At 53.9% G+C, this 111,090-nt stretch overlaps 2 protein-coding genes and 1 long non-coding RNA gene across 3 annotated transcripts; 1 reads left to right on the forward strand and 2 right to left on the reverse strand.

Annotated features, from left to right (window-relative positions):
• The first annotated feature begins 5,120 nt into the window (after window positions 1-5,120).
• On the forward strand, window positions 5,121-86,649 carry LOC116574092 (calpain-8-like). Its single transcript, XM_032314615.1, is given in 19 exon segments — window positions 5,121-5,394; window positions 12,299-12,368; window positions 19,456-19,777; window positions 21,094-21,154; window positions 23,305-23,438; window positions 24,142-24,310; window positions 25,147-25,236; window positions 26,940-26,972; window positions 26,974-27,026; window positions 28,931-29,005; window positions 29,569-29,684; window positions 29,687-29,728; window positions 31,994-32,169; window positions 34,009-34,024; window positions 82,395-82,520; window positions 82,523-82,571; window positions 83,345-83,381; window positions 84,020-84,079; window positions 86,416-86,649. Coding segments are annotated over 19 exon segments (2,106 nt in total). The 5' UTR covers window positions 5,121-5,151.
• Window positions 16,007-17,769, reverse strand: LOC116574228 (NEDD4-like E3 ubiquitin-protein ligase WWP1). Its single transcript, XM_032314884.1, has 2 exons — window positions 17,619-17,769; window positions 16,007-17,529 (listed from the first exon to the last, which is right to left on the reverse strand). The coding sequence occupies exons 1-2, from the start codon at window positions 17,657-17,659 to the stop codon at window positions 16,599-16,601; spliced, it is 972 nt and encodes a 323-aa protein (XP_032170775.1). The 5' UTR covers window positions 17,660-17,769; the 3' UTR covers window positions 16,007-16,598.
• LOC116574229 lies at window positions 60,647-71,189 on the reverse strand. Its single transcript, XR_004279159.1, has 3 exons — window positions 71,102-71,189; window positions 61,362-61,433; window positions 60,647-60,732 (listed from the first exon to the last, which is right to left on the reverse strand). It is a non-coding gene; the product is annotated as an uncharacterized LOC116574229 (long non-coding RNA).
• Window positions 86,650-111,090: the final 24,441 nt, after the last annotated feature.

The following is a 111,090-nucleotide window of genomic DNA, read 5'->3' on the forward strand; positions in this document are numbered from 1 at the left end:
CCTAGTGGGCCTTTTACCCACTCAAGGACATCCCTCATGCAATTGTTTCTTTCTCTCCTTTTCCAGAAGGAAAGAGCGTTGACCTGTGTCCAAATGCTACAGGCAGTCGGGTAAGAGGCGGACGAGAAGTGAGCACTGGTTTTGGTGACATCAAACCTCATGGTCATGAGGGCCATCGGCCAGTGGTCTCTGCTGAGCGTCTGACCAAGTGACAAGAAGTGAGGCCGGGTGGGGAGAAGTTGGCTCCATGAGGGTCCCGCGCCTCTGATGGAACGGTGTTGTACTGAGAAAGGGAAGGAGGGGGCGGGGCTGTGGGGGCCGGAAACCCTGACACCTTTTGTGTGCCGAAGGAGGAGGTCCAGTGGGGAGATGGACGATGCACGGCAGCCATGGCCACCGGAGCCGTGGCCAGGGCAGCGGGGCCTGAGGGCAGGCAGTACGTGACACAGTGACACCCTGACAACAGGAATAAGAACACACAGGAGGCCGCCAGGCGACAGGCTGCTCTCTGAAGGATCACAGGATGAGGTTCAGTGGGCACAACTCCCATCTGCCGTGGTCCCTGGCCACTGCCCTACATGGCCATCACCAGCTCCTGCCTGGTTGTCAGCAGCGGCTTCCCAGCTCCAGAGAAGAGTTCCACACGTGGAGCCCTGCACGCCTTCCACCAGTCCCTGGACGTTGCCCGCGGCAGCTGCTCTGGAGTGCCAACACTCCTTCCAGGTGTTGTTTGCTCTGCCTGGTCCCACGTGCCCTCCTCACGGCTTCCATCAAGCCCCCCAGCCAGTTCAAGTCTCTTGTTCTTCAGGATCCAGCTGGAATGCCACCTCCTCCAGGAAGCCTTCCTCACCTCTATCCCCTCAGAATTGTCACTCCTTTCTCCAAGTGTTGCTCTGTCTTTCCCACACTGGTGTTCCTCATGGGCAGGAACAGTGCTTGTTTGTTCTTTTATCCTTCTGCCCAGTGTCTACTCTGCCCAGCAGCTTTGTGGGGCAGAGGCCACTCGAGTCAGTGAACTTCTTCTATCTCGGGTCAGGGCTCTCTGCTGCAGGCCGTGCAGGTCCTGTTTCATGGCAAGAACGTGGACATGAACATCAGGAGACCTGGGGTCAGCTCTGCCACTTGAGTGACTGTGGGCTAGCCTGACAATCCGGTCTACATGCAGACCTTCTGTGGGTCTCTGATCAGCCGTGGACCTGACATTCTATCCAGCCCAAGGCGTTCACAGCTTCACTCTGTCATAACGGGTCAGTGGGATCTGGGTTGGTTGCTGAGCTTGGCTGGGACCCTCCTGGGGGTGTTGTGAACCCCCAGACCAGGAGAGGGGTGAGCCCACACTCTGGACGCCCCTCCTGCTTGCTCATGCTAGTGCACAGGGTGTGGTCTTCCAGCTCAGGCACTCTTGGGCATGAGGGGATACTTGCTGTCCTGGGCAGGTGGGGTCTGGGGATTCCTTAGAGACTGCCAACGAGCACGTGGATCACAGTGGGTCTTCTCCATCCTACTATTTTCTTTTGAGAAGAAATTCACACACTCTAAAACTCACCAGTTAAAAGTACGCAGTTCTGGGGCGCCTGGATGGCGCAGTGGTTTGGGCTGCTGCCTTCGGCTCGGGTCATGACCTCAGGGTCCTGGGATCGAGCCCCGCATAGGGCTCTCTGCTCCGCAGGAAGCCTGCTTCCCTCTTTCTCTCTCTCTCTCTCTCTGCCTGCCTCTCTGCCTACTTGTGATCTCTGTCTGTCAAATAAATAAAATAAAATCTTTAAAAAAAAAAAAAAGTACGCAGTTCTGTGATTCTTGGCACCCTCGCTGTGCTGTGGGGCCGTCACTGACATCCAGCTCGGAAACACTTCCAGCACCCCAAAGAGAAACCTCATACCTGTTTGTAGTCAATCCCAGTTCCCCTGCCTGGCTAGCCCTTGACAACCAATACCTCCTCTCTATCTCTACAGATTTGCCTATTCTGGGTATTTCTCAAAACGTGAACCTCAGCAGCGCCTGACCTCAGAGTCACCCCTTACCTGCCTTAGAATTCCAAGGTGAGGAGGTCCAGGAGAGAGAGTGCTGCCTGCTCTCGCCCTCTCGTTCCTGAAGTTCTATTTGTGCACAACAGGAAGCTTGGCAAACTGTAACTGTCTGAAAAGCACATACTCAGGTCTTTAGGTGACTCACAGCCTTTGCTGAGGGGACAACACAACCCGGGTCCTTCTGTAGATCAAGCCCAGGGCTCTGGCTTGGCTGTGTGGCTCAGGTGCCATGAGGGGCGATCCTGCCCGGCCTCCTCAGCCTCTGGGACCCGGGGCTTCCAGGCAGGGAGCTGGAGGCTGCTCTTGTGGGTATCTGGGGTGTGAGGCTGTGCAGACATCTGTCCTGGTTGATGGAGCCCCCCAGGCACAGGCTGCTGTGGGATCATGGGGAGGCGTCTGCTGTCTCTGCAGGAGGGGCCCGTGATCAGAAGGCTCCTGACTCAGCGTGCCTTGCTTTCCCACCCGGGTAATGAGGGCTTGGATCTGTCTGCCAGGAGAAGGGCCTGATTTCACAGCTTCTGGATGTGACGAGGGGGGATTCAGGCGGGCAGGTGGAAGGAGGGCGCTCACCCTGCAAAATCCCTCATGGAGACAGAACATCACCAGCTGTGCTCACTGCTATGGAGGAAGGACTTGCTCGCTCCATCAGTCTGCCGGGGGTATGCCTGGAGGGGCGGGGGGAAGGGGACCTGGGGATAGAAATTCTGCGAGGTCCCCCCCTTCGTCCACAGACATCCCTACCTAAAGGTGTGCCGTCTCCAACCCCTGCATTCGCCAAATATGTGTTCAGTCCCCACTACACTCCGGGGGACTCTCGGGGCTCAAGAGAGACAGGGGCAAGGAGCAGAACACAGAACACAGACAGGTGTCTTTGTGGGGGTCAGAGTCCGGTGGGTGCAGGCGCGGCCAGGGCGTTGAAGCTCACTAGAGAGTGTGTCAGAGCGGGTGGGTTGTGGGGGGCGGGGTCTGGAGATCCTTTTCAGGGTCCCTTGGGGTGGGTGAGCAGAGGGTGCCCCACGTGGAAGCCCACATTCCTGGACCTGGAGCAAAGACAGGAGCAGGGACTAGAGGGAGGAAAGGGCCCGATGCTTAGGGTCTTACGGGCCACATCGCCCCCTCCCTCTGCATTCTCCTTGGAGCACTGGGCAGCCCCTAGCAGGGGAACAGCACGGCCAGATTTGTGTTTGAAATGAGCGCTCTGGGTGGAGTCAGACTGCTCCAGTGGGCTTCAGATCTTGGGCCATGGATTCAACACTGGGAGTAAGTATTTCCTTCCCATTCCCAAACAGAGCAGCTGGATTTCTCCTGGAGACCACGGCGCTCAGGAGAATGCTGTGTAGAAGGAATGGAGCTGTGGTTCTGTGGTTCTGGTTTTAAAGGAGGATGGGGCCACCAGGTGAGACCAGGGGCACGTCTAGGGGCTGGTGAAGTGGGACAGTGGACGCTGGGCTGATGGTGAATCCAGGGAAAGGGCCCGAGTGAGTGAAGTTGGGGCCCCGGCGGGGCTAGGCCTGCAGTGCATCTCTCTGATGCCAGCTTGGGCCTGGAGCTTCTGGTGAACCCAGAGAAACCATATTGTTCTGTGGACAGCTGGCTGCTTGTCCGGACCTGCCCAGCCCCCTAAGTGTTTTGTGCAGACTGTCCCTAACTCCAGGACCCACGTCAGACCCACTGACTGGTGAGGCCAGTCTCCCTGCAGAGACCCTGGGCGTCCTCCAGGTTCCCATGGCTGCTGGCATCTGTGGCCCGTGGCTGTGTGGCTTCAGTCTCTGTCTCTGTGGACACATTAGCTCTTCCTTGTTGTTGTCACACCCCCTCGCCCGCATCGTGGGAGGGAACTCGCGGCTGCAGTTAGGGCCACGATGATCTCCCCGTTTCAGGAGCACTGACGTGGTCATCTCTGCAAAGGTCCTTTTTCAACCTGTTACTTATAGGTTCCAGAGATTAGGTCCCGGGTCTTTGGGGGACCATTTTCCAGGCTGTCACATGCACTGAAGTTCAGAAATCCCTCATGTGCTCACTAGTGGTCGCTGGAGGACCAGGTGCGGTGGGGAGGGGGGGATGGGCGGGACAGGTCCTGGGAATGGGAGACACAGATGTCCAGTGATGAGTGAGTCATGGGGCCGGGAAGCACAGAGAGGGGAACACTGATGACAATACTGTGCTGATCTTGTTGTGCCATGGCAGGGGGTCACCACGCTCTCAGTGGGGAGCACAATGTCTAGAGTTGTTGAATCACTTGGTCTACACCTGAGACTGATGGACCGTTACAGGTCAACTACACTCCAATAGTCAACATTAGCAGAAAAATCACAGATGGGGTCCACATCCTTCCAGTAGACCAGGCCCCGGAAACTGGAGCCACGAGAAAGTCCCAGGTTACATTTCCTCTCTGGGAGGAGAGCCCATGACTCTGAGCCCTGGGCCTTCCCTTCCAGCCCCAATTCGCCAGGAACAGCCTCAACTGCCACGGACCACGGAGCCTTGCTGAGCCATACTCACGCTCCAGCTGGTCTGAGAGGAGGGTCCTACTATTATCTTCCATTTTAGGGAGGAGAACATTAAGGGGAAGGGAGGCTGCTCAAAATGACAGAGCTAATTACTGGTGGAGCTGGGCCAGAGACCCAAAAGCTTCGTTCACACTCGGAGCCGCCTTCTTGGGGGCTCACCCAGATCCTTCCTGCAGATCTCCGGTATCTCTGACTCCCTAGCAGATTAGGAATCAAACTTTCCTGGAAGGGAGGCAGAGCCCCAGCCCCTCACCCTCGTCCTGCTCAGAGCCACTGCCCCGGCTGGGATAGACACCTGCCTAAGCTGCTGGACCTGTCTTCCCATCTCGGCCACCGGGGCCAAGGGCAGGGAAGCTGGCCTTGCCTGGGGCAGGGATGGCTGCCATCCCAACAGATTTCTTAGGGAGGGGCTCTTTGAGGCTCCCAGCCTCCTAATTGTTTACTGAAGGGGAAGGTGGGTGAGATTCATTATCATGTGGGTACACATTTGCTTGCAGTGTGACTCACTTCCCTTGGGAGTGGGCCCTTGCATAAAGGGTGACGGCCGCCTGCGGCAGGTGTCGGACAACCCTGTGCCGCTCTGCCCCGCGTCTCCTGTGTCCCCCACGGAGCCCATGGCCATGTCAGCCCCGGTGGCCAGAGTAGCCCGGCGGCGGGCGGCCGCCGAAGGTCTTGGCTCCCACCAGAAAGCCATGAAGTACTTGGGCCAGGACTTTGAGAGCCTGAGGCGACAGTGCTTGGACTCAGGAGTCCTTTTTAAGGATCCAGAGTTCCCTGCGTGCCCATCTGCCTTGGGCTACAAGGATCTGGGGCCACACTCCCCGCAAACCCAAGGTGTTGTCTGGAAACGGCCCACGGTGAGTAGCCAGGCCTGCTCCTGGGTGTCAGATGGGACAGAGGGCTGTCGCTTCTTCAGGCAAATAGCTGAGGGAGAAATTCCCTCATTCTTTGAGGGAGAAATCATTCTTCCAGGTCCGTATTTTAGAATAGCTCCCCCGCCCCCTACCCTCGCCCTCCTTTAAAGTCTTTTTGGAGGAGCAAGAGACGGAGGGAAGAGCATTCCTGGACTTTGGAAGCAGACAAGTTAGATTTGAACCCCAGCTGGGCCTTCCTTGCACAGGTGACCTCTATGAGGCTCTCGTTTCTCCTCTGTGAAATGGTGCCCAAGGGCAGGGGATGGAGAACTGTCCTTCCCAAACCTCAGCCCATGGCCTCCTGCTCCATGACCCTTGTCACGTGGTCTGAGCTGCGGGATCAGAGCCCCTCTGCAGGGTGGGTGTGAGCCCAAGTGAATCAAGGGCTCTGTCCTGTGTCTGGTCCACAAAACGAGCCACAAGGGACTAGGCTTTGGAGCTCCTGGCCAGGCCCCTTTTGTCTCCTCAACCATGATGGGAAAACTGAGCTGTGGGACCTGTCTTCTTAACAGTGGCGGAAGAGGGAGCATGAGGACAGAAGGGCTCTTCAGATGTGGTCAGGACCACGGGCCGGCTCCAGCTACCTCTGCCCCTTTGCTGTGTTCCCCACCCGGTCTGCACACAGTTCCCATGGCTGGAAGGACCCCTCCACCCTCTGCCCTGCAGCCACCATGGCCCACCTTCCCATCCCCCTGAAACCTGTGTGGTTAATCTGAGGTGTGGGCAAAATCCAGACTGAGAATCAGTTTCAGATTCTTGCTTCAAGAGGTAGTTCAACGGGCAGGTGTGTTTTGTGCGGGGGGGTTGCCTGCACTGGTCGGGGGGTGGGGGGGCAGTGGTCAGGGAGATGTCAGGAGTGAGCTCTGGTCCTGACTCTGATGGAGATGGTGGGGAGACAGGCACATGGGTGAGGCGTGGACACCCTGGGAAGAAAGATGGAAGTGCTCCACGGGGACAACCACGAGCCATGGGATCCTGGGGTGTCAGGAGGCTGCAACCTAGTGGACCTGGAGCACCCCAAGGAGCCCGGGGCGGGAGACACAGGGATGAGGACACTCTGCTTGGCCCTAAGGAGATCACTTGCTCCATTGCGCTTTCCCTCCCCACTCTGTCTCTCCTCTCCTTCCTTCCTTTCCTTATTCTAATTGCGGTAGAACGCACTTAACGAAAGACCATCTAACCATGTTAAGTGTGTGCCAAGAGCATTTCCGCTGCTGCAGCTGTCCATCACCACCTCCAGAGCGTTTACACCCATTCATGAATCCAGGGGCCTGTGGGTTGCTTCCACCCGTTGGCTCTTACGTATCACGGTTTTACGAAGACGCTATTCAAATATCTCTTTGAGACCATGCTTTCGATTCTTCCGGGTGTCTGCAGAAGTGGAGTCACTGGATCATTTGGTGATTCTATCTTTGATTTTTTTTTTTTAAGGGATTCCTTTTTTTTTTTTTTTTTAAGATTTTATGTATTTATTTTGACAGAGAGAAATCACAAGTAGATGGAGAGGCAGGCAGAGAGAGAGAGAGAGAGAGGGAAACAGGCTCCCTGCTGAGCAGAGAGCCCGATGCGGGACTTGATCCCAGGACCCCGAGATCATGACCTGAGCTGAAGGCAGCGGCTTAACCCACTGAGCCACCCAGGCGCCCCTTTGATGTTTTTTTTTTAAAGAAACAAAATGCAGGGACACCTGGGTGCCTCAGTTGATTAAGCGTCTGCCTTTGGCTTAGGTCATGGTCTCAGGGTCCTGGGATTGAGCCCTGCATCAGGCTCTCTGCTCTGCAGGGAGCCTGCTTCTCCCTCTCTCTTTGCCTCTGTGCCTACTTGTGATCTCTGTCTGTCAAATAAATAAAATCTTAAAAAAAAAGAAACAAAATGCATTTTCTTGGTTTCTTTTTAAAGAAAGTTTAAAAAATCTTTTAAAAAAAGATTTTTATTTATTTATTTGACACAGTGAGAGAAGGAACACAAGCAAGGAGAGAAGGAGAAGCAGTTACTCCCTGCTGGGCAGAGAGCCTGATGTGGGACTCAATCCCAGGACCTGAGCCGAAGTCAGACGTTTAATGACTGAACCACCCAGGAGCCCCATTGATCTGTGTATCCCTGCTGATTAGCAATGTTGAGCATCTTTTCGTGGGTCTGTTGGCGATTTGGATGTCTTCTTTGGAGTATTGTCTATTCGAATCATTTGCTCATGTTTAAATGGGGTCATTGGCTTTTTTGTGTCCCCGGCTGCATTTGAGAGTGACACCTGACTTTGTTGGTCTCAGGGGACTTTACACCAGTGCTCCGATGGCCCTGCTTCTCACAAAGGTGTTAACTTTGACCTGTCCCGAGGGAAAAGCAGATGGGATCTGCTGAATATGTATGTGTGGATGCTTTTGCCCTCTTGATGATAGAATGAAGCTTGCTACTTAGATGTTTTCTGAAATCATAAACTTTGGCATCCTGCCCCTTCCAGGTGTTTTTGCCTATTTTTGCTCTACTTTTCTAAAAGATTAAAAAAATTATTTGAGAAAGGAAGAGGGAGAGAGGAAGCACAAGTGGGGGAGCAGACAGAAGGAGAAGCAGGTTCCCCATTGAGCAGGTAGCCTGAGTGGGACTTGATCCCAGGACTCTGGGATCAGGACCTGAGCCCAAGGCAAACACTTCACCAACTGAGCCACTCAGGTGCACCTATTTTTTTTTTCCTATTTTTTAAGCTGCTAAATGCAAGGTCTGCTTGGGCTCTTCTTCTAATGGTGGAAGACAGGTTGGCCCAGATTGAAGACCTCAGGGTCAAGCTTGGGATCTCATGACTCAACGGTGATGTTCTCAGTGGCACTGGGCAAGAACAGCGGCACTGTCGCAGACTCCACAGTGGTGTGTGAGACCAGCGGAGCTCTCCGCAGAGCCCTCTCCATTCTTGGCTTCCCCATTTCGCCATGTACACGGCCAGCCCGGGCCTGTGGTTTGAGGGCTGCCCGGTGTGCATGGGCCCAAGCATGGCCCAGTGGACGAGACTTTTCTCTGTGCATTTCTGTCATTTGATGAGTGCGTTGATCTTAAGGAGAAATGCAGAGAGGGGAGCAAGGTGGGTCAAGCACACCAAATGGACCCAGGAAGCAGCCAGCCTAGGTTAAGGGAGAGGTGGAGGGTATGACCGTTGGGAGATAAGGGTTCGGATAAGGGGACCAGCCTTTGTCGGAGGCGGCCGCCCTTCTTCCAGCCGCTGCTCTGGACTGATGAGCTGGGGACTTTCAGTTCAGCCTTATTTATGCGCATGTCGTGTGTGCATGTGGGCGCAGAGCCTCGGAGGCGCTCTCTGTGGTCGGAGGGAGACAGTAGGACAGTTGGATGAGAGCGCAGACTCAGGTGTCAGCTGGATCGGGTTCTGGTCCCTTCTGTGCTGTTCACTGGGCCTGTGATGCCACGTGATTTCCAGAGCTCCCTAGGACACCATTCCCTGACCTGTAAAAGGGGAGAAATAGCATTATCTACCTTGCAGGGTTTCGCATGGCGCCTGGCATGTAACAGAGCTCAGTACTAGGAGTGTCTCTGTTATTCATGTCAGAGGGGGAAGCACACATACAATGACATGCACGGGAGCTCGCAGAGGAAGCAGTTACACCTGACCGTGGAACGGGGGCCGGGCAGTGATGTGGAGGTCCAGACATTGGAGCAGGGCTGGGAAGGAGCGGGAGCAGGAAGGCCCAAGCAGGCTCTGCGCCTTTGTTCAGAGTGAACATGGCCTGGGAAAGGTGGTAATGAGAGAGGGAGTACGGGGGGGGGGGGAATGGAGGTGAGGCGGGAAGCTCCGAAGGGTCCAGGACCTGAAGGGGCAGGGGTGCCGGGCCGTGATGTGGCCGTAACTATGGCGATGGTGACCAGCGTAGCAGCAGCATGGGGTGTACTGCAGTCCTGGACCAGAGCTCCCGGAATGGCCCCGGGGGAGCGTGGTCACTGAGAATGTGCGTCCCTGTCACTTCCTGCCTCGGACTCAACACGGTGCCTGGGGCTCCCCCGTGCCCTGTGTCAGGGGCTGGCACAAGCCTGAGTAATTTGTGTCTGTGGTCTGTGTCTGTGTCTGAGTTCCTTACCCACATGTCAGTAAACACGATTATGGAGAAGACACGAGCTGCTTATGAAGAAGGAAGGATGGGGCATGGGAGCCCCCCCCTCTCAAAATGCTCTGCTTGCCACTTTCCCCTGTGTCCCCCACCCAAGTGTGGGTCCTGCAGGCAGGACGTGGTGACTGGGAGGGCTTTCTGTGGGCTCTAGAGAATGCACAGGACTTGTGAGTCACTGCGCTTGTTGGTTGGTATTTCTGGGCGGAGGTGTTTTGAATTATGCTAACAAATGATGTGAGGACAGGACATCCTCTGTCTATAAATCACTCTGTGCCATTCTGCCTATAACCGCGAAATTGCTGCCGGCCTCATGAACCAGTCTGTCTCCCGCACTAGATGCAAGATTGTAGCCGAGCTCATGGACCCGTTAGCTCTGAGTCTCTGAGGTTGGCAGCACGTGACCTATGTCAGTGACGTGGGTGGCTGATCTGTGTGGCTCAGGGGAGCCATCAGGGGGATCATCATACTCCGTGGCTGGGGTTTGGGTGATGTCCCAGGAGGGAGTGCCTGGCATGTGGCATTGCGTAGGACGTGAATCATTCAGAGCACTGAGGACCCTGGTGGAGGGCTCCCTGACTCTGAAGGGCGAGCAGAGCAGAGGAAGGAGAGGATGACGGAGGAGGAGTATTTAGAAGGTGAGGGTACTGACAAGGGCAAGCAGGGATGCAGAAGCCAAGGGAGAGAACTCCACAGGGGCGAGGAGGGAGGGGGCAGTCAGCATCTGGGGCAACGTTCTCCCTCTGTGGTTCTGGTCGAAGGTAGAAACCAGATTTGGGAGACTGAAGGACGAACGGGTGATAGGAGAGAACACTATTTTAAGAGGGTTTTTAAGGAGCGAGAGTCTGCGAGACCCCGTTCAGTGTTCTCTTCCCTTCCTTCCCGACGAAGCCGCACGTTCCTGTGCCAAATGAAATTTAATATGATTTTTTTTGTCCCCTCTTTTTAAAAAAGGATGTTATTTATTTATTTGACAGAGAGAGAAAGAGGGTGTGCACGAGTTGGGGGAGCAGCAGGCAGAGGAAGAAGCAGGCTCCCCACTGAGCAGGGGGCCCTATGTGCGGCTCCATCCACAACCTGGGATCATGATCTGAGCCTAAGGTAGACGCTTCACGATGGAGCCACTAGGTGCTCTACCCCTCCCTTTTTAATTATTAATTTCCCAAATCTCTCCACCTTCTGCATTTGCAGCTTTGAGAACACCTAGCTTGGCTGATGCCGGGTCTTGGTCTAAATTGCCCTGGAGACCGCAGAAGCAGGAACAAAGGAATAGAACGGAGGGTCGCCCGCGGAGGGCTGGCTGAAGAGCTGCAGAAATTAGGATGAAATTCTAAGGCTCGCTCTGGGCTGGGAAAGGAGGTACAATACATTTGTGATAAAAACGGATGTATAGTCAATGCTTTTATGAGAACAGACAGTTTCTGAAAGAATACAAAGGAAATGTGAGCAGCGAGCACTCTGAATGCAAGTGATTTCAGTTTTATGGGCATTATTTACTTAGACTTTTTTTTTTTCAACTTATGTGCATATATTACTTTTTCAACAAAACACAAGTGAATGAATTTTTCTTACTACTTGGAAGAAAAAAAGCCAGCAGAAAGGCACTGTTCCCCACTTAGACGCGAGCTGGTGGCACTGTGTAGGGTGTGGGGCTGTCACTGCAGGACCCACAGTCCAGCGCAGGGCAGGATCCCAGTTCCGGTGCTGGCCCCGCCACCTGCTTCCCCGGCGTTCTGATGCACTTGCGGTCAGTCACAGGGGCCTCTTTGCTCCTTGAAGACCCACGACTGCCCGTGACCGTCTGCCTGGGGTTAGCTGGACACCCCTGTCCTGCTCCTAGACTGTCTAACCGACGGGCAGGCATCCTCTCCCGCCCGGAGAGCCTCCCAGACGCGCCCCTCCCAGGCATTTCACGTTCCCCCTTTGCGCACAAGCCCGCACCCCTTGTTATGCACTGGGCTTGTCTCTGACTTCTCCATGGAGGTCAGTCCGGGTTTCCCACACAGGATGGACGCACTTCGAGTGTGAGGTCTGTGCTCTTTCCCTCCCCCATCACCCTCGTGCCTGCCCCTGAGGCTATGTGTGCAGGGTGGGCCCAGCAGTCGTGCTGGGTAAACAGGGAAGAAAGTGCATGCGGGGCCCCAGCGGTGCCCCAGGCCGGTTCCACCCTGACGGTCCTGAGCGCAGGAGGCGGGTCATCTGCATGAACAGCCCTCCCTGCCCCAACACCTCAGCATCAGCATCAGCGCCTGGGGCCATGGGCTCGTCATGGGAGTTAATGAGAGCACACAGCATGTAGTGCGTGGGGAACGTTGATCTAATGCTCTCTGTGCAAACGGGGTGTTGTCTGAGAGGGAGGTCATGTTCGAGCACATCAGTGCCAGCCTCTGCCCTTCTCTGGCCGCCGCTCACACCAGTGCTTGGCACGGCATGCACAGTCACACTGATGCAGGTGGATGGTGGGGAGGCAGGCTGTGGCTGGTGCAGTTGCTGCCCTGGACCCCTGCCTGCACCCCCACCCTGCACCTCTGCCCTGCACCCCCATTTGCACCCCAGCCCCGCACCCCCCTACAGCCTCCTCCCTTCGCTGGCCTGCAGAGTCATCAGCAGTAGTGTGAGGGACTCACAGTAGGTGACTTGGCCTCCTCCAGGCTCTGCTCTGACGGTGGAGCTCCCCGACCCGACCCCAGCTGCGACCAGTGCGGGGTGTCTTGGGACCCGTGTTTTGTCCCCCTTGCGTTCAGGAATTGTGTCCCAGCCCCCAGTTCATTGTGGATGGAGCCACGCGAACAGACATCTGTCAGGGGAGTCTGGGTGAGTTACTGGGGACTCTCCATCTGGGGCAAGGCTGGCTGTGTGTGACATGAGTAATGGGACCTCACGTCCTGTCTGCGATATTGTGTGTGTGTGTGTGTTTCTGAGACGGTGCTCCTTGCGTGGGTCTGCGATGCTAGAACCGTGGCTCCCCGGGGCGATCTCTCCAGGCCACAGAACCCCCTTCCACGCGGGAGCAATGGGCCAGGATTGTAGGTGCGCAGTGGACAGCCGCGCCGGGTGGTGCTTGACAGTTGTGGCCTATATGTGGACACCATTCACCGATGGAGCAGCCACATCTGCACAACTGTGGGCTGGCCCAGCAGATGCTTTAAAATGAGTGAGAAAATGAGAACCCCGTCTTCCCAGCTGAGCTCCCTTTAGGGAGCCCGGGATGGTGGCAGGACCGGGCACAGAGACGCAGGCGCTGGAGAACAATCCTACCCGTGAAGATCAACAAAGCAAACAGAAGTCCAGTGTCCACGTGGGCCTGCAAACCCTGTCCTCTCACAAGGTGCCCTCCCTTTTCCCTCATTCCAGCCGAGAAAACGCGTTCTCTTCCGCCTGCTGGAAGCCTTTATGAATCCGAAATTCACAGGCATTTTATTTCAAATGCTTCCCATGTTCTGGCCTTAACGAGCGTTGCTCGCAGATACCCCCTTGGCCGAGCTCGCAGAGCATGAGTGCAGAACTGTGGGAATGTTCCGGGCACCCCAACGGTCATACTCCCGCTGCCCAGAGCCATGGCCTCTGTGTCCCAAGCCCTTGCGCCGTGGAGCCGTTTGTGTGGGGCTCACAGTGGGGGGGGGGGGGGGGGGGGGGGGCCAGGGCACAGCATCCTGGCCCTCCTTGTTCTGCCTTTTTACTTTGAGCTCAGTGTTTAACCTAATTAGCATGTGTCTCAGGGAAACACAGCTCTGAACGTACGCTTTTAACAGCTTCTTGCTACAGTGTTTTAACTTCGGAAAAGCTATTGAATAAGTGCCTTTTAATTGCGGCTTGCATAGAGGTTTGAATGGTTTTGAGCAAGGAGAAAAGAGGGCTTCCGAGGATCCTGGGTGTTGCCATGGTGAGTGCGGGCGGCTGGCCGGGCACAGAGGGACTCTACTGCTCTAGAATTCAACCTGTGGGAAGGAAGTGGGGACCAGCAGGAGCCCGGGGTCAGCCCTGCTCGTGCTGGCTTTTTGCATGAATGGAGCAGAAGGGGGCTGAGGGCCTGTGGCGGGAGCGAGGCTCCAGCAGTGGAAATGTGGCTGCTCCTGGGTGTGGGGGTGCCGGGGGTGCTGGAGGTGCCGAGTCACAGTGCCGTAGTCAGCCAGGCTGCCTGTGTGGTGGGTGAGGGTTCCCCATCAGAGAGCAGTGCCGGGTGCCCCTCGGGGAGACAGGATGTGCCGCCAACAACGTGTGTTCAGAGTGCTTGCATCTGACACCACACAGTGGGGTCTCCTCTGGGGTTAGAACATGTTCATTACTCTTGCTGTTATTTTACTACTGTTTTGAATTCATGACCTTAGACACTGGGAAGCTGTGCTGGGACAAGTCACTTCCTGCTTCCCATCCTTGGATGCCGCTGCCCCATGTGTCTGAACTGCTCCTTGTCCCGTCAGTGAGGCGGCAGAGCTCTGTCTCTTCCGTTGTCAACGACAAGTGTCGTGGCAAATGCTGTCCTGTTGCATGGGGGTGCTGGTCATTGCGTGACAGCAGTGGTCCTGGTGGGTGTCTGGCTCCCTCCTGCTCAGCCAGGCCATCCTCCCAGAGGCAGGAGCCCCTTAGCAACCATCAGAGGTAGTGTTTGGCCAGCGCCCAAGGCCTGGCTTTCTTTGGAGACGTGATTTTAGGTGCATGAAGCCTGGGAAATCTGCGATGCTGAAGATTCGATTGCTCCCAACAGCTGTGTGGAGAATGGGGCCTATGCCCTCTTATTGTGGGGCTCGGCCTCTGCCAGAGGAGAGCGTGGCTTTGGCTCCATACCAGGAGCTAAGTGGATGTGTTTTGGGAAACATGGGCCAAACAGAAGCCCCCTGGGTCCGCAGGGCTGGGGCTGAGGAGGGGCACCGTGCTGGTCCCAGCCTCTCCTTGCTCCGTCTCCTTGGGGGACCCACAGCTCACCCCATCAGCATGGCCTCCATAGATGCGAGGAAAGCTCAGGTCTCTGCGATGGGGTAGGGCTAGGTGCATTGTTCCCTGGGAGGAACCTGGGCAGAGGGCTGAGGGGCATCTGTGGGATGGAGGCTGGCCACAGAGGAGGCCAGGACTGTAGCGTGGTGCCCTGAGAACCCAGTTCAGCTGCTGTCTCCCAGGTCAGAAGTGTCCAGTTTTGCCTCTGCAGGGGTGCAGGCAGGGATGAGGCCTGGCGGTGGCATGGTTTAGAGGGAAGGAAGAGTGGTATAGTTATGGGGCTCGGAGGGCCTGGAGGAGGCCTGGTGGTCACCCTGAGATGGCTTGGTGCAGGCATCAGAGCCAAATCACACTGGCCTGTGAACCCCAGGGCACACCGAAGCTGGATTTTGACAAACAAGCCCATATGAGCAGGTCAGCATCCATGTCAGGGCTGGACATGTGGTGGCACAGTGTTGCTTGCTCCCCTGGACAGTTCCCTGCCTGCAGCCTGTCTCTTGCTGACCACAACCTGTCTCTGAAAGGTTCCCCTTTCTTTTGGATCAGTGTTTCTCATTGGTTCACCTTTTTGGGTGGTTTCTTACTTCTTCTTTTTTTTTTTTTTTTTTTTTTAGTGGATCACTGTCTTTATTTCGTCTTTACTATGAACTTTGAATAGAAGTGCAGAACATGATCTAGTATGTAGAAAAATAAAATTTTGGCAAAACAAAAACTGTTTAGGGAAATTAAATTGTATACTAGTATTTACTAGTATTTTCCATATGTACTTAGCAGTTAAATATGTTACAGATAACATTGTAAGATGTCAGTTTGTGGTTATAAAAAAATTTTTAACTTCCTGAAATTTACACTGCATATTGAAATGATACAAATGGAAATTGCAATTTTTGTTAATAAGGAAGCCCAGTTTGCTAAAATAGCATTAATATCATTCACATCAGATTTTAATTTGTTATACATCTTTGTAGTTCAGCAAATGCCCTTGATAATGAAAAATTAAAAAGTTATTAGGACAAAAATAATGATCTATGTAAAAAGGGGGGTGGGGACCAAAAGAGTCTTTAATATGCCTATATAATTCAGATCATAAAATTTTCATGAATTTAAGAGGAATGAGGATATATGAACACTAATAGAAAATAGTTTTCATTTGCGTGTTCAAATGCTTATACAACTCTTCAGTCCATCTGGTTTTATAAAACCAAAACTCTGAACACAAAAGCAAAAATGTTCACATTACCTTATTATATGTTCCTAAGTATCAAACTGCATCAGTTTCTTATGAGTTAAATTTAAAGAACATCACAGATTTAAAAACAAAAGTACTTAAGTACCTGACTCTTTTTAACTCCATAAATACCTAGCATCCCAAAGTAACATGTAAACAAACCTCTTTGCTGCTTAATGAATTCTTTCCAATTTCTAGAATAAACTAAATGGCATCAGATATAGTGTACGACTTGCATGTACATTATGGTTTCATTCATTACTTTGACTGTATTAGTGATGTAGCAAAGAGGGAAAATTTTCAACTATTGTATTTATTTAGAATGAGCTGACAGGTTCAAATGCCTGTCCTTCAGAAAAGCCAGCAGCATTTTTTAACATACTCAAAGTAAGATTTGGCCTAAGCCCTTAATACTTTCCTGAACAGCCATGCAACTAAACACCCTCAAAAGGTGTTATATAAGGGAGAAGATCATGAAGCAATTTGTGCTTTTTCCTCTGGATACTAGAAACAAGGTAAAGCAAATCCAGATTATTTCTTGAATGAACAGCTGTCATGTTTAATATACTTGGAGCTCTATAAAACTAGAGCCACTATCTTATATGCTTATATAGATATATACTTATTTTTAATAAAGTTTCTTGCTTGTTTCAAAATTTAAGGATGATCTTTTTCCTGGTCAGTCACTTCAAGGGAACAATAAATAAAGTAGAAAAGGATGAACTGTTTTGCATATTTCTGTGGAAGAATGAAAAATATTTATACTTTGAGAGGTTCAGAAAATTCACTGTACAGAATGAACAGCTTATATATACACTATCTGTGCAATTTTTCTTGGCTGGGGTATTTAAATGCAAGAGCTCCTCCAAGACAAGAAGCCACATTCATTCTTGTCCAAATCCCTCTGTCTCTTCTATTGCAAAAAGAAGTTTTTCCTTTAGTTGTTCATAACTCTTATATGGTGGTAGATCCAAGCGATTAAAACATGTGTGGCTTCTTGGTGACCAGGTGTCTTTGCCAACATTTTCAATGCAAAATTTTTGAGGCCTATTACTTCCCATGAGCTCAGCAAATCCTCCTCGAGGTAAACGGCAGGTTCCAGTGACAAATTGTAATAGTCGCATCCTTACTTCATTGTCTGTCTCCTTCACAAACTGCCAAAACCAAATGATTTGCTTGCTGTTTCTTGTATAATGTCGATACACAGTATTTATCTGCCAATCTGCCAAGTCAACCTCCTGCATGCCACACAACATAACCTCTAATTCTTTCTCATCAAAGTACTGCAGCCATTGAAGAGGGACGACTTCATTGAAACCATCAAGGAAAGCTTTGTTCTGTTCCTGCACTCCTCGAGAAAAACGCCACTCTGTCATTAAACTGATATATTCATCTTTGTTCTCCTCAGTCACCAGGATATTGGAACCTCCTAACTTCAGGTCATGTGAAGTAACCTTTCCCAAAATTTCCATGTCAACAGAAAAGTACATTTCTAAGCCACATTCTTCAATGTTGTTATCTTTTATCCAGATAAGGGAGTTGTAAAATTCAGTATCAATAGATTCCAAATCCTTAATAGTCAGTTTTTTACTTAGCATACGCTTGTAGAATGGTAAAGAGAAACCAGTATCAATAAACTTCCCATGAAAAAGTGCCATAGCAATAAAGCGACCAATAAAACAGAAGTATGAAAGATGGTCTGGGTTAATGATTGATGCTGGATTTATTTGAAGACAATAGTTGTTCTTGCCAGCATACTCAAATAAGCAATACATGGGGTTCAAAACTTCATGTGAAAGCAAGAAAAACCATTCTCTTGCTAGACCACCATAATCAAGTCCTGCTTCTCCTCTAAATATTACATACAATCGCCTTCTCAAGTCATAGGGTTTTAATGCCATAATCTGTTGGAAGGAATCTTCAAATAGTGTCTGCCTGGATACATTGATCTTTACATGACTGGGTAGTGCATTAGACTGGCACAAATAATGGAAGTGAGCAAGTTTCCATCTAAAGCTGTGTTCATAAGCAATCTGTGGACCACCTTTAGTTACAGATGATTTCCCATTGCGAGGATCTTTGAATGTTGTTGTTCTTGTATTATGATCAACAAAGTACCTAACACCTTCCCGAGTATACCTAATTTCCCAGCCTTCTGGCAGGGGTTCTTCATTCTGTAAGCCTTGAGTTCTGGGATCTTCCCACTGGGTTGTTTTTGTGTTATGATTCACAAAGTAAACCCTGTCGGTTGAATCCACTCTTTTTTCCCAGCCTGGTGGCAAAGGCCCATATGGGTCATTTTCTGCAGCTAACATTGAAGCCGAATAGAGGTATCTCTGGTTGAACCCTTGCATAGCTCCTTGCAATTGGTTCCGCTGAGACTGCCACTGCTCAAAGTTTCGAACAGACTCCATGGTAGGCCGCTGCCAGGTTGTTGTTCTGATGTTATGATCCACATAATAAACTCTGCCACGATCATCAACTCTTCTTTCCCAACCTGGAGGTAAAGGTTGTGGCCTCTCCCACGTAGTCGTTCGAGTATTATGATCCACGTAGTAAGTTCTACCATGAGGATCTTTTCTCTGTTCCCACCCTGATGGCAACGTTTCTGTGTTGGTACTTCCAGACTGCTGCCGTACAGGTTCCACACACCCATCTGGCTGTCTTAATTTGGCTGCCTCAAAAGCAGAATTATTTCCAGAATTAGAGGCAGCAAGGTCTAAAGTACTTCTCGTTTCAGATCCAAATGCTGCACTGTTAGAAAGAATACATTCATTGTTTTCTGAGGAAGTCAGTATTTCTTGAACTGGAGGATCTTCAACAGTAGTATTGGTGCAATTTGAAGACAAGGCATTTTCTTCAGATACTATTGCAGTACCGGTGGTGGAAGCATTATCGGTTGGTGCAGATGAGGATGATTCTCCACTAACAGTGTCATTGGCAGGCTCAGATGTGAGTGGTTTTGGAGCTGGTGTGGTTTTGGGTCTGGCAGCAACCTGAGACGGAGATGAAGGTGTGCTGTCTCCATTAACTACATATGAACAGCATGAGTTTTGAACTAGACTGCTTGTGGGTGCATGATTATCTGTTCCATTAGTACCTTCAACAGCCAACCTGGAGGTTGGTCTTGTTGAAGGGTCTCCATTTTCACGGAAGGCATCACCATTTTGCTGTATTTCTATGGTTGGAGATGAGCTGCAGTTTGTTAGATTTTCTTGCTCAATCACCAGTCCATCGAGCACAACTGTTAACTCACCAGTTTGCACTATACCATTCTTGTTTTCCAAAGAAAGTTTTAATTGTTCTTTCACGCTTTCCAATTTTCTATTGTGTATTAACAGAACTTGTTTCAGATCTATTGTTGCTCTTCCTAATAAAGCATCGGCTTTTAAAGTATAATGACTCCAAACTCGAAATTCCAATGTAGACTGTGGGGTCACATTTACGGTTAGCTGTTCATCCCATTTTGGATTAGAAGAACTACTGGATTTGGCTGTTTTCTTAATTTTTCCATCTACAATTACTTCTGTATATACTGCTGTTCCAAACCAGTTCTTTTTTCTTTTTAGTTTGGCACTAGAAACAGTTACCGGTAACTGTAACCTTCCACTGTGGTTATTACTAGTATCAGACCGTGGTGAAGCAGTGGCCATGTCCCAATATTCAGCTTATACATGTACCAGGAACTGTGCTAGACACTGGGGATATAAAGATGAGTAAGACACGATTCCTTCTTTCAAGGAGCTCATAGTCTAGTGAGGAAACAAACCCGGCGCAAAGCTGTCGGCTCCCGGCGGTCGGGCGGCCACAGCAGCGGCGCCTCCTCCAGCGGCGCTCGCCCTCACCCTTCCGCGCCCAAGATCGCCATCTCGCAGCAGGCCCGGCGGCGGCGGCGGCAGCAGCCACCCAGGCGTCGGCCCCGGCAGCCCAGGCCGCCTGCAGCCACTTGGAACCCGCTTGCCGCGCTCGGCGACACCCGACCCTCCCCCCAACCCCACCCCGGCCACGCGCCACCCCCAGCGGACCCCACACCTCCCTCCTCAGCAGCGCGCCGCGTGCTCCCGTAGACGGCGCCGCGCCGCGAGCGCGCGCCTCCCCGCCGGCCCCGCACCGCGCGCTGTGCCCGGTTTCTTTCTTTTTTTTTTTTTTAATAATTTTTTATTTTTTATAAACATATATTTTTATCCCCAGGGCTACAGGTCTGTGAATCACCAGGTTTACACACTTCACAGCACTCACCAAAGCACATACCCTCCCCAATATCCATAATCCTACCCCCCTTCTTCAAACCCCCCTCCCCCCAGCAACCTCAGTTTGTTTGTGAGATTAACCAGAAAAGACCTCGAATAGCCAAAGGGATATTGAAAAAGAAAGCCAACGTTGGTGGCATCACAATTCCGGACTTCAAGCTCTATTACAAAGCTGTGTCCGGTTTCTTACTTCTTAAAGGCCGGCCTGTCTCCAGCCTCCCCAAGATGGGCTCAGACATGAGGAAGGCCAGAGATCCCCTGGGTGATTCCCGGGGTTGTCTTGTGATCCCACTCAGTTATGAGGTGCTGTCTGCCCAGAGAGAGTGTGAGACCCACAGGCTAAGGGCTCAGTCCCACGAGACTGTCCCCCCATATCTCAGACCGCAGACTCCTGTTCCCATTGTCCTCCCCCGCACCCCCCTGTGCTTCTGACCCATCAGCTGCAGATGGAGGGCCTCAGGACCCGTCGCTGGGAAACATCTCACTCCCCAGAGCACGGGTTCCTACCAGAGATCCAGCTCAGGCACAGCCAGATGGAGGAGAGGCATGGGATGAGGTCTGGGGAAGGGACGCTGATTGCCCAAACCTGCACGTGTGCGCCAAGGAGCACTGTGAGCCCCGGCCTCTGGGTATTTCTGAAGGCTTCATGACAGAGGCCTGATGGAATCAGGAATCACCACTGCTGATGGGTCCCAGGGTCAGGGGATGGGATGGCTCTTAAATGTCCAACCCACTCACTGGGGTTGGTTCTCCTGGCAACCATTTGGGTCACCTAGGGGCTTTCCTAAGCCACCTTGTTAACATAACAAAAGAACTGTGCAGAAGAGGACTGCCTAGCCTCTCTGGAGCTCTGAGCCCAGATGCAGATCTAAGACCCAGCCTGCGTTTCTTTTTATAAATCACAGCCTCCAGGGCTGGCTGGTACTTATGCCAAAGTTGTCCTTGGGGGTCCTGGGTGGCCCTAGGGGGGTACAACTGTGCAGGGTCAGGCCTGTTCTCCCTAGAGGGCTCCCAGGCCCAACCCTGCAGCCACCACCACTCTGGGGAGGGACCAACCTGCCTGGATCTCCCTGCCATCAGTGGATGCAGAGTCCCTGAGGCTGCCGTCTCCCCTCCTTTCTGCCTCCAGGCTCTGTGCCACCCTCACAGCCCCCATGAATGCCCTCCACTTAGGCTTCATCTTCAACCAAGTAGTGGCTTCACTGTTATTCCTGCTCCTGTCACTGATCAGCCTCATAAGGGGGCTACTGCAGAGATCCCAGCACTTGACCTCATCTCTGTCCCTGCTTCCCTCACCTGTCCTTCAGCCAGTGGCCCAGGGGCAGCTCTACTTCTCCCTTTGGCAATTAGGAAGTGCCCAATAAGCTGGACCCTGAGTTCTTGCTACCTATGGTTTATAATAACACTAGGTGTTCAGACCTAAAGGGAATTTCTGATTTAGCACTTTCTGTTGTAACAAAGCCTAACTCAGGATGACTGTCTCTTGGTGGACTTAAAACCAGAGACCCTCATTGTTAGGGCTCGGGTCAGTTTGCTATTTACCGGAAGTCCTGAGGCCTTAGGGTGAAGGGGGTGGAAGGTTCTAGGGGGTCATTATTTAAGCGTAATTTTTAAAAATCTCTTTATTGTTTTAATAACTATTAAACCCATTACTTGTATTACCCAAATAAAACATAGGAAGAACAAAGCTTAGGTAGTTCCCTGACTTTCCCAGAGGTCAGTGACCCAGGACCCCCCCATTCTAGCTCTACAGTTAGTCCAAACTCTAACCCACAGCCAGATCTGACTGGAAGGTGGCTGGCGAGGAGGGACTCGTCCATCAAGGTATTTCCCAGGTTTTCCACCCCCCTTACTCACCACCAAAAGCCTCTTGTATCCAAATGCCTCTTGGCTGCTTCTGGCAATTAAAACTGTGGTCCAAGGTCAAAGCCATGTCCCTATGGAGAAGAACCCAACGATTGTGCCACAGGCTTCAAGGCAGGTCCCCAAACAAGTTCCTGAAATGTTCTGAGCAGCAGAATAGAAGTCCATCCCCCCAAGAGGACTTTGAAGGGGCATGTGCTGATTTGGATGTGTTCCTGAACCAACAGTCCACTCACGCCTGACAGTTCTGGCAGGAATCCAAACACCCCCCCTTGGGGCCCCACGCTTGCCCGAGTGCCAGGAGGACCTGTGCAGTGTCCTGAGTGAGGCAGATGAAAAGAAAATTAAGCTCCTCCAGCTGGGCAGCCCTGTTTGATGTCAGCAACTGAGGGACGCGGAGTTTCTGTGCCTTGAATTGTAATGCGTGAGGAGTTTCTGGGTGGGTGGATGGAGACAGCTCAGCCAGGCTCGAGAACATCAGAGGGGCTGCGAGGATGCGTGTGTCCTGCGGGATGGATGTCAGAGGGGCTGCAGAGTGGTCACTCTGTCAGATCCCTCCGGGGCCTGTGCTGGGAACTGTCACTTGCCATCTCTCCTGCTGCAGATGTTGGCGGACATGGGAGCTGTCATGCCTAGTGCATGTCCTCTTGGGCTCCCCATTCCCACAGACCGGGAGACTCAGGAGTAAACACACAGGGGCCACTGGGCATTTGTTCCAGACAAATCCATCGAGTCATTCGGACACTAGCTATTCATCAAGCCGGGCCCCCCTATGTGTCAGCCTCCTGCTGGGGGTGCCAGACCAGGAGTCCACATTTCTGCTGGCTGGAGGGCCCCGGGAAGTCACCCCGGGAGGCCGCCAAAGCGCTACTCAGTAGCGGCTGCTCGGGTGGGTGCTGTGACCCGGTGCACAGAGCTTCCATTTTCAGGTACGGTGCTTGGGGCCCATGGTGACCCTGCAGCTACGTGGGGGTCGGGATAGAGCCAGAAATCTGGCGTCTCTTTGGACTCCCTCAAATCTTCACCCCTGATGGCCAGCTGCTGACCTGAAGTCTTCCCGAGGGTATAAACAGTGGAGTCAAGCATGTTTCATAGCTCAAGCGTGTTATACACTGTGTTCTTAGCATAGAGCAAGTCAGAGAAAAGAAAACATTGTTAGGAAAACTGTAAGGAAGAGGACACCCACGGTTCAGGAAGGTCCCCCGTGTGTCAGCCAGCCCTCGCTGCTCTGACCGTGTCATTTGGGAATCCTTCCCATGGGCTTGGGTCCCTCCCACATCCCCAAACCAGAGACCCCCAACGCGGGCGCCTTTGCTTATCACTCACACGCTGGATGCCACGTGTCCTGTGTTCCCTGGCCTCTCCGGTGGGTGTGGATGGAAGACGCAGATCCTGCTCTTGGGGGGGCTTGGAACTCGGCCCTCCACATGGGGTGATGTCTGAGGGGCTGCCGCCCCATGTCCCTTGCCCCCCCCAGTTCTGGCAGTACGGCGAGTGGGTGGAAGTGGTCGTGGATGACAGGCTGCCCACCAAGGATGGGGAGCTGCTCTTCCTGCACTCAGAGACGGGCACCGAGTTCTGGGGAGCACTGCTGGAGAAGGCCTACGCCAAGTTAGTAAGCGGTACAGGGCCGGGAGACCCCTGTGTCCCCGAGGATGGCACCTGCCCCACCCTGAACCCGGGGTGCCTGGCCGAGTCCCCCCAGCACCTGGACACTGGGGCCAGTAGCTCTCGGCTCAGCCCTGCCCCCATGAGGTGTGGATCAAGGTGGGGGGGTCAGCCCTACAGGTTCTTGGGGCCTCCCCATTCTCCTCCTTCAAATCCCAAAGTCAGTTCCTAGGTTAAGGTGAGTTTTTCAAACAACCATGACGAGGAAGGAACAGATGCACTTCGGTGCTGAGGCCCCGTCCAGCTCTCACTGCCCCCTTTCTGCTGGAGTTCCATGCAGGAAGCCTTCTTTGTGGGTTCTCCTGATGCGTGTCGCCTACCCTGTCCTGCAACCCCATACCTTTCCAGCCTTCTTCCCGGAGTGAGCCCCCGGGGCACTCTCTACCCATGGCTGCCCAGGGTTCCAACCCCCAGGAACCCAGGAAGCCAAGGTCCGTGCTGGGAAGGCTGCACTTGGCTTCCTACAGGAGTTGGAGGTGGGGGGGGGGGGGGGTGGCTTGGTGGGAGGTAGCCAGAGCTCCCTGTCAGCCCAAAGCAAAACTGGCAAAGGGCCCTCTCTTATCTTCCAGCCCACTCTGCATCCTAGCACCAGCCCACGTGGGCCCCTCCTCTGCAGATGACACACATTTTCTTTCTTTCCCTGCAGGCTCAACGGTTCCTATGTGGCTCTCACTGGAGGGTCCACGGTGGAGGGGTTTGAGGATCTCACTGGAGGCATTTCTGAGTTTTATGACCTAAAGAAGCCCCCAGCCCGCCTGTTCCAGATCATCCAGAAGGCCCTCTGCGCGGGGTCCCTGCTGGCCTGCTCCATTGACGTGAGTCTCCCTGCTCCCCACTGCATGGCAGGGAAGGGGCCACAGCAGCATCTGGGGCTGAACTGTGGGCAAGTCTGGGGACGGAGGGGTCCCAGACCTTATTAGTGGGTAGCAAGTGGGTACATCGTGGGAGTCGCAGTCTGCAGTGCCAGAGAATGGCCCAAGAACAGAGACCTGACCCCTGGATCCAGCATCCCACCTTTGCTGCCCCTTCCCTGCTCAGTGATCATGAAGCTTTAGGAAACAGATACATGGTGGGTGTGTGTGGGGGTACCCGATGGAGTTGGAGATCCCTGAGAAGAAGGGGAGCAGATCTGGAGCCAGGGTGCATGTGCTGCCTGGGTGGGGGGGCTGGTGGTCTGGGCCCCGGGGCAGCATGGACACTGGAGCTGGCGTGTTGTTCCTGCCCCTCTCTGTCCCTGACCTGGTGGCCTTGGGCACGCAAACAGTACATCTCTGCCAAATCTCAGTTCCAGGGTTTGCCTGGTGGGGAGACGATGTGGGGCCTAGAGGGGAGCCTGCGGATGAGGAAGGGGGAGACACGGGAGAAGTAGTCTGGCCCAGAGCGGCCATCCTGGATAACTGGACTTCTTCAAGCGGCAGGGGATCATTCGGGGACCTGAGGTGATGATCTGGCGTCTGGTGGCATTTAAATCCTGTAAGTCATGCTCTGGCCCCCAAGCCACATAGCGCCTACCTGGAGCTGCAGTCTTGTTCAGAGTTCACTGAGGTCACCATTGCACCTGCACCCCAGTGTCCCCCAGCGGCCAGCCCCAACGAGGTCAGAGTCAGGGTCAGGGTCAGGGCCATCCTCTGTGGACTTCATCCCCAACCAGGTCTCCAGTGCAGCTGAAGCAGGAGCGGAGGCCACCACCTGCCAGAAACTGGTGAAGAGTCACGCCTACTCCATCACTGGGGTCCAAGAGGTAAAAGCTGCAAGAGAGGGGAGGGTAGCAGGTTGTGATACTGCATGAGTCCAGGTCACCACAGAGAGCCTCCCGTCTGCTGAGGTCCCTCCCTGGCTGCCCAGGACGCCACCCGTGCATGGGTCCCTCTTGCTCATGGGCCCTTTGGACTCTCCCCCTTGGAGATGGATCCCGCTGTCCGTGTGTGCCTCAGCTCCCTGGGCTCCAGCGACACGCAGATGAGACAGACTTGGGGTGGGAGGGTGGTTTTGGAGGAGGTTGTAGAGATTGTCCGTTAGATTTTCTATGTGGGTTAAGAGGTGCGTGTGCACAGGTGGAAACCCATAGGACCCCAAAGGGGATAAAGGCAGTGATGTCAGCTGCCCCAGGATGAGGCCCAATGGAGAAGGAGCCGTGCTGCTCCTTCCTCTCCAACCCAAGCAGAAAGCATGCACTGTAGTTTTCACGACATTTATTTACTATATTCTGCCCACTTGGAAAAAGCGTTTGCAGTCACTTACGGTGACGTGTGCAGACACAATCAAAACACGAAACTGAAATCCACCAGACAATGCAGGTGAGAGACAGGGCTGCCCTCGAAAAATGAGCTTTGCTCTGGGCTTCCCGACGGCCAAGCAAAAAGGGAAATGAGACGGGATCTCAGTTTTTGTTGTGTATGAAAACCGCACGAGTGTTGTAATTCACCAACACGCTCTTCTGTAAAGTCATTTCCCAAGCAGAGACTGAACACACATGTGTAAGCGTGGGCGAGGGCATGACGGAGGACACGGAGGGGAGTGGGACACCCAACACCTGACATCCTTTGTGTGAGTGTGTATGCGCGGAATGTGAACACGGGAGCTCTAGCGGGGAAGGCAGTAAGTGTGAGCTTCCAGGTGTGTTTGCAGACACGCTGTCTGGGTGCCCATGCCCCCTCCACCACGTCCTGACCTCAGTGACCTGCGCCCTCTGCATCTAGGATTCCTGAGCTGTCCCAGAGAGGTAGCCACGGCACCCAGCTCCTGGGACAGCCACAGGGCTTCAGGGCGGTGATGGTGTGTTTGCAGTGTTTGGCCCCATGTGTGCTTCCTCCAGAGGGTGCTCCCCGAACGCTGGCCACCGTGCTCTGTGTGCTTATTGTCATTTCATCTGGCGGGTTAAGAGCTCAGTGAGTCTTAGTCAATTACAAAATTTGAGTGCATGTGAAAGCCGACATGAACTTGTTTGTGAGCCAGACACATGGTTTGTGGAAAACAAACCAAATTGTGGAAAACAGCAGTTGGCCACATCTGGAAAACATGCGTTAAAACAAGGGTGTGGCTCTTTGGGGACATTTGGAAAGTGTAAGTCCTCAGGGAGCAGACGGAGGGTGGTGGTGGACATGGGGTTGCAGGCTGTGGGGAGGATGCAGGGACGGGGGCAGACGTGGGGGCGTGAGGCCGGTGCTGGGGCCTGGGGCTGGGGGTGGACGTGGGGCGCGGGGGTGGTGGGCATGGGACAGACACAGGTTTGTGGGGAAGGTGTGGCGGCCTGGGGCAGGGGGTGGACGCGGGGAGTAGGGGGTGGACGTGGGGATGCAGTGGGGGGCAGGCGCAGGGGTGTGGGGCAGATGCGAGGGGTCAGGGAAGGAGGTGGTCACGAGGGCGTGGTGGGGGGTTGCGGACGGGGGGGCGCCAGGCAGGGGAGCCCAGAGGCTCAGGTGCTTCCGCATGTGGACCTTGCAGGTGGATTTCCGGGGTTGTCCCGAGAAGCTAATCAAGACTCCGGAACCCGTGGGGCGAAGTGGAGTGGACAGGGGCTTGGAGTGACGAGTAGGTTCTTGGTCCCCATCCTCACCCCGTGCTGTGGAAAGGTGGCCCACAAAACACAGCGCTCATGAGACCTGGGGCCCCGTGAGCACGGCCGCGTTTTCGGAGCCCAGCAGCCGGGTCAGGAAGGAGAACTGCTGGGCTCCTGCTGAGCAAAGCACGCCACAGGCAGCTGGAGTCTGGCCTCTGGGTCTCTGCTTGGCCTTTGCAGGCTTGGCAGCTCTGTCTCCAGAATGTTTTCCTGTTTCCCACCTGCCACACAGTGGTGATTGCCAGGGGAGGCCGGACCCATGAGATCCCGCACCTCCCACTGCAGACCATCTCTCAGACGTCTCTCAGACAAAGGCCAAGCCCCCAGTGCCCAGTGGAGGAAGCGGGATCCGGCCCTCGGGGCCAGCTGGTGGCAGGCAGCGGCGGGCATCTGGGAGGGCTGCTTGCTCTTTCCTGACAAGGTCACAGGGGGGACAGGCAGGCTCCCCTCACCCAGGCCTCCTGCCACTGAGGAAGCACCTGGGAAATGGGGGGTCCCTAAGTGCTCAGGAGCCGCCCTGTGCTGCCCGCCCTTGCCTGCCAAAATGGCAGGACATGGCCCATCACCGCACACTTCCCTTCAGGTGTGTGCCACAGAGAGAGGTAGGTCCCGAGGGCAACAGATGCTGATTCCGCTACCCGCATTGGGGCAAAACCCGAAACCTCCTTTCCGCCAACTGCCCGGGAAGGGCGCCCCCGCAGAACGAAATCAACGCTCTGTCTTTTGGCCATTTCAGCCGACAGCTCTTTAGCAAGCTGCCCAGAGGGCTTCTGTGACCCCATCTCCTTCCCTGACAACACCCCCCCCACCCGCCCAGTCTCTGAGAGGCTGGGGCAGGTGCAAAAGGGGTGGTGTCGGGGGGTGAGGGCCGAACTCCAGCAGCTGGAGACACAGCTGGGACCATTTTTGTAGCAGCCGGTGGGGCAGGAGGACACTGGGTCTCTGAGCCACAGCTCTAAGACAGCCCAATGTCCAGGTAACTTAAACAATCTAAATTTGTCTTAGGCTCAAAACCCAATTGGGAGATTTGATTCAGATCCAGAATTCTCTAACTTGTCTAATCTTTGTTTACAACAAGAACATTCTGAGATTTGGGTCTGATGGGTGAAAGTTTCCCTGAGCTGAAGGCGTCCTGGGTTCCCTCCTGCATGACCCCTGTGGTCCTGTGTGGCTGGACTTTCCTGGGGGAGGGCAGGTTTGTGGTTTGTTGAAGGCATCCAGGGAAGGGACATTTTTATACCATTCGGTTCCTAGACGCTGCACACTTATTTCAGGAGACCGAGCTTGGTAAAGGTCAGGCAGGAGACTGGAGACGTCATTTGAATATACGTCTATGACATATATGGCCATCGCCACGGAAAGGCCATAACAGGAGGCCTCACAGGTGACACGACTTCAGGAAAATTGCTGCCCGACTGGGACTGATGGCTGTCACTGGCGGCTCGGGAAACGGATGGTGCACCTATGCCCAGAGAGTGTCGACTCCCCCAGGGTCCTCACCTGAGGGATGAGCCAGAATGACAACCAGCCCATGGACCAGGGGTGCACGCCTGACAGGCAGCCTCATCCCTCTTCTCTTGGACCTGCAGCCCTGTCACGGAGTGTGGCAGTTTCAGCTAGAAATGAAGGTTCCCTGGCAGTGAAATTAAGGCAATGTCCCAGCTGCATGACTGCGGTCCATGTCGTCGGTCCGCATCCCTCCCGGGATGTGTGTCCCCCTCCCCCACCACTGCCGGCCTGCTAGGGTCTGGCTCATGACCGTCTCCACCCTCCGGGGACCGTCTAGCTTCAGGAAACTGTGTGCTGCAGCGAACCTTTCACAAATGACCACCTTTGCTTCTCTTTTTAAAGATTTTAATTTTACGATTTCCTCCAGTGCCCCAGAGTGGAATGACATAGACCCCAGGCAGAAGGCGGAGCTGGATAAGAAAGCGGAGGATGGCGAGTTCTGGTGAGCACGATCTGCAGGAAGTTGTCCTTCCTAGCGGCTTCACTCCCCAGGCAACCAGGGTTTCAGGAAGCCCATGTGGCTCCTGCTGGGGGCGTCCTTCTTCTCCCCCTTTACCCTTAGGCTGTCCGACCTCAGGGACTGCATGTCCCTGTCTCTGCTGCCCCGCCCCCTCATGAGGCAGAGCACCAATCCCATCTCAGCAAGTTGGGCTTAGCCACGTGACAGGGTGACTTCCTTTGTGGATGGGCTAGGACAGATGACAGGGACGTCCCTTGAACATGACATGGTTTAGGGACATCTCTGCTGGGCAGACTTAAATTGGAGGATTTAAGTCTCTGCAGATTCCGAGGTGCCTGGCCCCGGTGGCAGGGGCCCATTTACTGTTCTGTCCCTCTGCCTGGTTGTTAGACGTGCGAAGGGCGCTCCCTAATGAAACAGAAATGCCAACGGTAGCCAGGGACTCGGACAGTGGCCCGTAGACATGACAGGGTCAGAGCTGGTCCCTTGCTCTGTCCTGGAACCTGCCCCGTGAACCCAGAGCCCTCTGATCCTTCTGCCCCCAGGATGTCATTTTTGGATTTCCTGGAGCAGTTCTCCCGAATGGAGATCTGCAACTTCTCCCCACCCTCCCTGAGTAGCGAGGAGCTACACAAATGGGACCTGGTCCTGTTCAATGGCCGCTGATGCGGGGCTCCACCCCTGGGGGCCACACCAACTTCCCAGGTGAGCTGGACGGAGGGCTGCGGGGCCCCAAGTCCTTTTGGCCTGTCCCCCCTGGACTACGCAATGCCTCGGCCTGTTCACTGGCTCCTGGTGCCCCGCAGGGGCCCAGCTTCTCCCTGGGCTTGGAGGCCAGGGCGGCAGGGTGGACAATGGTTCTGCAGCCCCCAGCTGAGGCTGGAGCTCAGCCAACAGGGTTCTGTAGCTTCCACACTTCCCCACCTGCCCCTGCCCCGCAAGGATGCCTCGTGCTCACCGTGCTCCTTTCTCACTCTTCTCCCGGTCCCTGCTGGACACGCATCCCCCTGAGATGCGTGGACCCTGTGTTGCTCCAGTAGATCATGCCATGCTAAGTCTGTGTGCCCTAGCTGAACCCGGAGGGTGGGGTAGAGCGGCCTGAGCCTGGGGGTCCATGATGGCCACTCCTTCCTCCTATGGGAGCCACTGGAGCTCCACCCCGGGAGGATATCTGGGCAACCCATGCCTCTGCCCTAACTGCGGGGCTCTCGTCTCACTGTGGGTGGGGAGCCCTCCCCAGTTCCCTGGACATTACTGACGCATCCGACATAGGCTCCTCTCGGGCCGAGACAGCCGAGGCAGCAGGAAGAAGATGTAGAAAAAACAACCCACCTCCCGAAGGAGAAATAAAGGAAAGCAAAGCCTGCTCCCTCTGCCCCCCCAGCCCCCCAGCCCCCCAGCCCACCCAGCCTCCCGCTCCTGGCTCTGACGCTGATCATTGCAGGGCTGTGGTCCGAGTCCTAATAAAATCCCATGTCCGTGCAGGCTGGGTCCCGACCACCGTGTGTCTCTTCTTCACTCCCCACCCACCGCCCACCATCCAGCCCAGAGCTCCGCGCCTGGCGGCAGCTTGGCTCACCAGCTGCAGGGCCCTGGGAGGCTCGTTTTCCTCTCCGGCGCGGTGTTGCTTGGTCCGCACAACGAAGGGTTAATGCCCACCAGGCAAGGCTCAATGTAAACCCGTGGTGTTCTGTAAGTGTAGGGCATTATTTTTGTAGCTCATTCTCTTCCTCCAGTTCTGTTAAGGAGTAAACAAAAAAATGTAGGGATTGCCATGAGGTTGCATTTGGAAGAAGTTAAAATACGTCCACCATTAGAGAGCGCTTAGAAAACGGGTAAGAGATGGGCCCGGATTGCTTTGGCAGCGCGGAACCATCCGGGGCGCCCCTGAGGTATCCGCCCCCAATCACCGTCTCCACCCCATCGGCACAGTCACTAGTCATAGCTGTCTGGAGGTACACCGACTCGGAAGGGGACCGACTGTGCCTGGCCCTTTCGTAATGATGTTCTGTACGTCTACCGGAAGCTGCAGGGACTTGACCTTGCAGTCCGCGCTTGTGCCCCAGACAGTCTGGACGTGAATGTTCTGGTGGAGAGGAGGGATTGAGTAGGAAACATTCTGGTTAAGTCCGTGGCTCTTGGTCTCCTGTGCATGCCTTGTTATCTCATCGAGTTGGACCCTCATTTAGGGCATGTGAGAACCACCCCCACAGGCTGTCCTCCCCTGGACCACATCAGTATTTCAAAACCGCTGAGGCCCCTCTTCTTCATTTATGTACTGCCGCCCGACTGTGTGCCCTCCCTTGACCCGCTGGACCTCTCTGTGCCTCGGAATGTGTAGTCGCTGTTTTGAAAGAGTTTTAAAAAGTTCTTTTTGAAGGGAAGCCATCTTTTAGAGTACCCATAGGTGGTGTGGCTTGTGTTCTTTTTAATTACCTCTCATGCATATTCAGTGACTTACCAGGGAGAGATGGTATCTCAATGCTCCAGCCATCTGGCTGAGGGGCAGAGGGTCAGCCCCCATGGCTGGAGGGGACAGACGCCCACCAGACCCGTTGTCTCCAGAGCCTGTGAGCAGAGGCCTCCTGAGACGTGACTCCCCTCACACCCCGAGATATTCCTCCCTTAGAGGGACTCATCTTCACGGGCCAGGAGCTTAGAACTGGAAGACTTGGGGGTCACTCGTGAGCATTCCAGGGCAGCCCTGGCCCATCAGACCTCGAGTATTCCCAGTCAGACGGCGCTGTGCAAAGTTTCCGGATGCCGCGGGGTGCGTCTGCCAGTGTGTGGGAGGGGAGGGGGGAAGGGAAGGAGGGCGTGCTCGCCACGCTGTGAGGAAAACTTGCCCAGGCCCACTGACTGCCAGCCGCGCCCTCTCTGGGGCAACCAAGGCTCTTCCCTTGTGTTCTTTCCCACCTCCTCACCCCCCAAGGGGGAAACCATGCCCGGCGACCTCCTGGAGACCTCCAGCCACTTACTGGACCAATCCCCAGTTCGGAATCCATCTGGCCTAAGTGGATGACAGCCAGGAGGGGGGCGTCGGCGAGCCCCACTGCATGGTGCTGCTGGGTCTGATGCAGAAGAATTGTCGGTGCCGGAAGAGGATAAAACAGGGTACGCTCAGCATCTGCTATGCTGTCTACAAGGTACTTGGAGCTGGGTCACTTTTTACCGCACATTGGATGTCTTTGGTTGGACGCTGTTGGCTGGGAATCGGGGTGCATCTTTCCTGCCACTTGAATGGTCCCCATCAAGCACTCTTCTTGCCCCTCTGAATGCCTCTCCCATTGGCCTTCCGGAGGCCTGAATTCCACTATTAGAGATTCATTCCTATGGCTCACATTTCTGCTGTTAATATTCAGATGCGAAATTCCTTGAACTCTGCCTGTCATCAAGGGCTCAGGTTACTGCTTTAGACTTCCCAAGTCTAGGCTTCTCAGGGGACAGGAACCAAGAAAGGGGGGCACACGGCATTTGAAAGTGGAAGGGAGGCTGGGTATGGGAGGCTGTAGACTCTCCTTTCCTCCCGAGCTGGGCGACCTTGAGACAGGCAGGCATGGTTGGGGCGAGGGAGCCACCTTTGGTCTGGGTGCCTCTGGCTTGGGGACCACAGCCCTGTCCAGGCTGCAGTGCACCTCACAGATGTGTTGAAGCAAGGCCTTTGGTGCTCGATAAGCCCAGGCAGGAACAAATCACAATCTACTTTTTATACTGCCAAAGACTCCTTGTAACAAATTCCGGAGGGATTCATGGTGGCTGTCGTTAGGTAATTTTGTGAAGAATGAATTTCTTGAGAAAGATACAATTTTAATCAGGAAGAGCAAGAACCAGCTGGAGGCCCAACATCTCAGTATACATTAATGCATGATGAAGAAGTGTTGTGATAAGAAGCCAGTTGCCAAGCTCATACCCCCTGCGGCCCCTTTCTTCCCTCCACCTTGGAACTTACAGTTTTAGAGTTCAGGATGTGGTATGTGCATCTCTCATGGTGGAAAAAGGTTGAAACCTAATCCTGGCTTGATGGCGGGAGAAAGAATTTCAAATAAATATACTCACTTCTCTCCCAGCTTGGCCCTTCCACCCCACCTAGAGCCTGATGTCCCCAGACCAGATCCTGCTCACGGGGACGAACCCCCGGAAGGCGCCCTGCGTGCATTCAAGAGTGTCCACCTGGAATCATGGGGGGCACCTGGGGCTGTAGGGGGCACCTGGGGTCATAGGGAGCACCTGGGTTTTTAGGAAACACCTGTTCATAAGGCACCTGGGGTCATAGGGGGCACATGGGTTGTAGGAAGCACCTGGGGTTGTAGGGGGCATGTGGGGTCATAGGGAAAACCTGGGATCATAGGGGCCCTGGGGTCACAGGGGACGGACATGTGGGGTCACAGGGAGCTTTTGGGGCCATAGGGGGCACCTGGGGTTGTAGGAAGCACCTAGTTATAGGGGAGCACCTGGGGCTGTAAGGGGCACCTGGGGTTGCAGGGGCACCGTTCTGTGACCCCTATAACTTACTACTAAGGCTCCGTGTCCGCAATCTGGATACCTGTGTAGGTCACCAGTTGGGGAGCAACCCTGATGCCCCAAGGCTGAAGAGCCCCGCCTGTCTGCCTGCTCCCTGTCCCCTGTCATTTTCCTGCTGTGACCACAGGCTCAGGCCAGGCAGGCTTTTCACTGGGGCTTGGGATCCTGCATTTCTTTCCACAGACCTCACCATTCTGGGTCTAGGTGCCGGTGTGCAGGTCTGAGAGCTGTTAGCTCTCATCAAGATCCAGCTCATCCCTCCTGAACATGTGGGGTCCTGACCAATCACACGCCTGGAAAATAAAAAATCCAGCCCCTCCCCCTTCAGACTTCCAGAGTGAAGTGATCTCAGTTGGCCTCGAGTTCAACCAGGACAGTCTGTCTGCAGGATGTGGGGAGGGTCGCAGGGCATGGAGGGTGAGCCTCGCTGTCGTGGATGACTGCTCTTTCCTTCTGCTCCGCAGGTCCCCAAAGAGGTATGTGAGCACTGACTGGGGTGCCTTCCTTTGGGAAGATGTGGCTTGGCGGCCTCAGAGGGAAGTGGGTTCTCCTACACACTCTGGTGAGCCAGTGACCCTGGCAGGTGGCAGAGATGACGCTGGGTCCCACCCCAGTGGGACCTCCCCCCCCCGGGGGGGATAGTGGTGACGTTTGCCCCCGTGTGCCTGGTAGAGGGCATGCCCCGGGGTCCTCTAGCCACAGGAACAAATGTCCTGATCTCTGATAAGAAAAGGAAGCACCAACTTTATCTGATTGGCTTTGGGCCCTTCCATGTTTCCTCAGTGACACAGCATCGTGTCACACTTAATATCCAGGGTTTCCTGCTGATGCTCCCCTGGCTCCCTATCCCTGGCTGGTAGAAGGGAGAGCCCCCACAGGCAGCGCCTCTGGGCAGGGGAGGAGGCCTGGCCCGTGGGAGCCAGTCTCCCGGGAGCCCCTCCATGGCTGCACCCTGGACCCCTCTGGGTATGGAGGCTGCATCCCAGATGTTTCACTGCAGAATCTCGGGGGTGATTCCGGCCTGCAGCCGAGGTTGGGAACCACGGTTCCATGGTGGGCCCCCTCTGGGGTTGACTGTGCTAATGACGTGGGGGCTGTGCCTTTCCCGTGGCATCGTACCCCCCACTTCGCTGGTCCTCATGCTCCACCAGCTCTGTGGCATGTGACGAGGGGGCCCACATCCTCAGGACCCTGTCGGTGCCGTGGGCCACCTGCCTGCTGGTCCCGGACTCACGTTGCATGTTATGAGCTCACGCAGAGGTAGTATGGGTTAGAAAATCAAAATCATTTGTCATTTCACAACTGTTGGAACCCAGTGTCCCAGAGACAGACCAGGTGTGGTCAAGGGTGTAGACACAAGGGGACCCTGTGCCCTGTTGGTGGGAATGTAAATTGGTCTAGCCACGGTGACAAACATGGAGGCTCATGAAAAAAATAAACACAACTACCACATGACTCACTAATTGCTCTACAGAGTATTTATTTGGAGAACACAAAACACTACCTCAAAAAGAGAAATGCACTCCCATATTCACTGCAGTATTATTCACAATAGCCAAACATGGAAACATAGACCTTGGGATCATTATGCTAAGTAACTCAGACACAAAAAGACAAATACCAGATCCTCTCATGGACATTCCACATGGAAACAAAAAAATACTGAACACATAGATACTGAGAACACATTGGTGGTTGCCAGATTCAAGGATGGGGGGAATAGGTGAACGTGGTCAAAGGTGCCATGCTTGAGTGATAAAAATGCCTAAGTCATGGAATATTCTGTGCAGCATAGAGACTAAACCTAACCCTGCAGGATGGGGTACATGTTCCCTGCTATTTGAAAGTACATTTTTTCCTAAGAAACTGTTCACAGCAGAATTGGTGTAAAGAAGGAGTTACCATTAAATTATACAGAAAACTAGTTGATTCAAAAGTTGGGTATTCGGGACGCCTGGGTGGCTCAGTTGGTTAAGCAGCTGCCTTCGGCTCAGGTCATGATCCCAGGGTCCTGGGATCGAGTCCCACATCGGGCTCCTTGCTCAGCAGGGAGCCTGCTTCTCTCTCTGCCTCTGCCTGCCTCTCTGTCTGCCTGTGCTCGCTCGGCTCTCTCCCTCTGTCTCTGAAAAATAAATAAAATCTTTAAAAAAAATTTTTTTAATTTAAAAAAAAAAAAAAGTTGGGTATTCATCCTGTCTGATGGCTGCATAATATTCCATTGTATTTATGGACCGTATCTTCTTTAGCCATTCATCTGTTGAAGGGCATCTTGGCTCTTCCACAGTTTGGCAACTGTGGCCATTACTGCTATGAACATTGGGGGTACATATGGCCCTTCTTTTCACTACATCTGTATCTTTGGGGTAAATAGCCAGTAGTGCAATTTCAGGGCCATAGGGTAGCTCTATTTTTAATTTCTGGAATCTTCACACTGTTTTCCAAAGTGGCTGCATAAATAATGAATCTTGCAACACTGAAAAAATAAAATAAAATAATTAAAAATTAAAAAAATAAACAAATACTGACAGTACATATATTTGGGGGGGATTCCTTAGACATTTTTTTAAATTTATTTTTTTCAGTCTAACAGTATTCATTGTTTTTGCACCACACCCAGTGCTCCATGCAATCCGTGCCCTCTATAATACCCACCACCTGGTTCCCCAACCTCCCACCCCCCGCCACTTCAAAACCCTCAGATTGTTTTTCAGAGTCCATAGTCTCTCATGGTTCACCTCCCCTTCCAATTTCCCTCAACTCCCTTCTCCTCTCCATCTCCCCTTGTCCTCCATGCTATTTGTTATGCTCCACAAATAAGTGAAACCATATGATAATTGACTCTCTCTGCTCTGACAGTACATATTTAAAAGAAAGAAGAAGAAGAGAAGAAGAAGAAGAAGAAGAAGAAGAAAAGAAAAAAGAAAAGAAAAGAAATGAAAAGAAAAGAAAAGAAAAGAAAAGAAAAGAAAAGAAAAGAAAAGAAAAACTAGTGAGCATGCTCAAACTCCAAAAATTCCTTCTCTTTGACCTTTCTTAGGCCTCAGGACACAACATCCTAACAGATGCCCAAAGAAAATGGAAATAAAACAGCAGATGCTCTCAGACACAATTCAAAGTGCTGGCAGCTGGATGCAGAGAGTAGTGCCCAGAAAGGAGCTGAATGGGGTGCATGCCACCTCGGTGGTGGTTCCCCACAGAACAGATACTGAATGCGATGCTCACTTTTCAACTCTTTTCATAAGAGGGAAATCTTCTTCAGGTTTCTTCCTATTACTGAAGCTGAGTAATAACATAGACCTTTTCAAAAAGCCAAGTGTCTTACCATGAACTTTGAGAAAAGTTAGGGAGACTTTTACTTGAAAGTTGCTAAGGGGATGTTATAAGTTCTCCTGGACACAAACATCAGCAGATCCACTGTTAAAGGCACCTGCCTCAGCAGGAGTAACAAAGACTACCTCCTACCCTCTCCTTCGCCTTGCTCGGGGAAGGAGCTGGGAGTTACCTCAATTTCTCCTTTCTCCCATTCCCAACATCTAACCCATTGGCAAATCCTGTGAGTTCCATCTTCAACAGGTTCCCAGAACAGGGCTACCCACTCCTTCCAAGACCAATAGTCTGGTCCACGCTGGAGCCCATCTCTTGCCTGAGTTTCAGGAAAACTTCAATGTTGACCTCCCTTGCCCATCCTCAACCCTGGGACTTCTGCTCTCAGCATTGTAGCCAGGATGGCCCAGTGAAACAGGGTCCCATGTGGTCATGGCCCTGCAATGGCTGTCACCCTACCGTCACCTCCCTGAGGTCATGTCCTAAGCTGTCTACTGTGGCCACAGGGCCTTGTTGCTGTTCCTGGACATACCTGGTATGCTCCTGCCCCTAGGCCTTTACATATGCTTTTCCTTCCATTTAGAAGGCTCTTGATGTGATATCACTCACCTTCTTTAGATCTTGACTCAAGTATCACCTTCCTGGTGAAGTCCCACCTGGCCCCTATGTGGGTAGCAAGCAATACCCCCACTCTCCCGTCAGCACCCCAGCCCTGTCTCCAGAGCAGTTATCACACTCACTAGTCCATCTGGGCAAGGGAGAAATAGAGGCCTACATGGATGATTTTACCACTGACTCCTTCCGATTTCCTAGTCCAGAGCTCTGGGGGGAAAAGGTGACCAGAGCTCTTGCACAGCCAGGATGTCCTGCCAAAAACTTCCACCGACTGCATCCTGAACACCATCAGGAAAATGAGCGATAAGAAGAATCCACTTGTACATGAAAACTGAAACCAGACACCTTCCTTAAGTACAGGTGAGCACATACACTTCCTCTCCTTGCCTCAGGTGCTCATCCGAGGAAGCTGAGCAGAGAAGCATCCCAGGGTCCAAATCTCCCTCTGACCAAGGTCCTGGGAAACAGAAATCTCTCCTCTCTGCACCAGCCACCTGTGATTGAAGTCCAGCATCCTCCTAAGTGGGGCAGAATGGTGCAACAGTCCCTCTTTCCTGGGATATCATCACAAACTAGACTTTTGAGCAGTTTTCAGGAAGGAACCTGCACCAGCCACAGCAGCAGGCCACCCAGGCTCAGCCTCAGTCCCGCACATCAGGCCCCGCATGGCCAGGAAGCAAAGCCCTGTCCCTGGAGCAAGCTGGCCTGCACATCAAGAGTGATGGTCCACTCCCATGGCCTCACACTCTCCCAGCTCTCTGATCTGACAACCCTGCTAGGCTCAGACTTGCTCACACAATGACTCATTAGACCCAGAGACTGTTTCCCACTCCAGCTCAAGGCTTCTCAAAGAGAAGCAAACTCCAGCCTCAGAAATGTGCTCATCATTAGCTCTGAAATTTCCTGGGTTGTGTCTACACTGACCCAAACACTTGTCATAACCAGATCATTCCTCAAGTGCCCTAGGGTTTCAAACCACGTTCAAGCTGCCTTTAAAATGGCAGGAGCTGGCCCATTTAGACAGACCAGCCAAGTGACTCTGTGTGTGGGAAACTCAGACAACATCCTCCCTGAACACCAGAGCGTCCAAGTCCAAGCTTCAAACCTTCACTCATTGGGCACTGAGCACCACATCAGCATGAACACTGCCCTTTCATATCTCTTGTCTCCCATTCCTTAAAATCATAAACCAAGCTCCAATCACCACTCTATTTTCCCTTCAGAGAAATAAGGAAAATGATAGCATAAAACCACATATGTGCACAGCACACTTTGATCCAAATAGAATTCCTTGTTCTTTCTCATAAGGGTAGCCCTACATTACACATACTAATGAGAGATGCCACAAGTTCAGTCCTCATATATATATTTGACCTTGTGTTTTTCCTTTTGATATTTGTATCTCAAAGTCAATATCTAGATTGCTTTCTTAAAATAACAAGTATAATAATGACATGGGCATGTAAAGTTTTGGGTCTCTACAACCAGACAATATGGTTCTGGTTCAGATAAGGATGAACACACAACCTCTTCCCATGAAGCAAATCCCTCAAGGATCCTGACACGCCTCATGGATGATGAGTTCCTTTGCTCCACGGAGTTGTCTGAGTGCAAAGAATACAGGCCCTGCAGGGCTCATTCTGTTTTCTTCATAAATTCCCAAGTTCTTTCTGACAACTAATGGTTCAAGAACTTGCAAAACGGATTTGCTGCTTCTGCATTAACAAGAAGGGGGAAATGTAACCGTCCCTCAGAATGATAGGCTGCTTGAAATATCACTAATGAGAAATTGTACTGGTCATGCAAGCATGCTTGACGATGACCTTGAGAAAACCTGAACTAGCAGCAGGCCTCCGGTGGAGAGGAGGATACACGTCCTTGAAGCCCAGCAGCTCAGGCTGGAACATCGCCTGTTTCCCTTTACCATTGTCTCCCCTGCCTCCTGAAAGCCTGCTGTTAAAATAATCCCTTTCTGTGCGCTTGCTCCGCCAAAAATTCAGGCCGGTGTTCTCCCAGGCCCATCCCCGAAACGGAAAACCTACTCTCACTCTTCAAGGGTCTGTCCTTCCAGCCCTACCCGCTCCGCTGGGCCACGGGAACCTGGAAACGGTGGCGTCTGGCTTCCCATGCCAGCATCCATTCGGCCCCCAACTTTTGCCCACATGACCCACAGAAGAGACTCAGGAGAGCTATGCAGAGAAACTAGAACAGGCTTTAATTAATGAAATGAACACTACCTAAAGGTTCTGAGAGGAACGTGGGGAGAGGGGAGGGGAAATCTGTGGGCAGCGGCAGGAGTCCCAGGAGCTGTGGGACTGGAGGCCAAAGGGACACGATCTCCGTGTACTGTCCCAAGGCCCATGGCCCCTGGGATCACAGACGAGGCCTCAGGCCCCCACCTTCCTTAAAAATGGTGGGTCAGGGTTTGGGAAGTTTTCCCAATGTTGGCTGGCAGGCTGGGAGTCCGGTCTTGCTCCAGTACCAGGCTTGATTTGTGTCTCCCGTTCCACACTAGTCTTGCACCGGTGTCACATGGAAGTACACCACTAGATACGTCTCCAGGTAGCTATTGGCTCAGCCGAGCCTCTGCCTCTTGGGCCCAAGGAAGTGGGCTGTGATGTGGAGAAGATGGTTTGTTGCACGGTGCAGCTCTTTTGCGTCCTCTTAGGTGCTGGGCACGGGATGACGGGTTCTTGGTGGCAAGGCTGGTGTGGGCCATGCTGACCACAAAGGCGGGGCCGCTAGGAGGAGAGGCCAGGACGCCCCGGTCCCCGCGGGCAGCCTTGCTGGAAGTGCCGCTGTCCGATCTGGAACTCTCCTTGGTCTGGTGCCTGGGGATGTGACTGAAGGGAGGAGCACTCGGGGCTCCCGACACAGGCTGGTTCGTTGTGCTGCCTCCAGTGGTCCCCGACAGGGCTCCAGGGCAAACCTGGGCCCTGTGGGCCACTTGGGGCCCTGCTCGTTGCTGCTGCAATGCAGAGTGCCCCAAATCTGGAGCATAGATCGGCAACATCATCTCCTCTCCCCAAAACTGGGGGTGCTGCCGAAAGCCCCATGCTGATGGGGGCCGGCATTGTGGTGCCAGTTGGGGGGGCTGGGGTGCTGGCTGTTCGGCCCAGCATGAGACACAGTGCCAGACAGCTGGGGGGCCGCTATCAAGCCAGGGGCAGCGGCAGTGGGCTGGGATGTGCAGGAAGATGGCTTGTTGCACGGTGAAGCTCTTTTGCACCTAATCAATCTCTGCGCACGGGATGATCCCAGCAAATACAGACGTGCTGGGGCTTTTGTCTTGCTGGGACGGTGTCAATATCAACAAATACAGCTTGTGACCATCCTGCCACCTCAGATGGTGTGGGGACCCTTTGCTTTCCCTGGTCTTCACGACCACGCTCAGACAGGGACTGCCTTGGTGCCGAGGTGATAGGAGCATCTGCCCGGACAGGGTCTGTGGTGACGGTCCTGCCCACCTGACAGCCCCACACCTGCTGCCCTCTGACTGCTCAGTGTCCCAACACTCGCCACCCGGACCCGTGTCCCAGCCACACTGCAGGGGGGCAGCGGCCGAGCCCGGGCAGGGCCGGGAATGGGTGTCTTTACACAGGAGAAGAACTGCCCGGCCTCCCCGACCTCCCTCTGCCCACCTTTGCTCTTCCAGTTTCGGTCAGCCGCGTAGCCCAGGTGCCTGGTACACTTGCAGTTGAACTCGGCCACCAGGGAGCTGTATGGGTTCTGGATCAGCAGGATGGCCGAGTCGAACATCTCAATCTCCCTGTGGCCGCTCTCATGGGTCTTCTCGCAGATGGTGCGCCAGCTGCCAGTGGTCCTTCTTGCCTTTTAACCCTGCGGGGGAGACGTGGGGCCGCTGAGGATGGTGATGGACCCTGCCGTGGCAGCAGGCAGAGCTGAGCGTACCTCCAGGAGACCCCACAAGTCTAGACCCTGCAGGCGCATGCCTCTGGGCGTCTGCAAGGCGATTTCCTGCAAGCATCGCCAACAACCCAAGAGGCAGTCATGGCCTCAGGCATGGCCAGAGTGGGCAGGACACCTGCCAGGATCGCAGGGCAGCACGGGGTTCTGGGCCCCTGGTGCAGCTGTCCCTGTGAGGCCCGGCTTCCAGCCCCCGCCCAAGCAGTGGGCCCTGGGGTCCTGTGGTGGGGTCCCAGCCCTCCCCACCCATAACAGGGTCACACATGGGTCAGCAAGACGCTGTGGGCTCGTTCAGCGGTGGCCTTTATGCTGGGGATGGAGGGGCACCTCCCAGGAACTAGGAGTAGGGGGCTGATCAGGGGTGCAGCCAGATGTCACAGAAGGACCCCCAGAGGGGTGCACTAGAACCTAGACTCCAGCCATATCCTGACAGACCCAGGGTCCGCCAGCCGGGGACCCATGCTCCATAAACGAACATGCATGTCTCCTGGGCTCTTGGGGACAGCGACGAGCCCCAACACCATCTGCTTCGTGAGTGGGGGAGGGGGGCATGCAAAGGTGCAGCAGGCAGGGCCAGGTTCTTTGATGCTAGGAAACAAGGCCTCTGAGTCCGGTTTGCCTCCTGGAACCCAACCTAGTTCAAACAGATCTCTGCCCCAGGCCTAACAACTGTCAGCCTTCACCGGGGCTCCTACTGCCCAGCACCGGGAACGAGGGAAAGAGGAGCCAGACCACGGGCTGTAAACACGGGATCAGGATCGGGATCGGGTCCCCAGCACCCCAAGACCTGCAGTGTCTTCTGTGTGCGGCGGCCTGTCCCCACAGCAGCTGCTCTGTGTGTCCCATGGGCCACAATCACCCAGGACAGACCGGGTGCCCATGCATGTCACTGGGGGGTCGGTGCAGAGGCCAGCGGCCACCCCGCACCAGTCCCATAAGCCTCACAGGGGGAACCCCCAGGGCCATCACACGCGGCCACGCCAGCCACTTGCAGAGCAAGACCACCAGCTGTGCAGATAGCTACGGTCCTCTAGACGAGCCGGTGGCCAGCAGCCCGTGCCATGGGACTCCACGGGCACCAGGCCACAGCAGGCAGGACCCTGGAACAGGTCATCTGGCCGCCCCCTGGGGGTGCCGGTAACACTCAGAGCATAAGGATGAGCGACCAGCTTTCTTTCTCCCACCAGACCAGAGCCCCCCGCCAAGCTCAGGATGCTATGGACCTGGGCTTCTCTTCCTAAACCATAGTCCAGTCAGGAATCTGGATGCAACGGGGGTGACACATGACGGTGGACTGACAGCCCTTCACTTGGCTGGGGTTCTCGGTCCTACTCAGCACAGGGAGGCCTCTCACTTCCGCAGGGAGAGACTAGGGGCCACACAACTCTAGGGTCCTTTGCACCCATCTTCAAAAAAACAGCGCTTTGAGGAGCTCCTTCTGGCCTCCCAGAAAATCAGAAAAATGAGCCGGTGATGTCTCACAGAATTACTGCGGGTTCTGCCAACAAAGGGAAATTCGGAAAGTGGTCATAGCCTGGGAGCGTAAGCTGCCAGGATGGATGTCCCAAGTCCCAGGCCAGCCGCAGGGCTGGGAATGTGTTTGCAGTGCTGGTTCCCCGGCCCCCAGGACTCCAGGCCCTGTGGCCCTCACTCACCCTTGTTGTACAGGGTCCCATCGAAGCTGTAACTCCCCGTGTAGAAGCAGGTGACGTGCTCAATGAGGTGCCGCGCCCACATGTTCCTGGCTCCCGGGAAGCTCGGCAGAGCCACAACACCTTGGCCTTGGTGGGCAGAAACCGCCGGTCTGTACAGCGAGTGTCTGAAAGGCCAGAGGCTGACCACCGACCACCCCACCCGGACCCACCGCCCCCTGTCTCCTGCTTCATCGATGGGGAAACCGAGGTAGTTCCGGGGGGGGGAGGGGCGGCCACCCAGACTTGTGCCCAGAGAGAGCTCCGGGGATGATGAGGCCTCCCACAGCCCGGGCAGGGAGCCCTGGCTCCCCGCACAGCACAGAACATTCCAGATTCTGCTGGAGGGTGGTGGGGCCCTGCTTCATGGCTCTCCTGCTGTTCCTCAAAGTACCTCCATCCCAAGACCCAGGGACAGGTCAGGTGTGTCCCGTGTCCAGCTTCCAGGGACAGTGGTGGCCACCCCTCTGTACCCCAGGACGCATGCAGACGCACTGGTCTCTCCAAATGCCCAGAGAGCCCACACGGCAGACATGGCAGGGAAGGCCCCTCACACCTCATGCCCAGCGGCCGAACTCACCCTGCACGGGCTTCTGGTAGACCTCGCAGTATCCAGCCAGCCTCTGTGCCTTGGGTTCCTGGCCACATAGCGCACTATCCACGGCATCCCGGAGGCTGAACTGAGGCGTGGGGTAAGCACAGTAGCACTCCCAGCCCCACAGGATGGCCAGGGGAAACTTCTGCCGGGGAGCGAGGGGGGAGAAGCATTTGGGGTGCCCACCGGGGCCAGGCCTCCCAGCTCCTGTCGACATGGATGATGGCCATTCTTCCCGTGCAAGGCCCACTAGCATCTGCCTTGACCTCCTGTCATGATCTCAGGGTCCTGGGATGGAGCCCACTTTGGGCTCTCTGCTCACCAGGAAGTCTGCATCTCTCCCTCTTCCCCGCCCTTCCTCTCTTACACAGAGGCTCTCTCTCCAAATAAATAAATAGATAAATAGATAAATAAATAAATTCTTCAAAAAAATAAATAAAAGCTCACGTTTTGGCAAGCTTTCATGTTGGAATACACTAGAGAGAAATGACACGTTTTCATTACCATAGCATACTCCCTTTTATTTTAAGCACCTTCAGGTTTGGCTCAGGTATTAGAAAGGAGAGGATTCCCATAAGGAAGGGGGAGCTCCATGAACTGTGCATTTTGGCTGTGTTGGTCTCATGATGAGTCTTCGTGTGTGGCGGGGGAGGGAGGCAGGGGCAGGGTGACCGTTTCCCAGGTTCTGGTTGGACAGCTGGAAAGGGGAGCCCTGCAGTTTTTAAAATGGACGTGGGTCTTCAGAATCATTGAGACCTATTTTTATTCGGTATTTAAACCCTATTTCCTCTCTGAATTATTTTGGTCACATCAATTTTTCCATCTTAGAATGACTACTTTCAAGGGCCTTCTGCTTTTTTTCAGTCATGACATGCCTTTGCTTTTTGATATTGATGTTTGAGTCATTTGACTTTCTTGCTGTTCATTTTCACTTTATTGTTGGAATTCTCTATTTTCAGAGGGATCTGCTTTTAGCTCTGGGAATGTAGGTTTAGTTAGTCAGTGACCAGTCTTTATTTCTGATTCTTTAGGTCCCTAGATACATGTCCAGAGGGCCATTTTTGCCTTGGCCTACAGTTCTATCAGCAAATGTTCCTATTTATAGTCCCAGACAGCAGGCTCACAGGGAGCCTGGGTGAGTGTCACAGACTCCCTAAGCTTGTCCTTAAATAATAAATAAAGAATAAAATAAAATAAATGATAAATAATAATAATGATAATAAATAAAATAATAAAATAAATTAATTTTATAATAAAATTAATAAAGGAAAAATAATAAAATAAAAATTAACAATTAATGCAATTAATAAGAAATAAATAAATTGATAATTCAAGGCAGAATTTTTGGGACCCCTGACTGTCTATGTGTGTTAAGCATCTGCCTTTCCTCAGGTCATGATGCCGGGGTCCTGGAATGGAGGCCCGCAATGGTTTCCCTGCTCAAAGGGGAGTCTGCTTCCCCCTCTGCTACAACCCCTCCCCCTGTGCTCTCCATCTCTCTCTGACAAATATGTAAATAAAATCTTTAAAAAATTTTAAGGCAGAATTTTAGAAATAACCTCTAAAAAGACGAGCTGCCCGGGTGGCTCATTCGGTGGAGTGTGTGATGCTTGGTCTCAGGGTTGTGAGTTTGAGTCCGCCCCCCCCCCCCACGGTGTAGAGATGAATTCAGGTATGAGAAATAACCTCTAAAAACAAAGAATTTTGTCATTTTTTCTACGGATAGATAAAAATCTATATCCACATATAAAAATATGTGAGCCAGGTTATGTTGGGACTCCCGTTACTGAACAATTGGAAAGCATGTTCAACTCCACGGTCACAGACTATCCAAGAACACAGCTGGCTCCTGGCCTGGGGGGAACCGTTTTCAGCTGCTAACCGCCAGGGAAAGAAAGTCTCTTCCCAGGCCAAGTTTTCAGCCTCCTGAGCACCCGGAAGCATGTCTGTGGCCTCAGGAGCTCTCATTGCTTGAAGTTTCTCTGTGTGCCCCTGGTGTGGGTTGGGCCATGAGCAGGTGAAAGCTCTGGTACTAGGCCAGCCCTGGACACAGGGAACGGTAGAAGCCACCCACTCGTGCAAGCAGGTACAGGGTCCCACCAAACTGCTATGCAGATGAGGAAGAGACTGACTAGGACACAGTGGGGGTGACCTGCCCACTGGGGACCTGACGAGCAGCCAGGAGGAAGAGCAGGATCTAGATGGCCTCACTGTATCCCTGGGTCGCTGCTCCTCCCCTCTTTCCTCTCTGCCCTGTTTCTCTGTGTGTGCGTGTGCATGTGCGTGTGTGTGTGTGTTGTCAGTCCCCTCTGTTCCTCTCCCCTACCACCTCCTTCTGCAGTGCTGTCCCTTCTCTGCTTCTCTGTCTGCTTGCTGCCCCATCTTTCCCAACTACCTGCCACCGTGTCCACGGCAGTCAGCGTCATCTCTCAGCCCCCAGGCCACCTTTCTTGCATGCTCAGGCCAGCACCCTTAAAGCCCAAGCTGTACTTCCTGGGAGAGTGGCAAAGGGCCCTGTGGGGGACAGGGGTCCACCCCGCCTATGGGCCACACTGCAAATGTAGCTGTCGGGGTCAGGGCCAGGCTACAGGGAACAGGCCCCACTCAAGCCCCAGTCCCAGTGTGGGGACTGCTCAGCACCTTCTCCCCCTTCCCACCTGCGTCCAACAAGCTCTAAGACCTATACGGATGAGGGAAGGTCAGGGCCTGAGCTCTAGCCAGGCCTGCAAGCCTCTAGGACGCAGCTCTCAGCATGGACTCAGGGTGGCATCAGCCTGCCAGCTGGGTGACCTGGGACAGGCGGTAAATCATCTGCATGTCTCAGCGTCCCCAACTACGGAACGGGGGGGAGAAGACTCCCTCCTTCTTAAAGTGCCTCTGAGGACTGGATAGGAATGGACAGACATGAAGAACTTGGCACGGCAGTTGCCGCGGACAGTGGTGAGAATTCGGTTCCGAGTGGCAGCAGCAGCGAAAGAGAAAAGCCCAGAGAGCACCAGGAATGCCCACTTGGACCTTCACCCTGTTGCTGGATTAATCAAAATGGGTAAAGAACCCTAAAGGTCTTCAGAGCATCTCCTAGAGGCCAGAGTCACACAACATGTGAGCCCACCGTCCAAGATGTCACCCAGAACCAAAGGGCCTGACACCCAGAGAAGGAGGCAATGCAGGCACTTGCCCAGGGAAGAGAAAATGCATGTAGCCCTGCCATGCCCGGCTGATGGGTCTGCAGGGGCATGGCTATGGGAACAACTCTTGTCCCTTAGTGCTTCAGGCCCAGCCAGGGGAGATGGCTGGCACCCACTGCACTCCCGTTCCCCTTCCTCAGTTCAGCCTTCAAGCCAGAGAGATCTGTGAATCCCCCAAGGGTTGGGAACGAGGGAGTTGACCCCCCCATGGCGCCTCTGCAGGCCTGATTCTTGCACTGGGCGGTGACCCAACAGAAGCTGTGCGTGTGCACAGGGGTTCCTGCACGTGCGCTCACTCCTCAGGTTCCAGGTTCTAGAGCTGTGTCCTGGCAACAGGCCCCGCATTGTGCTCTAGGCCTTCAGCCGTGACTTGGCAGCTGAAGGAGAGCGCTGCGAGCCTAGTTCGCTATCCTCAGCGTCTGTCCTTACCCTACTGCTCTATGGGCACCTCCTTGAGCAGGCCATGCCCCTCCCCCCATCCCCGGGCTCTGCGGGGTCCGCACCTGCCAGGAGGGCTGGTCCGCCCACACCGGGCTCGCCGTGGCCGCAGACAACTCCTGGAGCACAGGGCTCGCATGGCGGTCCACGCCCCGGGGTCCACTCACAGGCAGTCCTCCAAGTACCCCGCAAGTTGGCATCCGCGCTCCATCCTAGCAGCTTGGAGAAGGTACTCCGGCTCCGGGACCCCGCGCTTTCTTCTGGGGCTTCTTACCTCCTCCTGTAGGTGGGGCTGCCGGCTGAAATCAGTGCTGTCAGATGCCACAGCACAGACATCACAGATGTCCTGCCGCTGCCGCTCCGAGTCCATTGTGGACACGGTCACCCCCTGTCTGCTGCAGAAGCGGGTCATCACTGGGCTACGGCCCTCAACACCTAGAAATGACCATGGTGTCTGCACAGAGGAGCAGGTGTGCAGAGACTCAAGAGAGAGCGGCAAAGGGACAGCCCAGATAGAGACTCACAGAAAGGACCCTAAAGGGACTGAGGCCCCACAGGGGGCATTTAGGCCCCTGGGGGTCCACGGAGGCCTCTCTTCCTTTGGGCCCAGGACTGGGCCTCTGCTGAGAGCCGTCCCCCGGAAAGAGAGCTCAGAAGACCCATACAATAAGAAGTCCCCCAGCTCCCACAGGAGCTCCTGCCCCACTCAAAATGCCATCACCAGTTCTTACAGTTCCACCAGGGGCTGCCATCCAGTGCAGAGGAAGAGGCGTCTGGCCACAAGTCAGGCCTCGAGGCCCCCGAGGTCCCCCAAAAAAGTCGGCCAAGAGAGCCCCTTGTGTCCTGCCGGAGTGCCTGCACTTGGCCAAAAGAACCAGCCGGAAAAGGCTGCCGATACCACCACGGGGCAGAAGGCAGCGCAGAGGAACTGCTCATCCCCAGCTGACTGTTCCAGGCCCCGAACACGCAAGTTTCCTCTGCTGCCACACAGGCGAGGGAGCCTCTGAGGCTGCCATCACCCCTGAGCCGGGTTTCGAGTGACTGTTGAGGACCTGGACCAGGAAAAAAAAGCTGCTCTCCAGCGCATCCAAGATGCTCTTCGAGGGGACACAGAGGCCACCTGCAGCTGTGGCCCAACTAGCCCATCCAGTGCCTTGGCCCTGCCTGCTGCAGTGGCTGCTCCCCTGCCAGCCTCTGACTCCCAGGTCACCTCCAGGGACTGCTCCAGTTCTTCCCAGCCTCTCCCCTTGGGGTCTCACCCTGGCTGCAGTGAGAGCAACGTTGCATCTACCCAGGCCCTCTTGATGCCGTCCGGGGACATCACAGCCTCAGTCACAGGCCCCCCAGGGCTGCCTGCACTGCCTGGAGGTAGGCCGCAACCCGGGATCCATGCCCAGGCCCCACTTGGGGCTGTTGGTGGGCAGTGGCCCGGAGCCAGCACCCTTCAAATCTCTCCCGCGCATGGACAGCCGGCAGCTCAGGCTCCAGACCCACTCCAGGCCCGTGAGCATGGCAGTAGTCCAGCTGTTCCTTGGGCAGTGGCACCCAGGTAGGTTATGTGGTTCCCCTTACCCGCATCTGCCTCCCGGGTGACCCGTGCCAGTGCCCAGCCAGGCTTGGTTACCTCCTCTGCTGTCCTCGCCCCTGGAGCAGCTGCTTGCCCCTGCCTTGACAGCGGCCCCCCAGTTGCCCAGCGCCTGTGTCCTATGCTGGGCCCAACAGCCAGCACGCCGGGCCCCCCCAAATGGCACCACAATGCCAGCCCCCAATCGCATGGGGCTTTTCGGCAGCACCCACAGTTTTGGGGAGAGGAGATAATGTTGCCGGTCGTGCTTCAGATTTTGGGGCTCTCTGCATCACAGCAGCAACAAGCAGGGCCCCAAATGGCCCGCAGGGCTCCAGGGCAAGCCTGGGCCCGAACACAGGGGGCCGACCACGCCAGAGCACCTTGTTAGGGACCGCTAGAGCCAGCACGACGAACCAGCCTGTTTCGGGAGCCCCCGAGTTTCCCTCCCTTCAGTCACATCCCCCCGGAACCTGAGCAGGAAGAGGTCTAGATCAGACGGCTACAGCCACTTCAGCAAGGCCGCCCTGCAGGGACGGGAGCATCCTGGCTACCCCTCCTAGTGGACCCACGTCCCTGGTCAGCAAAGCCCAGAGCAGCCTTGCCACCAAGACCCCCTCATCCCCTGCCCAGAGACTGGATTAGGTGCAAAGAGCTTCACCCGGGCAACAAGACATCTTCCTGCACATCCCAGCCCACTGCCACTGCCCCTGCTTTGACAGCGGCCCCCCAGCTGTCCGGCGCTGTGTCCCATGCTGGGCCCAACAGCCAGCACCCCGGTCCCCCAACTGGCACCACAATGCCGGCCCCCATCAGCATGGGGCTTTCGGCAGCACCCCCAGTTTTGGGGAGAGGAGATGATGTTGCCGATCTGTGCTTCAGATTTGGGGCACTCTGCATCTCAGCAGCAACGAGCAGGGCCCCAAGTGGCCCGCAGGGCTCCAGGGCAAGCCTGGGCCCGAACACAGGGGGCCGCCCACGCCAGAGCACCCTGTCGGGGACCACGGGAGCCAGCACAACGAACCAGCCTGTGTCGGGAGCCCCGAGTGCTCCTCCCTCGCGTCACATCCCCAGGCACCAGACCAAGGAGAGGTCCAGATCGGACGGCGGCACTTCCACCAAGGCTGCCCACGGGGACAGGGGCGTCCTGGCCTCTCCTCCTAGCACCACCGCCTTTGTGGTCAGCACGGCCCACACCAACATTGCCACCAAGACCCCCTCATCCCCTGCCCAGAGACTGATTAGGTGCAAAAGAGCTTCACCGGGCAACAAGACATCTTCCTGCACATCCCAGCCCACTGCCGCTGCCCCTGCCTTGACAGCGGCCCCCCAGCTGTCCGGCGCTGTGTCCCATGCTGGGCCCAACAGCCAGCACCCCGGTCCCCCAACTGGCACCACAATGCCGGCCCCCATCAGCATGGGGCTTTCGGCAGCACCCCCAGTTTTGGGGAGAGGAGATGATGTTGCCGATCTGTGCTGCAGATTTGGGGCACTCTGCATCACAGCAGCAACGAGCAGGGCCCCAAGTGGCCCGCAGGGCTCCAGGGCAAGCCTGGGCCCGAACACAGGGGGCCGCCCATGCCAGAGCACCCTGTCGGGGACCACGGGAGCCAGCACAACGAACCAGCCTGTGTCGGGAGCCCCGAGTGCTCCTCCCTCGCGTCACATCCCCAGGCACCAGACCAAGGAGAGGTCCAGATCGGATGGCGGCACTTCCACCAAGGCTGCCCGCGGGGACGGGGGCGTCCTGGCCTCTCCTCCTAGCACCACCGCCTTTGTGGTCAGCACGGCCCACACCAGCCTTGCCACCAAGACCGCCTCATCCCCTGCCCAGAGACTGATTAGGTGCAAAAGAGCTTCACCGGGCAACGAGACATCTTCCTGCACATCCCAGCCCACTGCCGCTGCCCCTGCCTTGACAGCGGCCCCCCAGCTGTCCGGCGCTGTGTCCCATGCTGGGCCCAACAGCCAGCACCCCAGTCCCCCAACTGGCACCACAATGCCGGCCCCCATCAGCATGGGGCTTTCGGCAGCACCCCCAGTTTTGGGGAGAGGAGATGATGTTGCCGATCTGTGCTGCAGATTTGGGGCACTCTGCATCGCAGCAGCAACGAGCAGGGCTCCAAGTGGCCCGCAGGGCTCCAGGGCAAGCCTGGGCCCGAACACAGGGGGCCGCCCACGCCAGAGCACCCTGTCGGGGACCACGGGAGCCAGCACAACGAACCAGCCTGTGTCGGGAGCCCCGAGTGCTCCTCCCTCGCGTCACATCCCCAGGCACCAGACCAAGGAGAGGTCCAGATCCGACGGCGGCACTTCCACCAAGGCTGCCCGCGGGGACGGGGGCGTCCTGGCCTCTCCTCCTAGCACCACCGCCTTTGTGGTCAGCATGGCCCACACCAGCCTTGCCACCAAGACCCCCTCATCCCCTGCCCAGAGATTGATTAGGTGCAAAAGAGCTTCACCGGGCAACAAGACATCTTCCTGCACATCCCAGCCCACTGCCGCTGCCCCTGCCTTGACAGCGGCCCCCCAGCTGTCCGGCGCTGTGTCCCATGCTGGGCCCAACAGCCAGCACCCCGGTCCCCCAACTGGCACCACAATGCCGGCCCCCATCAGCATGGGGCTTTCGGCAGCACCCCCAGTTTTGGGGAGAGGAGATGATGTTGCCGATCTGTGCTCCAGATTTGGGGCACTCTGCATCTCAGCAGCAACGAGCAGGGCCCCAAGTGGCCCGCAGGGCTCCAGGGCAAGCCTGGGCCCGAACACAGGGGGCCGCCCACGCCAGAGCACCCTGTCGGGGACCACGGGAGCCAGCACAACGAACCAGCCTGTGTCGGGAGCCCCGAGTGCTCCTCCCTCGAGTCACATCCCCAGGCACCAGACCAAGGAGAGGTCCAGATCGGACGGCGGCACTTCCAGCAAGGCTGCCCGCGGGGACGGGGGCGTCCTGGCCTCTCCTCCTAGCACCACCGCCTTTGTGGTCAGCACGGCCCACACCAGCCTTGCCACCAAGACCCCCTCATCCCCTGCCCAGAGATTGATTAGGTGCAAAAGAGCTTCACCGGGCAACGAGACATCTTCCTGCACATCCCAGCCCACTGCCGCTGCCCCTGCCTTGACAGCGGCCCCGCAGCTGTCCGGCGCTGTGTCCCATGCTGGGCCCAACAGCCAGCACCCCGGTCCCCCAACTGGCACCACAATGCCGGCCCCCATCAGCATGGGGCTTTCGGCAGCACCCCCAGTTTTGGGGAGAGGAGATGATGTTGCCGATCTGTGCTCCAGATTTGGGGCACTCTGCATCGCAGCAGCAACGAGCAGGGCCCCAAGTGGCCCGCAGGGCTCCAGGGCAAGCCTGGGCCCGAACACAGGGGGCCGCCCACGCCAGAGCACCCTGTCGGGGACCACTGGAGCCAGCACAACGAACCAGCCTGTGTCGGGAGCCCCGAGTGCTCCTCCCTCGCGTCACATCCCCAGGCACCAGACCAAGGAGAGGTCCAGATCCGACGGCGGCACTTCCACCAAGGCTGCCCGCGGGGACGGGGGCGTCCTGGCCTCTCCTCCTAGCACCACCGCCTTTGTGGTCAGCACGGCCCACACCAGCCTTGCCACCAAGACCCCCTCATCCCCTGCCCAGAGACTGATTAGGTGCAAAAGAGCTTCACCGGGCAACGAGACATCTTCCTGCACATCCCAGCCCACTGCCGCTGCCCCTGCCTTGACAGCGGCCCCCCAGCTGTCCGGCGCTGTGTCCCATGCTGGGCCCAACAGCCAGCACCCCGGTCCCCCAACTGGCACCACAATGCGGCCCCCATCAGCATGGGGCTTCGGCAGCACCCCAGTTTTGGGGAGAGGAGATGATGTTGCCGATCTGTGCTGCAGATTTGGGGCACTCTGCATCACAGCAGCAACGAGCAGGGCCCCAAAGTGGCCCGCAGGGCTCCAGGGCAAGCCTGGGCCCGACACAGGGGGCCGCCACGCCAGAGCACCCTGTCGGGGACCACGGGAGCCAGCACAACGAACCAGCCTGTGTCGGGAGCCCCGAGTGCTCCTCCCTCGAGTCACATCCCCAGGCACCAGACCAAGGAGAGGTCCAGATCGGACGGCGGCACTTCCAGCAAGGCTGCCCATGGGAACGGGGGCGTCCTGGCCTCTCCTCCTAGCACCACCGCCTTTGTGGTCAGCATGGCCCACACCAGCCTTGCCACCAAGACCTCCTCATCCCCTGCCCAGAGACTGATTAGGTGCAAAAGAGCTTCACCGGGCAACAAGACATCTTCCTGCACATCCCAGCCCACTGCCGCTGCCCCTGCCTTGACAGCGGCCCCCCAGCTGTCCGGCGCTGTGTCCCATGCTGGGCCCAACAGCCAGCACCCCAGTCCCCCAACTGGCACCACAATGCCGGCCCCCATCAGCATGGGGCTTTCGGCAGCACCGCCAGTTTTGGGGAGAGGAGATGATGTTGCCGATCTGTGCTTCAGATTTGGGGCACTCTGCATCTCAGCAGCAACGAACAGGGCCCCAAATGGCCCGCAGGGCTCCAGGGCAAGCCTGGGCCCGAACACAGGGGGCCGACCACGCCAGAGCACCCTGTCGGGGACCACGGGAGCCAGCACAACGAACCAGCCTGTGTCGGGAGCCCCGAGTGCTCCTCCCTCTAGTCACATCCCCAGGCACCAGACCAAGGAGAGGTCCAGATCGGACGGCGGCACTTCCAGCAAGGCTGCCCGCGGGGACGGGGGCGTCCTGGCCTCTCCTCCTAGCACCACCGCCTTTGTGGTCAGCATGGCCCACACCAGCCTTGCCACCAAGAACCTGTCATCCCGTGCCCAGCACCTAAGAGGACGTAAAAGTGCCGCACCGTGCAAGAAACCATCTTCTCCACCATCACAGCCCACTTCCTAAGGACCCAAGAGTCAGAGGCTCGGCTGAGCCAATAGCTACCTGGAGAAGTATCTAGTGGTGTACTTCCATGTGACACCGGTGCAAGACTAGTGTGGAACGGGAGACACAAATCAAGCCTGGTACTGGAGCAAGACCGGACTCCCAGCCTGCCAGCCAACATTGGGAAAACTTCCCAATCCCTGACCTACCATTTTTAAGGAAGGTGGGGGCCTGAGGCCTCGTCTGTGATCCCAGGGGCCATGGGCCTTGGGACAGTACACGGAGATCGTGTCCTTTGGCCTCCAGTCCCACAGCTCCTGGACTCCTGCCGCTGCCACAGATTTCCCCTCCCCTCTCCCCACGTTCCTCTCAGAACCTTTAGGTCGTGTTCATTTCATTAATTAAAGCCTGTTCTAGTTTCTCTGCATAGCTCTCTTGAGTCTCCTCTGTGGTCATGTGGGCAAAAGTTGGGGGCCGAATGGATGCTGGCATGGGAAGCCACGCCACCGTTTCCAGGTTCCCGTGGCCCAGCAGAGCGGGTAGGGCTGGAAGGACAGACCCTTGAAGAGTGAGAGTAGGTTTTCCGTTTCGGGGATGGGCCTGGGAACACCGGCCTGGGGAGGGCAAACTGGGGAGACTCACCCTTGCCTATTGGAAGCGCTGCTCCTCTCCCACTGGGGACCCCACGGAATCTTCTTGCTTCACAGCCCTAGGGCGATGTAAAAACACTCCTGGCCTAGAGTATGGGTCTGGCATCCAAGATTGTGGCTCAGGGCAAAGGAGGACAGCTTTGCCTTGAGGGTATGACAGCTCCCTGAGCGCTGAGTGACATCCCACTTCACACAAGCACCAGGCCTCCCTCCGTGCATATCTTCCCTCTGCCAGGCATTTGGGGGCCCCTTCCTGATGGCACTCAGGAGAAGAATGAGGAAGAAATAAGTCACCTGGGAGAGGGAGGGAGCAAGGATGACGCTGAAAGGACTGTCACCCCCAAAACTACTCAGTCCCATATTGATTAGATACAAGATCACAACCAACAGACGAGAAGGTTATACATGTTATACATTAGTCTTGGGTCTTGTAGGTCAACCAGAAGGAATGGGAGTCCTACATCGACCATAGTCTTGCAGGTAAACAGTAGGCTGTGCCTGGCCCAGCAGCATGGAATTTTTGGCTGATAAAACCTCACTCATATGTTTTTAGCTAAGTTTTATCAAGGCCTGAGACAAAATTAAGGAGAAATTTAACACAGAATTGCATAACTAGATGAGAGCATAGAACAGTATCATCAAAACCAAGTATTCAAGGAAAACACCCACCAACTGTTCAAAAGTACAAGGTCACGAGTATAAATAAAGGGCAGCTGTCCTAAGACCATATGCTAATGAAGCCATGTCCTGCATTTATTGTACATGGAGTTTGGGGCTTGTCAAAACAAAGGACTGAAAGAAAATTTGCCCTCCTGCCCACCAACCCAGGTTCTTCCTTGTGGCTGATGGCATCTTGTTAGAAACATCTTAAATTTTTAAAATGCCCATCACCTGCTGCCAAACAAGCCTGATAGTTTAAAGTGAACTGAGCTACACCACCTAGTTCTGAGCATGGAACAGGAAAAGGACGGTTTTAAGAAATAAAGTGGAATCCTCAAAAATTCCACAGGGAGTGAGCAGTCAATCTAGATAATTTTCCATCTGCCCAGCTCAGACATAATCTTTAAAAAAAATTAGTTTTACATGGCTTTCTGGTTTGTTGACACAAATAACTTAATAAAATTGTTTTGCTAAAACCCTGATTTTTTTCCCCTTTGAACTCACACAGTATCTACATATTCCATTAGTTGCTTTTAATACTTCACTTGTCCTTTAAAAAAAATCTGACTTTTAAAAGGAAGAGAGGGGTGTAAAGATATGCAGGTAAATACAATAAGTGCTTTTCTCTAAATAAGCTGCCAGCATGTTCATTGCTGTATTGCTTTTATTAGTAAAATTTGGAAGCACCTTAAATAGTTTTCATGAGGGAACTAGCTAAATAGTTATTGATATATAAGGACTGCAATACAACTATTTTTTTAAAAGTAGCTCTATCTGTACTATCATGAAAGATTTCCATTACAGTATTCAGTGAAAAAATTAAGTTACAGAACAACATGCATAATGTGAAACCATGAATGTAAAAACAAAATATATTTGTGTGCTTGAAAGTTTGGAAGGATTTTACCAATATCTGAGAAAGAGATGGATAGAAGGGAATTACTTTTTGCTGTATACCTGTCTATGATATTTGTTTTTACTACAAGTAAGAATCAGATTGTAAAATAAAGAAAAATGTAAACCTAGGAAAAGACTCTAAGTGCACAAAAGATATACATGGGAAATGGATATTTCTATTTTCCAGTATGCTTTTTTAAATCTACTCTCTAGAATTTTATATCATGGGACATATTATATATACTTTTTAAATAAAGTAAATTTTCTTAAAAAAAAAAAAAAAAGAGTGCCTTCAGAGGGGCAGAGGGAGAGAAGGAATCTCAAGCAGACTCCATGCTGAGTGTGGAGCCCAATGCAGAGCCCAATCCAATGACCCCGAGATCATGACCTGAGCCAAAATCAAGAGCTGGACACTGAACAGACTGAGACACCCAGGCACCCCCCAGAGGCAACTTTAGATCCTTATCAGTGATCCTGAGCCAGCATGTCTCACCCTCAAAGTCACCCCACCCTGGACTCTGCAAACTGCTTCTCTGTTCACTAGGTGGCTGGGAGCTGAACTCTGCTGAGAGGCCCACCAACAGGAGATTAGAGGCCCAGAAGGAAGACGGGAGCTCCCCCTCCCCTCTGTGTCTTGTCCACATTGCCTAATCTAGAAGCCTAGACTGGGTGCCTTCAGCCCCAGTTCCAGCCCTGGATTCCAGTCTGCAGTGTTCCTGGTGCACATAGACCTAGCCTTGTTCCTGCCCCTTCAGAGATGACAGCTCCAGTGGAACTGGGAGCCCATCTCCCAGCCCCAGGGCCACCCTGGGGCTCAGGATGCCAGCACCCAGGCTCCGAGTTTCAACTCTGCAGGGTGCCTGGTCCAAACTTCAGTTTTTTTTCATTAACAGTAAAATACACACCATATGGAGTTTACCACTGTAATCACTTTAAGCGTACAGTTCAAAATTGTTAAGAGCATTCGCGTGGTGGGTGCAACCAAATTCCAGAACTCTTCTCATCTTACAAAATGGAAGCTTTATCCCCATTGAACAGCAACTCCCTATTTCTCTGTCCTCCCAGGCCTGGGCTGTCACCATTTTACTGTGTATCCATGATTTTGACCACTGTAGGTATTTACGTAAGTGGCATTGTACAGTAATTGTCCTTTTGTAACTAACTTATTTCCTTTAGCATGATATCCTGAAGATTCATGCATGCTGAAACAGGTGTCGGAGTTCCCTTTCAAGGCTGAAAATTATCCCATTGTGTGTATGGGCCACATTTTGTTTATCTGCTCACCATCCATGAACCCCTGGGGTGCTTCTATCTTTCGGCTACTGTGTGTAGTGCTGTTGAGAACACAGGTATACAAGTATTTTTGAGATGCTGCTTTCAATTCTTGGTGTGTACCCAGAAGCTGAATTGCTGTATCATATAGTTATTCTAGTGTTAATGTTCTGAGGAATTCCTAAGTGTGAATAACTCCAAACTTTCCCCTCTGTGCTCCATGCCATAGGGGTGGTCGCTTGTTCCCCTTGTGTTGTTTTCATTATTTTTAGTTCCTCAAAAATTCTTTCTATTCAGTTGTGGATAATTTTGTTGCATATTAATTTTTGGAAGATAAACTTTAGAACCTAATGTTTAGTTACAGGATATCCAGCTTGGGTTGGGATTGGACTTGAGTACTCCACAGCATCCTGACTGGGTTCTAACAGCAATGCCCATTCCACCTGCTGAGTGGAAGACACCAATACATGACATACGCGTGACAGATGAAGGACACTCAATACATCATCCATAGGTTTCTCACACCCTGGGTTCCCCTTGCTTAGGTCTGGAACCATGTTCCAGCCTTATCTCCAGTCTGGATTCCTTTCTTCCCCTCCTTTTTTAAAAAAGATTTTATTAATTTATTTGAGAGAGAGAGCAGGAGAGGAGCACAGAGGAGGGGAGAAGCAGATTGCCCACTGAACAGGAAGCCAGATGCGGGACTTGATCCCATGACCCTGAGATCATTACCTGAGCCCAAGGCAGATGCTTAACTGACTGAGCCACCCAAGAACCCCAAGTGCTTTTGTTTTTAACCAGACTTAAAACTGAGGGAAGGTACAGGGATATGTATTGGGTGCCCTTCAGCAGGAGGTCAGACAGAGGACTGACAGACAGATGGACAGATCTGGACAACAGTTCACATTGGGACATCAGAAGGTGAAGTTCTGGAAGGTGCTGAGATTGCAGTCCCACCTCCTGGTCCTCCAAGGAGACCAGCAGGGTCGAGAGGAGTTTTGAGTGTCCAGGCCCCAGGACATTGGCTGGCAGTAGCTGGTACATGGTACCTACTCAGGAGATGAATAGGAGGAAGAAGAGGAGTGAGGTCGGCGGTGGGGGGAACGCCCCACCTATACCTGTGGCTCTCACCCTTCTGGGGCAGAAACCCGGACTTGGGGGATCTGGGAGACATTTGCCCTTTCCCTCCCCATGCACATTCCACCTGTTGCCCACTCCGTGTATCCCCTCTGCTTCTCCTGCGTTTCTCTGCTCCCCCTACCCCACCCAACTACCCCATGGTTTCCTCTGGGACAGACTGAATCTCCAGTTTGGAGGATTCACTGCCTCATTCTAGATCTTACTTCTCAGCCTTCCCCCAGCCCCATGCCCCTCCCAAGGCCCCACAGCCCCTCCCCCAGCCCACAGTTCCTCCCCCTGCCCCACAGCCCTTCCCCAGGCACCACAGCCCCAGCCAGGGCCCCATGGCCCTCCCAGGCCCTACAGCCCCTCCCCCCACCCCACAGCCCTTGCCCAGGCACCACAGCCCCTCCCCCATCCCCAGAGCCCTTGCCCAGGCACCACACCCAGCCCCACCCCCGGCCCCATGCCCCTCCCAGGCCCTACAGCCCCTCCCCCCACCCCACAGCCCTTGCCCAGGAACCACAGCCCCTCCCCCATCCCCAGAGCCCTTGCCCAGGCACCACAGCCCCTCCCCCCACCCCACAGCCCCTCCCCCCACCCCACAGCCCCTCCCCCCTCCCCACAGCCCTTGCCCAGGCACCACAGCCCCTCCCCCCCACCCCCCCGCCCTTTCCCAGGCACCACAGCCCCTCCCCCATCCCCAGAGCCCCAAGGCCAGGCCCTGCTCCCTCCCTGCCCTTGGGAGGGAGGTGCACCATGGTGGTCCACATGGGTGGACCATGTGACCTGTCTGGGCTAATGAGATATTCTTGATGCAATGCCTCCAGAGGCTTGCCAAGTCCTTGTGCCCTGGAGTTGGGCAAGCTTTCATTCCTAAGATCCCCCGAGAAGGTTATGCACCAGGCAGAGGCGCCACTTCAGATATGGCCTCTGCAGAAACCTGAGGAAAAGACCCAAGTCTATTCAGGAGCCTAAAGCCATGCCCCGCTCGCCCATCCCAGAATGAGGGTAGCCCAGATCAGCTGTAGCGAGGTGAACCCACAGAACCCTGGTCATGAGAAGAAATAGCCTTTGTCTCAAGTCACTGAGGGTCGGATGCTTTGTTACGTGGCGTGGCTGCTCGGTTTGCGGGCTGATGCAACCCTGGTCATCCAAGCTCCCCCCCTTCCTCCTTAAGCCCAACTGTCATAGGGATGGTCGCTGTAGCAGGAAAGACTTCCCCATTAGAGATATTCTGACTTTCTTCCAGAGGCTTATTCCTTAGTTCATGTGCCAACATACGATCCATGCTCAACCTTAGCAGGGGCGACAAGAGGCAAGAGCGGGGTGGTTCTGCAGGAGGCTGAGACATACGCCCTTTCTTCTAGAGTGAGAGAGCAGGGCCAGAAGCCAGCAATCACATGGCAGGGTACTGGCCACGTTTCTGACCCAAGAGCAGACCACGGGGAGACAAAGTCATCATTCTGCAGATGCCCATGTTTCTTCTTAAGACAAATTATCTCTATTTTTTTAAAAATCCCCAGTAATTACGAGTATCCCTTCTTCTGCACACACCACATGAGCCAGTGCAACACAGCCTTTCCATATGTCAGTACCAGTTACGCCTTCTTTTAAAGCGTGTTCTGTGCATCCTTCTGGAAGGAGGTGAATGAAATGTTCTTGTAAATGGACAAATGATTCACGGCATCATGACTACTTCTCACCAGCTGCATCAATTCTAGGCAGCGATGGGACTTGGTGAGATATTATTTACAACTTGTTAAAAACACTCCTTGAGACACTTCAGGCCTTGTTCGATCCTGGTGAGCTCAGCTGAACGTGGCTGGGATGGCAGTCGGCCGAAACTGGTCCTCCCGGCACACCCACGCTGCCTGGGCCCAGAGGAACTGCATGCCGGCACTGGGGAGGATTCTGGAACTCTTTCCTCTGAGAGGGAGGACGGGGAAGCCTGAGACATGCAACGGGACTTTACTGGGCCATCAACGAGGCATTCGATCAGGCATCGATCCAAGTGACATTCTGTCCTGGTGATGGGGTCCACAGCTACACAGGGCAAAGGACAAACACACAGTCCTGCTCTCAGGTTGCCTATGGTCTCACAGAGATACGGTTCCCCGTCTATTAGGTAGTCTTCAGGAAAGAAATGACCTGGCTTGCCTGTTCCTTAATCTCCTCCTCCGTCAATTATGAAAATGAAAATGGTAATCACATCCAGGACGGTGGGGACAGCCACGTCAGCCAACACATGTCCACCATACCCCCTGTTCCCTGAGAGGACCCTGAGCTTGTTGGGGCGGCCATGCTTCCTGATGACGGCTCACCTTCCAGGCTCCCTGCGGCCACGTGGGCCACGCACCCCGGTTCCTGTCCGTGAGCACAGATAGAAATTTTGGTGAGTCGCATTCCTTTCTGAGTAAAAGGACAAAGTTTCGCTGAGAGATGCTGCTCATTTGCCTTCTCTCCAGAAAACATCTGATGGAACCTCTGACCACGTGGGACCAAGGGGACAGTGACGGGCTGGAGGGGCCTTGGGCTCCGACGTGCTCCTGGGCACCTGTCAGCCGTGTTCTACTTAGTTCCAGACAGCTCTTGGTTCAGCAGCTGTCTCACGGGCGAACGTGCTCTGGACAGTGTGAGCCCCACAGACTGCCAGGTGTGCGGGAAGTACTCCGTGGGGCCGCACTGTGTGGTTACTGATGCCGTGAGCAACCCAGCACGGTGGCGTGTGAGCGGTGGCGGACGCCAGATGCTTCACGGGGCCTGCAGTCCCAGCCAGTGCCACGGGCTCTGAGCCTCAGAGGTCTTTCCAGGCAGACCCTCTGCTCCTCCCAGCTGTCCTGCCCTCCACGGGGCCTCTACATTGGCCGTTCCAGGAGGATCCAAGCCGGAGCCCTCGCTTCAGTCCTGCGCGAACCGTCCGCCTCGCTTATTTCCAGTGGGGGTCTGCTCCCAGCTTCACTCCCAGATGAGACCCTCCCGGAGTGACCCCTCACCATCAGTAGCCCCTTGACGCTCCCGTCCTTTGGGCCCGAGTGCCGACACTGCCACGGACATTTCAGCAAGGCCTGGGGAGACACAAAACATACCTCACTTTCAAAAATTCAATCCTAAAAAAAAAAAAGAACCATGCAATGTTTGCTTTTTTACTGTGATATATTCTTGTTAACTTCAATATAAAAATGTTTTAACTTCCTGCTGATGGGAAGAATTAATTGTATTCGAGGAAGATGCTGGGTGTTCAGCCGCAGTTCTGAGCGCTCCCCTCAGAGGGACGTTCCGGGAGCTCCCTGTCCTGTCGTCCATGGGACGTGGGTGCCCTCCTGTGACCCCTTGTTCCACACCCCGTCCCGTCCTCATGGAGCGTCTTATCTCCCTGGCCACTGGCAAACTCCCGGGTGTGCTCCCGTCTGAGAGTGCCCAGCAGGCCGGCTGTGCTAACCGCTTCGGCCTCTGGTCCCACCCCACACCTGTCAAGCACCAGGGGACATTCTGTTCATCGTGGAAGGCTTCCAGTTACTCGTGTGTGACCAACGATCCCCACACCTAGAGACCCCTCCTCCCGAGGGGGACAGGTGCCCCAGGAGCAAGCAGGCACCAGCTGCCTGGACGCGCCTCGGTACCACAAGCGGGGAGGCGTGAGGACAAAGAGAGCGTCTGAGAACAGGATGTGCCGGCCGGTGACGTCCCCACGCACCCTCGCAAGCCGTCTCTGCCCCGCACCCGAGTGTGGAGGTTGAGGCTGGGGCAGGAGGGCAGGGAGGGAACCTGCTTGCTGCTGGGAGGGACCCGGCATGGAGGGGACCCGTCTCCGGCTCCCCGTCCCTGGTATTTCTTACCCCCAACCCCACACGGGAAACTGAGTGCTTGGTGTTCATTCTGAGCGTGGGTCAGTGGTCTGTACAGGAAACCGGGATGGGCTCTGGTGTTGGCCACATCCCCCCAGAGCCACTTCTGTGTCCCCCACTCTCAGGGGCCCAGCAGAACAAGGAGGGGCTCTAGGCGTCTCCCCGAGCCCCTCCCCTCGGCACTCTGGAGGGGCAAGGCTGCCCTCCGGGAGCTGTCAGTGGGCTAGTGGGCTAAGCGTCCCCCTCGTCTGCCATTAAGAGCTCCGTTATGGGAGCCTTCATAGCAGGTGTCATTGAACAGACAATTAAGACCCTGAAACTGGCCATGGTTAAGGGGACCATTAGCACATGCCTGATGTTTGCCTGACAAAGGGAGACCCAGCCAAGCACTCATGTGATAATGGGCCGGGAAACACCCCCTGGGGGGAAGTACAGGATGGGGGGCGGGGAGGGCACACCCTGCCTGGGGCCCTCAGAGCATCTTGGGACTCTAAGTTAGCCTTGCCCTGGCCGCCCTGGGTCTCTGGCGCTCCACCAGGAGGTGGGGACCGCTGCATGCCCCGCCAGCCTGAGCATGTTCTGGGGAAGCCTGCCTTGTGACGGCAGGACAAAGGGTCACGCTGCCTCAGTTTCCCCTGAGCTGACGGGTCTTTGGGAGCCGAGACCAGCGTCAAAGCGAGCCGAGCTCATTTATGCTTCTGTGGGGTCTGAAGGGTGAAGGCCCGTCAGGGCACCGACACCCCACGTCCAGCGGAACTGCGCATCCGCACAGGTGGCCGGCCCCACCGACCCACTCTCCCACCTGCAAGCCTTCCATGACCAGGAGGCGGCGCAGTGTGGGGTGCAGACGGGGCGCCTTGGGTTCAGGTCTCCCTGGGTTCGACGCCCAGCTCTGCCCCCTGCGAGTCAGGCTCCTCTTTTCTGTTCCCGTGGGGCGCTGCGCACACCATCCCTCTGGCCGCCCAGTTCCCTCTGCTCTGGGTTCATGCCTGCACCTGCTGGAGAGTGGAGAGCCCAGGTCTCCTGGACCCTGCCACTCCCAAGGGAGCAGACACCCCCTAAATCACGTTCCATCCATGAATGTCCCTTCCTGGGCCACGCCCGATGGTGAGCACAGCCGGAGACTATCCGCAAACCCACCAACCTGCCCGCTGACCAGACCTCGCGCCCCCACCTGCGTACCCAGCCCCGGCCATGCGCTCAGCTCACTCCTGCCATGCTTTCCTGCTCCCAGAGCCCCAGGTACCACTTCCTCCTACCTGCTCCTCCTCCTCCCCTTTCTGAGCCCTTCCCCTGCCCCCACCCTGCCTCCTCCCAGGGGGTCCCTCCCCCTTGAACCTATAGCTCCCCATAGCCTCCATGTCCCTCAGCCTGTAGGCCCCTTCTGCGGGGCATATTGCCTTCAGGACCCTGCCTCGGGCAGCCAGGTCCTCCTCCTCCTCTCTCTCTGCCATGTGCTGTGGTGACCAGCACTGTATGTGAACAGTGCTCATTGCCAGACTCACCCCGGCCCTAACTGAATGTCAGGTGCCCTCTACCCACCCGCTGAGCCAGTCCCAAGGCTGCGCCCTGCTGAAGGGGTGGGAAGGTCAGCACCCCTCGTGCCGGGCCTGTAACCTTGCACACTTAGCCCCCAGCCACAGACGAGCCTATAGCCCCCAGTGCCTGGAGTGCAGGGCACTCCCACGGGCCGCAGCCAGCCAAGCCCGCAGTGTCTCCAGTGGGTCATCCAGCCCCTCTCACAGCGCACAAGTGCCTCCTCTAAGATCTCTCGTCCCCCGTGAGTGGGTGCGCTTTTACTCTTAGGACCGCGCTCACTGCGTCAGACATCGCGGTCCAGAGGGGGCTGAACAGTGGCCGCTAGAGAGGCACGTCTGCGTTCGCGACTCTGCAACCTGTGGCGGATACCTTTAACGGGTCTTGCCTGAATGTAAATAAACGAAGGATCTAACATGAGACGGTCCTGGATCATCCCCCAACCCAGACACAAGCGTCCTTACCAGACACACGACACAGAGGACAGGACACATGGACACAGAGACAGATGGAGGGACGCAGCCATAACCACAGACACTGGAGGGCCACAGCGGCTGTTCAGGGCCAGACAGACCCTGCCTCAGAGCCTGGCCTGAGTGGCTGCTGCGCCTCCTCGCCCCGCGCATGGACGTCCCGGCCCCCCGGGACACTGATTCCAGATCCCCCAGGGACACTTAAGGGGCAGCGGGCAGCTTATTAGAGTCTCGTGGGTGCTGAGGGGCGAGTCCCAGCCTCCCCGTGAAAATGGGGGGGGGTAGTTTGGTAAAAACAAACCCTTTGCCCCCTGGTTTGCTGTGGACTTAAGGGTGTAGAAGAATGGACCCATGGACAGCAGGGGAGGGCCCACGTGGGACCACAGCGTGTGCTTGGAAGCACCTGCTGTACACCCCTCTGCGGGGTCCCCAGCTCACGCGCTCTGGTGTCCGGGGTGTCCAGGCTCACATGTGCTCTGGTCTGAGGGATTCCCCTTCTCATGCACGTGTGGACTGCGGGGTCACCCGCTCTCGTGCTCTGTCTTGAGGTCTCCCGCTCAGTGCACTCTGGTGTGCGGGGTATCCTGGGCTCCCGTCTCTGGTCTGTAGGGTCTCCCCCTCACGCACCCTGGTCTGCGGCACCTCCCTGCCTTGGGCGCTCTGGACTGTGGAGTCCCCTGCTCACAAACCCTGGTCTGTGGGGGTCCTCCTGCTAACGTGCGCTCGTCTGTGGGTCTCCCCCGCTCTGCACTCTGGTCTATGGGGTCTCCCTAGCTCATAAGCTCTAAGTCGGCAGGGTCTCCCCAGCTCACTCACTCTGGTCTGCGGGGTCTGCCCCTCATGCACTCTGTGTCCCCACCCCGCCACACAGCACTGTGTTTTCCTAGCCACCACACTGCTGACACTCCCTGCTGAGAGGCTGTCCTGGGCTCTGTAGGATTTGAGTGGTGTCCTTCCACTGCATTCACCCCGGCTTGGCTCCCTGTCATGCTGGACGACCCTGGCTCACTCTGGCCCAGGTTGGGAGACTACCGCTGCCCTGGTGGAGAACAGCCTACTAGGTGGAGGGGCCAGGACTTCAGAACCTGGGGCTCCCGCTTGCAGCGGGCTTGGGATGCCAGCAGGGGTACTGGGTGGAGGCACTGGAGCTGGCAGATGGTTAGCAAAGGCCCAGGGGTGGGCAGGCCATGCAGGCGGTACACAGACAGGGCCCCGGATCGCCCTGGACAGTGGCACCAGCTGCACGGTGACTGCAGGTGCTTTGTGAAGCCGCGATGTGATGTGAGCCATCTGCCCAGTCACGGGGTTGGCTGCCCCGTGGCTGTTCCTGCTGTTCCAGCCAGCTGAGTGAATCCTTAATTGGATGCGGGACAAAACATCTCTTCACGGGGCTGCAAAGCCTCCCAATCAACTCTTCAAATAAGAGGCACACGCCCAAGATGGGGGTGGGAGTGTGCAGTGTGATTTGGAGGAGTGTCTCTGCCAGGGCTGAGATTTCTGTCGTGGTGATAGAGGTTCCTAAAGACCCAGGCCCCCCGGCCTGTGATGACGATGATGGCTGTTGACAGACAAAGCTGAATCGGAAGAAGAGAGACCACGCTTGGGGACTGTCACTTCATTTTCCTTTCCTGTGACGGCGGTCCAATCCACGGCGGTGCCAGCCCCTCCTTGCAGAGCTCCAGGGTGGCCCTTTCCCCCTCACCTGTCCTCTGCCTAGGAACTGAGGGGAAGAAGCATGAAGTCCCTCAGACTCTGGAGGTCTGAGCCCATGCGACTCTGCCCTGTGCTGCTGTGTGACTTCAGGCCAGGCAAGCCTGGACCACCTTTCTGAACAGGACAAGGACGGCCACGATGATACCATGCCTGCTTACTAGTGGCTTATTCCAGAGCCCACAGGAGTCACGATAGCACTCTGAGGGCGTGTTCTCACTACTCCCATCTTACAAAAGAGAAAGAGGCTTCGAGAGGTCAGACAGTTTGCTAAGGCCAAGCACCTCATCAGGGCCACCCTGTGTGGTTGTTCCGGTTGTGTACTGCACAAAGGAGCTCCACCTAGGGCGACAGTTACACTGCCCATGAATGCTGACGTCCAAGACAGCATGAAGTGGGCACAGGGCTCCCAGCGCCCACTGGCATGTCCAAGAACGATTTCCTTCATGACCCACCCAGACGCCCATGCCCGGATCCCCATGCAGGAGCACAGGAGCTCACGCTCCTTCTTGGCCTGACACCTGCTGCGGAGCAGACCCTGAGTTGGCTCTGGCTGCCTGGCTGGGGGATGGAGCAGGTGCACGCTGGTGTCCATGAGACTGGGAGCCCAAGGGAACAGCAGGTGGACGTGGGGCACCAAGCAGGACCCTGCCCAAGGACCAGGACCACAAACGCTGCTCTCTAGCAGTCTGGAGGGTAGACATCCCAAGGCAACCTTGCTGGCTGGACTCAGGCGTCACAGGGCTAGCCTCCCTGGCCTGACCTGTTTCCTGCCTTTTTCAACCTGCCCTTCTGCGCCCCAGGATCTCAGGACGGCCCGAAGACAGAAGGGAGCCTCACATGAGGCCTGTCCTTCAGGGTCCGGGTGGGTTCCACCTGTTTGCTCAGTGAGGAGCACGGGAGGGGCGTCAGCTCTCACCAGGCCCCGAGATTCCTGTAGGTGGATGTTTCCCTAAATGTTCCCTGACTCCTGCCCAACATGCTCCTCTGGTGCTTCAGCAACCCCTCGGTTCCGCCCTCCAGCAAGCATGTCGGGCTCCAGCTGCAGCACAATGTGCGAGTTCTCCACACACCATGCTGCACCACACGGGACGGGGACTTCATGCCAGCGGCCTCTGTCAGTACTGTGCACGACCCACTCTTCCCTTTGCACGACTGCCACTGATGATGAAGTCCTTGAGACTGTGCTAGGGTCACCTCCACCAGGAAGCCCTCCCTGATTACTCAGGAGTCGCCCTGTAGATTCTCACCCTCTCTATGTCAAATGACAGTCCTCAGCTCCGTTGCCTGTGCCCACAGGGGCCTGCACTCCCCTCTGTCATGACGTGTACCACTCTTGGTGCTCACCTTCTCCACCAGACTTTGATCTCTCCCACGCTGTGGACTCTGTCAGCAGGGACTTGAGCAACTGAGAAAAGCTTTCCTCTTGGGTGGGGTGGTCTCAAGGTCTGGTGTGGACCAGAGCCAGGGACTCACAAGTCCTTGTGACTCTGCTAAGTCGGGGAGCTCCTCACCAGGCCACCGACCAGCAATGTCCGAGGCTCCCCATCCCCCGCACCTCTGGCCCCCCTTCTGGTCCTGAGCTTATCTGGGACAGGGCAGCTCCTCACAGACGTGCTCTCAAACCCTCCAGCAGGCGCCGAGTGCTAGCCATTCTTCCCAGGGATACCGTGAGCGTTCCTGTGCCAGGACGGAGCATGCAAGAATCTGACGTGACACGCTCCCCATCCTCAGAGAAGGGCCTGACCAGTGAGGAATGGGCCGCAAGGCAAACCACTGGAACGCGACGTGTTCACACTTGGGTCGAGCAAAGCGCTGTGCGACGCGGTGCTGAGACGGGCTGGCCCTACCTGGAGGAGAAGGGGTTGGTTCTGGCCGAGAACAGGTAGGCTGTTCCAAGCAGCGCACACGAGTTTGGTTCCAAACTGCACAGCACTAGAGCGCCTGACCAGCCCTCCATGCGACACCCAGGACGCAGGGATGAGGGATATCCAGAAGAGCCCAGCCCTGGAAGAAAGGCATCTTCACCGCCAGGACAAGGGACCTAGAATTTGCCCTGCATGCGACAGGGGCCAGGACAGTCCCGTGCTTCATAGAGACACCACCTTCTTGGACCTGAGCCAGCGCCCCAGCAGCTGATGACTTGCTGGCTCTGAGCTCCTCCGGCAGCAGAAAGGACAGACAACCAGGAAGGCCCAAGGAGGCAGGGAGGACCGGGGGCAGCGGTCCTTCTGACGGGGATGTCCTCTTCTTGGCCGGATCCTTCTGCAGCCTCAAAGCAGGAAGCTCATCAAGGACAGACAGAGTGACGGGGCCATGGACACCTCCTGGATCCTGGGAGCATGCTCAGGTCCGGGCGAGATGGCGCAGAGGTCAGAGAGAACATGGCCTCACTGGGGTCGAGGCATGCGGCCCTTCCTTCCAAGGAAGCCATCGGGTCTCCACATCCAAACCAATCTGAACAGCTTCCCAGGCCTGTGGTCGGGATGCAGCCCTCGAGCACGGAGGGAGGGAGGAAGGAATCAGATGCTGCCAGGCCTCTCCCCCAGCACCATGCACGCCATCCCCAGGACCGACCGGGGAGCCCCAGGCCAGGGCAAGCTCCTTCCCTGGACATGAGGACCTGGGCCCAGCCCTGGGGAAGCAGGATGGAGAGGAAGACTACGTTCTTGGTGCTGGTCCTGCCGGCCTGCTGGTCATCCCCTCAGGACCAAGGGGCAAGAAAGAGCAAAAGACAGAGTTCTCATCCCCAGGGATTCTCAGTCCACACAGCAAGAAAGGCCCAAAAGGAGCGCCCCAGCTCATGGCCCCAAAGCCACTGGAATGTCAGTGTCCAGCCCCTCCCTGGTTCTCCTGCACGAGTGGGAGACACAGCACCTCGGAGAGACCCCCGCGTCCATGGCGATGCTCCCTTCCCGCATCCATGGCGACGCTCCCTTGCCTGTGATCCTCCACACCCGTCTGAGCTGGGCCTGCAGCCCCAAGCGTGCAAAGATCAGCTTTTTTCTCAAAACAAGGAGTTCCCTGAGGCCGGTGGCTTTGTCAAGCCCCAGGCATGGCCTGTAGCAGGTGCACCGTCCCGAGTCCTGAACTGCAGAAACACGTGCCATTAGGCCCCCGCAGGAGCTCACGCGGTGGGTGCGCCACCCACCCTAGATCCTTCCATGCTGCTCTCTGAGATGCAGGACCTCAGCACCTGGATGAGCAGAGAAGATCACTGACAGTCTTTGCCCCAATGGAGGACCCTCCTTTCTCAGGGAAGTAGGTCCTTGGTGGCCAGTCACATCCCCTGGTCAAACCATGGAGCAACCCCTCCCTGAGCACAGCTGATGCACCCCCACCTCCACCAGGCACCCTGGAGTGTAGGACATGTACGGGCTGGGGCGAGCCTCCAGCGCTGGAGGCCAGTGGGTGACCAGCACAGAAGGGCTCTGAGGGGGTCCAGGAGTGTGCAGACCTCCAAGTAACCATTCCCCCGGGCTCATGGAAACTGTCTACGCGGTGGAGAACCCCGTGAGGCCAGCACGTGATGGTCCGCCAGCGAAGGAAGGGCAGGCATCAGTTAAGTCTGTTGTCTGTTCTTCATTCCAGGAGACTGAAACTGGGACCAGCACGGTGGAAAGGTATTACTGAACACTCACGAGTGGATGGTGGCTTCTAGGCCCACTGCCATCCCTTCACCCTGAGGTCACGGTCAGCACCGAGACGCACTGCTCACAGCCCGTCCTCCCTCTTGAACTAGAGGCAGGCTGTCATGCCTCTAACGGGTTTCCCACGGCCACCGGGAAAAGTTCACCCACATATCGCTCTCTTGCAGCTCTGGAATCACGAGGTCTAAATTCGGGGCCGTGCTCCCCAGGCAAGTGTGTTCTCTTGTCTCCGAGGAGTCCAGACACAACTGTGCCCTTGCCCCCGGGGCCCTCCTCCACCTCCAGCAGCGGCGGCGATCCTCCACCTGCTTCCCTCGCTCCCGGTCTGTCTCTTCCACGCACAAGCCCACACACAGCAACATATACACGTGTGCGCACACATGCCTCTGCTTCCCTTGTCTCACCTCATCTGATGCAGACCCACCTGCCCCCACGTAAAAAACTCCTCGCACGGAGCTGGTGTGTGGCCCAACAATCCAGGATCACCCCACCCCCAGTGAGAACCTTGAATCAGTCATATCGGCGAAGCCCCTCCTGCAAGGGGACGTCACACATTCCCAGCTTGGGGGCAGCAGGACGTGGCATCTTCTGGAGGCCGGGACCCCATCTGGCCCAAGCCCCGGCCAGCTCCTCAGGTGCAGCTTCTAAAGCCCCTCGGGCCTTGGGCTGATCGCCCCCCCCGACACCCCAGACAGAAGCCTATCTGTGTGGCTCCGAGCAGTGTGCTACCCCCGCCGCCCGGCCCTCAGTTTCCCGTGTGTGCAGGGCCATGGGCTTCCAGTTCTGCCATCCTGCCGCAAGACCGCTCGGCACACAGGCTGAGCAGGGAGGGCCCGGCCGTTCGCTCGCAGCCCGGCAGTGAGGACACCTGTGTCCAGAGAGAAGCCGCTCACCCAGGACCCAGTCATGAACGTGAAGAAGTCCCTCAGCTTGCGAGTTCTAACTGAATCAGCACAGATTTAACTCGGGTGTGACGTAAGAACATGACCCCTAAAAACATCCACCAGTGCTGCTCTACGGGCCTCCCGGAGGAAAGATGCCCTCGGGGGTTTCAGGAAAGGGCCACCTGGCTGGGGCTGTTAGCCGGAGGCTGGGAAGGGCTGGCGGGAAGCGTGTGAGGAAGGATCTAGACAGGCCAGAAGATGTCACCCTCCCACCTGGACGTCCTGAAGCAGAGGACGCGGTGTAGGGAGGGTGACCAAGCCGGCCACGGGTCCGAGGCTCAGTGTTCTTGGCTCCAAGATGCCTGTGCCCCTCAGCATGGCTCTGAAGGCAAACCCCTCGTGCTGCTCGGCCAGCAACAACCTCCAACGACAAGTGTCCACTAGACCTCCTGACCTCCGTCTGACCAGCCTTCGCCAACCCAGAAACACTCTTACTGGTTCCCACTCTGCTAGTGAGGAAAAAGCCCTCCTAATAAAAGCTCCTCACTAATAACAAGAATCCCCTGTTGTGGAAATTTGGCACACATTCTTCAACAACAAAAAGGAAAACAGGATGTCTGCTTTGCAGCACTTACCAGCCCTGAGAAGGAGACGTGGTGGACTCTGACTCATTTTTCCAACCACCCTGGGGAACGGAGATGCTGTCAATGTGAGCGTGAAGGAGCTGTGGGGACAGAAGTTAGAGACGGAGTCCGTGAGAGTCTAACAGATGTTATTTTTGGAACTGGATTTGCGCTAGCAGATAGAACCATCACTGCTGGGGCTGTGAAGGTCACACCTGCGCTAGGACACCAGGGGCCCCAGTGTCAGAAGCAGCAGCTTCCAAGGGCCAGGACCTCCCCATCCCTCACATGGAGGATTTCCTCTGAGAACACCTTCATCCTCACATGAGGGTCCATGTCCACACAGGACGGATGAGAAAGGCTGACACAGAGAGGAGCACGTGGGAGTGGGGACAGAGGTTCAAGCCGCCGGCCAAACGTGGCACGCAGCCACCAGGTAAGCCGGCGAGTGGTGCCAGGAAGGTGCCGGCAGACGTCCTGGCAGAGAGGATTGGAGAGACCACCTCCCCTGCGGACGCAGGGTGTGGGCAGGAGGCCAGGGTCACCTGTTTACTGGACTTCCAACTCCTGAGGGATGGCTACAATCTGTCTTGTCCATGCCTCTGTGCCCCATGCAGAGGAACGTGCCCAGCAGAGAGCAGGTCCTCACAACATGGTAGCTGGCTGAAGGAACGATGAATGAGTGAGTTCCTAAGCACACGGCGCTGAACCAGCTCAGAGCTGAGCCCTCGGGACTCCAGCGCACTCTGCTGGGGGATCACCCAAGCCAGGCCACCTCGAGGATGCCCCCAACCAGCTGCCCTCTACGCAGACTTCTCTGGCTTCTCTGGGAATCCTTTACTCAGCCCTGCCTGATGGCCGGCTGGCCACGAGGTGGGACCCAACCCAATGCAGGGGCTCCCGGGGTTCCCCGGACGGCTCCCTCCCAGCCCCGCAGCCTTTTGGCCACCAAGCCCTCCTCATTCCACCTTCCATCCTCCTTCTACCTTACAGCTAGCTCCCTCCGTCTCGGCCGGCCCTGCATCCGGCCCTGCGTCATGGCCCTCCGGCCAGGGGGCCCCACCCGCCTCTGCTGCACTAACAAGCAAGCCCCATTCCAGAGCCTGTGGTACCATCACTGTCACCCGAGGCAACCACAGCACGGCCACTCTCCCACCACAGGGCCCAGCATTCAGGGAGGGGAAGTCCCGTCTGGGACACAGCGTTTTCACGGCAGAAACAGAAGCCAAGCCAGGGGTGGAAAAACTCAGTGCCTCCGGGATGGTTCCATAGCTGGTCCCCAAGTGTCTGATGCCCCTCCCTCCACAAGAGTTGGTTAACGGCCCCGCTGAAGGTGAGTGGGACTGCTGGCCCGCTGCAGCCAGCAAATGTCCGCCCGGGTTTCCTGGGATCCCTAGGCTGTGGCTGCAGGGTCCCCAGGCAGCGTGCTGGCCTCCACCTGTGCCCACAGGGCTCTGTCTCCACCGTCTGGGTGACCTGGACTTCCACCACGGGAGAATGGGGTGCAGGGCATTGCCTGAACCCTACACCAGCAACGGGCGCAGAAATGTGTGCAGAGAGGCGGGACAGCAGGCCTGCGGCGAGGCTGGGAAATACCGCTCACCCCCCAGTAGACTGCAGCCTGGGAGTGGAAGACCGGGATCTAGGTGATGCCCGTGTCCCCAGCAGAAGGGGGGCTCCCCAACGACCCCTTCAGTCTCTCCCTCACAGCACCCCTTCCCTGCCTCTCACCTCAGGACACACAGTCTAACCTGCCAGGTCACGTACAGAGACTTACCACAAAACCCATGTCAATGGCAGCACACCTTCCCTGTAAAACCTGCTGTGGCTCCCAGTTCAGTCGCCCAAGTGCGGCTCCAGCATCTGGGGGCTAGGAACCACAGGCTCAGGTCATCTCCCGTGAGTGTGGGTTGACGGGGCGGGGACACATGCACAGCGGCCCTCTGCTGGCCGGCGGGGTCGTGGAGCTCTCCTACACGCTGGGCAGACATCCAGCAGTCACCGCCTGCTGTCTGTCCTCCCCGAGGGTCTCTTTGCAGGTGGCCCTCCCCAGCAGCATGGGGGCAGGATTGCAGGGAAGTGGGAGCAATGGGATGGACTCTCAGGGGTCAGCCCTGAACAACACAGTGTCACTTCTGGCACATTCTTCACATCCAAAAAGACCGCAGGTCAGTCCAAGTGCTACAGGAGGGATGAGATCTGTCCTCGGTCGGGCAGGAGGAACAGCGTGTGCCTTTGTGGAGGGGGACTCCCTGGGATCCATGCTGGGATGCTGCATCCCATCACAGGCTGAGAACAGGGTGCTCGGTATCTACACACTACAGAGATGCCTTGGCTCATCTCAGGAGGGTCTACACAGGGTTGACCCCAAAGTCACACACTCCGGAGGTCTGCCCAGGGAGACTTGGGATGGTGAGACGAGGTCCCATGGGGCTGTCCGGAGCTCTGTGGTGCCTTCCTCTCCTCCCCCAGGGAAAGAGGTTCCTCCCTGGTCATAAGCCCAAGGCAGCCTTCCAGACCGACATGGACTGAGCGGGCCTTGACCACGTGGGCTGCAGCCCGTGCAACCCCACTGACAGCACACAGCCTCCCGGGACCACCAAAAGGGTAAGCAGGAGACGTCTGCTGGACAGAGGCCAGCTCTGGGATGGGTGGCGGTGGATCCCATCAAAGTCTGCAGAGTGCAACAGCAAAGAACCCAGGGTTGAGGGGCAACCCGGGAAGGGAAGGAAGCCATCCACCATGCCAGGGTGCTGCCACCAGAGTCCCCGAGAATCCCCGAGAATCCAGAGAGAGAGGACCAGCTTGGACACATCCCCACCCCCGGCCCCAGCCCCGGGGGGGGCTGCCCTCCCTCAGCTCCCCAGTGGTGGAGAGGGGGCGTCCTTGACCCCTGTTGCCCACGCAGCTGTCGCACCCCACGGGATACCTGGCTGAATGGGGGCTGGAGATGCAGCTGGATACCAGTGAGAGCAGTGGAAGGTCCCGCCGCACACCCACCTGTGGAACGCAGTTCCTCATCAGGGAGCACCGCGCAGAGCCGTCAGCATACCGGGCGCACGCATTTCCCGTCTCTCGCGGCCTCGGGGGCGTGGGCTCTGGAGACTCTGGAGCAAGTCCGTCCCGCAGGCCGCAGATCTAGCCCAGCTCTGCCGCCTAAGCCACGCCAATGGAGGCGAAGTGCGCAGCCGCCCGTGGCACCCACCAACAGCGGGGCTCGAAAAAGGGAGTCACGGGGTGATTCAACGGGCTGAGCTGTAAGGCGTGGGGTGTTCTTAGCCGAGCTCTCTCAGCGCCTTGGCAGCCGGCCTGGGGGAGCAGGCGGCTGGGCGCAGGCCGGACGCCTCAGGGACATCCTGCTCCGCAGCTGGCCACGCTCCCTGTGAACGCCTGCGGACGTTGCCGGCGTAATTCCGACACTTCCGGCGTACTGCCCGCACTTCCGGCTGCGCCCATCCCATGCTGCTGCCTGGCCTGGGATACTTAAGGCACTTCCGGCCGCCCCCTCTGATGCCCCCAGCGGGTGTGGACACTCCCGCACTTCCAGCAGAGTAGGGAGGACGGGCTGCTGCTGTGGTCCCGCCTCTTTGTGTCCATAGAAATTTTGTGTTCCATAGAAACACAAAATGTCTGGGACGCCTGAGTGGCTCAGTGGGTTAAGCCTCTGCCTTCAGATCAGGTCATGATCTCAGGGTCCTGGGATTAAGTCCCGCATCAGGCTCTCTGCTCGAAAGCAGGGAGCCTGCTTTCCCCTCTGTCTCTCTGCCTGCCTCTCTGCCTACTTGTCATCCCTCTCTCTCTCTGTCAAATAAATAAGTAAAAAAATCTTTAAAAAAAAAAAACAAAAACACAAAATGTCTTTGTGTTCCATAGAAGTTTTAGGACTGTTTCTAGTAGCTCTGAAAACTGCTGATGGAATTTTGTTAGGGATTGCATTAAATTTTTTAAGAAGATTTTATTTATTTATTTGACAGAGAAAAATCACAAGTAGGCATAGAGACAGGCAAAGGGCGGGGGGGAATCAGGCTCCCCACTGAGCAGAGAGCCTGATGCAGGCCTCAAGAACCCTAAGATCCCGACCTGAGTCAAAGGCAGAGGCTTAACCCACTGAGCCACTCAGGCGCCCTAGACATTTTAATAATATTTGTTCTTCCAACCCTTGAGCATGGAATGGTTTTCCATCTTTTTGTGTATTCCTCAATATCTTTCATAAATCTTCTATGGTTCTCAGTGTACATCCCTTGAACTACTTGGGTAGATTTATGCCTCAGTAACTTGTGCTTTTTGGAGCAATTATAAATGGGATCGATTACTTGATATTCTCCTCTGCTGCTTCATTGTTAGTGTATAGAACTGTAAATGACTTCTGTACATTGATTTTATATCCTGTGACTTTGTTGGATTTCTGTATCAGGTCTAACCATTTTGGTGGAGTCTTTTGGGTTTTCTACATGCGTATCATGTCATCTATGAAGAGGGAAAGTTTAATTTCTTCTTTGGCATTTTGGATGTCTTTTATTACTTTTTGTTGTCTACTGAGGCAAGGACTTCCAGTACAATGTCAATTAACAGTGGTGAGAGTTGACATCCTTGTCATGTTCCTTACCTTATGGGACAAGCTTTAATTTTTTTTCCCTTTGAGGATGATATTCACTCCTGGCCTTTCATATGTGACTTTTAGGATATTGAGATATGCTCCGTCTATCCTTACATGGTGGAGGGATCTTTTCAAGAAAAAGATGCTGTATTTTGTCATATGTATTTTCCGCACCTATTGAGAGGTGCTTGTCCTTTCCTATATTAATATGGTATATTACGTTGATGGATTTGGAGATGTTGAGCCATTCCTGAAGTGCAGTAATTAATCCCACTTGGTTAATTAAGAGGTGAATAATCCTCTTAATGTACTCTTGGATCCTATTGGCTAGTATCTTTGAGAAAATTTTTGCAACCACATTCATCAAGATATTGGCCTATAATTCTTCCTTTTGGTGGGGGTATTTGTCTGGTTTTGATGATCAAGGTAATGCTGGCCTCATAGAATGAGTTCAGAAGTTTTCCATTCATTTCTATTTTTGGAACACTTTTGGAAGAATAGCATTACTTTTTCTTTAAATATTTGGTAGAAGTTCCCTCTGGAAGCCTTCTGGCCTTGATATATTGTTTGTTGAGAGATTTTTGATGACTGATTCAATTTCTCTGCTGTTTATGGATCTGTTCAGCTTTTCTATTTCTTCCTGATTCAGTTTTGGTAGTTTCTATGGTTCTAGGAATTTGTCCATTTCTTCCAGATGGCCCAGTTTGTTGGTATCTCATTACATATAATGTTCTCTTATGATTGTATTTCTGTGGTATGCATTGTGTTCTTTACTGTTTCACTTAAGATTTTGAGTTCTTTCTTTCCCCCTCCTCCTCCTCCTCCTCCTCCTCCTCCTTCTTCTTCTTCTTGCTAAGTTTGACTAAAGTACCCTTCCATATACTGTCTACAAGAGACATATTTGGAACCTTAAGATACATCCAGACTGAAAGTGAAGGGATGGAGAAGAATCTTTCATGCCAACAGACCTCAAAAGAGGGTTGCGGTAGCAATTCTCTTAACAGATAAATTAGATTTTAAACTAAAGACTGTAGTCAGAGATAAAGAAGGACACCATATAATTCTTAAAGGGTCTATACACCAAGAAGATCAAACAACTGTAAATGTTTATGCCCCCAATATGGGGGCAGCCAACTACATAGGCCAACTGTTAATCAAGATAAAGGGCCATATTGAATGAATACATTAATTCTAGGGGATCTTAACATGCCACTCTCAGTAATAGACAGATCATCCAAGCAGAAAATCAATGAAGAAACAAGAGCTTTGAATGACACACTGGAACAGATGGACCTCATAGATAAATACAGAATCTTCCACCCTAAAACAACAGAATACTCATTCTTCTCGAGTGCACATGGAACCTTCTCCAGAATAGACCACATACTGGGTCACAAATCAGGGCTCAACCGATACCAAAAGATTGAGATTATTCCCTGCATATTCTCAGACCACAGTCCTTTGAAACTGGAGCTCAACCACAAGAAAACATTTGGAAGAATTCAAACACTCAGAAGCTAAAGACCACCTTGCCTAAGAATGCTTGGATCAACCAGGAAATCAAAGAAGAACTTAAACAATTCATGGAAACCAATGAGAATGAAGACACTTCAGTCAAAACCTATGGGATATGGCAAGGTGGTCCTAAGGGGGAAATACATAGCCATCCAAGCCTCCCTCAAAAAAAATTGAAAAATCCAGAATACAATAGCTGTCTTACACCTTAAAGAACTGGAGAATCAACAACAAATTAAGCCAACTCCACACACAAGAAGGGAATAATCAAGCAGAGATCAATGGGATAGAAACTAGAGTTACAGTAGAATACATCAATGAAACTAGAAGCTGGTTTTTTTGAAAGAAACAATAAGATCGATAAACCATTGGCCAAACAAATCCAAAAGAAAAGAGAGAAGACCCAAAATAATAAAATTATGAATGAAAGGGGAGAAATCACAACTAACACCAAGGAAATAGAAACAATCATCAGAAATTATTATCAACATTCATATGCAAATAAATTAAGCAACCCAGAAGAAATGGATGCATTCCTGGAAACCTATAAACTAACAAGACTGGAAGAAATTGACAACCAGAATAGACCAATATCTAATAATGAGATTGAACAGTGATTAAAAACCTTCCCAAAACAAGAGCCCAGGACCTGACTTTTCCCTGGGGAATTCTACCAAACATTCCAAGAAGAAATAATACCTATTCTCCTGAAGCTGTTTCAAAAAATAGGAACAGAAGGGAAACTCCAAGACTCTTTTTATGAAGCCAGCATTACCCTGATCCCCAAACCAGGCAAACACCCCACCATAAGGGAAAATTTCAGACCAATATCCCTGATGAATATGGATGCTAAGATTCTCAACAAGATCCTAGCTAATAGGGCCCAGTAGTACATTAAAAAGGTTATCCACCATGACCAAGTGGGATTTATCCCGGGGTTGCAAGGCTGGTTCAACATCTGCAAATCAATTAATGTGACAGAACAAATCAATAAGAGAAGAGACAAGAACCACATGGTCCTCTCAAATGAAGCAGAAAAAAGCATTTGACAAGATACGCATCCATTCCTGATTAAAATGCTTCAAAGTATATGGATAGAGGGAGCATTCCTCAACTTCATAAAATCTATCTGTGAAAAACCCAGGGCAAATATCATCCTCAATGAGGAAAACCTGATAGCCTTCCCTTTGAGATCAGGAGCACGACAAGGATGCCCACTCTTGCCACTGTTGTTCAACTTAGAAACTAGAAGTCCTAGCAACAGGATCAGACAACAAAAGAAACAAAGGTGTTCAAATTAGCAAAGAAGAAGTCAATCTCTCTCTCTTCGCAGATGACATGATACTCTATATGGTAAACCCAAAAGACACCACCCCCAAACTACTAGTACTCATACAGCAATTCAGTAATGTGGCAGGATACAAAAATCAATGTAACAGAAATCAGTTGCTTTCTTATACACTGACAATGAAAATATAAAAAAGGAAATTAGAGAATCAATCCCATTTACTATAGTGCCAAGAACCATAAGATACCAGGGAATAAACCTAACCAAAGAGGTAAAAGATCTGTACTTGAGGAACTACAGAACACTCATGAAAGAAATTGAAGAAGACACAGAAAGATGGAAAAGCATTCTATGCTCATGGATTGGAAGAATAAACATCGTTTAAAATATCTACACTGCCTAGAGCAATCTATACTTTCAATGCCATCCCAATCACAATTCCACCAGCACTTTTCAAGGTGCTGTAAAAAACTATCCTAAATTTTTATGGAACTAATAGAGACCCCTAATTGCTAAGGAAATGTTGAAAAAGAAAAACAAAACTGGGGGCATAGTGTTGCCTGATTTCAAGCTTTACTACAAAGCTGTGATCCCAAGACAGCATGTCACTGGCCCAAAAACAGTCACATAGACCAGTGGAACAGAGTAGAGAGCCTGGATATGGACCCTCAACTCTATAGTCAACTAATCTTTTTTTTTTTTTAAAGATTTTATTTATTTATTTGACAGACAGAGATGATAAGCAGGCAGAGAGGCCGGCAGAGAGAGAGAGGAAGGGAAGCAGGCTCCCTGCTGAGCAGAGAGCCTGACACAGGGCTTGATCCCAGGACCTGAGACCATGACCTGAGCCAAAGGCTTTAACCCACTGAGCCACCCAGGCACCCCAGGTCAACTAATCTTTGACAAAGCAGGAAAAAATATCCAGTGGAAACAAGACAGTCTCTTCAATAAATGGTGCTGGGAAAATTGGACAGCTATGTATAGAAGAATGAAGCTTGACCATTCCCTTACACCACATACAAAGATAAACTCAAAATTAATAAAAGAACTCAATGTGAGGCAGGAGTCTATCAAAATCCTAGAGGAGAACATAGGCAGTAACCTCTTCAACATCGGCTACAGCAACTTCTTTCAAGATAATGTCTCCAAAGACAAAGGAAACATAAGTGAAAATGAACTTTTGGGACTACATCAAGATCAAAAGCTTCTGCACAGCAAAGGGAACAGTCAATGAGCCAAAGGGACAACCCACAGAATGGGAGAAGATATTTGCAAATGACATTACAGGCAATGGGCTGATATCCAAGATCTATAAAGAACTCCTCAAACTCAACACATAGAAAACAGGTAATCATGTCAAAAAAAAAAAATGGGTAGAATACACAAATAGACAATTCTCCAAGTAAGACCTACAATGGCTAACGGACACAAGAAAAAAATGTTCATCATCACTAGCCATTAGGGAGATTCAAATCAAAACCACATTGAGATACCACCTTATACCAGTTAGAAAGGCCAAAATCAACAAGACACTAAACAACAAGTGTTGGAGAGAATGTGGAGAAAGGGAAACCCTCTTACACTGTTGATGGGAATGCAAATTGGTGCAGACACTTTGGAAAACAGTGTGGAGATTCTTTTAGAAATTAAAAATAGAACTTCCCTATGACCCTGCCATTGCACTACTGGGTATTTACCCCAAAGATACAGATGGAGTGAAAAGAAGGGCCATCTCTATCCCAATGTTCATAGCAACAATGGCCACAGTCGCCAAACTGTGGAAAGAGGCAAGATGCCCTTCAATAGCCAAATGGATAAAGAAGATATGGTCCATATATACAATGGAATATTATGCCTCCATCAGAAAGAATGAATACCCAAATTTTGTATCAACATGGTCGCAAGTGCAGGAGATTATGCTGGGTGAAGCAAGTCAAGCAGAGAAAGTCAATTATCATATGGTTTCACTTACTTGTGGAGCATAAGGAATAACATAGAGTGCATTGGGAAGAGAGGAGAGGGAGTTGGGGGAAAACTGAGGGGGAGATGAACCATGAGAGACTGTGGCCTCTGAGAAACAAACTGAGGGTTTTGGAGGGGAGGGGGTTGGGGGCTTGGAAGAGCCTGGTGGTGCGTATTAAGGAGGGCACATATTGCATGGAGAACTGGGTGTGCTTCATAAACAATGAATATTGGAACACTGAAAAAACAAAATAGAGCTTGAATTTTAAAAATGGGGAGAATATGTGAATAGATAATTTGCAATGATGGCACACAGGTGGTCAACAGACATAGAAAAAGTTATTCAACATCACTAATCTTCATCAGTGAAACATAAATAAAAAACCAAATCGGTGTCAAGTCTCAAGTCTGCGGTGGTGGTTCCCATCAGAAACGTCCCCTTTGCGTGTGAGGGGAAGGTCACACACAGGCACAGTGGGCTTCTCGGGGTCCTTCATGCATCACTGTGGGTCCCGTGAGCTGTCACAGGCTTGTGAAAGCTGCTGTGAAAGCTGCTGGCCCAGCCCCAGAGTTCCTGGTGCTGTGGGACTGGGGTGGGCACTTCTAACACGTCCTCCAGGATGCTCAGGCCAGCCCTTGGCTCACACTGAGGGCCACCTGCTTTTGACCTGCCCAACCCCGCACTGTTGCTGGGCCCTTGCCCTTGTGGTGTCTTTGGAAGGAAGGATGGAGGGATCCCTCTTGTCTCAGTGTCCTCCAGTTCCACGCGGGGCCCCCAAACAGGGCTCTCTAATCTGCCTGCACCCCACCCCCACCCCGGCCGTTGCTGTGACTGGGAGAGCCCCTTTCCTGACGCACTCTGAGAGAGGGCACTTCCCTACTTCAGCTCCACCGAGTACCTGCCCCTAGGGACCCCTATTCCCCCCCTTGCTGTGTCAGGGATGGCGAGAATGACACGTAGCTCTTGGCTCCATAGTTTCATTGCTCCATAACACCTAGCCCTTGGCCGGGCCCCTGCTGGCCACCCTTCTAGCATTCTCCCACCCAGAATATGGAAGTTTGCGAGGTGTGTGTGGGCGGGTGGAATCCCAAGCGTGGAGGCTGCCCTTGGACCCGGGTCAGCAGGACCTGACTGGAGAACCCCGGGGAGTCCTGACCCAAGGTGCTAGGGGCACGTGGCTCCGCTTTCCTCCCCTGCTTAGCAGACCTGTGATCTGAAGTGGGTCTGTTGACTGTGGCTGGACGCCGTCCCCTCTGGGGTGGGTGTTCCAGGTCACCGAGAAGTCACAGCCCTGCAGCTTCTTGGCACAGGTCCTCCAACACAGGTGGCTTGAGGAAGCCACGGGAGGGTTACTCACTGTAATGACAGCCCTGGCGCCCTGCGGTCACTAATTAGCCCATGTCACACACCAGCCCCTCCACCTACCAAACACAAAGGTCACAGGGTGCGTCCTTCCTCCTCGGAGAGCCCGGAGCTGGGGGCTGCCCCTGCCTGCCAGGGGGCAAAATGGTTCCCCAGAGGCAGAGGCGAGCAGGCCCTTCTGTGCTCTTGCCTGAGGAGCAGGACTTCTGCCCCAGGTCTGAGCTGGGGGCTCAGGGCTGCTCTGCAGAGAAGGGTCTGTGCGATTGATAGTGGAGAGCTGGTGAGGGCAGATTCCCGGTGGGGAGCGTTGTGAACTCCCAAGACCTTGCTCCGCGCTCCCTTTGCTTAACCTGGGAGGGGGCAAAGGGGCGGCCACTGCGGCATCAGGAGGTAGGTGCCTCACATGGGCCCTGACACCAGAAGTGCCCAAATACCCCTGCTGCCAGATACAGGCACGTTCTCAGCAGAATCCGGAGCCTCCTGGGGCTTCACCCAGCATTAAAAATCAGCCACCCCCATGATTCCATGGGGACACTGTCCATGATTCCGAGGGACACTGACCCTGCTCTGCTTTGCTCAGCTTCAGAACCGTACGACGCACCCCTGGGCCAGAACTTCTTCCTGGGCTGCCAGCCCTCTGCGTGCTACAGCACCCATGCCAGCCCGCGGGAGGTGTCTGGCCGGCTGCAGCTGCCCCCAGGGGAGTACAGGACGGAGACTTCTGCCTGAAGGTGTTCTCACAGAAGGCCACGGCCCTGTGCGTGTCTTGTCCCTCCGCGGTGCCGGCTGGGCTGAGGGTCCGAGCTGGGAGGCAACGCATGGCCTGGCAGGTTCACGGCCTGGGTCAGAGCTGCCGCGTCCCAGACAGGATCTGTAAACTCCCGGCTCCCACGGGTCTTCTGCTCAATGTCCCCTTCCTGCCCCCCGTGGGTCTGTGGGATCCCAGGCTGTTTGCTTCCAACTGTTCAATGCTGGGCAGAGGGTCTCCCTCCAGTAGGGACGGCTCCTGGGCCTAGTGAGTGGGGTCCAGAGAGGGGCGCCGCTTCTTCTGCGCACATGATAAACCTGTGCACACATGAGTGCACATGCCACACCCATGTATACTCCCCCACCGCACACCTACATATACATGCGCATCATACCACACACCCTGTGCGTGTTTGCACGCACGACCTGGGAGCTTGCTGGCTCATTGTCCAGAGGCCGTGTCTATAGGGATTCCCAGAACTGGGTCCTCCAGTGGTGAGAGAGACTCCCTCAGAGTGGGGCCACCAAGGCAAACATTTCAGGTTCCATGAAGGGGGCAGCTCTTGACTGGTGACAAATCCCTGGTGGGGGGTGGGGCTGGGGGTTGGGAGGGAAGGGAGGGATAAGGGTCAGGATTCAGTCTGTGTGGTTTGGTGCTAGTAGTGGCTGAGGGTCTTGGGTGGGAAGCCAGTGCTTCGGAAAAGTGAAATGCTTCCTGGAAGAACTTGATCATCTGTACTGTTTATTTACCGTGTTTGTTTTTCTCCTTTCTTTGTGCTCCAGGGAGATGGGGGATGTGGTGCCTGGAAAACCACATGAGGTACGAGATCTCTCAGAACAGACGTTCTGGCACTGTGGTATACCAGGCCTTTGGGACTTTGACCCCTATCAGCTGGCGTTTGCTTCTGGAAGAGACGCCATGGAGCAGACCCCTCATTTAACCACAGACTGAGGGAGGGTCCCGGGAGCCTGGGCAGCATCTGCTGTGTGGTTCCTCCAGTGTCCAACCTCCGTCTTCTGGCTCTGACTTCTGCTGCATCCGCTAGGCTGTGACCCAATTACTTTCAAATCCTGTGGCTATTTGAGAGTCTGAAGAACACTAAGAAAACATGCATCAGCACTACTCAGCATGTTCATGTGGTTTCTAGGGTTCACAGTCTAGGGTTCACAGACTCCCGGAGGGTCTCTGGGGTGTCTCTGAAGTGGCCCCCAGGCCAGGACAGTGATTCTCTGCTGTCAGTTCTGTCCTTCTCTGAAGCAATTCCAGGTTGAAGCTGGAAACTCAGGGCTGGTGGGATTGCCTCCCCACATCAGAGAGGGAAGGCCACCCCCCACCCCCGCCCCAGGGAGCCAACGCCGGCAAGGGTGGGTGTGTGCGATACGAACAGGGAGTGATGGACGAGAGATCCTCATTTTCCCAGTGATCCCCTGCTAACTCTGCTCTGTGCTTCCCACCAGCTGCACCCCAGCAAGGTGCACCAGGAGGACGGCCAGCTTGGGAGCCTTCTGGGGAAGATTGTGGGGAAGATGAGTGGGGCCACCACACCCTCTCCCACAGGCAGGAGGTGGCGAAGACCTCAGGCCGCTTCAACCTCTGTCCCCTGGCATCTCCTTGGGCATGAAGGGCGAGGGGCCTCCTCCTGTCTTAGCTCTGGTCTCTCTCTGTCCTGTGGGGACAACGATGGTCCCAAGGTTGCGTCTCTTGCTGCATTGACGGACTCTTGGGAAAGTAGGAAATCCAGAAGCAGGGCGGCCAGACATCCCTAAATCAATATGCTTCTGAGGTGGGAGAAGGCAGCTCCCTTATGCCAGCTGCCACTCACCTGCCCTCAGCTGCAGGCTTCAGGGCAGGTCCGGTGCCAGCAGTGCTTGGGCACACGGTGCCCCTGCCCCTGTCAGCCCCATGCTGTGTGAGGACTTGGGTTTATCACAATTCCAGGCCTGTGGGGGTCACACGTAAGTAGAGCGTGTGCACTGCTCTCTGGAGGGTACTGGGTTGTACCCCAGGGCCTTGGCTCGTGTCTCAGCTCTGGCTGCTGCACCGAGCACTGTGGACGGACCTCTAAACAGCAGGCCTGGACATCCCAGCTCTGGTGCAAGTGGTCTGGTTCTGGGCTGAGCCCCTTCCTGGCAGCAGACAGCCTTCCCGTGTGCCCTCCTGATGCAGAGACGGGTGAGGGGGCTCTGAGGCCCCTTTGCAAGGGTACTGATCCCACCATGGGAGTTCCACTCTCACTTGGGGCTTGGTCACCTCCCGCTGACCCCCCTTCCTGAGACCATCGCACTGGGCTTAGGCTCCCACACAGGGATTTGGGGGCACAATCGTTTGGTCCTTAACAGAAGAGGAAAAACAATACTGTCCACCCTGGTGAAGTTCGGGGTAGAAAATGGAATCGAAGAAAGCATGTCAGGATCCTTTGCAGGAAATGAAACTGCACACCCAGTTCTTTCCTATTGAAGGAGCTCCTGCAAAAATGAGTCAGTTTCTGTCTTATTTGATGCTCAAACCAGTGTTTTCACTAACGAGCCTGTTGCCTTGGCTGCCGAGGGTCATGTTTTATTGAGAACATCAAGTACAATGAACAAAGAGCCTGTCTCCGCGTCCGCCGTCAGGCACCTGTCCCCCCTCCCCTGCCCTGCGGGGTCCTCACTGTGGTTTAGCAGACGGCCACACGCGGCCTCCAGAAGGTCAGGCCAAGGTCTGAACACAGGATCTTTCCCACAGGCAAGGGGGGCAGCTTGCTTGGTCCGGATGCTGTGCAGAGGGTCCTGAGGTCTTCATGTGGGTGCCCGGGGGGCTCTGCAGAACCCTCCCCTTGTTGCTCCTGGTGGCTTGCCAGGGCTCAGGTGGTGAGGCCACTGGTACAAAGGATGAAAACACAGGTCACAGGGGAAGAGACACGGTTGACATCACACGGTCACTTGGAACCAGACACCAGCCCCCGTGCCCTTCTCTGCACCTTGTGTGTCTTGCCCGAGGTCTGTCCCCCATCTGAGGGTTAAATGGCAAACCTTCCTTCTGGCACACTTGAGAAATCTTCCCCAACACCTCCACACCCAGTTTGGGGGGCTCCCACGTGAAATGCCGAGGGGAAGAGCGGGTGTTTTGGGCAAGACCGCGTTAGCTTGGCGGCTGTGAACCCGCAGGAATCACATCACATGGGATGACATGTTCCACTGTGCATGTGTATGGTGTTCACAAGTTGACAAAACTACAGGTCCTTGCTCCATGAAGGAGGCCACGTGATTCTGAGGATGTGATGACCCTCGGCAGCAGGCATGTGGCTCCTGGTCCCGCCCATCACCACATTCTCACCGGGCCATGGGGATGCCCAGGGAAGCTAAGAACTAGAGTTTCTAAAGATTCCCCAGGGCCCTTGCACATGCTGTCTGGTCCACATCAGCCTCACACTGTGGAAATTTGCCAGGACCTGGCATGACTTGCATTTGGGTTCCTCTTTCTAGGATTCTGAGATCGGTGCCCATGAGCTCAGGATGCCTCTGAATGAGGCCTTTTCCAAAGGTAAGTTCTTCCTTGGCGCTTTCCAGAAAGTTCGTGGGAGCCTGAGTAGTGCCGAGTAGGGGCAAGGAGGGTGAGGGAGTCAGGAGCTCAGTGGGTGCAGATGTGGAGGAGAAGGGGCCTGTGAACTCTGGCCCTGGAGGTGTCCAGCAGGGATGCGGAGTGTGGGGCTGACGCTGCAGGAAGGTGTTGGGGAGTCTTTGGAGGAAAAGCCGGGCAGAGGGTCACTCGACCAGTGGCATCGCCCCACGAAAGTACCAGGCTGATGCTGTGGGACAGTGCACATTGGAGCCATAGCTCTGACTTCCAGGGCCTGGTTTCTTGTCTGGCCCAGGATGGGGATGGGGATGGGGACAGGGACTGGGGTAAGGGTGGGGACAGGGACATGGGTAAGCACGGGCTGCTGGAGGCTTCCCACTGGTGGAAGGAGGGCCGGGACTGGGTTGAGATGCAGGATGTGGAGAAGGAGGCAGCTCGAGCCCTGGAGAGTCGTCAGGCTGGGGCTGAGCACAGTGTGGGCCCTGGCCCGCTGGTCTCTGCTCTCTGCTCCAGCCCTGGCTTCTGCTGAGAAGGGGTGAGAGAAGAGGGGATGGCTGCAGGGTCCTTGGCTCCCAGGTGTGGGCCGGGTGAGATGGAGGCCAGCTCCAACTGGGGTGAGTGAGGAGTGTGTCAGCGCTGTCCTCGGACGGCCTGCCTTTAGACCCCGGCTCTGCCCTTGCTGCTCGCAAATTATTCAGCCTGTCTGGGCCTCCATGTCCTCGTGTACAAAATGGGGATGCTGGTAGTCCTGACCAGGTGAGAGCATTCTGAGGACGAGGTGTGGGGGCTCACCCCTACAGAATTAGCAGTCCTCTAGGAACGTACCCGGTACCAAGTGCTGTGCTCAGAAGTCACATTATCCCATCAGCTTGATGGATGTATCCTTTGCATGTTGCAGTCTTTTCCTTTCCCTGATTTAATGACTCCTGGACTTTTCCCGCAAGAGGGGAGGGAGAGGACGTGAGGGCCCCCTGCGCTAGTGGAGCTGGTGGCTGCAAGGGCTGCCCTCGCAGTAAGGAACTGGTTATCCCCATTTCACAGGTGAGGGGGCTCCCCCTCCCCTCCTCCAGCCCTGCCCTCCCCCTCCACCTCTGGTCTGTCTTCTGCAGCAACACGGTCCCCCCTACAGCCACCACCACCAGTTTAGACTTACCACAGGTGATAAACCCATTTGTCTTCTCCGGCCCAGTTTAACTCTGATTTACACTGAAGGATGTGTGAGAGTGTTTGGAAGGGCTGGGGGAGGCTAGAACATTCTAGGTGGAAGGAACAGCAAAAGCAAAGGGCCAGAGGGAGAATGTCTTCGTGTCTGTTTGGAGGTCACGTGCAGAGCCCATGTCAGCTCCCAGGAGGGCTGTCTGTGCTTCTGCCACCTCGGGCTGTGGGTGCACGTGAAGGCGTCCTGTTCAGGGAGGGGGTCTCCTCACTGGGGTGGGGGTGGTCCTAGCGGGAAAAGGCAGGGCCGCTAGAGAGTAAGGGGAGGGAGTAGCTTGCCCACCAAGTGGTGACAGCAATCTGTCCACTGCTCCCGCCTCCCCCGGCCCCATGGAAAGAATGAAGTTCTAGAGCCTCGGAGGGTGGAGACGGTGAGCTTGTCCCCTGGGGCAGAGGGATGCCACATGGAACTTTCCAGAGTCTCTGCAGCCATGTGGGGGTTGTGGGGTCAGGGAAGGGGGCTTGCGGCGGGATGCTGGACAGAGGCAGCTCTCTGCAGTCCTGAAGTCTAATTTCCTTCCTTCTCTGGAGTTCTAGAACTATTCAGGCTGCTGGATGAGGACCAGAGCAGCGCGGTCTGGCTCTCCCTGGCTGAGATAGGTGGCTGGGGTTCTGGGGAACGACTTGCTGATGAGACTTGGATTCTGGATTGTCATAGGTGCCGAGTGTGGCTCGCTCAGTGACCTGTGTTATTTCCACGTGGCTCTAGCGTGCCTTCTCGGGTGGCAACTGTGGGGAGAAATGGGATTGTCCCATGGTCTTTCCAACACATACATCCCTTATTATCTTGAAGATAAAGCTACACTTTCATTTTAGATCACGCTGGGATTCCATTCCTCGCTGATCGGAATGGAAATATGGGTGGTGGGTGCAATTCAACGCCTGACTTCCAGGAACGGATGTCTTAGGTGAACGGAGAGAAGGTGATCCAAACCCAGCAGAAATGTCGGTGACCTATTTCCAATGATGTGGGGGAAATCTTCCTGAAGGTGTACCGGCAGGTACCCAGACCTCAGTGTTGACCCTGACATTGTGTGTATACACACACATGCTCGCACACTGATGCACACGCACATACCTGTTGGTGGGAAGCCCCTCTTGAGTCTGAGCCTTTCTGAAGCCACCTGTTGAGAGGGCTCATGGAGTTGGGACTGAGTTAAGGGCTCCAAGGTGCTCAGGGGAGCATGGAGTCATCACAGGTCACACCCCACCAGGCGGGAGAGTGTCTCTGGTACTGTCGTGCCAGCTCCCAGAGGAGCACGGAGCTCACACTGGGGTCCTTTTGCAGGGGCTATGTTGCGTGTTGGTCTGACCCGGGTGTGTGGACATTGGCGACAGTCCACACGAACCCTCCTGCTGCCTTTTTCCCCTTCTGCACAATTCCGCAAGCAAGGAGCCCCGGATGTCAGTCATTGGTTGTTCCCATCCTCCCCGCCCGTCCGTGTCCCTGGAGGTCCTGGCCTGTCCCACCCGCAGTCACGTGTAAGCTGACCCTGGAGCCCAGTGGAGGGACTGAAGTCAAATAAAGTCTGGTCCCAATGGTTCTTGCTTTTCTCTGATGATGTGCAACATTGGGGAGGGCCCTGCTTCTCATGCTTTAGGAGAGAAGTTTTGGGAAAAGACGGGCTGGAGCTGCTGAGGTCGAAGGTGGGGGGGATCTCTTGGAGGAGGAGCTCCAAGAGAGCTCCTTGGGGGGGGGGACCTCTGGGGTCCTCCGGGACGGAGCAGCTCCAGCCCTCCAAGGAGGGACATGGGTGGGCTGCTTTCTGCCCTTTTGAGGAAGGAAGACGGCCTCTCTTCAGCACTTGTGGCCCAAGAAGTCAGCGTCTGCTGAGTGGACGGCAGATCCTTGCTGTGGGGATTCTTGCCCCACAAATAGGGAAACTGCTGTTCAGGCTGGTTTCCTTCCCCATGGGACATGAGGATCCTTGTGGCTGGTGAGAAAGTAGACCCCAAGCCAGTGTCCTAATGGGCTGGTGGGGCAGACCTGGCTCTTCCAGGCGGCCTTGGGTTGGGGGGGATGAGGTGCTCTGCCTACTGGGGCAGATGCCACAGACGGGGGGATTATTCCCACAGACCCGGATGCCAGGTGGCTGAGATCCTGGTGCAGGTGGCCAGGCTCTGGGGACGCCCATAAGTGCAGGAATAGCTGCCAGGTGGGGTCTGCTGTTGCCAGTGCTTTGTCCACAGAGCCCAGTGTGGACCCGGGGACGGACTCATGAGGGGCTCACCCTATAGGCTGGAGACTCCCTCAGTGAACGCTGACTTCCAAGCTACAGCAAAGTGTCAGGCACTTCCTTGCCTTGGAGGCCCAGAGGCCAACACCGCCATGGATATCAGTCTTCGTGGGCTTGCCGTCTGGTTGAGGGAAGCAGACAAGAAGCAGAAGCAAACGAGTGAGTGAGATGGTGCGTTGGCGAAGAGAAATAAAGCAAGGGGAGGGGAGAACCTGTGGGAGCCACGCGCGGCGGGGAGGGCGCTGTTCAGGTGGAAAGGCCCCTCTGCCCAGTCAGTGACTTCCCCAGGCCTCAGCTTCCTTGTTGGAGGGAGCAGGTGAGGGGGTGCTTTTTTTCCAGCTCTCCGACCCCAGCGGTCTGTGTTTGGGGAATGAAAGTGCCTGGAAGCAGCTCCCAGATTACGTGGGTGGTCACCCTGGGCCACCTGGGCGGGCCAGTCTCAGAGCACGCATGCTTGGGTCCCTTCCGGGGGCAGGGGGCGGTTTTCAAGTCCTCACCCCATTCAGCCTTCCCTCTCCAGCCCACAAAGGCACAAAATTAACAGCAATAACAGCTCCTTGTGCTGAGTTTTTCTAAGTGCCAGGATTTCTGTGAAATGTGTCATGTGTCACTTCATCAATCCTTCCCGCTCTGCCACGCATGCTTGTGACCTTGGGCCACCTGGTCATCACTTACCTTTCTGTCCCTAAATGTTCTCACTTGAAAATGGGGATAATTATCGGGATGACCTCATAGGGTTGTGATCGGCATGAAATGAGCTGACCCACGTGTTCAGACAGCGCGCAGCAAAGGCTCCGTCGCCGTCTGGCTGTTCACACTGCACGCGCCGCTGCTGAGGACAGTGAGGTTCAGAGGCGGGAGGGCAGTCTCAGCTGCGGCTGCTGCACTGAGCACCAGCCGGAGTGGATGAGCTTGTAAACAACAGACACTGATTTCTCCCAGATCTAGAGGCTGGAAGTCCGAGGTCCGGTGCAGAGGGGCTGGTCCTGGGCTAAGACCCTTCCTGGAGGCAGACAGCCTCCCCGTGTGCCCTCCTGGTGTAGAAAAAGGAGAGGGGGCTCTGGGGACCCTTTGCAAGGGCACTGATCCCACCACAGGAGGTGCACGTTCACGTGGGGCCTCGTCACTTCCCACTGAAGCCCCCTCCTGAGACCATCGCACTGGGCTCAGGCTTTCACGTAGGGATTTGGACACAGACGTTCAGGCCATCACAGTGGCCAAGGCAGAACGCGAACCTGTGTCTGTCTGCTCGTGTGCGTGGTCCATGCCCCACAATCCTGGGATGGTTCTCGCTAGTCTTATCCCCCATGCAGGGTCCTGGCCCCAGAGGTATGCTCCCCTGTCCCCTTACCTGAGGGGGTTTCCGGAGGTTCTTTGAGACTCTGGAGTTGTGAGGAAAGCAGTTGACGTGTTAATGAATGGATTTCCCAGGGAGCCAAAGGGCAGAGGATGAAGCCCCCAGGGAGGAGGCCCTTCTCAGCCGCATCCTGTGAGACATCAAAGGGATGGAGGCTGAGCTGCCCAGCCGTGGTGTCCTCCGTCTCTGATGCCCTCAGGCTCCCAGTACCTGCCTTGGCCAGGGACACTGGCGTGTCTGCAACCAGTGTACCCACGATGCTTGATCTGCAGGACTGATGATGTCTGCCAGTGAGAGAATCAGTGGGAACGGGAAAGTCAGCCAGAGCCAGTTCTTTCCAGAGTACAGCGTCATTAATTTAAAATGATTTATTTAGTAAAATGGTAACATTGAGGCTAATGTTATCTCCCCGAAAGACAAACCTATTTGTTGTTTGCCACCTTGGGGTGAGGGAGTGAGGCAGGCCAGTCCTGCAGGGGGACCCATGGACCATCTGCAGGGAGGCCTCCCTCGCGCCCGGCACCCATAGCTTCCCTCCTGCGGACAAGCCCCCTGTGGCCAGCCGTCCTGTTCTCCACATGGCAGTGATGTCCCTGAGGCTGGATGGGGACTGTGGGCATTGGACAGAAGAAGAAAAACTCCCCCCATTTCTGGTCTCTTCTGATTTGCTTAGTGTATGTTTTTCTGGGGTCATCACTACCCTTTTAGTATTTTGTTCTGTCATTCATCTGTTCTTATCTGGATAAAACAACAAGATCAACAACAACAAAACCTCCCCTTTTAAAAAAAGCACAAGAGGTAGTACCAACACACACACACACACACACACACATACACACTGGTGACTAGAATAGAGTCCACAAACTTGAGTTTGATTTTGGGTGTATCTTGGTCTGTTAGAAGGAACTGAATTCCCCAAATTTTTTAAAGAAAAAAAAGTTATATATTTATATATTTATAAGGGTAAACACAATGAAGGGATGGAATATGAGTATAAAGATGAAAAATTTAAAAAGGATTCTAAAAAAGGAATTGATAAAATAAGAAGTTGGTTGAAAAAGAAAAAAAAAAAAGAGGAAAGAGTCATGATCAGGCTGGAGACTAGAACAAAGCTATGCATTAGATTTAGAGTATATTTTGATCTGTTAGAAGAAATTGTATTCCAAAATCTTAAAGAAAGGATAACCTGTATGTATACAAAAAATATGGTTAAATGCAATGAAGGGATAGAATATGACTATAACAATGAAAATTTTAAAAGATTTTTTAAAAAGTACTGATAAAATAGCTTTAAAAGGTTAAAATAGGAAAGAGGAAAAATAAAAAAATTGAATAAGAAAAAAATAAAGTTAAAAAAATTTAACTTTGAAAGACTAAAGAATCATGAGAAAAAAAGCCATGAATTCTATGTGTTGCTTTCCCCTAGCTCTGGAGTTTGCAGTTCATTGATCAGTGAACTTTGTTTTGGCTGGATGTTCTTGCTGATTTTCTGTGGGAAGGGTTTGCTGTAGTGATTCTCAAATGTCTTTGCCCCAAAAGGAATTGCACTGCCCTTGCCAGGCGCTGGGCTAAGTAATCTACTCGGGTTTGCTCTTGGGGGCTTTTGTTCCCTGAGCGCTTTCCATGCAGCTTTGAAGGACGGGAATGAAAATGGCAGCCTCCCAATCTCTGGTCCTGGAGGAGCTGAGAGCTGGGGGTCCCCTTCTCACTGTGCCCTCAGAGAAAAGCAGTTAGTCCCTCCTATCTCCCTGGTCTCCGGCTGCACTCCAAGCTCACCTGGCCTGTGACCAAGCATTTCTATCTCTGGCACACAGCCCTGTTTGGAGTCTCCAAACCCAGCAGATTTCTGCTGTGCGCTCCCGTGCCACTCCTTCTGGAGGAGGGAGGAGGGGGATCTCCCTGGATCTGCCACTTGTGGGGTCCCTGCTTGAAGAGCATTGCCCTGACTGTGCCTCGAATTATGGATTAAGGTAACCCTGAGCTGAGAACCCCTCCTCAGCTCCATCTCTGCCACCGGCTTCCCTACTCTGATACCTGGCAGTTCTGCCACACTCAGGAACCCCAGGTTTTCCTGTCACCTCGAGGGGTCCTGAGACCACACTGTGCCTAGGAGGGCTCCACCCCTGCTTAGCCCCTGGAGCTAAGCTCCCTCAGTGGAGCAGACTTCTAAAAGTTCCGAATTTTGTGCTCTGCTGCTCTACCACTTGCTGAGAGCTGGCCCCTTCCCCCACTGGTCTCTCTTCCTATTTATCACCTCGGATTCACTTCTCTGCACGTCCTACCTCCTGGATAGTAGTCGCTTTTCTGTTCCTAGAATTGCAGCTCTTCTTTTCTTCTCTTTCCTCTTGAGTTTGTCGCTGTTTCCGAACGGTTTAATAACTATCTAGCTGGACCCAACAATATTTACGTCTCCTACTCCTTTGCTATCTTGCTCAAAAGTCGAGTGAAGGAAACAGTGCGTTGTGACCAGATGAGCACTCAGCCTTTAACTCTTCTCCCTTAATTTCAGATTTTGGAAATGGGGTTCCTAATGAGGCACCCACCTCTGGCCCCACCTGTGTCGTCATGGCCTGTATGGTCTGTGTCTCTTACTCTCAATGCGCAGACTAGGGTGACCCATGAGCCTTTGTCCCTGAACATACTGGTTGTGTCCAAGCTGTTATGGGTATGATGGGATGTCAGGGTGGTGTCTGTGGCTGAGTGGACTGAGGCTCATGGACCGAGGTTTGTGGACAGTGCACACAAACCTTCCCAGGAGGAGGGAGACGCAGGGCTCTCCAAACGCAGTCTCAAGAGTCTCAAACCCCTCCTCCCCAGGGAAGGCATCACAGATCAGTGATGGGCAATTAGGAAGTGTGTTTCCAGAGAGATCTCCAGGGCAGGGGGCTCTGGGAGCCACCGTTAACCCCACTTTGTCTCTCTCCCCATCAGGAGGTCCAGAAGCTGGTTTGTTAAACCCATCTGTTTGCAGAGTGCTGGGTGTGGTTTAATTCTACATCCTTCTCCAGTGTGGCGGCAGATGCACTCGCTCTGGCCAGCATGGGTTCTTCTAGTGTGTTCTGTCTGCAGGCCGCTCACCTGACCCCGGGGACTGCTGGGCAGCCGGGAACGCCAGCTGTTGTTTCTGGAGTTTTCAGACTGCCTGGGAGTCTGGTGAGTTAGTATGGGCCTCCTGACCCTCTGTCCCTCTGTCCTCCAGCCCTTCTGAGCATTTGACCAGGCCTGATTCCTATGGAAGGTAGCCAACTGGGAATTTAGAGGAGGCAGCTCACAGAGCCCCCACTTCCAACACTGGTTCCAAGCTCGGAGGTTCCCAAAATGGCCTGTGGGTTTGATGATTCACTGGAAGGACTCACCGAACTCACTCAAGCTCTTATATTCACAATTATGGTTTATTACCAGAACAGGATTCAGATGAAAACCAGCCAAGGGAGGACATGCGGGTGCAGAGCCCAGAAGGCACCAAGAGGGGAGTCTCCATTCTCCTCCCAGTGGAGTCAGGGGGTACAGGACCCAGAGTGGGATCCTCTGCCCTGGGGCTTAGATCCCCACCCAGGCCTGGACCTGCGTACATCCTCATGGCTGCTCTCTGTGGCCCTGTGGGCACTGAGGCTGAGCCAGCCCCCTGGATGGCAGAAGGACACCCCAACCTTGGGCTGGGGCCTCCTCTCCAGGCTCCTCTGTCCCAGAGGAAATGTTCCCGGCCACACGGGAGGGTCTGCCTCTCGGGCTGGGCGGCGTGGGCAGTGCACTCCCTCTGCTTCTGCCTCTTCTCTCCTTTGCGTCCAAACTGTGGCTTAGTCAATTAAACGAAGAAGTCTATGCAGTTGGGTTGAGACGGGAAGTCAGACTATGCGAGTGTTGGTTTGTACGGAATATTAATTCGGGGCTACGGCAGTGCACAGGCTGGGCAAGTGGCTCTGGCTGCTCAGAGGCCCGTGTGCGCACTGAGTTCAGAGTGTGATTTCATTGTTTCCTGTCCAAGGCGTTCATAGTACAATCAATGAGCCTTCTTGCCCTGGTCACTCTTGTAAATGAGAAGTTACTCCCAAATGATCTTATCCGGTCCAATAAATAGATGAAATTATTGAATTTATTAACACCTAAATTAAAAGGTCTGAGAAAAGCAGTTCCCATTAATCACCTTGCCAGCAGCCACCCCCATGGATAAGTGACTGGAGGCGGATTATCATTATTATCATTACTACTACTGATCTCTGGAGACATGCTGTTTTTGAACAATAACAGTGTTTTACAGAAGCTGCTCAGACAGTGTTGTTACTCATTTACAGATTTTCTGAGCCGGAAGCAAACAGGCAGTGCTGTCTGGGGCTTTCTGGTGAGGATCTGGTGCGGGGGGGGAAGGTGAGACCTCTGCTCTTGAAGCAGGTGCCAGAAGCGGGATGCGAAGCTGTGTGTATTTTACTGACCTCATGTCTCCCGGGGCACTAGGCTCTCCAGTTCTGGCTCTAGCCCACAAGATAGGGCCCCCTCTCCCGCCCTCCTGACCCTCTCCCATCCACCTGTCGTGCTGTTTGCTAGCCTCCCGCGGTCGGGTGCCCCGGGTGCCCCTGCAAGCTGTCGTGCACCTGTATGCTGGGGCCCTCCCAGGGCCCTCAGGCTGGCTCCGCGTCCCACCCCGACAGCGGGACACTCAAGCCCTCATGGCCTCTGGCTCGAGTGGTGGTCTGTCTGCTGCAGTCCCACGTCTGGTCTTTTGGCGGCTTGCCTGGGACCTGACCCTTCCTGAAGGGCACGGGGCAGTCCCTCTGCTCTCCTGAGCTCTGTGAAGAGCCAGAGGGGGCTTGCCCGCCACCGGGGGAGACTGAGGGTGAGGTGTGCGAGGCCTTGCTGTCCCCTGTTTTGGAGCTGTCAAGATCCGCCAGGGGTTCATGGGGGAGTCAGAGGCCCATTCCGGGCCAGCTGACGGAGGTGCTGTAATCTGACCTGCTCCCTGCCCCCGCCCCTGCCCCCCGAAGTCCCCAGGATTCCCTGTAGGCTGTAAGGGGCTGGACTGTGAACCACGGGACCACTTTCCATAGATCAGAGCCCAGCACAGGCCCCTCCAAGGTGTGAGGAGGCTGGGGCTCTGGAGTCCATGCCCGGGCTGCTCCCAGCCTTAACCCCATAGAGTACAGGGGCCATGACCTCTCATGTGGCCCAATGTGGCACTCTCTGGGCCCCGGTGAGGGCTGACCTGCTGTTCTGTCCCTCTCCTCTCTCTTAGGCTAAACACCTTTCCTAGCAGTTTCCTGAGACGCCCCTTCAGGACTGTTTCTTGGGCGGTCCTGCCTCATGCACCGTTTTCACCCCTGCAGGGGTGGATATGAGGGTAGGGTGAGGGCAGGGGTGCAGCCCATGGAAAGCCCTGAGGTCCCGCAGGGGCTTGGGCTATCCCCTGAGGGCGTGGGATCCCTGGGCGGGGGGGTGAGTCAGGAAGAACGGCAGTGGGATCCGTGTTCTGAGCCTGTTGGAGAAGGGGAGGAGGGAGCGGCATCCTCCGCACGGGCAGTGGGCTCTGGGCTCCAGCAGCGGGGCCAGAGCGGAAGGGCTGGGCCGCAGAGGGATTTCAGGTAGCGTGGCAAGAGGAGACGGGGTGTCAGGGTGCCTAGGGTTGGAGGCTGGAGACTGAAACTGGTCACCGAGAGAGGCCGAGGCAGTCAGTCCCAGTGTTCCCCCAGGCAGAGGTGTGAGGTCTGGTGGAAAACCACCTAGGCTCTGACTTCTCATTCTGGGACATGCGTTAGCTGGCTGGGCCACCATCAGCCAGGGGCTTAAACAACAGACACTTAGCTCTGGGGGCTGAGGTATGTTTCCTGGGCGGGTTCGTCCCACGGGTGGGGCGGTAGACAGCGGTCATCTTGCTATGTGGTCTCGTGGCCTCCTTTGCACTAGCTCGAGCCTGGGTATGAAAGAGCACAAGGTCTCCAGCATTTTTTCTTGTTCGGGTGCTAATGCTGTCATGTGTGCCCCCCCGTCATGACCTCAACCTGCCTCCAAACACCTCCCATGAACTGGGAGGAAGGACGACCTTCTCTCTGTTGGCCTCTGTGGACTTCCTGGTCCCCAAACACTCCACGATTAGGAAGCTCTCAAGGCAGATGTAGCAATGGGCCACTGTGGCTGCCTGGAGAACCTTCTAGAGCTCAGCCAGGAGCTCCGGGACCACAGAGCCTGCGGACTCAACAAGTCCTTAGGTGTATTCTTCCCTTGCCTCTGGGAAGCAGCTGTTTGCAGAGGCCTGTAGAGCTTTCTCCTTTGCTTTGCAAAAAAAATGTTGAGCAAACATTTAAGGAATAAGGGCTTTATAATGATGAGAGCAAACAGGAGGGATACTGGTTATTATAGAACATAAGTGTTTAAGGAAAAGAGGAAAGGAAAAGTATCTGGAAAGCTCCAGCTTGTCCTGAGCAGGTCTTCTCGGACTCGCCTTTCTCACTCTTCAAACTGTGGGCTAAAGCCTCCAGATCCTGGCCTATAGGTGGCTCCCAAGAAGCCTTGGTACCCAGGTGCTTTCAGGTAAACTGAGGTCCTCCTTCTTGGACCCATAGAAAGGCAGAAATGATGGCATGCCAACACCAGAGAGGCACCAGCTCTGCCGGGCCCCGAACTGGGTGGCAGGCCAGGCTACGCCTAAGGGAAAGTTGGGGAGCAGAGGAGAAGGAGGCCAGGGAGCCCAGGAACAGCCTCAAGGACTAGCCCACCTGGCAGGTCCAGCTGGAGTGCAGGGCTGCTTGCCAGGGAAGGTGCTGTGAGTGTTCCCCGGCTCGTTCACATACCGCCTGGCCCCAGGCACGCTAAGCCTAAAGTTGGACAGTTTGTCCTAACATGTGCTTTTGCTTGGCCTCGGCCACCCTCTCTGGACCTCGAACCCCTCGTCTGTGACTTGGTGAGTGAAGTGTGCCTCTCCCTGGGCTGCTGTGAGGTTGCAAGAAGTGGGGCTCCCTGAGCGCCTGGCCTGAAGGCAGTGCCTGCCTGGCCACCTCTGGGGATCCCTCCCGGTCCCAGGCAGGGGTCTGTGGGGGCCGTGAGGCCAAGGTGCTCAGTCCCACAGCGATCCCCCTGGGCTCTGGCCTCCTCCCAAACTGCTCACCGTAGCATCTCATCAGATGCAGAAGGTGAATGGCTTCCTGGGGGGCAGAGGAGGTTCTCTAGCTCCCACTGGAAGTCACTTTGTACAGTGACTCTAGAAAGGACACATTTCATCTCATTCCAGAGCTGGAAGGGACCTTCGGAAGCCATTTGCTGTGGCACAGGCCCGAACAGCTGTGACATCTCTTGGTGGCAGGAGCAGCTGCCTGGGAATAGGAGCACAGGGACGGTAGGTCATGGAACCTCGGAAAGAGGGATGTATGGAGCCTAGTGACATCCATGGCCATCCATTCCCCCATCCCCAGCTGGGGGAATATTGGCTGCTATGGACTCTGGACCCCTGCAGGCATTGGAGATCTCTGGGCCCTTGGTTCTTAATGGGTCCTTGGAGGAGTAGAGCCTGGGGGCTTCCCTGGGGAGGTGGGGGTTGATGGTCGCACTATTTTGGGGGATTTTCCACCTCATTTCACATCCCTCCCAGCTCCACATCCCCAGGGTGTCTGAGGATCTTGATGGGGGTGATCGTCACAAGGCCTGCCTCTGGCTCAGAACCACAGTGAGAAGTCCCAGTGAGGGGCCAAAGCTGGGTTAGGGTAGCCACGGGACAGCCAGGTCTGGGTGTTGGGGACAGCAGGGTGCACACATTCCAGATGTGGCTGAGGCCCAACTAGACAGAGGCTGTCTCCCGACCCAGGTGCTGATGGCCTGCAGGCAGGAGCTGCTCAGGAGAAGCAGACGATACCGTCTGCAGGTGGGCGAGGGGCTGGTGGACAGAGTGGCCTGGGCCCTGGGTGTGTTGCTGGAACCTCCCGGCAGCTGAAGTGAGAGCCTCGGGGGACAGGAGACAGCAATGGCAACTTGACTGTAAGGACCTGCTCCCCTGGCCCCTTACCTGGGGCTCCCCAGGAAACAGATTCTCCCGGAAAACACTGGAAGAACACAAACGTGACACTCATGGACACCCAGGCATCACATGGCGTCGACACTACAGACGTGACAGGTCCTACCTGGCACATGTTGGTGTCACGTTCGTTGTGAGCGGGAGCGGCTGCACACTCGGGCTGTGTCCGTGGAAGGGACCTCGCCCGGCGGTGTCGGCCCACGGAGCCCAGAGCAGGTGCAGATGCAGTGGGGGGAGGCGGCCCCATCTGGGAAGTGCCTGGCTGGAGGTCACTGTGTTGAGTGTGGGGTGCACCCTTCAAAGGTCTCGCTCCTCTCTAGACTTGCTTTCTCCTCACCCACCTGGCTCTTGACTGAGTCCTCCCTAGGATCGCCCTCCCACTTCCCTCGCTTGCCTGGCAAAGATGTCGGTCCCAATAAACCTACTGCCTGATGAACTCTGCCTCCGCCTGCTTCTGGGAGCCCATGTGACCACAGCTGCAGCCCTGCAGTCTTTCCATCCCTGTACTGTCCTCCTGAGTGGGAGGAAGGATGGTGACAGAGGCTAGGGACCTGCCTGCTGCCTTGGGACCCTTAAGTGAGAGCTCTGCCCTGAGCAGTTTTCCAAAGCCTTGTAGATGCACTCAGAAGTGCAAGGAGACCCAAGAGAGGCTGCTGCACTCGCCAGGTGCCTGTGTCCTGTGCCCTCGGCTCCATGGCCAGTCTTGGAGAAACAGAGGGAGGAGAGACTTACAGACGTCTGGGACTACCTCAGTTGACCCAGACCACGAGCATCACAGGAACAGGCCACACTAGACCTTGCTTCTAGCCAGAGAGCAAAGATCCGTATATGGGCCAGGCCCCTTGGAGTCGGGTTCTTGTGTATGTGTGTGTGGGGGGTGGGAGGTTAGAGGTATTTATTGTAAGACACTGACTGACCATGGCAGAGTCTGCTGGCTCTAACACCCACAGGCACCAGCAAGCTGGGGACCCGGGGACATGATGGTTGGTTGTTATCATCCCCTCTTCCTCAGGGTGTCAGTCTTTTATTTCTTAGGGCCTTTGACTGATGTACTAGATACACCCAGTGCATGGAGGGCAAGTTTACTGATTTCCATGTTAATCTCATGTAAAGTACACCATTCCAGAGTCACTCTGATGTGCTTGTCTTGGCACCGTGGCGCAACCAAGCAGATGTAAATCCGGCCATCACCGCCCATCACCCCACCATGGACATCAGCTCTGTTCATTTCAGGCAAGGGGACATGGCTTCCACCATCTTCCTGGAAGATGTCCAAGGACCACGCCCACGGACCACACCCATGGACCACAGAAGAGGAGGCAGGTGGCATCAGGTGAGAGAGAAACCAGGCACCTGCTAAGGTATAGCTGTCCCCACCTGGAGACGAAGTCAGCCCCAAAGGGTCTTCCTCCTTCTCATGTGACTGTGGGTATTTCATGATCTATAGCACTCTGGCTGGGCCTGGCATGCTGACTCTTCGAGGGCCGACAAGGTAAACCCTTTAGGTGATGGGGCCATGTTCATCTACTGCATATTCTTTGTGTTACAACTATTTAAAGATCACTGTTGGCTTGTTGGTCATATGGAGACAGTCCGAGGGCTGGACTGGCCTTCGCCAATCTTTACTCAAACTGCTAATATTCTCGTACTCCTGGATGCTTGACATTCCAGACCCCTTCCTGTCCCTGAGGGTGCTCCCTGTCCCCCGCCTCTTTCAAACCCAGCCGCTCAACAGGGCCCTTGGGACAGAAAGTTGCAAGGTCAGCAGGACAGAAGGAGTGCCCACCAACAGCCTCCACCCACCCAGAGGCCTCCCAGCCGAACCTGCCATCCTGCTTGAAGCTGCGGGCCCCCCACACCTGGGCCAGAAGGAGAGGGGCTGCAGCCCACTGACCCACGCATGGCCTGGAGCCCACCCCCGGGGCCAAAGCCACATTCAGGCAGGTACTCCGAGGGGCCCTGTGGTGTCATGGAGAAGGGAGTCCCTGCCCGCAGTCCTGTGAAAGCCCTCCAGAGCCCCGGCTTGGGTTGGCTGGATTGTACCTGTCAGTTCCTTCCCAGGCCCCTGAGGGTGGGTGCTCTCTCCGCTAGCTGATGGAAATGGAAGGTTCTCCCCAACCCAGAGTGAAGACAGTTTCCCAAGGGACCGGCAGCACGCCAGACTTGCCCGAAGGATGGGGTTCTCTAGGGCATGCAGTGAGGCTGGCAGGGAAAGCCTGCAGGGGGATGCAGGCCCCCTTGTGTGCTGGATGTAATACTGCAGCAGAACCATCGCGAGCTGCACGCTGGGTGGCATTGCTACATGTTCTCCCTGCGTGCAGGGAAGCCACCAACATCTCCAGAACCTTCTCAGCTTCCCTGGTGGTAACTGCTGCCACGCTAGCTCCCAGTCTGTGACTGCTTTCCCTAGCGCCTGGTGTGTACCTCCTCACTTTCTGTCTCTGTGAGACAGAGTACCCCGGGTACCCCGGGGTACCCTGTCTGCAGGCAATCACATGGTGTCTGTCCTTCTGGTCCCTTCTGTGTCAGACTCTGCTGGGCCCACAGGGCTCTCACAGATGCCAGTGGGTCTGGTGTGCGGCAGAGGTGGAGGCCCCCATGGCGACAAACTGCCCAGTGCATGGGTCCAGGAGCCACGGGGACAAACTGCCCAGTGCACAGGCTTCCAGATGTACAAGGGCAAAATGCCCAGTGCATGGCTTCCGGAGCCCCACTGCCAGGCCCTCCAGGGCAGAATCAAGTTATTGATGTCTTTAAAGAGGTTATGAGAGGGAAAATGAGCTGGCCACGTGTCCCCCGCAGATGTGGGCTGGGAAAGGAGGTAGGCGCTTGGGGACGGAGCCTGGCCATTCCTGTCCCCTTCCCCTTGAGCCACCGCCATTTCGAGTCAGCCTGGCTTCTTCCCCACAGAGCCTGTGGGGTGGCCGTGTCCCCCTTGCTGTCATAAACGTTGGGTAACAAGATAGCCCTGGGCAGGGAGTTGGACCCACGGTGCAGGCTCGTCTGCTTCTCCTTTCTCTGCGGCCCTGAGAGGAAGCTGTCATGTCCTTGGAGGCCATTTCCTAGCCTGTAAAGGTAAAGGGCCGTTTCAGTGGTCCTTATACTTCCCTTTAGCAGCAGGACCCTTTCCTGGGGTAAAATCTTGCATGCAGTCTGTGGTAGACACAGAGAACAGAGCTGCTGAGTGGTATGGCGAGATAGAGCCCTGCTCATGGCCTCCCCCACCCTGAGGCCACTGAGGACACCCCACCCCACCTGCAGGACCCCCCACCGCCTCCCCCCGCTCCCTGGGTCCCTAGCAGCACCTGATTCTGGGACTCGCCATCCGTTCCTACTGAATGAGGTTCCTGCTCCCACGAAGGCCACGCTGCTGGGGATGGAGCCAAGGACACGCCTGGGAGTAGCAGTCCCTGCACAGAGGGGGTTAATCACATGTGCCTTCAGAAGGCAGCTCCAGCCTGCCACGGGTACAGCCCTGTGACAGGGGTCCCTCAGTACCCTCCCGACCTCCGCAGTCCTTCTGTGGGTCCTTGGCCTGCAAAGTCTGCCTGGATGCCCCCTCCCTCAGGCTTCCCCCTCTGATGAGATGTCCCTCCACATGGGCATCGCAGCCCAACACCCACACCTCGTCCTGCTCTCACTCTCTGCTCACTCCCTCTCGGCACTCCCCTGTTTTCTGGACCATCCCCGCTGGAGGCAGTCCCTGGGTTCCCTTTGCACCATAAGTGTGACCCCATGCCCTCATCAGTGGGATGGACAGGATGGCCGCTGCACGAGGGTGCCGGGGCATGGCTTGGGATGACACAGGCGAGACTCCTGTCTCCTCAATCTCAGAAGCCCCAGCTCCATGCAGATTGACATGGGGGAGACATAGGGGAGCAACTGCGGGACATGGGTCGGACCACGTGAGGAAAGACCCTTGGGGCCGTGGCAGGACTCAGACTCCGTCGTGCAGAGAGCTGGTTACGACCGGAGTGAGTCCCCACGATGTTCATGGGCTTACGACTCAGTCCGGACCCCCAGCAGGTCCGAATGAGACCTTACTTGGAAGTAGGGCTGCTGCAGACAAAACCTGCTTCCTCCCCTCTCTGTCTCTGCCTGCCTCTCTGCCTACTTGTCTGTCAAATAAGTACATAAAATATTTAAAAAAAAAAAATAGCCAAGACTGGATTTGAGGATAGGGCATGTGACTTAAGGCTAGAAACAAGATAACTTTAGGATTATTGCCAGTATGTTTTCTCCCTACTAGATATAAAGATGGACACATATAATCTGGGTTGCTGCTGGTCACTGTTGTGAGAACTCAAGGGAAGCCAATCTTTGGATGAAGCCAACACTGTAATACAGAGTGCAGAAAGCAAAGGAAATGTGATAACGGGCTTACACCACTGGATCAGGTCTCATCAGATGCGTCACTTACTTAAGCCAGTAAATTCCCTTTAGTCAGGCAATCTGAGCCATATAAGACCATGGGCTTCAGGATCAGCCTGACAGAGTCCAAAGTTCAGTTTTACAACTCACTGTGTCATCTTCCAGCTACTACATGGTAGTGTGACAGTTTCTTTGTGCTGGCTTGCTAAATATATGTTGGATGAATATATGTTGGATGCTGTGCCTCCGTGTCCCCATGTGGGTTACTAACACTTTGATCATAAAGTTTCCATGAGCACTAAGTGAGTTAATACTGGGAAATTCCTTAGAACAGAACAAAGCAAGAGCACACTATTATATACAATAATTATCACTTATGCTGGGCTTAGTGTTACAACTGAAAACATCCTAACTGACATATTTGAGTTTTGATTCCACAGGCGACCTCAAGAAAATCCCTTAAGTCCCTGGGCCCTGGTTCCCCAATTTCTAAAGCGAGAAATTTGGTCTATGGATCTCCAAGGTACATTCCAGTTCTGCTCTAGTAAATACGGTTCATGCACACGGCATTTCAAATTGTTTTCTCTCCCAATATGCATTTAGAATGAAAATGTCAGAACGCATGAATTGTTCCTTTATTCATGTGTTCAATAAATACTTATTAAAAACATACCAAGTGGGGCTTCTGGGTGGCTTGCTCGGTTAAGCGGCTGCTTTCAGCTCAGGTCATGATCTCAGGTACCTGAGAGGGAGCCCTGCATCAGGCTCCCTGTTCAGTGGGAAGTCTGCTTCTCCCTCTCCCTCTGCTGCTCCCACTGCTTACCCTCTCTCACTCGTGCTCTCTCTCTCTTTCAAATAAATTAAAACAAAACAAAACCTACCAAGTGCCAGGCACTCTTCTAAGCACTAAGAATACAGTGATGTTGGAAACTGATTTTAAAAAATCCCTACTTCATGGAGCTTCTATTTTAGTGGGCAGACATAGACAAATAAATAAGTACATAAAATATTTAGCATGTGAGGCAGTGATAAGTTCTATGGAGAAAAGGAAAGCAGGAAAGGAGTGGGGCAGGGCCAATTTTAAACAGGCCTGTTAGAGAAGACCTTCCTGAGGAAGTAACATTCATACCATACAGATGGGAGTATGGATATTGTGGGATTACCTGGACATTCTTCGCTTGCTGAGGACTGACTGACATGAATCAGCAGCTATGAGAATGAGACGAAAGCTACTGATCTCAAGAAAGATAATGGCGGTGAGCCTGGAGCAGGGGCTCATTTAATGTGAGGGAAGGGGTACGCTTGGGTGGCGTAGTCTGTTAAGCATCTGCCTCTTGATTTTGGGTCAGGTCATGATCTCAGGGTGGTGAGATCGAGCCCTGAGATGGGCTCCACTCTCAGCAGAGTCTGTGTGTCCCTCTCCTCCTCTTCTGTCTGTTCCCCCAGCCCCCCGTCCCTCCAACCCCCTCACCCACCCACCCCCACTTGAGCACATGTGCTCCTCATCCCCCAACTCTCTCTCTCAAAAAAAAAAAAAAAGTGAGGTTAGGAAGCCTAAGTTTCAAAGATCCTCATGAGCATATGCCCTTTTGAGAACCCCAAGAGGAGGTCTCAGTGAGTTCTCATGGTACTTTGTGTTCTTTTACTTGAAAAGGGTCTCCCATCATGTATGAATTTCAGGTCCCACAAAATTTGAATCTGTCCTTGTTGTACACACTAAGTGGGGAGGGGAGTAGTGGTGTGGATCATGCTAGGAGCATACAGAACTCCCAGGATGCCCACTCGGACCTGCTGCTAGATACTTACCTGCCATCTCAAAGCCAGTGGTGGATTGCATCTTTGTTCTCCACTCTTCACCCCTGCCTTTCTTCACCACCATAGTCATGGGATTTTGCAGTTCATCCTACAGGAGACAGAATTTGTTTCCTTGCCTCACCGATGTTAGCTTCAACTATAGAACTGGCTTTGGCCAATGGAATGTTCTGGACATGTGAAGAATAAAGATTTTAAAATATGCCTCTGGGCTGCTGTTTTGCCTTTTGTGCTCTTTCCTTTTGTCATGAGAACAATACGTCCAACATAGCCTTTTGGCCCTTGAAAAGTGAGTAAGACACAGAGTAGATCTCAACTCAAGCTAAGCCTGAGGTCAAGCTCAGGTAAGCCCTTGTCAGCCCAGCCCAGATCAGCTGCGCCCACAGACAGAAGTGAGAAATCAATGCTTATTTTTGTACCAACTGAGATTTTGTGGTTTTTATTTGTTTACATAAATGTGGCAGTGCGCTTTCTTAAGCTTAGGCTAAATTATGCTGCAATAACAAAAGACTCTACATTTCTTCCTTATGTTAGACACGGTCATGGGTCAGCTGAAGCTATAAAGTATAATTTAACCATCCACCTAGCCACTTGAGCAAGTGACAGCTAGGCATCTCTAAAATCTATCCCACTTTTTCTCTTTTTTTCTCTGCTGCCATGGTCTTAGTCTAAGCTCTTAGAAACCTTTGCTGTATTATTGTGTTATCCTTCTAATGACCTCCCAACCTTGAATTTCTTCCCTCCCTATGCCCCTAAAAATGCCAGTGAGACTAGAACTCCTGTGTTTTCTTTTGGTAACTGACATACAGAAGTTTTCAATGGCTGTGTAATCAATCAGAGGTAAGAGAGTAACACCCTCAGATAGTTTGGACACCAAACAATTGAAACTTTAGCTAATAATTTTTACGTTTTCCTTTGACATGTTGGTATCCTTTTGGGACCAAAACAAAACAAAACAAAATAAACAAAAACCCAAAAGTTAAATAGAATCTATTTTTGGAAACCTGTTAATCAATAGAACTTAAGAATACAAAAGGTCATCCACATTTTGGTATGAAGGTAAAATGACAAGGCAACTCAAGGTACTTGAGATCTTAATTAAGCATTTGTGAAAAGTAATAGAGTTTCATGAGTCCCTGGTTCATAGCAGTCCCTAAATTCTTATTATCATAGGTTTATTCAAACAGTTCTCTTCGAAAGAGCCTATTTTTTCTCCGATCTTTTGTTATTTCAGACAATGCTGTGATTAGTAACCTTGTGCAAATGTTGTTTCATGTTGATTCATGTCCTAAATGCGTACTTTCACAATACTTTCTGGGAAGGGAGATTGTTGGATCATAAAGGTCAATGCATATACAGTGCTACTAGATACAGCTAAATCCCCTTATGTCCCAGTTGTGGTAGTTAATTTTATATTCCAACTTAATTGGTGCCCATATACGTGGTCAAACATCATTCTGGGTGTTGTTGTAAGGGTGTTCTTGGATGAGATTAACATTTAAATCGATGGGCTTTTTGTAGAGCAGATTGCCTTCCAGAATGTGGGTGGGCCACATCCAGTAAGTTGAACACTTAGATAAAGCAAAAGACTGACTTCTGAGTAAGAGGGCATTTCTGCCAGCAAAGGACTCTTGGACTTGAACTAAAGCATCAGATTTTCCTGGGTCTCCGGCCTGCTGGCCCCCCTGCAGACGTTGGACTTGCCAGTCTCCATAATTGTATAAGCCAGTCCTTTAAAATACATACAGACACATCTACATACATACACATATACACACAACATCCTGTTGGTTCTGTTTCCCAGGGAAACCTAGGCTAAGATGGTGGTTACACATTTTGCATTGCTACCAGTAATGTGTGAGGAGCACCTGTTTTCCAATAGCCCCATGATCAAGGTATTGCTAAGCACTTGAATTTTTGTCAAACTGACTGGTAAGAAATGGTATCTTAGTGTAGCCTTAGTGTTTCTCCTATTAAGAGTAAAATAGAGTATTTTTTTATATAAAGGACCTTTTATTTATTTTCTTCAGTGAAATGCCCTGAGAAGATTTTTATGATGTAAACATCTCTTTCTGTGGACCAAGCTAAACTGCTCTTAGAAAGAGACTAGGCCTCCAAGATGAATATAATAATTTTTCAAATAAGAATATCCATTCCTTTGTGAAATTCAGAGTACACCTATATTTTATATCATCGTACTTATATTTCTTTTTTATTAACCCATATTTGATTACCAAGATAATATATACTGAGAAATCTTTTTTGGTAAAAATGGGTCCAAATGAGATTCTGGATTTTACAACAGAATTGAGAAAACTGTCAGGTAGAAGATATGCTTTGTTGGGCACCTGGATTCCTGACCTGGCATCCTTCTAGGGTTCTCTTTCTTCTTATCCCTCTTTTTACTTACTGCCTATCATTCAGGTTTTCTGAGGTTTTCTTTGTGCTGATTGAATAAACACAAATCTGTGCCTTTTCCCTCCCAGAGCCAAATGCTTTCTTTTATTAACACTAGCAAGTATAAATAGCTGTTCAAAAGGTGCGAAGTGAATGCATTTCAAGTTAAATCTGCCTCCAAGGTGCCAACTCCAAAGAAAACTAAATCTTAACGTGAATATTAATTTCCAAAGTGGACTGCTCAACCTTAAATGATAATCCATTTTCCCAAAACTGCCAGCAGGAAATGCATTTGATAGGAATGGAAATAGAAGGGAGTAGCAAGTAGAAAGCTAGCAGCTCTCCAACATCCCATGGTTGCAAGCTGGCAGCTTATGAGATGAACACACCTTCCAGACATGTTCTATTTTCTTTAAGTTTGAATCAGTTGCATTTATTTAGACGCTCAGAAAATGTATTGAGCAATTTCTCTTTCAATAGGTCTGCCTTTGTCTCCAATATTTTCTTTCAACCATGTTGTGATGAATGTCTGTGATGAATGCAAATGTTACTTCACATGGCAGAGTTGTAAGTCCATGTTACGTTCCCAGAAGGGGACTGCAAGATTTTTTAAAACTCCGAATGTCTGACTCCTTTAAAGGAGAGAGAGAGATCTGGCAATGCTGAACCAATATTCCTCGCTGCTTATAATCCATAGGGAAGATGATCCTGAATAGCCAAAGCGATCCTGAGCAAGAAGAACGAAGCTAGAGACATCACAATTCCTTATTTCAAACTATATTATGAAGTTACAGTAATCAAGACAATATGGTCCTGGCACCAAAATATAGAAGGAGACCAATGGAAAAGAAGAGAGCCTGAAAGTACACTCACGCCTTGACATTCAACTCACCTTCAGTGAGGGTACTGAGAACACATAAGCATAGTCTCTTCAATAAATGGCGGGAAAACTGGATATCCACACGAAAAAAATTAAATTGGACCCTTCTCTCTCACCGCATACAGGTATCAATTCAAAATAGATGAAAGATTTAAACATGTGTCCAGAAGCTGTAAAACTACCAGAAGAAAATGTCAGGGGAAAGCTTCCTCATATTTGTCTTCGTAATTATTTTTTGGATATGATCTCCAAAACACAGGCAAGGAAAGCAAAAATAGACATGTGGGACTCTAAAGCAAAACTCCTCCACAGCAAAGGAAACAATCAACTGAGTGAATAGACAACCTATGGAATGGGAGGAAAAATTTGCAAGTCATACATCTGAGAAGTGGTTAATATCCAAAATACATAAGGAACTCAAATAATTCAATAGCAAAAAACAAACAACCCAGTTTGAAAATGAGCAAAGCATGTAGACATGTCTCAAAAGAAGATCTAGAAATGGCCACAGGTAATTAAACGGTATTTAACATCATGAAGCATCAGGGGAAGGCACATCAAAACCACAGTGATAGGGGCACCTGGGTGGCTCAGTGGGTTAAAGCCTCTGCCTTCGGCTCAGGTCATGACCTCAGGGTCCTGGGTTTGAGCCCTGCATCGGGCTCTCTGCTGGGCAGGGAGCCTGCTTCCTCCTCTCTCTCTGCCTGCTTGCCTCTCTGCCTGCTTGTGATCTCTTGTCTGTCAAATAAATAATTAAAATCTTAAAAAAAAAAAAAAACACACACAGTGATATACATCCCTTCACACTTGTTGAAGTGACTATCATCAAAAAGATAAAAGATAACAAATGTTGGTAAAGATGTAGAGAAAGAACCCTCGTACATATTGGTGGGAATGTAAATTCATATAGGTATCATGGAGAATAGTAAGGAGGTTCCTCAAACAATTAAAATAGAATTCCATATGATACAGCCATCCCACCTCTCAGTGTATATTCCAAGGGAATAAAACAAGCATTTCAAAGGGATAGCCACAATCATGTTCATTTTAACATTACTCACAATAGCCAAGATATGGAAACAACCTACGTGTCTATTGATGGATGAGTGGATAAAGAAAATGTGGTATCTTAATAGAATATTATCAGATTTAAAAAGAAAGAAATCCTACCATTTGTGATGACATGGATGAACATGGGGGACATTATGGTAAGTGCAATAAGCCAAACACAAAAAGATGAATACTACATGGTATCACTTATATGTAGAATCAAAAAAAAAAAAAATCTAATCCAGAATCAGAGTAGAATGGTGGTTGCCAAGGTCTGGGGATGAGGAAAATGGGGAGATGTTGGTCAGAGGGTACAAAGTTTTAGTTTCACAGGACAAGTTCTGTAGATGTAATATACAGCATAGTGACTCGGGTTAAGAATACTGTGTTGTACACATGTAATTTGCTAAGAGACATAGTGTCAGATTAGGAAGACAGAAAAAATATTGCTATCTGACAGACCAGCACTCAAAAATGGCCCAGGCAACCTCTCTCAGGTAACCTGTTGAGGTCATCTCTTCATTTGTCAAATAGGTTACAGGCCTATGGGCTTATTGTGAGAATTAAATCAGGTAATTTAAATAAAGTGCCCAATACTACAGCTGGCAGCTATGAACGCAGGCATACTGTAGATGATTGGTTTGGACTAGTTTGTTCACAATCATACCTGAAAACCTGAAAATAAATGGAGAAATAATGTTCTTTTTTTTTTTTTAATAAAGATTTTATTTATTTGACAGAGATCACAAGTAGGCAGAGAGGCAGGCAGAGAGAGTGAGGAGGAAGCAGACTCCCCGCTGAGCAGAGAGCCTGATGTGGGGCTCCATCCCAGGATCCTGAGACCATGACCCAAGCAGAAGGCAGAGGCTCCAACCCACTGAGCCACCCAGGCGCCCAGAGAAATAACATTCTTAATTCCAACAGATAAATTTTCCATGTTTGATTCGGTCAACCTTACTATGTAAAGTGAACTAAAGTCATTCCTTAAAATTTCCCAGTTGCAGGGCACCTATGTGGCTCAATCAGTTAACCATCTGCCTTCAGCTCAAGTCACGATCTGGGGTTCCTGGAATCAAGTCCCGCGTGGCGCTTCCTGCTCAGAGGGCAGTCTGCTTCTTTCTCTCCCTCTGTCCCTCCACTCGTGCTCACTCACAAGCTCTCTCTCTAATAAGTAAATAAAATCTTCAAAAGAAAGAAAGAAAGGAAGGAAGGAAGGAAGGAAGGAAGGAAGGAAGGACGGAAGGAAGGAAGGAAGGAAGGAAGGAAGGAAGGAAGGAAGGAAGGAAGGAAAAATTTCTCAGGTGCAATATGGCCATCCACAGGAGCTAGCATAGTGACCGGAGATGCCGCTTCCTAACAGCGCATGGGATGAATGGTCCACGGGAGAATGAGGCACAAACAAATCAGCTGTAAGAGAGAGGAACAGGGAAGGACAGCTGAAAGGACTGTCATATTTATTAGATACAAGATAACAACCAAGAAAGGAGAAGAAGGTTATACAGTAGCCATAGGTCTTGTAGGTAAACAAGAAGGAATGTGAGTCAGCCGTTGGTCACAAGTCTTATAAGTAAACAAGAAGAATAAGGTGTGTCTGGTCAAGCAGCTTGAATTTGTAATTCAGCAAGAGCACTTAAACGAATTACCTTAACAGCACGCTA

Source organism: Mustela erminea, chromosome 15, assembly GCF_009829155.1.
Source record: "Mustela erminea isolate mMusErm1 chromosome 15, mMusErm1.Pri, whole genome shotgun sequence".
In the NCBI taxonomy this organism is placed as follows: domain Eukaryota; kingdom Metazoa; phylum Chordata; class Mammalia; order Carnivora; family Mustelidae; genus Mustela; species Mustela erminea.

Bases quoted from the DNA above. Each gene is read 5' to 3' on its own strand.
- LOC116574228 (XM_032314884.1), bottom strand. From the start codon at position 17,659: ATGTATCCAGGCAGACACTATTTGAAGATTCCTTCCAACAG. The intron at 17,530-17,618 runs ATTATGGCATTA...TGGTCTAGCAAG, and splicing joins TTGAAGATTCCTTCCAACAG to AGAATGGTTTTTCTTGCTTT.